Genomic DNA, 121896 nt, shown 5'->3' on the forward strand with positions numbered 1-121896 from the left:
CTCTTTCGAGGTGCCACTCCATCATGGTGGCCAGTAGACAGCTCACCATAGAGTGCAATCTTTGGCAGGTGATGATCCTCAATCCTGGACACGTGCCCTGCCCAGAATAGCTGTATCTTCATGAGCGTGGCCTCAACGCTGGTAATCCCTGCTTGTCTGAGGACTTCAGTGTTGGTGACGAAGTCACTCCATTGGATGTTCAGGATGGTGCGGAGGCAGCGCTGATGGAAGCATTCAAGAAGGCGGAGGTGGCGGCTGTAGGTTACCCAAGATTCGTCGCCATAAAAGAGGGTGGTCTGTACGACAGCTCTGTACACGCTAAGCTTTGTATCTCTTTTGAGACTGGCGTTGTACCACACCCGTTTATAGAGTCTGCCGAAGGCGCTGTTTGCTATGGCCAGTCTGTTGTCTATTTCTTTGTAGGTAAACTGGTGGACTACATTCAGCTATGTCTGGTCAATGAAGATGCTTGGTGGCCGGTACTCTTCCTTGGAAGCAGGCTTCTGAAGTACCTCAGTGTTCTTTAGGTTGACCTCAAGTCCAAAGAGCTGGAAAGCTTCTGCAAAGCAGGATGTTACGCGCTGTAAGGCGGATTCCGTGAGGGCAGCAAGGGTGTCGTCGTCTGCAAAGAGAATTTCTCTAATCAGTTTTTCCAAGGTCATGATGTGGCCTGACATCGTCTTAAGTTGAAGATGTTGCCATCAGTATGAAAAAAAAGATATAAATGCCATCGTCGTCATCAAGGTCTTCTGTTGCTTCTTGGAGCATCATGCTGAAGAACATTGAGAACAATGGGAAGGTCTGTGACAGGTCGTTATTGTTTCTGACCTGACCAAGCTGGTCTTCATGTAGTTGGATGACCATCGTAAGGAAATTTGGAGGACAGCCGAGCTTTCCAAGGATTTTCCAGAGTCCAGTTCTGCTCACCGTAACAAATACCTTCGTCGGGTCCACAAATGTGATGTACAGTCATTTGTTTTGTTCTCGACATTTCTACTTCATCTGTCTCAGGACGAACATCATGTCAGTTGTGCCCCTATTGGCTCTGAAGCTACATTGACTCTCTGGAGCATGTTCTTCTGCAATGGTGGGCACCAGTCTGTTCAGCAACACTAGCAAGGACTTTGCGTACAATGGAGAGCAGAGTTATCCCACAGTAGTTTGAGCAATAAGATTGTCCACTTTGCTTTTGTACAAAGTGATGATGACTGTATCTCAGAGGTCATGTGAAAGTTTCTCTCGCTCCCAGCAGCAAATGAAGAACTCGTGGAGTTTGGTGTGCAATGCTGGGCCTCTTCTCTTCCATATCTTTGGTGAGATACCATCTTTTCCTACGGCCTTTTCAGCTGTTCTATGGCTTTTACAGTCTCTTGCAGTGTGGGTGCCTCATCGATTTCTATCTTTGGTGGCTGTTGTGAGATGCGATCGATAGCTGCCTCTTGGACTGTACGGCTAGTGCTGAAAAGGGTGTGGAAGTGCTTTGACCAGCGGTTCAGGATAGATTCCCTATCAGTGATTAGTTCTTTGCCATCTACACTCCGTAAAGGTCTCTGTATTTGGAAGGAAGGATCATACATTGCTTTCAACGCTTCAAAGACCCATTGTATTCACCAGTGTCAACGTACATCTGGGTTCTTTCTGAAAGCTTTGTCCACCATTCATTTTGTATGCCTCGGAACCTGCACTGGAGGGAGCTGAAGATAAGGCGGAAAGCTGCTTTCTTCTGTGGACAGGATGGTTGAGTGAATTGGTCTTGGTACGTTAATCTCTTTTTGGCAAGCAGTTATTGGATTTCTTTGTTGTTTTCATCAAACCAGTCTTTGTTTTCCTTAGTGGTGAATCCAATGATTTCTTCTGAGGTTTGCAGAATGGTAGCCTTGATATGATTCCACATCTCTTCCAGAGGTAGATCTGGCGGAAAATTAGGTTCTTCAAGTCTAGACTGCAGGCTGTCTTGAAAATATGCCTTGACGTCTGCACACAGAAGGTTTTTTATCTGAGCTTCCTTCTCGGGGTACCTCCTTTTTGTCTGGGCCTGGGCTTGAAGTGGAAGTCGAGCTTGCATCGGACAATACGATGATATGTGTGGCACTCTGCACTGGGAATCACTCTTGTATGAAGGGCGTCTTTAAGTCCATCCGGCGTACTATAATGTAATCGATTAGGTGCCAGTGTTTTGATCTAGGATGTATCCAGGACGTTTTCAGGCTGTCTTTCTGTTGAAATACGGTGTTTGAGATGGTGAGCTGTAATTCTGCTCAAAATTCAAGAAGCAGGCGCCCATTGTCATTGCAGCCACCCACTCCATGTTTCCCAAGAATGACTTTCCAGGCTTCTGAGTCTCAGCCAACTCTGGCGTTGAAATAGAAGATCATTATTTTGTCGTACTCTGGGACGATTTTGAGAAGCCTGCGCAGGTCAGCGTAGAATTTATCCTTTTCCAAAGGATCTGCATGGAGTGTTGGAGCATATACACTGAAGAGTGTGGTGTGTTATGTGTTGTTAGTTCCTAACGGGAGACGCATGGGCATGATGCGGTGGGTGTGACTAGTGTTAAGGTTTGTTAACTTGGTGGCTGTTTAGTCCTTGACCATTAAACCTACTCCTGAAAGTCGTTTTTCAGTCTTTAGTTTTCCTGACCAGTACGTACACAGTAGACAGTTGACAGTTTCTTCATGCCTGCACAATGGAGCTTTTAGGTGGAGTGCAGTCTGCGTAAACTGGCCCCACCCTTTAAACATGGGATTCATCTGCCATGGCCCAGGACGGTGACAGCGAGGTTCGCAGGCCTTAGGTTTTATATCGGAGTTTATCTCTCCTAGGCAGATGGCTAACCATGGCATAAGAGATCTGCCTTCCCTGCTTTTTCGAACTATAGCTAGTGGGTCACAGCCGCAGTCCATTAATACATATGCGCCCTGGTCTTGAACACTTTGCCGTTGATCTGTAGAGACCTTCCGCCCTAGCCGGTGACTTCCCTGTAGAAGTTCATACGCCTAGTGTTAACATCGCACCCTCAATGTCGTTTGGCCCGCCAGCTGAAGCGGTGTACTGGGGTATGCCGGGAATGATTCCTTCTTGGAGGCAGACGTGAGAGATTTGTGAGATGGATGAGGACCAGTACGTCCGTCCACTCAAAGAATGCAGTTGCCAGACAACAAAGGTACTACCTCAATCCAGAGCCCCTATACTCCACTGACATGGCAATACTGTCCAAAATATCTTTCATGTGTTTATCGACATGGTATTAATGCAGAAAACACAAATTATGTACATATTGCCACGTAATAAAGTCAAAAGGCTTTCATGTGCGTATTGAGATGGAAATAATACTTAAAAACCAGTATTTTGGTTATTGAAATGGATATAATGGCCCCAAAACCTTTACTGTATTTATTGATGTGATAATAATGCCTAAAACACCTTTAATATGGTTGTTGACATGATAACAATGCCAAACAACTTTGATGTGATATTGACATGTTAATAATGTCCAAAACAGTTTTCCTGTCTTTATTGACATGATAATAATGTCCAAACACCGTTTATGTGGTTATTGACACAAGATAATAATGCCCGTAACACCTTTTATGTTTTTATTGACATGACAATAATGCCTCAAACACATTTCATGTGATTATTGACACGGCAATAATGTATAAAACACATATCATGTGGTTACTGACATGGTAATAATGTACAAAACACATATAATGTGGTTACTGACATGGTAATAATGTATAAAACACATATAATGTGGTTACTGACATGGTAATAATGTATAAAACACATATCATGTGGTTACTGACATGGTAATAATGTATAAAACACATATCATGTGGTTACTGACATGGTAATAATGTATAAAACACATATCATGTGGTTACTGACATGGTAATAATGTACAAAACACATATCATGTGGTTACTGACATGGTAATAATGTACAAAACACATATCATGTGGTTACTGACATGGTAATAATGTATAAAACACATATCATGTGGTTACTGACATGGTAATAATGTATAAAACACATATCATGTGGTTACTGACATGGTAATAATGTATAAAACACATATCATGTGGTTACTGACACGGCAATAATGTATAAAACACATATCATGTGGTTACTGACACGGCAATAATGTATAAAACACATATCATGTGGTTACTGACACGGTAATAATGTATAAAACACATATCATGTGGTTACTGACACGGTAATAATGTATAAAACACATATCATGTGGTTACTGACATGGCAATAATGTATAAAACACATATCATGTGGTTACTGACATGGCAATAATGTATAAAACACATATCATGTGGTTACTGACATGGCAATAATGTATAAAACACATATCATGTGGTTACTGACATGGTAATAATGTATAAAACACCTTTACTGTGGTTATTGATATTGTAATATTGCCCAAACACTTTTCATGCGTTTATTGACACGGTAATAGTGTACAAAACACCTTTAATGCGGTTATTGACACGGTAATAGTGTACAAAACACCTTTAATGCGTTTATTGACACGGTAATAGTGTACAAAACACCTTTAATGCGTTTATTGACACGGTAATTATGTAGGAAAAAACTTTAACGTGGTTATTGACAGGGTACTGATGTACAAAACAACTTTTACGTTGTTATTTGACGTGGTAATAATGTCCAAAATACATTTCATGTGGTTATTGACACGGTAATAATGCACAAAGCACCTTTAATGTGGTTATTAATATTGCAATAATGTGCAAAACACTTTTTACGTCATTTTTACATGGTAATAAGGCACAAAACACCTTTAACGTTGTTGGTGATACGGTAATAATACGCTAATCAACTTTCATGTGGTTATTTACATGGTAATAATGTCGAAATGTTTGGGTGAAATAAATTGTCTGTACAGGATTTTCAAATAATTTATTGAGAAAGAATTAGATGAATACATTTTAGCCACACGGTTAGACGTCATGGCAGTAATCAGTAATGTAAAAGACCAATATCCGGGTTATTTAGCTCTTTATTTTCACAGCTGGGATTGGCGATTGCCCGTGATATAATGTACTGGATCTAGAATGCAGAATTGTTATTTAGTACAACTAGATCTTTTATCTCTTATCTTTTATTTTTACATAACTGATATTTTTTACATTGAAAAAATCTCACTATTTTGCTGGCTATGCTTACAACAATTCAGGCTATGTTCCGAGAGAGAGAGAGAGAGATCTAATAACAGTATCTTTTACCTCCAGAATTTAATATATATATATATATATATATATATATATATATATATATATATATATATATATATATATATATATATATATATATATAGTGATTTTTATCTTATAGGTGTTGTCTAATGTTGTAAAGCGCTTAGAGCTTCTAAAGATTAGGCGCTATACAAAGTCTTCATCATTATTATTATTATTGTTATTACTATTATATATATATATATATATATATATATATATATATATATATATATATATATATATATATATATATATATATATATATATATATATATATAATTTAAAGAATTGATGATGCTGATGATGATCGAAATAATAATAATAATAATAATAATAATAATAGAAATCCAGAAGCCGATTTAAGTATTGCTACACCTTTCATGATTAATAATTTCATAAACATTTTACCAGTTCAAGCTTTTCAAAAATGACAAATCTTACTAAATTACTCCGAATTAGGTTTTCATGGTATAACAGAGAAATTCGTAAGAACATATCACCGAACTTGCATGGCACATTTAATACCATTTCTTCTGCCATTCCCTTAGAAATATTTCCTATTGATTAAAGGACATTCTAGCTAATACCGTTTTGTTTCAGAGGTCTCTTTATCGTTTCTGAGAAACAGTATAGTAATCTAATAATACAAATTAAATTACATCAACTGTAATGATGAGAAATTTATTGGATATCCCGTTGGAACCTCTTTCCTGCCTCTGAGATTTGATTTCCTCTAGATTTTTCCAAATATTTCACGATACATTTATAAAGAGGGCGCAGTTGCTGTTAGCTAAGTTAAGGCCGGCCATCGAGCCTGCTTTCTAATATTAACTTTGTGATGGATATCAGAATTTAGGAAGATATAACCATTGTACTTTCAACGCTTGATCCGCTTAGACTTTGAACTTTGAGTCTCCTAGGTTTTTTTTGGTTATCGTCGGTATGGATTCATTGATGATGCGTACGTATTTCTTTAATGATGGAATGGCTTCAGATGACATGGAGCTTTTAACTCTAATTACTAGAATCCTCTGTATAATTTTGGGTGTGAGCCTTCCTGGAACTGATTTATCTATCATTCCCCCAGGTGGCGCACATATACCATCGATCTATTTGTTCCCTGATTCCGAACATTTCCTAGTAAGTAAAATATTCTGAAACAAGGAACCAGTTTAGAAAGATCATACACCCACGCTATCCAGCGGCAGACAAGAGCAATGTGTTGCCTCCATTTCGACCAATTAAAACATTGCAAGATTTCGTCTGCTGTATATTTCATTCAGCACAAAATTGTATATTAAGAGTCAAGCTCAATATTTGTTTTTTTTTTAAAATTTAAAGTCTCTTACAGGAATTGAAGGCGATAAATATCCTTTACACCTAAAATAAGGTAATATAATAAACTTAACACTAAATCGTTGATTTACGAAGACAAAATAGTTAATTGTGCTTGATATACGTGAAATAAATTCATTACAAATTTTATCAACCAACTCATCACCTAACTAATGTCTTTTCAAAGGTTTATTATTTCATATTATATTTTTTTCGATATTACATCACATGATAGCACCCCATGATTTCATGAAAGAAAATTTGCATAATTTTGAGGCGTCCGGATGCAAATAAGAGTCTTTTCCCTTTACTATAATGCTGCTCAATCAATAAAATCTACCTGAGATTCTAAAGGTAGAACTCAATGAAAATTGGCACAATAATTGTAATATTTTGCTAGCCGAATCTCTAAAATGATTTTAAAAAATATGAAATTCGTTTTTAACTTTATTTGAATAACCACTGAATAAGACATTCTGCTTAGGTGCCCAGTTATTGTTTGGAATTTTCTGCATGAGCTTCCGCAGTTTTTGAGATCTTTTCATGAAGCATCAGATCTCTTATTAAGAAACAAGTAAAGAGAAAAATCATTACATATTGTATTAATTAGTTATTTCTCAAAATCCATTTTTAATGCCTTTCATAAAGCTGTTTCGGAATTTTATTGCAAGTGATATATATATATATATATATATATATATATATATATATATATATATATATATATATATATATATATATATATATATATATATATATATATATATATATATATATATATATATATATATCTGACTGAGACGGAGTATATATATATATATATATATATATATATATATATATATATATATATATATATATATATATATATATATATATCTGACTGAGACGGAGTAAATGGTTCTGTACTGTCTCCTGAATTTCCATCTTTGTTTCGGTAAGAAATCAAACTATCTGTTGACTCAGGATGTATATATTGTCTTACATTAATTCTTCTCCCTTTTAACAAAATGCTTCAAGCATTTGCTTGTACATTTGTTCAACGAAAACCGCAAAACGTATCTTGGCTAGCTCTGTTTGATCGCAGAATCCCTAAGGAACAAACTTTATCACAAAATACCACTTGTTGTTGAAAATGATCAATGTAAAAAGAACTTGTGCAAGTCTGTACGTATAAGGATTTTCACATAAGTAAAAAGCGAACTTTTTGTCCAACTACAAGATTTATCTTAAATCCAATCTATATTAACGCATGCTGTTCATGCATAGCACGTGACTCTTTGTCATTTTATATTATTATATATGTTAGGTTTCTTTAAAAAAAATTCTCCAAATAAAACATCCATGTTTGTTTTCATTAGCTATTTAGTGAGAGACATTGTAGAACGTCAGCTGTGGAAGTTAGGTATTCTGGACACGAAAGTGACGATAACTACCAGTCGTAGTTATTCAGATGACTATTTCCCACTCTGAAAATCATTTGCTTGTATGTGATTCTGACTCTGAGAATATCTCTTCGTCGATCCTTCAAAGGCAAGGCCGTGAGCGGTAATTTATGTTTACAAATCCGAGTTCGAGCCTCTCTACTTAGTTGTATAGCGTCGAACGTAGTCATATTATAGGCAAACAAATACAGCCTTCTCTGATTCGCGAGTTTCTTGGGAATTAATTAACGTATGGACAATTAACTTTGACAGCTTAAGTTCATCAATGTATAAGGACTACCAATTAGCTAATTGTTCATGTCAGTTTTCAAAATACATAAGGATTGTCTTAATGAGTTTATTTTCCTCGCCAATAAAGATTACAAAATATAACAAACAGTTGTTTGATAGGATTGTTTGAAGAAAGTACTGAACTTTTAATAATGTATACTACCATGTGTCTAAAGAAATGAAAGCCAATGTTGCAAGACGGGGATGCAGTGTTATTAGTGTTAGCAACAATTCGAAATCCGGGATTGGCTTGACAGAGATTAAGTTTCCTAAAATAATACTTTGAAGAAGCTCCGAATGTTGCCATTTAATAAAATATCTAAATTACTTGAAGACGATAAATTTCATCGTAATGCTTACAAAGAGATTTGCAGAGGAAAAGAAAGGACAGTATAAAATGAGCGAAAATAAACGCTCATGCATGCATTATCTGCCAATGACGCAGAGCAGTTTGGTGGTTACTAATGCAGCTGCGCCTAATATAAATATCAGAATCCCATGTTCAGCTTGGCATACGTATTCTTCTGAGCTTTTCAATATGCCATACGAAGTTGGACATTTCCAAGATAATAAAAGTGTGGTTATCCAGGATGAACTCTTAGGATATGTAATATTAGAAAAAGAGCTGAGAATCGGACTGTCAAGCTCGAAAAACAAAAAAAAACAAAAAAAAAAAAAACAAACAAACAAAAAACAGGTGGAATAGATCGGGTGATTACTTTAAGTGCACTGGTAATTTATTATCACAATACTTAAGCAATGACTTAATACATTTTTTGATACTTGTTATTTTTCACCAAGCTGGTCAACGGCGATATAATTCCATGACTTAAAATATGTGATACATATAATCCATCCGAGGAATAAGTTCGTGGTTAGTGTTAAGCAATGTATTTACAACTGTTATACATTCACAATTACATTACTACGTTGAAAAAAATGAAATTCTTTGGGAGACAATGGCTTCCTTTATTTTCTGGATACTCAACAGCTGACAATATGTTCATACTATACACACTAATAAGCAAATATCCGAGGAAACCATGAGGGAGATTTTCATGCGCTTATGCCCTTTTTTACATCTTTTTTAAAAGGCTTTTTGATCGAGTGAAACTTTATACACCACAATTTTTAAATTATATCACAAGTGCTAAAATGTCACAGATGATTAATTCAATCTATGAAGATATTAATGCTTGTATTCACTCTAATAATTGGCTGAGCAATGGTTTTGATTGTCCAACTGTAGTACAGCAAGGATGTGTTTTTAACTCCATTACATTTTGTCTTGTTTGTAATGACCTTCAGAGTATAATGACAGGTGAGTCTAGGGTGATATAACTAGAAACAACAGAAGTGTTATATTTCTGTATGCCGATGATTTAATACCCATCTCAGACACTGTGTATAAAGCTACAGAAAATGTTAATTAGATTAAGAAGTTCGAGGCAGAAACTATCCATCAGTCGTGGAAAAACACGAATTGCAGTATTCCTAAGGGAAGGTTATTTACGTAACTAGGAGAAATGGTACAATAGTCCAACAGAAATTATAAGTGAAATATGATTTAAATGTTTGGGCTGCATGTTCTCCTTACAAAATTCATGGTACAGAAGACACTGTCAAGTAGCAAAAGTGATCCACACACTGAAGTTCATTGAAATTTGGCAAATTACATGTATATAACTTTCTTCACATATCTGACGCAAAAAATGTTTTGCCTATTTTAAAACATGGATCTGAAATACGAATCTTCTATGAATCGCCTGATATAGGAAGATACATGCTGAGTTTTGCAAATTTATACTGGGTCTGTTAACAAACACACCACACGGTTTTGTTTATCGTGAATAAGGAAGAATGCACATGAAAACGTACGTTGTATTCAAATTCTTATGTACTGTTTTAGGATATTACATATAACAAATGGCACAGTTCTAAATCAGTGTTATAATTTCCATCTGAAATGGTTTAGAAACTGTCATTGTTCAACAAATTATGTATAAAAAAGTATTACAATATGGATTTTTGTATTGTTTGGTTACAACAGGGTGTACATGATGAATGTCTATTTATAAAATGTTTAGATTGATATGTAAATATATTTTTGTGCAAGAACTGTCTGATAAGATTAATAGAATGGTTACGTTTTGAAAAGTATATTAAAGGTAACTTTAAAATACATAAATATTTAGATGACCTAGGCGAGTCGTGTTTAGTTAACATAATATGTTAGTTAAAGAGAAGAGAATCAAACAATTAGAGAATTACAGGAATGTATGAATATATTCGCTGTGACAATATAATATATCTGCTATGTAAAATAAAATTATAAAACATGTATTACTCAATTGTGATATGTTATTTATATGTAAGACTAAGTTTAAAAACATGTTAATCAGTCTGGGAAGATAAACTCTTAGGAATAAAAGTAAACATTTTCCATTCATATAAATTATCAAATGTTTATTAATGCCTCTTTGAATAAACGAACATCAATATTATAAAATTTATATTCAGTAATATTACATTATAATCTGCGTCAAAAAGAATGGCATTTGTATTCGTCTCCACAAAGACTTTATTGGCTAAAGTGTTTGATTCTCAAGCAGATATGAAATATTTGTATGTGTCTAACATTACTTTCGTCACTTGCTGCAATATAAATAAAGAATACCTTTAGCATTTTGTCAAAAGGTTAAACTGTAAGAAAGAAATTTTATATTTGGTTGTTATCTAACCTTTAATTTGGTATTTGTTTCTCAAATCTTGAATTGAAATTTAATACAGAATCTTACAAAAATATCCACAATGTTGGCGAATCCTTTGCAATAAAGAATTCTAATTAGCATTGTCAAATTGTCTGGGATTTTGTTTCTAATTCAAAATCTTTTTTCTGTTTCTTTGCCAAAGTATTCTTCTGTCAAAAATGAATAATCGATAAATAACAACATAACATTTTCTCTCAAATGTTATAATCGATAAATGACAACATAACATTTTCTCCCAAAAGTTATAATCGATAAATGAAAACGTAACATTTTCTCCCAAAAGTTATAATCGATAAATGACAACATAACATTTTCTCCCAAAAGTTATAATCGATACATGACAACATAACATTTTCTCTCAAAAGTTAACTATGATATATATTTTTACGCCTTCTTTGACTTTGTCTATGAATGTTTCATTTGAATGCGAACACATCACGTTAAAACTATATGTTAAGAGAGAATTATGTGACGGACGGACGGACGAAATGTATAATGCTGTATGTTATTTTTCTGTTATCTTTGACTATTATCTCACTATTATCTCCGGCATTGTTTTTCAATCGATTAAATACAACACGACCCTAATTCAAATCTCTTTCCTTCGGTACAGAAACCTATTTTGCTTTCCGGATCTATTAGATGGCAGATAAGGATGTAATGTGTATCAGGGGCTATTGACCTTCTCATCAATGGTTTCTTTAATTAATTTTGCGAGATGGGAGATCGGTTACATTACGGGAAGACCTAAGAAAAGTCCAATATTTGTGGGAAATACTACAGGAAAAGACCGTAGTTCTAGAAAGCGATTAATATATAATGCACTTATTTCTTTCGAAAAGTGGAAAGGATAATGACAGAGCTGGTGAATTTTTAGAGAGGCAATGAAAATATCTCATTGAGATTACACGAAAGTAACATCAAGGAATACGAATGTTCTGAATTTAAGCTCAGGTAGTAAAGATTCTTACCTACAATCCTGCAAATAATAATAATCTTCATATATAAACTATGTTGTATACCCCACCACACACACACACAGACACACAAAAGTGAGTTGTTATCCAGGTGTCTACACAGGGTCGCGTGCAAAATGAAACTCAATAGACGAAACATCAAACATTTTTCAAAACCATCTGAATTTAAGTTTCTTTTAGTGCTTAAAACATTCTACTTCTTGTCATGCTAACGAATTAGCAGTTTTCGTCACTGTGGTATCTTTGCTTAAAATATTTGTTACACTGATTCATGTTTTCTTCTCCGCATTTTTTCTCACTATTCTATTGCACTTGTTACGTATATTTAATTTAATTGTCTGTCTGTTAATTTTAATTTTTGTTAAAATTCATTACATGCTATTGTAATGTAACATTGTATGCTGGACTTGACCTTGTCCAAAACTGAATTCAGTTCTACTTGAACTGATTGAATTTTGTTATATTTTATTTTGTGTAAACAACTAATACATAACTAAATTATTCTCGGTGTATTTGCTTAATATCATGATTATTATTGATAGAAGAAGTAAATATATTTATTTGGGTCTAATTTTTGGAATTTCCTGAGTGTAATCCAGGTATGGTTTTGATTTTGGAAACAACAGGGTCATTCTAGAAGGTCATTTTCCATTAGGTAATCCTTTTAGAAAATTTTAATTGTGACCTGATGTCAAGTAGAGAACTATATAATCTTGTAATTGTGAGGACTTGGTCGTACTTACTTTAACATCCAATACTTTCAAGTTGTATTATGTTAATACTTTCAAGTTGTATTATATTGTGTCCAGATGGGATAAATTTTATTTCTTCAAATTATTGAATTCAAGTGATTATATTCTCTGGAAATACAAATGTTCTCTGATAAAATTCTTGGTTAAAGACATTCATTGAATTTATACTGAATTCAAACATGGAATTACATTACTGTAATTCAACAACAGACCGTTGACACATCAACACTCTATAAGCTATAACAGACGCGTCATCGCCTTCAGTTTTTACATTTTTTCGGGACTTGTACTGAGTTTTATTCAGGACTTTAAATTACTAGGACTTGTGTCTGTAATTCTTGGATTATTTTCTCATTTTCACTTTGTATCCTAGGGAAATAAATTATCTGAAAATTCTACAAAGTGTGTGTGTGTGTGTGTGTGTGTGCGTGCGTGCGTGTGTGTGTGTGTGTGTGTGTGGTGGGGTATACAACATAGTTTATATATTAAGATTATTATTATTTGTAGGATTGTAGGTAAGAATCTTTACTACTTGAGTTTAAATTCAGAACATTGGTATTCCTTGATGTTACTTTCGTGTTAATCTCAATGAGATATTTTTATTGCCTCTCTAAAAATTCACCAGCTCTGTCATTATCCTTTCCACTTTCCGAAAGAAATAAGTGCATTATATATTAATCGCTTTCTAGAACTACGGTCTTTTCCTGTAGTATTTCCCACAAATATTGGACTTTTCTTAGGTCTTATAGTTGATTTCATTATTACTTGAATGTGAAACCTTATTTAATGTGCAGTATAACAGTCTGTACTACAACACAAATGGCTATGTCAGCGTAGCAACAATTTTCTAGAAACATAGGTCATTGATGTAGAAACTTCATCATTGTGTAGCGAGTGAGCCATGTTCTTTACTAAAGTTTAACACTAGGACCTGATTTTGTTGACAACTTAGAATGTTCTAGAAATGAACTTTTGACCCTCATCCTAGTCCTCGTATGGTGACCTATATTTCTATATAAGGAATAAGTAAATATAAAGTATTCATTTCATATATCAGCGTCAGTCTTAGTGGAATCAAGGTGCGTTCAATTCAGAGGATTTAATTTATTTATTTAAATTACTCATTGGAATTACAACGTGATCTTTACTCTAGGACTAAATAAATATTTTGGAAATTATTGTGAACTCGTTCAAAGATATTTGGAACTAACAAGAATGTTAGCACATCAACACTATTTCAGACTAATGGCACATCAGCACATTCAATGTCGGAATTCATTCGGAACACCACTGGAATTCAGTCGGAATACTCTATGCTTTAAGACTTGGAATAAAACTTTTAGGACCTTTTGGGATTTATCTCACAATACTAGAAAGTTTAGTTTTTCAAATTTTTTTGTATTCCAGGGAAAGTAATTATTTTCTGAATTTTACAAACTTGTGGTCTCAGTGGTTAGAGGTTCGAAGCCCGGCCGAATCATACCAAAACTTATAAAAATGGTCCTAGAAGCTACCTCGCTTGGTGCTCAGCATTAAGAGTTTAGTGTTAGAACTAGTCGGCCAGGTGTCAGGATAATGTGACTGGATGTGATATATCTGCGGCATGATGTCCCTTTGCTAAACCTTAATAAAAACTGCCACACTGCAGAAATCGTAGCAACATGACTAAAAGTATTAAAGCTAAGTTAAAAATCTAAACAACACACACACACACACACACACACACACACACCACTTGTTTGGATTTCGATCTTTTCTGTTACTAAGTTTAGGACCATAGAATCCTAACAGTACTGACGACAGAAACGTGAACGGTATCATCAAAACAAATTCATTTTCATTATAAAAAAATCGATGTAAATACGTTACTAATTTTGACCTTGTGAAATGACTATGGCAAATTCCACTCACGGAAAGACAAAAGGTTTTTTGACATTTGTAACTCCAGATGGACTTTATCAACATAGAGTGATGCCGTTTGGTATTAAAGGTTCAGCTTAAAGCTTTATACAGTTATACGCTTAGTGGTACATCAATAACAGACAATATTAATGGCAACCAGAAACAGAAAAATAATTTATAACAGGATAATATGGTATCAGTATTTCATTATTATTGCAGCCATTAATTACTCGAATAGAGATGGGATTTTTATAAAAGAATGAAAGCGGCTTTGATAGAAATATTATACCACGTAAATGGTAATGGGTGCTAATACGGTCTAATAATAGGCAAGAAGGATAATGTTTCTATTAAAAACGGAATATAACGTAATGGAACCCGATAAGATTGTTAAACGAAGGGTTTGACTTGAATGTTGTTTAGAGACTGAATAAGAAAAAAATAATGGCAACAAGTTAGAAGGCATTTGCAAGATTAATCGTTTGTAAGAACTTTTCATAAAGAAAACTGCAAAGCGGATATTTTGGCAGACGTATTGAACACAATATTTTGTTTTTAACTAGTTTTGAAAATAGCCAGAACTATAGAAACATTTTGGTGGGAAACTATAGCACATAGAAATGTAGTAATCAACGCAGTGAAGAGGAGAACCTCCTGTCTCACTCAGTTTCTCGTAATATTTCTTCTATGTGAGATTTTGCATTATTTTGCATAGTCATGACGTTTTGTAAAAGGTAGAGATGCAGTTTAATGCTGTGCCGTGTGGAACTAAAAAAAGGGTTTAAGGTACAACTTCATATATATAACAACATGTTCTTAAAGGAATATTTTGCTATATTAAAGTTAATATCTTATTTGGCATAGAACCACAGTTTAGTCCAATTTTGTTAAGCACTTTTTAGAATGGAAGCAACAATTCCAGTGAAATGTTTTTTTTAATTCCTTGATTTTCACCTTCGGTCTGTCGTGGATTGTAACCTTCGGCCCTTCATATATCCACGATACAGCGGATTATCTCAAGAAAACAGAAATGTGACCTCCAGATAATACTTACCTCGTTATTATGAACGTGTGTTCCTTATACACCAACATCCCACATGAGGAAGGTATCACAGCCTATAGGCAAATAATGGACGTTCGATCTGAATCTTCCCCGCCTACATGCACATGGTCATGCTAATCAATTGTGCATTCAACAGCGAACACTTTCTACGAATTAATGGAAATGCAGTGAGTACTAAAATGGTACCTCCGTTTGCTATATTTTTTATTGGAAGACTCCTCAATGAGGAACCCTATGGACCTCTAAATTGGTGCAGATTCTTGAAATGGGACTAATTTACGTCAGACTCATCAAACAGATCCAACATCTTTTTGTATACTCAGTCATCTGTCTTGTAGGGGAGCATAGTCTACCGTCTTGGAGGGGAGCACAGTCTACCGTCTTGGAAGCGAGCACAGTCTACCGTCTTGAAGGGGAACACAGAAACTGATATGTACTTTTAACCAACTGACTCTAACCAGTTTCTACTTCCAAACAGCTGCCACCGCAAATACGAAATAAAATGTCTTCCTTACAACATGTGCGCTCAGGCAAAACGTATATGCTCAAATCCGGTTACCTCTCAAAAATGGCTCAGAGAGCTCAATGGGCACCTTAGAATGAGAGGTTACAGAAACAGTTACATCCAGGAGACAATTATCAAAGCTTAACGTTTCGATAGAGAAATCCTCCTGAAATAAATAAATAAATAATTAAAACCGAGAAAACCAACAAAAGTGTCCCTTTTCTAGCTACATTCCAACCGACTAATAGAACTTACAAACGATCATTCGCCAACATCGCCACCAGATTGAATCCTCCAAACGTCTGTAGGACATATTTCAAGAGGTTCTTATGGTTGCGATCCAAGTATCGCAAGGACCATCCGGTGTGTGCTGATTTAACATCAAACAAGACCACAGATCTCACCACATATTGCTACAAAGACGTCCGTTGCCTTATATGCAAACATACGTCATAGACCAACCCGTTCACAAGTTCGACAGACAACAGGGGTTAGCGATGCTATCAATCAGAAGGTAGGAGGTCGAATTAAAATGTAATCTATTTTTAAACTTGCAAAATATGTGCCACTCAATATATTAACGAAACCATTGATTTCAGAAATCGAATGAATGACCACAAGAGTCACATTCGGAACAAAATCTATGCGATACTCACCAACCTGTACAACTCACCTAGAGAATTCGGTCAAACCCCCAGAAATTCTACCAGGGGCGGACATATATATAAGAAGAAACGTATCGTCATGATTTGGATTTTCCTATGATGAATAGATGTGTTGTAGTAATCAACACAATCGCTAGAGTTGCATTGAAAATTATAGTTTTGTTACATACCCACCAATTTGTAGGTAATCGGAAAACATCAGTACCGTATTCCAACTGCTTGGAAATGTCGGTGGAATTTTAACTCTTTCTTGAGTACTTAAATGACAAGCATATAATAAATATAAATATTTTTACATGCAAAGACTAGAAAAAGAAATTTTAATTAAAATGGTGTCCTCAAAACGCATAGAAAATAATCCTCATTATTTCATTCCTCACCAGACTACGGTAAGCAATATAATATGCTTGAAAAAGGCATAGACGGTTTGAATGGTGTCTTTGCAATCTGATTTCACGAAAGACGAAATTGTTACGATACGTGAGAAATATTGGTCAATTAACTAATCTGAAAGATCAATATAATGTGTTTAGATAGACAGACAACTTGGTATAACTAGGTTCGAAAGATACGTTTCCTTTGGGTGATGGATATGCGAAAATGGATACATACATACATACATACATGCATGCATGCATGCATGCATACATACACATACATACATACGAGAGAGACGGAGAAAGATAAAAACGAAGAAATAGCAAAGACGAGAAAGATGGATAGTGCATCAAGTCAGTTAGCGGCAATTACCTGTTGGATTCATTATGAAACGAATGGATATCATCTCTACATAACAGAAGTACAGATTTTACTAGATTATCAAATCTTGACACATGTAATTGTTTGATCTTGACATGGCTGGAAAATTGTTAAGCTGCGTTAAAAATCAAAATCTCTCTCTCTCTCTCTCACACACACACACACACACACACACACACACACACACTGTATTTAGTATGTTTCTGTACTAGACAAGCTCTACTCAAATACACCCGAAATAATCGTGTAAGTAAGTGTTACGTGTTTAGGCTCAAATAAACAGTAACACAGAAAAGTGAAAACAACAAGCTTTTTAAAATTTAACAAATATTTTATTTTCCTGGACAAATTCTGTAAAAATGAAAAAAGGAGAAGAACTTACGGTTTCAAGAATCAAATCCAAAAATAATCTAAGAATAATTTACGAATTAAATTGCAAACGTCCTAGTAATAAATGTTCTAATAATTTCAAGTTCGAATCCTGATGGAAAATCCAAGATGGATGACGATGACATATGATATAGTCAGTCCTGTGCTTATCTACAGTTCCTTGTAGAAATACAAATAATGGCACTCCGGTGTTGGAAATTAAATTACATTTGTAAGCAATGTCTTTCCAAAATTTCTGTGTGAGCACTCCTCAAAATATTTCCAGAGAAAAAAGAATTAATCCTTTTGAAATCCAACTGATCTGAAGAAAATTATAACTCAAAATCTGGCTACAACAAAATAACTTGACATCAGTGTAAAAAGCCCAAAACTGAGAAATCTCAAAGCATCTCTATTAAAACTAACAAATGCGTAGTAATGGAAAAACTGAATTGCGAAATCGAAAAGAGAGGGGGGGGGGTCACGTGATCGTGTTTATGACCCTGACGACAAGAAATCATTTAAAAATAAAATAGAACTTATTTACGAAGGTTGCTACAAAATCTGAAACAAGGTCAAGATGTAGATCAACACCTGGTGTTTACGAAAGAATGATTCAGGTCAGCGAATTTTCTGGAAAAATATCATCTCCAGTGAATAAATTTACATTATAATAACATATAATAGAATAAAAATTTTAAAACTGACAAACAATTAAATTAAAATAAATGTGAATTAAATCAGATATATGTAACATAAAAAATTATGATAATTATCTACAGTAATTGCATACATCTTTATATAATCTAGTTGATTATTCATTAAGTGAGATGTCACGATGTGACATTAAGGATGGTAGATCTCATCACGATATTGAGACCTGAATGTTCGAGTTAATTAATTTGCCGATATAGTTCAGAAATTAGACGAATTGGTAGATAACTTATTGAAGAAGTACATGCGAATTCAAGCTGGTCTTAGATATACAGTGATACATGACATGACTATGACATGCAAGATGCATCACATTAAGACATAGACCCGTTCATTACTCCATCAGTAATCCTCCATCGGAATTGATATTATTCGATCTCTCCGTGAAACTGATGGTTTGCGTCCGTTTTCAACTCTGCAATATTCTGATGTTCTCTATGGGATTAACGATGCATCGCAATACAGGTGAACGCACTGCTTTACATACTTTGAGCGTGGTCGTTAACGAGAACAATCCTAGTTCAAAATGAAATTTAAGTGGAATTGTTATCATGGATCTTATCGACCATATCCAGGACAACTAGCTCCTTCCATAAGCATCACCACGCAGCGGATCTTATTTTAAAATGTGAACGTAAATTAAAGCTTTCATTCCTCCGCCCCTACTCCACTTAGTCTGGCTGCTTTTTTATTCTTGTCTGTCTCTCTTAATTTCCCCTATCAACTTATTCAACGAGGTCCTGGGCCATTTTCAGGAAAATAATTAGTTTTGACATGTCAACAGCGGATGACTTGACCGATGACGATAACTTTGGATTAACGTCATGTGCCGTCAGTTGGTCGTTTGCGAGGGATTGTCATGTGCGCATAGCGTACTATTTAATTTAGTGTCGTCTGGCATTTAGAAAAGGCGGCAAAAGCCGCGGAAGGAGGCGTCTTGGTGTCTCAGACGGATTCCGACTGGTTCATGGTTGAAATTTTCATTTTAGATGGCAGAAATAAGAAAATATTTTTGTCGTCGTACACTTGTATTTGAATTGTTTGTTCAATTTTGAATTGTAACCTTGTGCTCATCGCTTTTGTGTTGAGAGGTTAGTGATAGGGTGGCTATGAATGTTAAGAAGTTGTATTTTTCTCTCTAAGGACTGTATTAATCATTTTATCCCAACTTTGCAATCGTGTGTACCTATCTTTAACTAGTTATGATATTGCTATAAAGTGTTATGATCAGACATTTACTGCGTTGTGCAGTAGGGTCCTGACGGCATGTGGCGTGGTACCAACTCATAATATCAAAGTTTGAATGGGGGAGTTGTCTTTCTCATCCTTTTGGCGCCTATGCTTGCTCCATTTTTTTTTCTTAAATGTTATGGGTCGTTGATTAATTAGGTACCAGATTGTGTAGTGGGGACCTAATGGTATGGGTTTAGGAACACCTTATATATTTAGTTTTATCTGGCTGGCCAATCAATCTTATTTCTAGTTTTCGAATAGTTACCACCTTGTATTATTTTTGGGGTCAGTGAATTAAATTTCAAAGGTGTTCACTTCTTGGACTGATGGCACCCGGCGATAAATCCAAGGAGTGAACAGCATGGAAACCTAGAAGTAAAACTTATTGACCTGATTTGGGAGTTTTTGTGCACATATAAAGTTTTGACAGTCATGTCTTTGCATGCACTGTCAATAGTTTGCCACACAAAAATGTGTCGTCTAAAACTCAAATGGACATATCGTCTTGCTGAATCAGTGCTGTTAAATTATTTGGTAATCCACTATATCTCAAACAGGGTCACTGACTTCCTTCCAATAAATGAAGTCGTTTCCTGACAATCTTTATAATCACTCTTCGTATATAGCATTCAGTTCTCAGTGATTAAAAAGTATCGGATGCAACTGTTCACTGAGTTTTACCTGAATCTTTATAGAGTCTCACAGTTCTAGTGGAAGATTCTGCATGTGCTTTGCCAAACTTGACGTTGACTGGAAGAATATCTTAGAAAGATACTCTTCTAACATTTGCAAAGTGAAATCTGTTGCTAAATCATATAGAAAAAAATTAATTCATACACGTGGTGAAGAAGTCTATTCTTGATAGATTCTTATGTTAAAGGTTTTTATAATTATGGGAGTCTTTGTCCTTTCTGACCGTGTAGGTATAAGTCGTGGCATTGTATTAGTTGTGGGTATAAGATAAGTGTCTGACCACCTGACCACTTTCAAAAATATCAAAACTCATTTAGATACCAATTTCTGAGGAGCCTATATCGTGTAGGATGCAGCTGTTTCTGATTTGAATCCTTAGAAACGCTAAGTAAATTCGTTCCAAAGGTAAAGAACTAATCATCTCCATTTGTATCCAACATGAGGATCATAGTACTGGACCAAACAAGGGAAGGTAGCGACTGTATGGATTGCATATGGATTGCATCTGGAATTTTCCAGAAAAGCTGTAGCTTTATACTCCCATTCGTGAATGTTCACATCATAACTAAAACACTGTATTTTATCTCCTTTTCCCAACTAGACAAATCCTGCTCCGGTTCTTCCAGATATTTAGGCCATTTCTCATTCATAGGTAAGCAGTCTAATGGAATAACGTTTGATAGTAGAACGGCATGGTCGCGTTGAATTGCTTAGTTTGCAGGTTATAACAACATTTTGGTCACAAGTCACCGCATCTCACAGAGTTCACTGAGAATGGTGACAGCAATGTGTCCATCACACTGTTTTTTATGTTGAATTCATCGTTCTGTGTGGAAATTTATACTCACAATGATATTTCTGTCTGGGAACTCTCTCTGTCTCTCTGTCTCTCTCTCTCTCTCACCTGTTTTTTTTTTTAAATAGAAGCTTAGAAGTCTTGCTTAGGGAAGGTCTCTTCCTTGACTAAAAAAATGTTTAATACATTTCTCAAAATGCCTCGTAACAAACTAAACGTTCTATATTCACTATCTCACTTCTCACTGTTCAAAGTTTACTTCTCCTCCTCTTCTTTTTTCTTTTTCTATTGCATTGCTGTTCAGCAGATACTTTCCTCTTCTCCAAACACTCCAAATCTTTCTTCTTTTTTTTTTGTTCTCTGAAATCATCATAGAATGATAATGACGGTGAATGAAATTACTGCGGCACTACCTGCAGCAATTTTTATGAAGAAGATAACACAGTCTAACAAAAAAGTCAAACTGAAATTGTTCACTTGTGGAATAATTCTTGTTACAATAGAAGTTGTATTGTCACTCCGGATATGATAAATATTCACTCCAGGCACGCCCTGAAACATCGTCTTCATTTTAACCAAATGTATTGTACTTGAACTATTCAGATGTGGTTCGTCATAGGAACGCTCCTATGTATGTATCTATATATATATATATATATATATATATATATATATATATATATATATATATATATATATATATATATATATATATATATATATATATATATATATATATATATATATATATATATATATATATATATATACATACATACATATATATACATATATATATACATATATATATACATATATATATATATATATATATATATATATATATATATATATATATATATATATATATATATATATATATATATATATATATATATATATATACATACATATATATATATACATATATATATACATATATATATATATATATATATATATATATATATATATATATATATATATATATATATATATATATATATATATATATATATATATATATATATATATATATATATCACGCGTCCTCTGTATTCTGATTGGAAGATAATACACACGATCTGAATGGATTATGTTACACGTGTCCTAATATGATTTGTTTAACTTCCCAATCTATTTCGATCCGGTCGTAGACAATAAATGGAGATGTGTGGGCCTACAGTGTTCTCAAACAACCGGACAAAATGTATAAATGAATCCCCAACCATTATTTCGTCATGTTTGCTGTTTGATTTGGAGTACTCCATGTATGTCATTGCAGTGTTGGCGATGACAAAGATTGGAATTATTCGACCGGTTTGATAAAATTATTTTGAATAAATACCACTGTATGATTCTACTAATAGCATGACACAAAATACGGACTTCATTCGAAAAGTACAACAACAAAAAAAAAAAAAGAAGTAGAAGAGCGTGCAGTGCGTAATAAAATAGCTTTGGAGTACATTCGGAGACCTCTCATATTACGCCTCATCCTGATATGCAGCCTCAGTGTATCGTTTATGACGCCATGGAATGGTATTTGGCGCCAATTTTTCTATTTCCGATGAGAGCCGAATAACCGCCCTCTTAAAAAGATTCAGTTGTAATCGTATTGATACTTCCCAAATTAGTAACTTATTGGCGACTGAAAAACATAAGGCCAAATCTGCAAAAAATAATTCTTATCGACCTCTTTTCATCTATTACTGGAATATCTACGCTTTTAATTTGTTATGTTTATTTCTGGATCTTGCGTTAAAGGGAGTTATTATTATTTAATAATTACAACGGGTTTGAGGAAAATACGTTACCATTGATTTTGATTAAAACAAACACGCTATAAGTTTGCTTCCCTCGATAGTAAAGTAGTCACATGATGTTATTGAGATTCATATTAAATGAACTCATTCTTTGCAACGTGTTATAAGTGTTTAATTTACAAGAAATCTAAGCGAGAAATACGATGGAATTTACTGTTCAAAATAACAAAGGTACTGTCAAAGCCATGTAACGAAGCCACTTTTCTCTTTATTATACGCCCACTCCTTCTCTGTTCCGTTAAAATTGTTGTACGGTTTCCTCATTAGTGTCCGTAATAATGATACGTTCATATCGTGCTCAACTTATGGCTTCCTTCGTAATTGCTCAACAAAACAACCTGGAAGACATGATTGGCTATATCATCTATGGTAAATGGATGCGGAGTGTCTTTCTCTTGGACACATCGAGGCAATAAACCTGAAGTGGACTGGTATTGAACCCGCGACCCTTTGATTATAACGACGCTCTTTACAAATCGTTTTTAAATTTACATACATTAGTCAGGATTTTCAACTGCAACTCTACGTGGGCGGAGCTTACAGACAAAATTTGCAAATTAATTATTTATTTATCTGTATTTTTATGTTTTCTAACGCTTGTTTGAAAATTCAACCAATATTTTCTTCAATTTGCACGCAGTCTGATATTTTTTGCGGGGTCATAGCACTGAAATATGCTGTTAAATAACTTCTATAAACTCTCTGGCATTAAATGTTCTAGAAATCAAGTCTAGAAACTTTAATTTGAATCAAAACAATTTCTAGGCATGTAAATATGAACTTTAAAAATCGGTTCTCTTATTGCCATATTTTACCGAAGTTGAAATATTATATATCATTTTGACCTTAAGACTGAGGTTTAATTTCGTGCTCTAAAAGCCTCGAGCATAAGACTCTTTGCCCGTATTCTCTAAATTAACTGAGCAAGAGACTTAAGTCGAATTTTAAAGTCTATAACTTTGATCATAATGAATCGCGTGACTTTAAATTCTTTACTTAACTTGTGTCCTGTGTACAAGACTGCCAAATTTTGAAGAGTGGGTAAACCCGAAGTATCACATCTAATTTAGGGATTTGACCTTGACCTTGAGTTCTTTGTTCGACATTAATTTAAGAGTATGAGACCCGGAATTGACAAACGTGTTGTTGTTGTTGTTGTTGTTTTTTTAAATGAAGCCGAAAACAAAATATGTCATCCATAAAGTATATGCCTAAAAGTGGGCTTTAATCCTTAATTTTGATCCAGATTCCTTAAAGTTTGATAACCTTCTGTCTTTATCGATTCAATTGCTCACCATACTTAATCAGAAAGGAAAAGTAGTGGGTTTCTACTGCCCATTTTATTAGAGATATATATTCCTTGTTCATCCTTAACTGACGAAACCTGCTATCCTATAATTCTGCACTATTATTTGGTGAGGATGTTCCGTGAAGGAGAAACAAGTAAAACCATTATGTCAGGCTATAAATATTGATAATGAGGTGTGTGCGGGTCGCAGCCTCGAAATCAGTTTATTAAACTTCATTTTGAAAGAACGCAGATGTCAGAGTGGATTGTTTTATATGCGAACGAAGAACTCATTTATTCGTCTGGTGCTTTTTTATTGCATTTTTAGACATCAGACTGGTTATGGCTACTTAAGTAACCTAGCTCAGTGGTTGCAAAGTTATTTATTATATAGTTCATATGATAAAGTGACCAAACAATTACCTCTGAAGAAAGAATGCTCCAAGGTTCAATGGATTTTAAGTTGAAACCAAGCGCTTTCGAGAATGTTTCTGAAGTTAAATTCCTTCGACTATTGGATACCATTTAGGGGTTCTTTGAGAAAAATGAACATCTTTCCTTCAAGACCATAACATGTCGTTTCAATTTTAATTTAAGGTAAGTAATTCCTTGGGGTCCTCTTTTGCTGAATTTATAATATGTTTATGTGTTCAACAAACTGTAATCCTGTCTCAAACTTCCTCGACAGTCCAATATACCCAAACTGTGTTTTTGTTTTCAATGCTTTGTTGCATTTGGTCTTTTGCAGAGAATGAGATTATTGAAATATGATGTGTATATAATATATTTTTTCAATGACGTATTAAAGCGTTAGTGGACACTAACAGGATATGCACGTTGGTTGATGTTCACCTTTCAGGGATTTATGCATGCGTCAGGTAGGTGTGTCCGATACGTGATCGATCACAATACTATCTCGTCCATGCGATGTATTCTATATGAATGGCGCCATTCTACAGTGTTTTGTTAGACATTCTTTAGTTTGCGTAGTTTGCATTCCACATACTTTACAAATATGAATAACATATTGATTTAAGTCAGTATATGGGATTTTCCAATCGGAAGCAGGCGGAATCTGGTCAGCATCGGGAGCTTTGTGAACTCTTTCATTTCCCTTAATACTAAGGTTTCATGGCAGCCAAAAGTGCAAACTACTTTTCTTTCTTCAAAGTAAGTCATGTTTCTTTAACACCTAGAACATGAACCGATTGTCTGATTAAACAGTTTGCAAGGCTTTCAGTTTGGAAATAGACTCTGAAATCGTGATAAAAACTAGTTGTTGAGAGATTTCTGTGTATTATGACTATAATTTCAGCGGTAAAAATGAAGACTTTATCCGGTAACCGGTTCGAGATGGTTCCACGCGGTGTCGCAAAGGCAACCTCAAACCTGTATTCATCTTTCCAACCATCTGTATGCAGGTTCGTACGTCCACGATAGGAGGATTAGATTACATCGAATTTATTCCGAACGAGGAGCGGGTTTGTTGAGGATATATTTTTTTAATTGGCAAAAATCACTTTTACTTGTGTGTGGGTGTGGGTGTGATAACCTTGGTGATATTTAACAGAAGTTTGCGGTATTTCCAACATTGATTTTTCTTTTCTGTTTCTAAGTGTGGACGAATCCGTGTACCAAAGGTAGAACGAAGTCTGGTTTCTAAACGTACGTGGTTTGGTCTTTAGTCCCGAAGACTACATCGATTACGGGATTAAATGGATTAGACGACAGTTTAATAGCATACAGATGAGATAATTTCATTCGTTTGAGGTAAAGTAAAGGCTCGTTTGCCTCAGCATACAGACTTTCTGATAGGAAGTTCTGAATACACCAGACAGAGTCTGATTTATTATTCTGCATTGGATCTTAAATGGAGAGGAAAGTGGAGAGCTTGTGTAAAGCATTTGAAAGGCGCATTAGTGGCTTCTTTCAGGCTTCTTTAAAATATACAGATTAAACACTGTAGGTTTTATACTACTGCAACTACTATTACTCTCAATGTTATCGTTATTATTATTATTGCTGTTGTCGTAGGTGGTGGTGATATTATTATTATTATTAGTAGTAGTAGTAGTAGTAGTAGTAGTAAAGCTATAAATGGTACACGCAGAGCTGAATATAGTGGACTTCTACTCAGATTTTTAGAATACGAGAGCATAAACCAAATTCCTGCAGCATTTACTTCAATAGCGCAATTACTTTATTGTATTAAGTGTAATTACTTTATTGTATTAAGTGTAATTACTTTATTGTATTAAGTGTAATTACTTTATTGTATTAAGTATAATTATTTTATTGTATTAATTGTATAAAGCAAGGGAATCACACATTCTTTCGAGGCAAGACGCTAAAACATTATTACATTATTTGGGTTTATCCAATGTAACCAGATATTTGAGTTGGTTGAATCCAAATAATTAAGTGCCAAATATCTGACATCAGCACTGACTTTAGGCATAAGCTAAACAAGCTACAGGTTAAGGTTTCACAGTCTAAAGGTGCCTCTCAAAATTTCAGTTTTTTTTTTACACCCTTATCCTTTGTTAACACTTACAAAATAGGGCCTCTTTAGCGTCCATTGCATAAAGCCTCGCCTTGTCGAAATCCGGACCTGACTAGGATTGTAACCCAGGACCAACTTCAACAAACACTTTCTCTATAATAAAAAAAAAACATTAACGAATTCCATCAAAGAATATCCAAAACATCGGCAAAAGGCTCATGTTTTTTCTTGCTGAGCTGCAGAGTTGGTAGATCAAACGTCTGTAAATTAAGACCATGTTCATAAAATGGCTATTGAAACAGGTAGACGTGCTATACAAAATGGACGTCACATTCTGGTTTATATTAAACATAAAATACAATTTATGATTTATTTGATCTTTCCTTTGAATCTATTTTGTATTAATTACGTAGAGTTAATAAGCCAGAAAACATTACACAAAATTTAATATTGCCCCACAGTAAATCTAAATCAAAAATTATTTTCAACATAATATATCCCCTACCAGCAGATTTGCGCCGAATTAACTAAACAGTCTCATATGCGCACGTGCGTTAGTAAGTGTGTTTGTCCGTGATACAGTGTGTGCCTTCATACTCAGATCTTTGTACAATGTATTGTCTAACAATTTTAAACAAACTTTAGTACTACATATCCTGGGAAACATCAATTGCTGTTACACCTTTTTTTTTTAGTTGAAAGAGTTTTTCTTTTATATTAACTCTTTGTCTCAGCATGACCATTTACGTAGATGTATTTTGTGCTATTAAACATTGTTAAATTGTCCATAGGTCCTAGGCTTTATGTCTGACGGGATGTGAATATAGTTAAAAGCCATTAACTGCCTTATCTTGGAATACGTGTATCATTTGTATGGGATAAATATGTATGTATGTTTGCATGTATGTATGTATGTATGTATGTATGTATGTATGTATGCATGCATGCATGTATGTATGGTGTGTGTGTGTGTGTGTGCGTGCGTGCATGAATGGATGTATCTATGTATGTATTTAGGTAGGTAGGTATGTACTTATATAGGTAGGTAGGTAGGTAGGGATGGATTGATGAATGGATACGTAGATACAGAGATGCAGAGATCGATACATGGATACATAGATGCATAGATAGATCGATACATGGATGCATAGATGTATACATACAGAAATAGATCCAGAGATAGATATGTACACAGATTTATATCACATAGTGATATATAGATAGAAAGAAGTAAATACAGAGATAGATACAGAGATAAGTAGGTGGATCGATAGAAAGAGATAAATACGGAGATAGATACAGAGATAAGTAGATAGATACACAAAGAGATATATACATTGAGAGACACATACACAGATAGATACATAGATGGATACATATATATATATATATATATATATATATATATATATATATATATATATATATATATATATATATATATATATGACTAGATGGATAAATACAGAGATACACGATACATTAATAGATGCAAAGATAAATAGATACATAGATAGATACAGAAATAGATAGGTACATTGATAGGTACATAGATTGATAGATCAATAGAGAGATAGATGGAGGGATGGATGGATAGATAGATAGATAGATGGATACTGGTGGCCTCTCTGCCCTAAAAATAGTGAAGGCTTATTTACACCTTCTTAGCTTATCAACTTCCGTTTTCTCTCATATATATATTTATGCTATGCATAAATAGAGCTTAAGAGATTCAAATGCATTTAGTATCGTTGTGGCTTACATTTACACCACTATTAACGAACAACAAAGTTAGATTTACAGTTTTAGTAATTGGAGGAGATATTAAAAAATGTTAACCTAATAAATTTTGTAACATCAGAACAATTTCATCGGGTACTCACAATGAACAAATCTTTAATGTTTTGTATAAGTATTCAAAAATCTGATTCTTTCTTTTTCATTTGACATGTTTCATTTAAAACATACGCCATTTATGAGTAACAAATTTAAATTGCATTTGTCCGAAAAGCGATAAATATTTAGTAAAGCAAAGTATCACAGTCCACAAAATTAAAAGGTTCAGACAGCTTCACATAGTACCCTGAAACTATTCAAACATCCAATCACTATACAATCTGTCATCAGTTTTTAGGAATATTATGTCCAATGTGGATATGTGAGAAAGCTTGCCAGTAGCTTCTCGTGGGTTGGTGGTTCTTACCGGAGTTTTCCAGGGTTCTTCCTCCACCAAATATACCGGCCTATCATGTGCAGAAAAATGGTGTTAAACCCAAAACGTTCTTTATAATTGAGAACTTATTCACGGAAACATATGGTACAGTCTGCCCATTGTAGCCTAATCGAATCCTCACTATAAGAGAGACCTGCTTTACATCCCCTGAGATAGATCCGAGATCATTCATGAATAATTACATTCATTTGCTCAACGAATGATCAATACACGGTATCAATTCACAGAAAACGTTAGCTGAAACATTTAAAAACAAATTTCTGAGTGTAATCGCCGCATATGTTTCTAAACTAATTTTGACTTTCAATAAATGACTTCTAACCTTTGCATCTGTTCTATGTATGACGAGCAAACTGGTAAACTGATATTGATGGCGATTCAAGGTGTTGGCTTCTGTATCGTTTCAGTATGACAATGGCTTGGTAAGGGATGCGATTATGAAGACTCCTTGGAGCATCAAAAGTCAGGATGAATGTATCATGAGTCTCGGTGAAGACGCGTTTTCAACAGGAGGTAAGCAGAAGTGTATTTCATTTTGTCAGTCCGCCTATCAGTCTATCTATATGGAGTCAAATCACAATTATTTTTCCTATAAAATCCCTACAATTGTTTCTCGGTAATAAACTTCCCACTGTGTCCAAATCCGTATAAGTCATATGCTAGTCTAAAGTTCTTCAAAGATGAACTCACGATAAAGTTCTCGTCATAAGTTATCTGGCATGTTTGTGTGAGGTTGAATTGTAAACATCGTACCTTGCCATTTGTCACGGATTTCATTTCTGGATCAACATCAGTACCTCTTGACCACTGTGCACTGTCATTAAACTATACACAGACAACTATGTCATAATGCTCGAATTCTAAATAATAAACAGTTGTCTTTAAATCAATACTAAGAATGCTTAAATCTAACTCTAGTATCACCATCAAAATGAGAGAGGACACAATGCCCGAAAAATAGACTGGAACTACAAATTCGCGGGTAATGAATCTGAAGTACTAATTGTGACCTGAGTCCTTATGTCGGTATTATATACACATTCCAGAAAATGTATAAATCTCGATCAGTTATATCTTTTACTGTTTACGTTACCATGCCAACGTATAGACTTGCATTCTTGATCATGTGATTCATTCAACCAGTATATGCGCAACCACGTTATCAAATGCTAACGAGTCTTTTCCGACATTACGTCACATTTTGAAAAACATTAAAATTATTTTATGGTATAGACAGCAAATTATGGATATACCTATTACGTAGCCTATCCAAGGATTATCTAAATATAGATTGCTATTATTTATATAAGTACTTGTGATTAGATGAACCACTGAGTATATAATACTTATATACAGAAAGACTGGCCCCATCAGGAAAATCGGTGTCATCTGCCACTCCTTAATGACTTAACAAATGACACGAAAATTAATTTAAATCTCCGCATAAGCCATAATGTTCTTCATACGTCTGAATTCATTAAAAAAACGACCAAAGACTGATCCAGAAACACACTTTAGAATTTATTTTTTGGAGGGGTGGGTAAACAGATTGCCGAGGGATCTGTAGACGGAAATCCCAGTATGGAAGCGAAGGCGCGAAATCTCCTGAATTTTAAGCATTGACTTGGTCATCATTGGTCTGAATGCGAATCAAACTTACTCGAAGAAACGCTTCAGCTGTTTCGCACTCATTTCTCTATGGGTAGAGTGCCGGCTCCGTTTACTTCCACTTTTCTTTTAGGAATATTAACCTTATGCAGCTTGACCACAATAAAACATTCACTTTCTTATTTACTCAGAGACTAGGAATTAACGTAATTTTCTTGTAAAGTGTAGATTCCCAAGAGAAGTATTTACTTATGTCCTAAATATGTTCAAGATAAAACACATCATTTTAAGTGTTATCGTTAGATTTTAAATTTTCGGTGGATCCCAAAGAGAAGAAAAGTGTTTGTTGTAGGGTTTAACGCCATTTATCAGCACAAGATCGGCTATACATGGTGGCCAGTATCATTGGTGGAGGAAGAACCCGGAAAAAACCACCAACCCACCAGAAGCTACTGGCAAGCTTTCTCACATACCCACGTTGGCCGAACCCGAGACTTGAACCCATGAAGACAGAGGTGAGATGGCAGTGATCCGTAACGGTGAGCGCTTTAGACCACTCGGCCAATCGCACCCCCACCCCCATGAAAATGTAATTGTAGTCCATGGTCTATACTTTGGAACACACTGGACAAAAAAGGTTGACTAGCTGGATTTTACTGCTATACAATAAAATAATTTAGTTTGTTTAAATTTGTCAACATATGTTAGATTTGATTTTAAAATGGACATCAGTATAATACAATGATCAAGTACAATTAATTCCGTCTATATTTTTAACATTATTTTTATTGATATTACAGAGACGTCTGGTAATTTCAATTTGTTATGCATACATAAGAATGAATTGCTACTTGGTCGATGAAGAATGTCAAATATTCCATAAAAACGTCTACATTGAGATCAGAAATGTCTATTGGACAGCACTCTGCACAGTATGTACAGTTGACAGTACTTGGAGGGCACAACAGTAGGCACGAATACCATTGAACTGATATTGGAGTCGGTAAAAAACAAACGCGTCAACTTTCTGACATCCTTTGGAAAAACACGGGCCTAATTTTAACACCCAGCACCCTCTGCTATCTAAGACGTAGATAGTTTCATCTTTGGAAGATTTGTTATGGAATATATATGTGTTGTCACATGAAAATCCCGAATCTATGCCAGCACACGTTCCAAAAAAGCATCTTACTTTCAGTGTGTCATTTGGTATGATTAACTAAAACCCAACCGAATACGTTCATTGAATTAATTCCGGTTTTCTCTCCTTTTATTCAGTTTTAGGACTTAACCTCGTACAACATTTTTATTCCGCATCTCAAATCCTATAATGGCAGATTATGAGTAGCTGTTAAGGACTTTTACATGTTTATATAAGTATTCAAAACTTGAATTTACCAATTCCATATAACACGCTGTCAGAACATGTGTTCTGCGAAAACAGTCACGTGGTACATGACGTACGGTCGTTGCTACCTCATACAATAGTATTCGTCATTTTCATGATTTCTACTTTATGACCTGCAAGCACTGTGCGTGTGTCTGTAATAATAATAATAGATAGATAGATAGATAGATAGATAGATAGATAGATAGATAGATAGATAGATAGATAGATAGGTAGGTAGGTAGATAGGTAGATAGATAGATCTGTAAATTCATCTTATCAGTGTCATTGACTCGAAGGACATAGTCTTTGGAGGCTTTTATTGCTTGTTAGACATCCTTGTAACGGTTGTTCGGTGGGTTTGCTTTTGTAGGATAGGTGTGTATCATGTCGATCACTTATGTTCGTATTGTCTCTTGCTGTTCTGACATTTTTTTGTTGAAAATAGTTTCCTTCATATGCGATGCCAGGTAAGGAAAAAATTAAGATGACTTGCTCATTCAACTGTTAAGAAACTGTTTGTTATTCGTTCTTGCAAAGTTCGGAGGTACACTCACACAAGTCATCCCAAATATGATTTTCTACATTTTAGTGTAGTCTGAATTCATGCCTGTATAAGGAGCTGAAAGTCAAAGAAAGCATTTCATCAATGTCTGGAGAAAGCCATTCTGTCTTGATGTAAGCAGTACATTTTAGGTCTGAACGTTACGTATCAGTGCATTAATTAACCAAATGCATCCTAATTTCTTTTTTTGTGAAACTGGATTTTGCTGTCGTATAAACTGTCTCAGCATCATCGAATATAGGTCCGGTAGCCAACACGTAAGGAGATGAATATTTTGCGCTTTTACACCTTAGAGTCATGCTTGCTGATTTCATCATCAAACTTCTAAAACCGATGCTTATTGATAACTATATTTATTGAACAAAGACTTGTCAGGCAAACATACAAATATATATCTTCAATGAGATGTGACGTTTCTTCACGACAAATAGCGGCGTCATTTTTTTTATTTAGACCTTATTCAGATAAAAGTAAGGACAGTGTTAAGTGAATCGAATCACATTCTTCGATTTTAAACCTGATTTTTAAAGAAAATAATGTGCGCTTGAACTTGACAACCCACTGTGTCAGAGGTATTCGTGTGTGACCTTTCATGGTTGTTTTCACTGTTTTATTGACATAGCCTCCCATCGTGGGTGAGAGAGATTGGTGTCAATATATTACGAGAACTAACGTTTGCCTGATAGTCACTCAGGCATAAATTAATATCTTATACTTCCATCATGATGATGGTCACGAAGCCAACATTCAATTTCTAGTTTTAAAGAAATCAGCACTTCTCCGGCGCTTGCAGCACATGATTCTGATCCAAGTCTGTTAATAAAGATATCAGTCCGGTCATACTACATAATTGGTATCGATAGTTTTAAACAGAATATAAATCCTAGGGAAAAGGGTGTCTGCTATCCGCCATTTTAGAGTGAATATTCCATTGCAGTGTATTAAAAGAGACTTAACAAGTTACATATGTACTGCTCAAGAGAAATGAAGGCCCACTTATGAACAGTTATAGCCCTAAAGAGATTATTTGGCGTCTAGACGTTGGGTAATAAAATAAAATATGAATATCGTGATGCTAGGACTGGTCATGTGTGAATGGAAATTTCAAGTTAATCTTGACATATGACCACTAAAAAACGACAAGTCAAGATTTACGGCCAGAGAAGTGTATTGACTTTACATTTCTCTGACCAGGATGTCTTTTGTGGACCTTCATATAATTAATACTATTATTTTAGGTACAAATGGTTCTGGAAATTAACTTTTATACAGTCAATGTCTCTGGTCAATTCATTTTTAAATATAGTTCCTAACACTACTAAGATTGATATGCAAAGGAGATATGAGCCAGTCATTCTTGTCTGCGACTTTAATTTGCAGAACGAAATTAGAATAAAGTTTCCAAAATCAATACATTTGTTTTGCCAGCCTGAAGTCCAATACAGAACAGTCAATGCAATTATAGCTTCAGGAAATGTAACACTAAGATTCATATAAGCATGTATGCTTTGATAACGTACCAAGTTTTATTATTGACATTACACCTTTTTGGTACTACCGTTAAGATTTTCAGGAATCTGTTTTATTTGCTCCTCTTTCAGTGTCATGAATAAAATTATAGTTGTTTGTTATCTCTCTCTCTCCTCATCTGTCCAAAAAAACATATATTTTAGCTGCTTTCGTTCTTTTTAGAACTGCTTCATTTAATGTTATTGTTCAGTGCCTGGAGCCAAATTAGCCTAGAACTATCCGACAGCAAATCGATGACAATATTAACTGTCTAGCGGATGGCTGTACCGTGTGGGATACTAATATTTTACTTTCTATTTTCCTTCTCCGATCTCTCTTTCTCTCACCCACCTCGTTCCCACCCCCCGCTATCCATCAGGATAAAATGTCAAGACTGCGGAATACATTTATTTAATGAATACATCAAAAAAAAATTTGCTGAAATATTAACTGGTATTAATCTGAATTGTAAAAAAAATTAAACACCAATCGTGTAAATTATCTGTGACTGAAAACAACCTGTTTCTGCATTCCGTGTCACCACTGCTGTACCTGTTACACACTGCGACAATTAGTACAAGTTCTTTTTTTTTTCTTTCATGCTTTCCTTTATTAACCTCTCCTCAAATAAGTGTGCATCTCTTTGGTACCAAAAACAGCCATGAGGTTAAATAGCATGTTCATTAATAGGATTATCTTGCATTTCTGTAGTTGTTATAAATCAACAATTTAAAGACCCATTCGGCAATGATCCTTTTGGGCATACGACAGAACCCCTTCCCAATCTACAAATTGATGAACTCTTAGAAAATGCCATTTTGACAAGTAGAACCAGGAAGACATCTGCACCAAAGAAATATTGTGATCTTTCTTTCTCTTTACATTACTTGCAGGTCTACAGGTACGACAGTTACGTTGGAATATATATATATATATATATATATATATATATATATATATATATATATATATATATATATATATATATATATATATATATATATATATATATATATATATATATATATATATATATATATATATATTAATCGATGACAATAAAAGGTACTTGAGTTATCCACTTTATGCCATTTATGTTTATGACTCAATTTCGTAGTTTTAAAACAAGCAAAGCAGTTTTTGCCTACTCAGCATTATTCCTTTTGCATCTGCATTGTAATATGATTCAGTTCTCTCTGATATTTGATTTGATCTTGCCGTAAGAATTGGGCTGATCAATGTAGGGTTTTCTTCCATTACTGATATTTGATTTGATCTTGCCGTAAGAATTGGGCAGATCAATGTAGGGTTTTCTTCCATTACTTATTCATCTGGTTTGATCTTGCCGTAAGAATTGGGCTGATCAATGTAGGGTTTTCTTCCATTACTTATTCGTCTGGTTTGATCTTGCCGTAAGAATTGGGCAGATCAATGTAGGGTTTTCTTCCACTGCATATTCACTTGTGTTTTAAATGCATACGCATTTTCTAGGGTATAAAGGGGTATATACTTCGTGTACAAGTTGGACCTCACTTCAGTCTCCATTGAACCCAAACCTGTCATCGCATAATGCAACAGCAAATCTTGATATATACAGTTTGTTAGGTGTAATCAGTAGAACAAACTATATAGACACTGATCTAGTGTGATGCATTTTGTAGGTGGCAGATTTGGCTCTCATCGTCACAAACTACGGTCGAAAATATGTTAGGCTATTTTTTACCCTTGGCTGCATGCGAGAAGATATGCCCGTTCATAATGAATGTACCCAGACCTGCTTTCGCTGCAAGCCTGAGCGAAGGGGCGAAGGGGATTTTCGCCCGTGGATTGTGACGATGAAAAGAGTATAATTTGGTTGCAGTCACACTAGAGTTATACTCGAATATAGACGGTAGATTAGTCCGATAAAAACAAAACGTGTCAAGCCAATAAAGATCGGCTTGATTAATTTGGAATATCTGTTTCCTTTTGCCCAGGTGGCTTTATTCCACATATCCATGACAAAAGCCATTGTTTTTGACATGTAAAGCGGAATTAAAAGCACAAAGAAAAAGAAATAAGAAGACTTTTGGAATTATCCGATCGTTTTGTTTTGACCACAGCTGCTATCGAATCAGATCAGAGTAACAATGGCAACTATATTCTGCAGTCATCTTATACGATGCGATCAATAGATCTTTTTTTAAAAAAACTATTCAGTTAATGTATTAAATGTAGAAATCCTAAAACGTATATCGATATGATCCGACAAGAGACCTTGTTGACAAACACTGTGATACCAATCTGCAAACATCTGCTGAGAGCAGAAAAAAGGCATATCACGACCAGTTATCCTTTATTCTAATGAAAATATTTCGAATGACAACTTTCGAATCAGTCAGCGGACAGCATCCTGCGAAATGTTTATAAGGTGTATGGTGGTATAGGGAAGATTGTATTGATGCATTTAATAATTACTACTTTCATTTATAATCGATGCTATTCTCTGCAACTATTCCCGCATAACATTTTAATTTCAAGCTTTCCATACTTAATCGTTTCATCATTTAGTAACCGTGAATATATCCGTCAAATATTATTTAGGAAAACTGGCACCATTCTCAAACAAGCAAACTAGTTAACTTAAGTAAAATAAGAGCATATTCAATGCAAGAAAATGTTGGCGGTACGCACGTACATACAAACAAGCAAACTAGTTAATGTAAGCGTTTTTGGAATCTACCAATTTCTTTCTCAAGGACACAAAGCTACCCAGGATGATTGCATAAACGAGACAAGAACACAATACACAAATTAATTAATTAATTTACAGAATCTACGTCATGTTTGATTTTTAACTGCATGAATTACAAAAACAATACAAAGGAGACTATGAACAAGGCTCTATAGAGCTTGGACTAATTTCACACAAGATTTTGCACTATTTTTTGTCACCTTCCGATTCGTATGCACGATGTTTCCTGCTCAATACGATCTTGATGATCCAGTGGGATGTCATTAAAGCGCACTCAGAGAGAGAGAGAGAGAGAGAGAGAGAGAGAGAGCGTTATCTGAGTTGGAATGCACCATCGACATATTTTGCTATATTGTTTTCATTCTTGGAAAGAATCCTCAATATTTAATAATTATATGAATTTGTGAATATCTGTGCTAGTAATAAGCACTAATACGAGATTTATTGAAATCATCATGTGATGGACAGATCACAACAAAGTGGTATTTATCCTCTTTGCTTTTTCTTTCCCTAAGATTCGCATTTTCTTTCGTTTCGTTCATTTTAACATACCCAAAGTGTAATTGATGGAATTAAGTTCTAAGCTGGTTCAGATCTTTTCTGTGATTAACGGTAATGATCAATCTAATGCAAGGGCAAAATTCAAAGTTATGTTTAGGGTTTTATGAAAGTATAATATCTTAAAAGCAATTACGGAACTCCAATCAGAATGAAATATAGCAGAATAAGACATTTTCGTTTGTTAAAATTTGGCTTTGTTATGTTTGAAACTAATTCTATCGGGACGAAATACCGTAGATAAGTGACCAGGTTTATGTTATAAATTCGTGGATTTTTTTAATCCACGAAAAGAAAGAAATGTAAGCCGCAACTGAAATACCGAGTATCGTTTAGTTGCTGTGTAAAACTTAATGAAAATGTTGAAATAAATTCCTAATTTGGATGGTATGAAACATCTCTAAACAGCTTTAAGCATTAGACACTCAGTTTGTATTATTTCTTCTCAATCCTGTAACAATAACATATTGGCTATGCGAAGAATACATTTTTTTTATATATATTTACCATTATCACATAGTCGGTACACATTGCCTATAGTGTGTGCAGTTTAATGTTTTCGATATTTTAACATGTGAACATATTACTTTATGTGATTCTGATTGGTCCACATAAGCCCATGAACTTATTTTGCAGTATTCTCTTTAATGATTGGCTGCTATCGCGGGAAATTTGTTTAAACTTTTACTAGTTCAACTTTGGGACTATACTTTATACACAACAAATCAAAGGTGCACCGTCTGTCAGAAGGAACGAAAGTATGCATTCTGGACATTATTCAGCTCGTATCATAAACTCAGTATTAGATCATTACCAATTTGAGATCCTCTATATCTGAAGAAATACCTAATCATGGCCCATTTATGCCTTCGTGCATACACCTATTAAGATTTAGTTGGAATTGTCTAGGTTCTCCATATTAAAATATATTATTTGTAATTATCGGGACTTATACGAATCGTGTACAACGTTTTTGTATGTACTTTTGTCTTATATTTACGGCATAAAAAGTACCCCCATAAATAAAAAACCAAAACCATATTTCATAAAACATGACAGTATTGAAGAAACAAAATAATCCAATATATCAAACATATTGTTCAATGAACAGTATGTATTATCTGCATTATATATTAAAATGTTTTTAAAAAATGCAAATTAAGACAATATTATATTTTTTTAAATTAGGATTGTGTTTTTGATATCTTGTTAAAAACATATTAGTAGCAAAAGCCACACTAATGACATTGCATTTTCTACTGACGTTAATCCGTAAAATTTGTCAACTGACTTTTTACAATGTAAACTTGTAATTTGCTTTGCTGGATTTATTAGATCTTCTAAACTAGTTAACCCTAAACAAACATGATTAACTGACAGGGTTTTTTTCCTTCAAGAAGACATGTCAGAAAAAGGAAGTATTCTTAGAGGCATTTTGTATTTCGTTTGCTAATTTTCAGTGCATCCATCAAAATATTATTACTCTGAGTTCACATTACATGTTGAGCCTTACTGTTCCAGTGTACCTTTCATACTCAAATCCCAAATAGTTAAAATGCAACGTCTTGTTGGAATGTTTGGATTCAGATGTATTTACTAAAGTTTCTTCCTTCTGTAGAATAGGGTGAATCTGAACAGGAAGACATTATATATGCAAAAACTCCAAGTAGGTTGGGCCCCAAATTTCTGTTTGAGGTTTAAGTTCTTTCAGTTTTATGAGGTCGCAGTCGATACGTAAAGTAGGACTAAGTCATCTTCGTTAGCCAATACTTTGACGGATCCAGAAGATATTTCTGTGCTTCGGGTCTGTGAATTTCATTCGATGAGGCAGCAAGCCAGCGCATCCAATCAAAATTAATTTGTTCAAATTTGAACACTGTTAGTTCACGATTGAGACAAGGGTAGCACATAAATTGAATGGACTCATCGATAAGCAAATGTACCAGTAATGGCTTCTCTCTGGTACGTAGTCATACATTCGATGTTAAACTTATAAAGTAACTTTTGAAGTAAATTGCCTCCACCATGTTCGGCCGATACACAATGCACCGCTGTTACACGCTATTGGTTAGTTGGCATTACATACTAAGGAAGGCAACTCATGAAATCCAATAGATGTGGCTGCTAGGACAAAGCACTAAAATATGTGATCGATCCGCCAAGGTGTAGATAGGGTCAACTAAATCGGAACCTTGGCTAGCGTAGATGGGACTAAGGAAGCTGGTCGAGGGAAGACATGAAATCTATCAATCAGTGTTTGGGTTATGGAACCTTTACTGTATCAAATACAGCGGTTACACCAATACAACAGTTACGGGGGCATAGATGTGACACCAATACAGATGTTACAACGATACAGATGTTACTCCAATACAGCATTTACGCCAATACATACATTACATCGATATAGATGTTTTACTAATACATATGGTGCAGCGTTAAACATATTACACAATACAGCTACATATATCATAAAGTAATATATATGTCACAACAATAAGGATGTTTCAGCTATTTAGATGTTTTAGTAATAAAGATCTTACAACAATACATATGTTTCAACATATTTTTCAACTATACAGCTCTCACAACGATGCTCACATTACGGCACTAGAACTGTTTCTGTAATACAGATAACAAAACAATATAGATGTTTCCGCAATACAGTTGTTACAGCAATACAAATATTAAAAACTGAGATGTTTCAGCTATGCAGATGTTACAACATCACAAACATTACATTAACAGAAATGTTTCGGTGATACAAATGTCACATCGATACATACCACAGCGGTACAAATGTCACACAAACTGAGATGCTTGAGCTATGCGAATGTTACAACATTACAAACGTTACATTAACAGAAACGTTTCAGTGATACAAATATCACAGCGATACAGATGTTATATCAACACGGATGCAGACTAACTCTGCTATCTGTTATAGCCTTGTTGTGGCCAAACTAATCTCATAACCAATGTTCCGATTTTATTAGATATTAATTGTTCGACCTTGAAAAATGTCTATGAATCTGGAATTCTGTTTATACTTCATAAGGGCGTCAAGGTCATAAGTGATTCATGGCTTGAAACCTACATTTATGATGACATTTGTCAAGAAAGGTAAGTTCGTTTACACCGTGTCAGAGCATCTAGTTATACTTTACTGGTCAGAAAGTGGAGTGAAATGGTGACCTAAGTGTTTGTTCTTTCTCCATTTTCCTTTATCTTACTCAACCAAAAGTTAGTTTTAGTCCACAAATTAAAAATATCTTACTGTCGTTTGTTTTTGGTATGCAGATTATTGTCATGCCATATGCGTATTATTCTATACAATAATCTTTTTAAAATTAAAAAATTAAAAACGGATAGATCTGCAGATAGATCGCTAGAAACCAAACTAAACATGGTGGAGATCGATACACCTGTACGTACATGAATGTATACAAACATACACTAACCAAAAATATATCACTTCATTTATATATCCATGCATTTTTACATCATATTATGAGATAAAACTTAATAGTATATATATATATATATATATATATATATATATATATATATATATATATATATATATATATATATATACACACACACACACACACATTGAAATGTTTACATGTATTAATAGGAAAGTATATAGAAAGAGAACCGTAAAAATTAGTTCTCTAAACCAGTGCCGTCACACATTAGAAAAGGGAACAGTGTTGCGCTTTTAACTCGGAAAGGAGCGCTTCATTAAATATCCAAAACTATATATATATATATATATATATATATATATATATATATATATATATATATATATATATATATATATATATATATATATATATATATATATATATATTGATAACGGTAGGTAACAGTTATCAAAAAAAGCGTAGCGTATAATGGAAGTGAAAACCCTTCATTGCCACGAATAAGTGAGCTGTAATGACATAGGGGAGTTTTAATTTGAACTGCTGCTTGGAACCATTAGACCCAAAAGTAAATGGGTATTGTCGCCCTATGCAGATAAAATATAGTGCAAAATGATCTTTCAAGACATCTATAATGCGATTTGCCAGGATGGTAGCTTTCAGTGCCTCTCTGCAATCCGTATTCCAAAGAGAGATCAAATAAACTTTGCCACTGATGGGATAGAAAAAACGTAATCTTTTTTTATTGGAAAGAAAATCCATTCCAAAAATTGCTCCCCTCATACAGCTTCTTTCTGGTGCTCTTAAATATTAGAGCAAGAGATCATACAATCATATTAATAATAAACACTACATGTACATGATTGTGTGTGGGTATATTTGATCAAAATTTTGTGTAACTTTTGAAGACCTCGTTTTCATTTCATCCTAAGGACTGGGTTGTAACAGAAAATTTGGACTCGAGTTAAAATCGCTGAAAAGAGTTGCAAGAGACGTTTAAATGAGATTGTCACAGGCGATGTAACAGGAATCGACGCTTACAAAATTGGTATCATGCCCCTAGAAAAACTAGTAAAGTTTGGATCGGAGAAATGAGCAGAGACCGCAAATCGCTCAACATGTTCGGACTGTCGAGAGAGTTTTATAACGCATTATTTTTCCGTGCAAAAATGGCCCTTTCGTCCACCCACCTGGGCCTAACTCGGCTTGTATATATCCAAAGTGTTGTCAAAAGTTGTGGAACACTACAACACTACTGATCTATCCATCCAACTCCATGGCATCGTACCCGCGCATATTTCCGCCATAGTGAAAGAGAACAACATCCAAAGCCACATCGTCCATACATCTCTGACTTAGCTTCGAGTGAGGTTTTGCATTGAATCTCACTATCAAAGGTTCGCTGAGAGGCAGAGACTTTAAATCCGCCATGCAGATGGATGTGCGGTTCTTTTAGTGTATGAACAACATAATACAAATTGAATAAAAAGTGACAGTTTGTAATTGGATACTGAGATTGATAAAGTGTACATGGGGGAGTGCTCGGTGGAGATTCACTAACGTACTGTTCGGTAATAAAGAATCCTACTGTACAGGGGACTGATATTTAGAACTTTTTTTAAGTACCACTCGTAAATTTTTCCAATGCTGTCAGAATGTCTGATGGTAAGTCAACCGCGGTGTATGTTTTCTATTTTACTCTTTTCTTATTTTGACAAACGCACTATTCCCTATAGATCAAACAACTTTTAGCCTCGAACCATGCTTAAAACAAATGTACCTTAAACAACAGAGAAAAATACACGTGCATGAAAATATTGAACGCGGCTGATTTATTAATACTGCTATCGAGACTAGTACAAACCAGAAAATAATAACGTGCTTTGGAAGGAAATATTCACAGCCATCTTCCACATTTCGAGACATCGGCAAATTTTTTATTAAGATTTTGTAATGTCTGAAGAAGAGGTCTTGATTACTCTCTTCGCTAGATTACTTGTATTATTGTAGTCAATTTGTCGACGTTAGATTTAATCGGTGCTTTGATCGCGCGATAACGGTAAAGACCATTTAGATCACCCTGTGGAGTGTTACAAAGAGTTCTGAAGTTTGGTATGAGCCTCCTATTTCTGTGCAAAGCAGCATTCCTTGTGAAAATAACATAAAAAATAACCTGGAAAATGGACATGGTTTGCTGACTCACATAACAATTTGCGACACAAGGTTTAAACAAGCAAATGACACTCTAAAATTGTAATTAATATTGAACGTAAGTCCGATGTTGGCTTCGTAATGGAAGCATATACAGTTTACGATGCTGGCATTAAAAGAATAAGGCCACTGTTTATAATTTAATGCCGAGAAAGAATGTCCAAATCAGGATACACGAAAAGTCAAAACAATTCAAAACAGGAAATTTAATCACTTTGAAGCAGAAAGTTAGTATTAGTCCACTAGGTTAGCATTCACTGAACGGACGCAATGAAAATATCTGAACTGACTTCAACACAAAAATCTTACGTTGATTCTTTCCCAATAACCTCTCACTGTATGTGGGTGTTTTTTGTTTTCATTTTTGAAGAGCTTGCGCCTTTCTTCTCGAATGACTTGACCGCCATATATATGCCTGATATTTTAAGACTTAGTATTTCGTATTTCTCTTTTTTCATGGTCATTTGCGAGGGGTCTTTAAAAAGTTCTCAATACTTTGTTACGTCATTTATTGTTTCTTTGAACTTGTCAATAAATTTAAAGCCGAGCGATAGACAAACTAACGTTCAATACAATAATCTGAAGCTTCACGTACCAAAAATCTTCAGTTTTTTGCGTATAAAAAAATATAGGTAAACAATGGCAGTGATGTAAATACAATCTGAGAAGGAGAAACAATTCTGAGCAAGGAGCACACTGTAAAAACCGTGTGTTCTAAGAGTACTCTCTGGCTGCTATCAAGGCCGACTTCAATCAAATTTGTGGATTAAATTCTCTCATATCCTACATTTCTGAGGTGGTTTCATCGCTTTAAAGTTGGTTGTGTATCCATGGAAGATGACCCAAGTCTGAGAGCGGTTGCTGTGAAAAGGCACAATTGATAAAGATCCTCGAGACACAATGGAAGATATTTCTATTATCACGGGAATTAATTCGTCAGCTGTTTTTTTAATATATTGAACAATCATTCAAAGCTCAGAAAGATGGATCCCGAATGTTAAAAGCGACAAACGGCTACTCGCCAAATTCGCAAAGAGTTGCAAGAAACGTTTGAATGAGATTGTCACAAGTGATGAAACAAGCATGTATGTTGTTTTACTATCCTGATTCAAGAGAAACTATTTACGTTTGGATCCGAGAAAACGAGCAGAGACCTCAAATTGCTCGACGTAGTCGAACTGTCAACTGAGTTTGAGACGCATTACTTTTTCTATGAATAAAATCATGTTCATCCAGGTACCAGTGTCTGACTCTGCTAGTGTCACTTGACCTATTTGTGCTCTCGTACTATTGCCCAAAGTTTCTGAATAATATTATTAAACCACCTGTCTGTGCACCGGTCCTTGAGGTATCAATCGACTTAAAAACAAAGCACAGGCGCATAAATTCTTTGTATATTTAAAAAGAAAACCAGAAGGAGCCAACGAGCTACTCATGTTAGGCGCCGTAATCCCAGAGAGTTCCAAAAGAAATTAAACGGTAATGGAATCCAACAGTACATTTATTATATAATGGTATATACATACTTGTTGATTGTGTTTCGACATAAGCAAGGACTTTTCAGGAATTAGTAGAAAACATTTCACAAAGACACGTAATTTAAACACTAAGTATTCACATCTTAGCACAGAGAAACTTCCAAAGTAATGATATGGTCAAAGCCAAGGAAAAAGAACATGACCTATTTGCCTTCGTCATTGCGAGGATTTCAGGTCAGTTAGGGACTCGTTTAGAGCGGTGCACAATCTTTCGCTTTTGATTATTACATCCCGAATGCAATTTCAACCAAAAAAAAGCCTAATATATGAATGCATTTCCATTACAAGAAAAATTATTGGAATTTTTCTGCTACAGACATTGAAGTTTCATGACATTGCCTTTGAACGTCTGTACTCGATTATTCCAGAGCTGCAAGCTAAGATACAATAGTAGAGTTACAAAAATGTTTTCATTGTTATAAAATGTTCTTGAAAAGCATATCTTGTTTGGGACCGCTTCACTGGCCTAGTGGTTAGAGCGTCCCCCTCGGATGCGAGAGGTCGTGGGTTCGATCCCCTGCCGAGACATACCAAAGACTTATAAAAATGGTATTAACAGCTACCTCGCTTGGCACTCAGCGTTAAGAGGTTAGTGTTAGGACTGGTCGGCCTGCTAGACATCACGATAAACTGCCACAGTGCAGACATCGTAGAGATACGACTGAAAACATGTTAAAGCTACGTTAAAAATCCAAATCACACACACACACACACACACACACACACACACACACACACACACACATATATATATATATATATATATATATATATATATATATATATATATATATATATATATATATATATATATATATATATATATATATATATATATATATATATATACATACAACTTGTCTGTCCATGAACGTTGCATTCAGTATCGTTATCGTACTTCTTAATACGGTTATTGGTGGTGTGGTAATAGCACTTTGGGGATTTCTGCTCATTACTTTGTCATTACAGATGAAACTAGCAAGACTATTTCGAGTTCATTAAAGTAGATTTTCCAGCCACATTCTGCAATTAGCAACGCACCAGATTGATACGTACACAAGATAGCTGAATCTCCTTCACTCAATTAATTGTTACACCGCCATTGAAATCCTTTACACCGTGACCAATGGCATTTTATCTTCCTTTCGAAAGCAACAATACTCTCTCTGGTTGCCAAGGAGCTTTTAGCCGGATAAATATTATTTTTTAGAACTGGTGTTAGCCATTTAAATGGAAAAGCTTCCAAATGTATCATTGATTCCTGGACACTGTCAAAAAATAATATCAACTGCTTGAGCAAGAAAAAGGCTTTTCATGGATATTGCTCACGTTTGAACTTGAAGGATGAATGGTATAGATCTCATGTAACTGAAATCTTATAGACACGTCGTATACAAAAACGGTTGTCGCCTTGAGTTAAAACCAGCATACGCGGAGAGATCCCATCGTACTCAACAGCTCGGTGAATAATCATTTTCGGAAAGAGAAAAAAGAATTGAATAGTACTGAATCCTGAATTCAGCGAGTAGGTTTGTGATCATAATAACAATGATTAAAGAGTTAATGTTGGTTATTCAAGTATTGAGCATCACTGAGTTTACAGTTTATTCAGCTTCTGTTGTTTATTATTAGACTTTAGACGCCACGAACATTGGTGTGAACTATTTACTGCAGACTGTTCTTGATCACCGATCATTGAAAATATATAATTTATACCAGTATTTAAATCACATGAGTAAATCTCCTACGTAAAATGATTCCGTAAATTCGAGCCGTGTTCTACATAAAAAGAACTTTTGAGACAAAAACAACAACAAAAAACAAACAACATGGTATTTCTTAGAAAAGCAACTAGATTATCTCACCTGCAAAAGTGTAATGGGTGTGCTTAAATGACTTTTCAAATCTGACAGTGATTAATTTCCTAGGAAATTCCATAAAGTGTGAAAGATATTCTCGTCGAGACGCAATACACACGATAATAGGATTTATATCGGACACTCTAATCATCGGATTCAAGTGAGTTTTGCTTGCATAAGGAGATATATCTGTCTCTGTACATTGAACGCTTATTATCTTTATTGTATAAAGTTTCAAGCAGCTGCGACATCTACGAATAAGGTAAACTGGGGTATAGAGGAATAAATTCATTTTTGTTCTCAGATTTGAATCATGGATGATAAAACTTGCCCTATGTACCGGGATCCGGAAATAGTATTTGACTACAATGTAACGGGTAAGATTAGTCACATCTATGTTAATGATACAAACATAAATCACAGAACATAAACTGACACCTAATATGCAATATTGGACTCGAATATTTCGGGACTTGTTTTATATAAAAATAAGTTTCTTTCTTCAATACGATTACTAACGATCTGACTAGCCAGTCCTTTTTTGGTTTTGCTTATTTGCTTATATCAGTATGACTCTATCTGTCTGTTTCTGTCTCAGTCTGTATGTCTGCCTCTCTCTCTTTCTCTTTTTCTCCCTCTCTCTCTCTCTCTCTCTCTCTCTCTCTCTCTCTCTCTCTCTCTGTATATATAAAAGCCCACTGTCAGTACTTTTTCCGATGTTAGCATTTAGTTATGTGAAAAATATTTGCACGCTACATTCGTTTACATGGACAACGTGGCAATATGGTATAATAATAATTCTTTGAATGAAAACCAAAACCATTTGACTTTATTACACACTGTAAACATTAAGCTGAAGTTAGATCTATCACAAAATAATGCGCAGAGAGAGAGAGAGAGAGAGAGAGGCGGACTATGACATTCCGTGCTGACATGTGCATTTTAACTTCGTCAAAAATAGTAAAGCTAAATGAGTAGATTATTCGAGCAAGACTAAATGGCTCTAAGCATCAAGAAAGAGACTGTATGTGAGGTTTTGTCAACCGGAATTGAATAAATGTTTAGTGGTTTGTTGACTTCGTGCACTGACAAGGTCCATAAACAATGTCCTCTCTCTCTGAAAAAATATTATCCTCAAAAATGGACTTAATAATCTATAGGCAATATTAATATTGTAAACGATAAGTAATAAAACCGCATTTCTTTAATCGTGTGGCTAATATATTGATTTAATGACCAAGGGTCAGTTTGTGCAATGTTGTCATGCAGATTGTTGTATTTAGATTGGCTGCATACAAATGACCTATACCGTTGCTATTTTGCATGTATTCATGCACGGCTAGCCAATTTAGAACAGTCTTTTTATTTAACATACGTTTAAAAAGAATTATTATTATTTATTGTCCTTATTAGATGTAACATTTAATAATAAAACAATTTACTTTTGCTACGTTCACGGAAGTATGAACAAAACAAAGAAAAAACAAGAAAACTGCACATTTAGTATGTCCACTTCGATGATTATACTGTTTGCACAGCATGCTACAAAATTATGTTCATCCTTCAATGAACGTGAAAAATAAATGGTCAATACTTAATTACAGTGATGACCATTCAATAGTTCTAAGAAAGTAAATACTGACCATCAATTGGGTTTTAAATCGAAATACTTATAAATACAAATCAACGTCTTCTTCAGCATGATTCACAGCTGAATTTCGTATTTCAATGGCTTCAGTTAACAACGAACTAAAATTCAAATGAAAAGCATCAAATGTGTGGGGGGGGGGGGCGCTAAACGGTAGTTTGATCCGTGACTAAAGGAGAATTAACTTAATAAAGAAATCAAAGCTGAGCTAGGTAACGCGAAAAAATTTGTACCTCAAAAACTTTTGTACCGCTGTATATCAGTACGTACCTCGATACGTACCACATCTATATTGCCTAGATGTCTATTGAGTCTTTAGCTTTGAATGTTTCAAAAATGTTGTATGGGATAATTGAATTAATTTAAACTGCAATCATAGACAAGTGGATTTTTTTCCTTACTTCTGTAACGGACTTGTAAGTGACCCTTTCTTCGTAGACCATACTTACTGAATAGACACACCACTTCCAAGCAAAGTTCAGGCAAAATTGCACAGAATAACAGTGCTTAAACAAATTAAATTTCATACAGTAAACTCGTTCTTTAAAAGTTCTTCCAAAATATCTTGTTTGATGTTTTCGTTACAAGAGACTATTGATGCATGGACCTTAAATGTGATAATTTTAGCATATATTTTAAATGCTCTCTGTGATACGTCTATGTATCTGTCTATCTATGTATTTGTCTATGTATCTGTCTATCTATGTATTTGTCTATGTATCTGTCTATCTATGTATTTGTCTATGTATCTGTCTATCTATGTATTTGTCTATGTATCTGTCTATGTATTTGTCTATGTATCTGTCTATCTATGTATTTGTCTATGTATCTGTCTATCTATGTATTTGTCTATGTATATGTCTATCTATGTATTTGTCTATGTATCTGTCTATCTATGTATGCTGCAAATGTTTGTTAGTTTTATCTTTAGATTAGCTAAACAAGTTCCATTCCTCAGTAATATTAACAGAAATATGGAAAGTTCCTCCACTTTTGCTTACTTCGTGAATTATATAAATCCGTAATTCATCTTTTGAAACTCTGAAGCTGTAATGGATGTTTTTACTAAGTTTGGTTTTTTAGATTAGTTACATTGTGGATTGTCTCTTGGAAATTAAAGTTTTTTCTCCAAACGTGGGGCATTTCTAACCTGGCCTTGAATCTTGACCCATGATTCCTTGAGTCATTTAACATCGTTTGGATTTTTAATAATTTCAAAAACAAGATTTCAACAGGAAAGTTACTTGCTCTGTCTATCTGTTTGCCTGCCTCTCTCACTCTCTTCTCTCTCTGTGTCTCTGTCTGTCTGTCTGTCTGTCTGTCTCTCTGTCTGTCTCTCTCTCTCTCTCTCTCTCACACACACACACACACACACACACACACACACACACAAATTGATCGTTGCTATTTACGGTACTCTCAAATTATTCCCAGCGCCAAAAGCGACCATTTTCACCAAGTATTGCTGCATTTCTTAAAATTACTAACGTGTGCTGTCTTTTTTGAATAATGTAAAATGTGTAACAGTAAACCATGCCCGATATTTTATAAGTGGACTATTTTTTAATATTTCAAGTTGTAAAAGTAGTTCCAGACTATATTGTAGATATTTAGGTGTGCGATACGAAATCACAGATTGAACATCTTCTGTCTCTCACGCCACATCGGCTATGTAAGATTAACCGGGTGTGTCATACAATTATGTTTGTAACATTCACTGCTAATTTGTGACAGATACAGCCATTTTGTAAATCGAAAGTTAATGAGTTCAACTATCTTGACATGAATAATGAAAACATGATATCAATATCGTTTAAGGCGTAACAAGATTCCAGGGGAATTTCCCTACTTTCCTTTATTACGGAAACTACCGCCCTACAGTGAAAAAGTACCGTGGTACGTACCACAGGAGAAAAAAATACCGCGGTAAATCGGTACACTAATAATACCGTGCACATCTTAAAACCTGTGAATACATGGTGCCAAATTAAATTTATGTTATGCATGGATATTTTATCAGTATCCCAAGTTACCAAACATATATTCTTCGTGATAGTCATAACATGCTCACTACAGACGAACTCCATTATTATTTGTCTTTGGCCATCCACATCAGCAAATTTCCATCGTCTCTATTTATCATCAAGCCAATCCTCTGTTGGACCGACATAGAACGCACACGTAAGCAACCATACTGGATAATACAATTCGAAACTCATGGGGAATTCTGCCTAAATAAAAACAATCTAAGCTTCCAGTTACGGTATTATCAAAACGTTCATTCGTTTTTCACCCATACATAATTTTTACAATAATAATTTACCAAATTAATTATTATTATTATTATTATTATTATTATTTGTTGATACAGTTCTAATCCATTATCCCGCTACACCATTCTCTTAACATTTTTCTTTAAGAACCTCCATGCATAACTCTACCGGGATATAATTTCTTTAGCATATTTTGTAGATGGCGATGATATTGCGTGAGACTGTGCATCCATCCGTTGTCAAACAATCTGGAATGAGGTCAAAATAATTTGGTTCTCTATGGATTCAATAGACAAAATAACCCGCTCGTTTATTATTGTTACTTAACATTGTTTTATATCCATTGTTTTAAATTCGCCCTATCAAGTCAAATATGAAAGAGCAAAATATTGTTTCTTCGATTTTGTGTTTAATGTTTGTTTTGTGTGTAATAGCTGTTTATTCCAATGACATACACTTGTTTAGCTCGAAACGCGGCAAACGTTTTGAATTTGCACTGCTATTAATTTTCTTGCATATATGTATTTTTGGTTCACTTACAGTTGTCGTTCTTTGTTCAGTAATTCCATTGCTGCAAGTTTCAATACAAATATTGCAAACTTTGTGTCTTGCAACAAAATCATATATATATATATATATATATTCCCTCGAATTCCAAATTTAATATTAGAAGATATCTTTATCATTTGTCATAGGTGGTGGCACAACGATATCTTTTACATTAATAGTAAAACCTCATTCATCTCAAGGTCATAGTCTCTGGTAAGTTACTGGAGTTTTTAAAAAAAGGATTGAGACATAAATGCAGCATTTTCATCTTTTCCACTTGATTAACATTTTTATACTGCACGCAAAGCATTTCTGAGTCTCACAAAAATTGATTGGTTCCGCCCAGTCTTAATGTGTGCTTTGATTCACTGCAGAAGCAATGTTACACTTTCCGGTTGCCAAGGAATGTATTGCAACACATGTATAATATTGGAAGATTTGCTAAGTCATTCTAGGAGAAGATGATAAAGGAACCTCTTTTGATGATTCTGATTGGTCTCGTGACTGTTATATACAAACCACAGACAGGGTGAAACATTTGAGCTGGAAAAAATGTTGACGTGGACAATATGCACGTATAAACAAATTAAACTTGGGTACTTGTTACATATTGGACGCAGCATGCAGACATGAGATATCAAGTGCTATAGAAGACACGGTCATTAAAAAAAATCTGAGAGTAAAATTTCCTATGGACACTTCTTCGTTTTGTATCTCTATCGATTGAAACAGATACCTTAAAGTCTGTAACGGTTTTCACGGTTATAGACGTTCAAGCCTTCGTAAAGGACATTCAGGCATCTTGTGTCAATGAATGATTGATAATTCCTGTTAACAAAGTTATAAATGCCTGTAATAAATCCATTTTAATTTATTGCGATCTATCAAAGTTTGCTTTCTGAAATCCTTTGATGAATAGTTATTGAAGTTCAACTATAACTTATAAGATAAATGCTGATGATAAACATTTATATCACCGTAATAAAACTTCCGCTTAAAATATGTGGTAACTTTCATACACTATTGCTGTAATGAAGAGAGAGAATTGCCTTTCTCTTTCTCTCTCTCTCTCAAGTACAAATTGCTTTACATACGTTATAAAGTACATCAGATGACCAATCAATATTGCCATTAACCCGAAGTTTTAATTTTTAGGGTTTCAGTTATAGTGAGTGCACTATTCCGGCTTTTCTTGCAGTTCTTGGGCGTATTTTTAGATGAGATTACACACCGCTAGCTTCCATGAAGAAATGAATATCTGATATCTATAGACCCCCAAGTCCGCAGATCTATATTTTACTATACGACTGTGAACGATTGTTGGTAATATCTAATTTATTCGATTCCCTTTAGCTTGCTTTAAAAATATTAATATTTTGCGAGAACAAATACATATCTGTCAACCTTGTAAATGGATTGAACTATTGTAAATTTTTATTCTATGATTACTCTGTCTTGGAGCATTTACTGAGACCTTCATTTCTAGTTGGTATCAATATTGCACAACCTAAATTAATATTGCACAACCTAAATCAATATTGCACAACCTAAATCAATATTGCGCAACCTAAATCAATGTTGCACAACCTAAATCAATATTGCACAACCTAAATCAACATTGCACAACCTAATCAAAATTAAGATTGTCATCAAATATTTCAGACAACCCATGATTGTCTCTGTGGTGCCATCAACGTTGAATCTTTCCAGTATTTATTCATCGTCCATTATTCTTCTCGATATTTTGTTTCCTCTGTAACAACGTTTATCTCTTGCAAATATATATTCACATGATTGTGACTTAATGGTTTTGCAATGTCAAAAGGCTTTCTTTTCTCCAGATCGATATTATGTACGACTGTAAGAACTAAAGTGGTATCTTAATTGCTAACAAATATTACATTTAAGAGGCAACTAAAACATTGGTATAATAAAACAGCAATTATCCATATTGCCGACTGAGTTTAATTGACAGAATTCCGGTACAGTCATTATACTTGCCACATGGGGATTATTGTCCTTGACTGAGAATGTAGAGGGAGGTAATGTGAGAGAATAAAAGCAACATTATGGTCAGTAGCCGTGGTAAATAAATGTCTTAGATCAACTGTAAATATCTCCGTGACGCATAAAGTACCACTTGTCTGTTTGTCATTTATCTTAAACTATTCTACATCCGTTTCGATGTACTTTCCGGTGATGGAATGGCCGCGCTACAATGCTCGGGACTCTTAGCCATGCAGTGTTTGTAGTGCTCTACTTTCTCGATTTAAACCAACTTTCATGTTCAAATCGAAAAAGTCTTTTTTGTTTGTTATATCAATATAGATGAAATGGAAGCTCAAAAATGAAGCAGATTAACATTATCCAAAAGGATTCTGAATAGCTACCGCTAAACTACATTTTGTAGCGGACACGCTCGTAAGGGATGTGAAGAATTAACTTCTTCCGTCAATACAGTTTCGTATAGTCAATATTAAACGCCATGGAACATAAGTATGTGAATTTGTATGCGATATAAATAAGATCGATGTATTACGCTGCATCTTTGATATGCTACTTGTTGCTTGAAACTTTCCTTAAAAGGAAATTGATAATACGCGTTTCCATCAACTGAATTTATTTTATACAACTTGTGGCATATCAAAGATACAGCGCATATATATATATATATATATATATATATATATATATATATATATATATATATATATATATATATAGAGAGAGAGAGAGAGAGAGAGAGAGAGAGAACCCGCTATGGCGAGATGCTCGGGGTCCAAGGAATAACATCGCTATATAAACGGGATCGCGTTAACAAGTTTTTCTAAAATCTTTCCCGTAGAAAATGTGCATTGAAATTTGAATGTCATCAGTTTCAACTAACCTCTTGATCATACATCGTTTGTTTTTTTTTTCGCGGGGTTTCATCAGACATCAATTATACTTCAGTTTTGAATTTAATACATGCCAATATGGCGAAAACGGTGAACAGTGAAGTTAAGGCAATATTAAACGCAGTGCTGGGATTAAAAATCTGCTAAGGATACGAATAATAGGCTTTTCCGAGAGCATGTATTTAAAATGTTAAAAAGAGAGGTTACTTTAAATTTTAAAAAAATGGGAGCCATGCTTCCATCGCATATACAATTAACTAAATTAATGTATCATATAAAGCTTAAGGTAATAAAACACAAAGAGAAATATTAAAGGGAAACTCATCTCTCTCTCTCTCTCTCTCTCTCTCTCTCTATATATATATATATATATATATATATATATATATGCAACAAACTGACAACGAACAGTGCGAAACTAGTATCTAGCTAGCCTGAGCGCTTTCGACTCTTTAATGAGTCTTTTTCAAAGGCAATTACGAAACATAGACAAGACAAATAAATAAAACAGAAAAACGGTTATGTTTGCGAAACTTTACATGGCTGTTTCTACAGGAATTCAAGCTTTTAACTTTATTATGTTTCAACTAGTTTATTTCAGCTTGTTGCTGATACTGGAAAATATTTGTAATGACCTAGAAATTGATCAGCCATAACGATTTCAGTTATTTTATATAAATTTATGTAAGCACAAATTATATCTCGGATATTTCATTGTTAAAGTAGTCATATGCTATTAAGCAAATTTAGAGAATTATTTAAAAGAAAATGTATCGGCTGCAAAAAGAGTATTTCATTTGTGCATGGTTGTCTTTTTCTAGTCTTGGCTTAAACCGCCTGGTTTCAATGCTCTAAGGCGGCGTATCCAGTAAAATTCCTTTTCCTTCCTGGTTTGGGGACTGCAGTTGGGGTTGTAAGCAATTGCAGTAAGTGTTATATCACTGAAAGTGTGACCAGGGGAGAAGAAGTGTTCTGCGACCGGGCTTCTGTACAGCTTCTTTGTCATCCAATCAGATCTATGAAGGTTGATCCTTTTGTGTAGCTTTTCAGTTTATCCGACACACTGAAGGCTACAGATCTTACATGTGATGAGATAAATGACATTCTCTGTTTTGCACGTTTTGTTTGGACCATGTATGTTTAATTTTTCTCTAGTCACTGTGCTAGAAAATGTCCTGGTCTCTATCATATGTTGACAGGTTTTGCACCTTTTATCGCTACAGGGGCCGATTGACAAGGCTGGTCTTGATTAGTGACTGGCGTTAGCTTCGCCCTGACTAGGATGTCCTTGAGGTTTATGGTCTCCGGTAGGCGACTACATGTTTGTTAGGGAGGATTTACTTTAGTGCGTCCGACGATTCTACGATGGGCCAGTGTTTCCCAGTGACTTTACCTACTTTGAGGTTGTCTGGATGGTAGGTCAGGATCAATGGTATCCTATCAACCTTTTCCTTCTTTCTATATTTTAGTAGGTCATCGCGGTTTGTTTGTTTAGTCCTTTGGGTTGCCTCCGTAATCAGGTCTTTGTCATAGCCTCGATAGATTAAATGTTTAGATAGCTCTTCAGACCTTTTTCGGAATGCTTCATCGTCGGAGCAAATTTTGCGTATCCTCAGTGCCTGGCTATATGTGATGTTTCTAATGCAGTGTTTTGGATGACAGGAGATACTAGTGTTTGTCGTTTAGTTTGGAGTAGATGTCTGCATGGGGTTTGTTTTCAACCAGTCTGGTTGTTATGTCCAGGAAGACGTGGTTTGAGTTGGAGACTTCTGCCGTGAATTTTATTGAGGGATGGAAGTTGTTTGCCTTTTCATATAATCATCCAGACTTTATTTTACATGTTGCCACTTCATTTCTATATCATCGATAATGCATACCCACTGGTATGGTGTAAGTTAAACCGATGCAAAAAGCTGACCCTCCAGTTTTCCCATAAAAATATTAGCACACGAAGGGGTCATATTTGTACCCATTGCGGTTCCGTTAATTTGGAGGTAGTTTTCTTTATTAAACTCAAAGTTATTCAGTTTTAGGACAAGCTGCAGGAGTTGGACTAGGAATTGTGTGGGTGGATTGTCTATAGTTCTAGTTTCCCATGCTTCTCTACACTCCTGTATCCCTTCGTTGTGCGGTATGTTAGTATACAAAGATGTGACGTCTTAGGAAACAAGCAATGTATCTAGCAGTAATGGTTCGCTTGCTTTGCTTTTTACGATGTAATCTGTCTTGTCCTGAAGATATGATGGTAATTTGTGGACATGTGGTCTCATAAAATGATCCAAATATTCTGATATCCTTTCTATGGGATGCCCATTACCGAAGAGTATAGTTCTGCCCGGGTTGCCTTGTTTGTGGATTTTAGGTAGATGATCAAATCTACCTGCCTTGGGTGTTCTGGGCTTAAGTAGTTTCTCGTTTGCTGATCTATGTGCCCGATTTGGTACGCCTCGTCAATAATATTAGTGATGGTTTTTGCATATTCCAGTGTTGGATCATGGTCTAGTTTTTGGTAGAACCTACCGTCACGTAGCTGTCTACTTGCTTCACTGATGTAGTCTTTCCTATTCATAAAGAACACAGTGGAACCCTTATCTGCAGGCTTAATTATGATGTCTGTTCTGCTTTTCAGTGAGTGTAGGGCATCTGTTTCTTCCTTTGTCAAATTAGAGTATCTGTTAGTATGGTTGATGTGCCTGGAAGTGTCGTTTTCAACTGAGTTGATAAAGGCTTCTAGATTTGGAATTGAACTTTTTGATGGGGTCCAATTACTTTTCTTTCTGAATATGGGTTGGTCGCAGCTTATATTTTCCTCTGATTTATTTATTTGCTGCAAGGCATTAATGGGCCTTGAGTCTTAATCAGCGACTAAACTCTTCGGTGTCCTTTTTCAGCTTCTCTCTGTCATATGTCTTCGGACGGGGACAAAAACTCGAACCCTTCGATAAAAGTTTTATTTCTGTCTCCTTAAGTTCTAACTTTGAGATATAGACCACTGAGTTAGTAACAGTTGAATTAGTTTTTGCTGTAGAGTGCTTACTATTCTTCCTTTAACGATGATTTGTCTTCTTACGTTTGTTTTTAGAAGAAATTTCGTCAACTGAAGTTTCTTCACAACAGTGATTTTGTTGTAGATAATGACTTCTAAGGTTACTTTCTCTGACTTTGTATAGTTTTGCAGAGAGTCGTTTTAATCCTTATTTAATTTTGAGTAAAAGTTTCAATTGTTCCTCTGTGGAAACTGAATTCAGCTGCTGTTTTATTGTTTCGATGGTTGCTGATTTGACTAGATATTGATGATTTATGTTTTCCCCAAGTTGGGGCTGTGAGTTTCATGGACGCATCGTGGGTTATTTTATTCTATCTCTTGTTCAATCTGTTTGAGCTCTTGCCAATACTTTGCGGCTTGACATGAATCTGAAGACCTTTAGTGACTGTGCTTGTTTCAGTTTATTTCATTTATCTTAATCAATCCCTGACGCACGTGATCTCTTGCTGGATCCATTGCACTTGAAAGGATTGTTATTCGCCACATGATTTGTATTCTCTCTCTCTCTCTCTCTCTCTCTCTCTCTCTCTCTATATATATATATATATATATATATATATATATATATATATATATATATATATATATATATAGATAGATAGATAGATAGATAGATAGATAGATGTGTGTGTGTTTATGTGTTTAAAAATAACAATGTTTTTCATACCCAAAGAGGTTTTTCGTCCTTGTTTATTCCTACCAAATCTTACTAAGTCAGGTTCAATGCGACCAGAGTCGTATGATAGCTCGATAAATCTTGTTTTTATCCAATTATATTTTGTGCGGCATCAGATGTTTGCTAGTTTATTATTTATTTTTTTGATATGCGACAAATAAACGAGTCAGCAGGAGATAATGACGGAGTAACTATTTACTGTGATAAGTATGTATCTATCTTTGACGTCTGACTTCAAATTTGAATGCAGGTAATAATCGCCAACATTTACAACGATCGAAAATAGACCTATCATTACGGCAACACGTGTTAGTTGAAATCACTGAAGAACATATGTGCAACTTGATCAGAGTGAGGGTAAGAGAATCAGCGTCAGAGTTTGCACCGAGACCGCGAAATCCCAGTCAATGGTTACATTATTTGTCTCCCCAGAAGGCTCCGCCGAGGGTGAGACAAAAAATGTAATCCCGCGACTGGGATTTCCTTGTCTTGGTACATAAATCAACATAGAATAATTTTCTCACGCAATGTTTTCCAACTAAGTTACTATAACCCTGCACTTCTGCAATTTATTTAACAGATTCAAAACACAGTGTTGTGCTTCTCACTCTATATAAGGGCCATTAGATCTTTTATTTTTTAATGAAAATCTCAATAATTATCTAAGTAGGGTCTTGCTATATATGACGTTCTTAGAAAAGGGGAAAGAAATCAAGGAAAAAGCTATAATTCCTAGATGTTAGAAGTATTGTACAACAAATGACTTGAACCATGTTCTATTGCTTTTCAAAATAACGTTATGCGTATTTATACGAATCTGTTAATGAGGGCGATGGGGAGACCTGTCGACTCAAAGTAAACAAATTCTATGCATGCCAAAATAAAAACATAAAACCATTTAGTATTATTACTATATAATCACATTTAATCGACGGGTGTCATATGAGAATAACAACAAGTAAATAATATATTTTATACGGATAACTTTCAACTTACATCAGTTCTAATTGGGAAAAAGTTATTTGGTAGGCAACGGTAGGATACAGTACAATACTGGGTACAGACTACCGTAGAGTAAATACTGAGTACAAACTATCATACAATTCTAACTATGTAGTTACGGATCAGATTTCTAATAAATTATATTCTTGGAAATTACTATTTTCTTTCAATGACATAGGGAAAATGTTTACTATTACTAGTGCAAGGAATTATACACTACATAGAAATATTCTTGCAGAATAGCGCGTCGACTGATAAATGAACCACTCTGAAAGGTATGTGAAGGAATATTTATTTGTTTACAATTTGTTCATTCAACTTGCGCTGTTGGGGTGTGTGTGCGTGACAGTTTTTGTAGTCAGTGATGTGTATTGTCTTGTGTGCCTGAAAAAGTGTTTTTTGCTGTAGTTTGTTCCACACAACATCGCCAATTTTATCCTGTCTGTAGCTCAGTAAATATTCAGCTCATTGTCATTAAATGTAGCTAATGGTATCCAATTTGTTTCACAATCTCATTAGGCACTTTTAGCTACATTTAATGGCGCTGACCTGACAATTTACTGAGTTAAGATATATAAGATATATATCTTTTACATATAAGATAAAATTTACCATGCTGTGTGGAACGAACTATATTTTCAAGTATAATACCAAATAGCTCGATTTCATGAGCGTGTATAATGTGTGTCTGTGTCTCTCAGATGGTTTTATATGGTGTAGTCTCAAAACTGCAGAGACCTAATGTTGCTATATGTGTTTTCTGTGTTATATATATGTTGTTGCTGTTTGATTTTATAACATATCCGCCAGCACAGAAGAAAACTACAATGGTTTCTTCTTTTTGAAAGAAGGTCTTAGCGTATGGACACAATGACTGAGATAACCTAACTGAGACAACCAGACTGAGATAAGAAAACTAAGAAACAGCTAGATTTCTCTGTCGCAAGGTTGAGAAATAAATCTGCCAGATTATAACTAAGGATTGTTTGCAAGATGTTAGATATAAATATGTAATTAAGATTTGTCTTACATGAAACTTGGTTTATTCTTAATTATACAATATTGAAATATAAACATTTTGCATAAAAAGAAATGCAAGCAATTGTATTTTACTATACTGTTTCTGGCGCACTGCGTATTATACTCTGTTTAATATCATATGTGTTATGGGCCGTTGGTCTAAAGTACCGACTAAACTTTCTCTTAGCTCATCCAAGAACAGAATCTTTACACCGAGCGTAAAGTTGTGAGATACAAGTAAGCCATAGGGCACATATAAATTACTTCTGCAAAATGAACCAAATACTAAAATTACGTCAATGACTGTTTTGTATACTTCATTTTACAAACAAAAAGAGATACAATATTTCTTAAAGAGAAACAAGTTTTTTAAAGAGATAAAATATTTCGTTATTTAGATACAATATTTCTTTAAAGAGACACATTTTTTTAAAGGAAATACGTATCAGAATATGTATATATGTCTGAAAATTAGTACAAGAATTGTTTTACTGGTCTGATTTTACCTTTGTTATATTTTGTCTGTAAAATATAAGTCCTAAAATTCTGAACCAGTCAAACTATTTAATGGTGATTTCGAAAATTCTATTGATTAAAGGCTTTGTTATAATAGTGAGAAAGCAAATAACGATTGGGATATCAGTTCTGAACAACTTTGTCAAATGTCTTATGAATACAAAATTATCTTTCAGCCACTGTCCTAACTTAATTCATAAACGATTTATTTACTACATTCAAAATAATAAATGTATGCAATCCCTCCAATTCACAAAAAATACTTTTATCTTTATTTAATAACATGCTGTTTTTGTAAATATGAATTTCTATACAAATCGTATTCAGTGTTTTATATTAAAAATCCCCTCAGTTTCAGGGGCCCCGAGTGGCCGAGTGGTCTAAAGCGCTCTCCGTTACGGATCACTGCCATCTCACCTCTGTCTGCGTGGGTTCGAGTCTAGGATTCGGCTAACGTGGGTATGTGAGAAAGCTTGCCAGTAGCTTCTCGTGGGTCGGTGGTTCTTCCCTGGGTTTTCCCGGGTTCTTCCTCCATCATTAATACTGGCCGCCATGCATAGCCTATCGTGTGCTGAAATATGACGTTAAACCCCACAACAATGACAACAACCCTTAGTTTCATATTATCAATGGCTCCCATCAAAAAATAAATTAAATATTTTATCTGAGTGTATCACATTTTCTATGTCATTTCTCGTGTTAACTCATTTGTTCAACAATAACATGATAAGAAGTAATTTGAGAACTTTCTTATTCATGAAAGCATATGATAAATAGACATCACAACTTACTACAAAATGTGTCTTGTAATCGTGAATCGCATCCTTTTCATTTCTAAATAAATCTTTAAATTTTTGAGCAGATTACTTTATCACTGACATATAATCTAAAACTCCATATATATTTTTATTTCATGACTAGAATTGTATATATTGTGTTGATATTGCGGATGTCTTTTTTCATCCAACCTTTTATACACAACTATAGTGTTCCTCACATATTTCAATTATACCATATTGGTGATACAACATAGTTTTAGTTGTAGAAATTGTCAAACTTCTTAGTAAATTCTTCGTCTGCTTCTAGTACATTTTCCCAGAACTTACTGGTAACAGTTTCAAGCAATAAGTGAATAATATGTGATTAAAAATGTAAAAAATTCTTAAAATGTATACACGATAAAGACCAACACTTTTGTTTGTGTGTCATTATTGTTCTAAACTATGAGATTTCAAATGTTTTAGCAAATCATTTATTACATGCTATAATCTTGACAAGCCATTTGTATTCTAACACTATCTGGGCCTAAATTCGAAATTATGCAAAAAAGAAATGAAAATTGTTCTCATAAGTACAGCATATACTGGTTTCTTCGTAGTTTACAACATGACTGCTTGCTTTCTTTTGTTTTTATTCTGGCATGATTTTTACAGGAACGACACCAGTAAGACATGCAAAACGATGTGGCTACTGCGGTTGACATCCTTCATCCCATTTCATTGTAAAACAGCCCTCAGTTATAGATCCGATTATTAGGCTCGCCAGTCCAAAGTAGAGGCGCACGAAGACACGTGATTAGATTTATTAAACAATCATTAGTTCCAAACACTGAATGGAAGAAAATATAACGCAGTTTTGTTCGAAATGTGTCTTTGTCCTGTCTTTAATCAATTCAACTGTTAACTGTGAAGGTTGGAAACCTACAACAAACTGAATAGTAGCTGATCCGCAAGACATTCCCTGCTCAGACGCTATGTGTAGTTTGATTGATTCTGCAATGCCACCTTGCAAATTAAATTCGACAGCAAAATTGTTTTTTCCATAGTTATGCGTTTTTCTAATTTTTGGGGTAGTTTTACATTTGCTTTTATTACATTCTTCCATCACCTCATATATGCCATAACTAGTTATATTGCAAAAGCTGTAAATATTCATGCATCTGTACCATCACTAAAAGCCAATGAGTTAGATTGAAAGTACATGAAATTATTCATATCGACAAAGCAGTGTTTGATGTATGCATATTAGTTAAACCTCGTGAATAAAGGTTGTTAAAACTACAATTACCGAAGAGGAAGGGAGGGAGGTGTGTCCCTAATTAAATAAATAAATTGCTTCAGTTAACATCAATTAAGTACACATCAAATCATAAACGGAATTCCGGATTTTTTTTGTGAGATATAAAGCCACTGCTCATTAGTTCTGTCCGTTTTTCATACTTTGCAACAATATGAAGAAGAATTACCTAAGATAAACTTAGTTTGCAAACAGAATTATTGTGCTTTGTTTTGCAGATCACAGCCTAATTCTTTACCATTTGGTCTTTGTTTTATTGTATGGAATTGTGTGTATTTATTCTTATTAATTAATATAGGCCAACAAAAACAGTTAAATATCCTAGTATTTAATTGATTATGTGCCAAGGATGAATACAATTAAAGTCCGTTTGACTCAAAACTGGAAATATTTATCATGAGACTTCACATGTCTCTTATACAGCTGAAGGTGGAGGTTGCTTGGGTCTGATTAGTAAACGGTATGTCTGATAACGTGTCAAACTATGAGTAATAGAAAAGAGGAGCTTTCGATGTCGTGACCTATCTGGGTCAGCGCCTTCGATACCACGTCTTTGCCCTTTATTGCACATTAACTCTATATATCCCCGTGGATGTAAAAACATCGCCTTTTATGCAATTGAAATCCTCATGCGCGAATGACCGCTTAGTCGAAAACCAGTGGGGCGATATATATTTGCTTAATAAATGTCAAACATAACTATGCAATCGCTTCGCTCGCAGATCACGCTCAGATTTACTTTGTGGAATTATCGATATGGGTTGACTCCTTTGACGCCTTGAACATGCACACGTTATGTATCTGTTGTCATAGTCGTCGCAAGTTTTCCATTTCCTCTAATACTATCTCCAACTCCGCCGTTTAATGGTTTTATCTCTGGTGGCTACCGAGTACTCTTTACTAACTGTATTTAGACTGCCATGAGCAACCATAATAATTTCCGTATAAACGCGTTCTAGCTTATGTAATCGTAGTATAATTATTTGCCAGCGCCACCAGTAGGCATTGATATAGCTCAGAAAAGAACTCCGAATGGTGTGCCTTATGATTGCTTCCGTAGTCGGAAAGGCCAATGGATATTTGCGTGGCATGTCCACAAATTGCATCCGCGAAATTGGAGGTGAAGTTATGTTTTGTGTGTACCGTGGTTCTCGTAGTTATTTCATCTCATAGCTGTTGTTCATTTTTTGTTCGCGGCGGTAGCTTTACGGATCCATCATAGTTCCTCTATTAACAACACGAAATATAATTGCTGGACAGGTAGACCTAAGAGACGCATTGCATTATTGAGCAAAATGCTCAGTCACTTTCAACCATGCATCTTCCTTCTCTGATGCAATTGTCATATAATTATAAAAATATCTTCCTGGGGAATAGTTATATTTCCAGTTATTGTTAGCAAGATCTTTGGATTACCTACAGTTATTGTTAGCAAGATCTTTGGATTGCCTACAACTACATTGATTACGCTCATGCTTGCAGTCTGCCACGATCGTTCTCATTTTCCGTCCGAGAACTGTATGCAAACATCTGGGATTTTGGTGAATATCAGTCTGGAGTTTTCTATGGACACTCGAGTCAGTGATGGTTCCATATAATTGATGGAAACTATCACAAAGGATTTGTCGGGGAATTCCACTTCATCGTTCTAGAAACAGTCTTTAGATGATTTGCATCAGACGTGGTCAGCAACCGGGTGTTTTTGCCTGCCAATGCGGTCTCTCCAAGTTGACTTAGACTGGGCATTTGTATATCAGAACACTTCCAATCATCCGACCCTCGGCGCAATTATATTTCATTGTATACTAGGGTATGTTAACCCCGTTCTCACGCAGATATTCGTTTGTGTGGAAATGAATACGAGTTAATGCTGGCATGCTCCCCGTCACCATCATCACGTAAAAGTAATGATCAATCGTAATCACAAATACAAAGACGTCTCAGGAACCCTTTGGATACATTCTGGTTCCGTCAGCTGAATTTGGACCCCAAGTGTCCGAGTGGTCTAAAGCGCTCATCACTACGGATCACTACCATCTCATCTCTGTCTGCGTGGGTTCGAGTCTCGGGTTCGGCCAATGTGGGTACGTGAGAAAGCTTGCCAGTAGTTTCTCGTGGGTCGATGTTTCTTTCAGGGGTCTTTCTGGGTTCTTCCTCCACCATTTACACTGGCCGCCATGTATAGCCTATCTTGTGCTGAAAAATGGCATTAAATCCTACAACAATAACAACAACAACAATCAGCTGAATTTATTCTTTGGCGACTACTGATAATGATATAAGCAAACAATATCGTCTCTGGGATTATGTGTTACTGATGAATTATCATCATTTACCACCATTTTCGTCTAAATCCGGCTAAGAGGAAAAAATACGATCAAGGTAGAGTACTTTATAATGCCATATTCGGGGTGGGGGTCAAACCATTTTCCGACACCAATGAACAGAAGTCGGCCATTTGTTTTAGTCCGCTTCTTCTCTCTACTGGAGTTTTCAATTACGCCACATGAGCTTACAATACTTATTTGCCTACTACACGAATTGGTGACGGTAGGACTGATCGCACCTCAGCTCCTTTTACATGGACTTAAATTTTATATTAATTCCACCGACACACCAGTTGCTGACTCTATCGTTTCCAATAATCTCGACTAGGTTAGTCGCGATGGCGGCTCAAGGCTTCAAAACAATGTTGTTGTTGTTGTTGTAGGGTTTAACGCCATTTTGTAGCACACGATAGGCTGGCTATACATGGCGGCCAGTATTAATGGTGGAGGAAGAACCCGGAAAAAACCTGGAAAGAACCTCCGGCCCAAGAGAAGCTACTGGCAAGCTTTCTCACATACCCACATTGGCTGAATCCGAGACTCGAACCCACGCAGACAGAGGTGAGATGGCATTGATCCGTAACGGAGAGCGCTTTAGACCACTCGGCCACTCGGGGCCCCCAATTTCGTTGATATCCACGTTGGACATTTGCAGTTTTCTATTTCGATCTTGAAAAATTACAAGCTCGTTCGGGTCAACACCAGGAATAAAAACATTTATTCAGTCTGTTCAAATCAGCTTTGGTCGCAAGCCAGGTCCGATCCGAATATGCGCCCGGTTGGGTTGCTGAGCTTGTGCGTCCTTAAATGTCATCGGGCATTTTGTTTACTATCAAGTATAGTTTCTAAGTGACAGCCCAGCATTGACAATCTCTTTCGGTTCCTCTGAAGTCCATGCAGCGCCCAAAGGAGAGATGAGACATTGGTTCGAGTTTGCAACGGAAGTGTTTTAATAAATGAGCGGTGATCTGTCTCGACCAGAAAATGTCTCTATGCGATCAACTACTTAACGAGGTGGTGCAAGCTTGTATGAGTCAAAATACAAAAAACGATAATAAATTACTACGTGCGCGACCCATGCGATCAAAATTCCTTTGACAAATCCAAGTTAACAATGCCGATTTCTCACGTGCGGTGAATAATGAAACAAGTGCATCACTCATAAAAACGCCTTTTAAGTTCTTCATTGATTTCGTCATCGTGAGTAAATCAAAATTGTTTAATGTACTTTGACTATGCCACAGCCGAAGACCTTGACCCCAAGTTTCCCTTCGGAGCATTGTGGAACGCCTCGAAAGCTACCGCCAATTACATAGAATTACCTCCTGGAATGGAAATGTTCCGCCGCTCTTATTCATTAGCATCTGACTTCGACAACTGTGATGTTACTGAGGTGATCGTTTGCTTGGCTGCTTTGAGATGTTGAAATTGTATCTGAGTTAGTGTATTTGAGGACAATTCCAGGCAGATTTGTTGGTGAAAGTTTCAGTGTGCCACGACACTTGTTTCTTCTTGCGCTGTTTTTTCTCGCAAACTGTTTATGGTTAAAACAACTTTAACTTCGTGGTATGACATTATTATTTGAAAACGTAACAGGTTCAATTATAAGTTCGTGAAGCCACTACGAGATTTTCATTATCGCGTCAGTGACACTCATTCGACCATCTGTGCCCTTCAACAAACATCATCTCAGCAGAGTAAATCACAGCAATTCATCTATAATTAGGGACCGGGTGCTGAGTTCCACATGCATGAAAGTGCGACCACAGACTGCTTAATCAGGTCCATGTGTTCCAACGAAAAGTAATAAATCGGGCATAGGGTAACATGTCGTGCTAGAAATCTGCAGAACCGTATCAACCTTTTCATGCTGACGTATGTGAGCCCACAGCAAGTGCAACATGCTTGTGAAGTCAAGCAAAATTTTGTATGAGGGTTCCTATTGACCGTTTAACTGCAACGAAACTCTAGACACTCCTAAATGGTCAAATATCATCGTACTAGTGTGATGTACACCTGATTTCTAGTTTGGAATGACATAACATACGTCTACCATCAAGTACGCCAGGCCCACGCCAGCTGCATCAATGACATTGGGTATTCGGTATAAAATAACTGTATTTGGCTCCAAAAATAGCCTTCCGGACATCTCTTGCAAACCCAAATGTGTGACTAAGAGGAATCGCGCACGGAGTTCGGTTTGTTACGACACCATATGCGCACCGCCAACATGGGGTATGTCATCCATAACTAGCAGGTTTTCGATCAACAAAAGCATTCCCTATGAATTGATGAAATTTATATGGGGCATGATCAGATCCGTCGTTGTGAAACATAACTGACGGGCCAGCGGACCACGTGCAATCGTCACCGTTGTGCCAATGTAAACGTGACTCAATTATGCTTTATTTTCCAATCAGCCGATGATATATAGTGCGCCACTGAACAAAGCTATGACTAGTCTAGCCAGGACATTGTTGGTTAGTACAAGTTTTCCATCAATTTCCAAAAAGATCTCACAGGGTAGATCATATCTAGACATATCACGACTTGTAATATGATATGTCGACGCACGCGTGTCCCTGACAGATGCGATATCGGTTTCCTCTTGGAATTTGGCATGACGAAACTTTGTATCCTCGGTTTTGTTTAATACATCTTCTTCGGCCCGTCCACAGCCATAATTGACTTCCCATTGACGCAGTTACAATAAACGAATCGGTACTGATGTGCGCCAGCTCATCTAGAAGTTGTTGATTAGCTTTGTTTATTTTACTGAACGCATGGACGTTGCTGCCGTAAACGAAAGCGGAGTCGATTTTGGTTGTACCCGTTGTGCCAGAGTCACCAAATGCCGTAGTCGATCTCAAATCGATTGAAACGCCTGCGATCCCAGATTTTTTAAACGATCCACCATTGGCGCTTCCGTGAACAATCCTTGGACAACATCACTGCGACCATTGCCACAATATGGCGTGTAAATACATTTTCTTGCATAGGTTACACACGTGTGTCTAACACGTCCACGTACAATCGTTATTCTATACATTAGGTCGATATCTAATGTACACTTTTTGTCTCCCAGAGTCGAACTTGTGGCAGTCCAGATCCCTTTTGGTAACGCGTATGTCTGTGAGTCGAGAATTGTTGCATGGATGATACACCAGCGTCGCGAAACTACTTGATATCAGATATCCTGAGAGAATATTCGGGGCGTACCCAGGCAGTATTTAACGTTTGCCGGGTAACTGCCGCTGATGGAGTCACAGGTTATATTAACCTGAATCGTGAAAATGATCCTGACAAAGTCTGGGGCAATATGATATATATTTTCCACTTTATTAGGAATGACGCGTATTGTTGCATTTGATGTTGCAGCCTCTCCTTGAGCGATCAAGTGGCACTCATACAATAACAGGTAATGAAACACAACAGGAATTCTTGTTTTTCCGAGATTAATTGTGAACTGCTGGTTGCATATGCTGTGTGCGAGTCCTCTGTACATGTCAGTGATGTGACAGTGATCACGCACTTTTTAACCAGTCCCAAGTTAACAATCATCAACAATCAGCGGCCATGGAAAATATTTGATTATCATTATCAGTCATGTTTATTTCCTTGGGTGAGGGAAGTTTTTGCTGGATCGATTTTGCGGAAACTTTGATATATTTAAGGAACTTCTCAAGCAGTTCATTGCGACTTGTTTGGCAACTTGTATCGTATTTAATGTAATCGCACCGGTTTCTTGGTCGTTTGAATTCAATTGAACGTTCAGGTATTTAAAGTCCGCATAAATCACACATCAGACCTTCATCTTCCATTGCACTGTGGTGATTTTTGGACTGTTGCTGATGGGTTACGGCAGGATCGTACGATGCGGAATTTAAATGCACTCCTCCGCATTAAAGGTCATGGTTGTCTTGCATATGTTATGTGGTAAATACATGTAAGCAACGGCTATACCGAAACTTTCGTCCATGGTACTTACTGTTCGGTGAATCAATCGGGAAAGATATTCGATCCACACGTCATGGTTCCGCGCCTCTGAAATACCCAGGATGCTCAACAACAGCAGGTCGATGTCAGTCCGTCCGCTCAAAACGATGGATAGTCGTTTCGCGTTAAAACCTTTGACCACAGCGAATACATTAACGCCGATACATTGGTTGAGTTCTTCAACCGTTTTGAGTCTGGTCTCAGAAACCTGTACATGAAAACTCTGTTATCAAACTTGACTTCACCATTGTGCTGTCAATATTTTCGAAGCTGATGCGTGTATATATATATATATATATATATATATATATATATATATATATATATATATATATATATATATATATATAATCACACGCGAGATGAAACTCGGACAAGAATGCACATTGGAAACACAAGTAGTCGTCGTTCTTCACAGTAAACGCGGTGTTGGAATATATATGTTCCATTTGAAGTGCTTATGCGGGAAACCTGAACGTGAACTTCCACGCATCTGGAAAGAATCCACCGTGGACCAGCTGTCGTAATATTAAACTTATCAAGACTTGTTTCCAACAAATTTTGGATTTTGTTATTGATGTCTTCAGTGTATTTACACATTGAAGATCGCACAAGCGCCACTGCGAAAGTACCCTTTGGCTCCCTCGGAGATTTTCCTGGACGAAACTGGCATCAAAAGTCCGCAACTATAGTAATGTTTACTTTAAACCCAAACGTGAATGGTGAAGCTATTTACTGACTTAACATTGACAAGATTCCCGGACACATGTTAGAGAGATGCTTCGCATTATCATTGTCTAGTATGCACGCTAGGGTGATGATTGCCCAGAAATCTTCGAAATCACCAATGCGCGTGTTTAACGAAACTTGGGCTCGTTGATCTACATACGCGGCAACCAAAGCGATGACAGCAGCTGCAATACGGCAACAGGCTTGTTTGTGAACGACCATGCGTGTAATTTCATCTCGCCTGGTCTGTGAAGAAATTTCTATATCCCATTGCGTTGTTGTTGCACGCAACTGCCGCACGGTTGGACTCTGCTCATCTTCGAGTCCTAATAGCTCAGATATGTCAGTAGTTTTTCGTGCTCCCTTTTGTATATTTTCCCTCTTGAGAAAGTTATATCTCATTCAGTTCTTCCGCTAGTCCTAATATACAGTCTGCTTTGTTTGTACCTCTTCGTATCCTTACTCCATGTGAATTTATATGAAAAAGACTTATTTGTAATCAAGGTGATATATTGAGAGCATAACGTGTTTTAGACGTTAAGCCGATTACTGCTTAATCTAAGAGTACATCATAATTTATAATCTATTCTCATTCTATTCCCTCTGCCGTATTAGTGTGAGGTATATGAGAAGTACGTAATTTTGAGGACTTGTATATGTTTGTCGTTAAGTTACCTTTCGTTTGTAATATTTCGTAGCTTGATACCAACCTCAGTTTCAAACCTATAACAGAGTAATATTTTGTAGCTGGAAAATGTCATATGTAAAAAAAAATCATTTAGCTAAAGTGTGTGACAAGTTACGCTTCAATTATTAAACTTTCACGTTAGATTGAATGGTCATTTATTGTAAACTGTACATTTGACTAATATCATTCTCTATATAAGTCTCCTTTTTTCTATCAACCAGGGAGGACGCAACCGTATCCTCGAATCCAGTAATTATTGCTTTTTTTTAGCAATCAGCCATTAGTTTAATACACATTAACAAAACTATATCATAGCTATTTCAAACACGAGATTTTATAAACATTTATGGAGGTGGTCACCTTTTTGTTCTGTAAGAAACTTAAAATTTGATATTTTCCATACTCTACTCTTGACTAATTTTTCATTTGCACTATACATGGACACGTTGTAATCAACTAACACATTTCCTTGTCGACTGCTAATTTACCAGACAGCCCAACCGTTAATTTACCTTATATCCCAGACCACAATCAAATAGCCCAGAACAGAAATAGAAGGTTAATTTACCAATGTTTGTTCCTAATATGACCGGTAGTCGTCCAGGGTAGTCACAAAATAATTTTACCGATGCTTATACCTACCATCTCAGGCAGACCAGAATATCATTTGGACCGTTTTTAACAGTACATCACGGGTATCCCAGGGTAACGATGGGACATTCGTTTAGCAATGCTTGTGCCTAACATTACATGTAGCACAGAGTAGCAACGAGACATTTGTTTAACAATGCTTGCGCCTAATATTATAGTCAGCCAGAAATAGCTATGGGTCATTCCATTAACAATGCTAAGCCAGGTAGCCCAGAATAGCAATAGAACATTCTTTTAGCAATGCTTGGATTTAATATCGCAGGCAGCCCATAATAACAGCGGAACAATCGTTTAACAATGCTTGCGCATAGCATGACTGACAATCCACGGTCTCAGTAAGACACTCGTCTAACTTAGCGTCACATGCAATGAGTAGCTGGGAAGCAATGGGACGTACTTTCAACAATGCTTGGACTTAGCGTCACATGCAATTAGTAGAAATAAGACGTACTTTCAATAATGCTTTTGTTCATAATCACTTGTAACGCAAGGAAGCAATGGAATGTACTTTCAACAATTCCTGGACTTCACGTCACATGTAGTGATTAGTAATGAGACATACTTCCAACATTGCTTTGGCTTAACATCACTTATAGCCAAGAGTAGCAATGCGACATTAATTTGTCAGTGCTTTGGCATAACATTCCAGACAGCCCAAAGTAGAAAAGAAATGGGACGTTTTATTGCAATGTTTCTGCAATGTTTTTGCATTATATATATATATATATATATATATATATATACACATATATATATATATATATATATATATATATATATATATATATATATATATATATATATATATATATATATATATATATATACATACATATATATATATCACAAGTTCACAACTATTTCATCAACATTTTAAGTCACTATTTGTCATCGTGGGCGGATATATACTCATGTGAAAAACAAACTCATGGGCATTTGTATTTACAGTGAAGGATAATACAGTTTTATAAATGAATCACCATTTTCTCTGTCATTTCTTTTAAAACTGCTTCTGCAAAATAATTTAATACGTAACAATTCTCCTGCTTGTTTACTTAGAGGTAACAATTAACATTTTCCCAGTGAAGAGAAAACAATGCAAACGAATGGTCGCTTCAATTATTTGTACTTAACGGTTTCTATATTTTGCACAGATGGAATTTACTGCAATGCAACATGGGATACTATACTTTGCTGGCCAGCTGCACGCGCGGGAACGACTGTGAGGCTCAGCTGTCCGCCATTACCTGGACTTGATACAACGAGTGAGTTTTAGTAATCATGCACTTCATGAAATTATTCTTTTCAATACATTTTACGTCTTAATACCAGACACACATTTAATTTACTTTAATCCATCGTTATGTATTGAAAGCACGCTTTTTGTATTTGTATTTAATGAGAAATCTAAACGAACCAGTATAAAGAATATCCGGTTGCTATGGATATATTAAAAGAGTTAAATGCGCCACTAAATTTCGTTTCAGTTACAATAAGTATAAAGTTCCAAAAATTAAACAGTAACGTAAAATATACAGAAACAATAGTACTAATTGAAACGAATTTTTTAAAATGCGTTGGTAGTATTTTAACCATATTATTGAAAAATATTGGTGAGGAACGAAATTTGGACATATTAGGATCTGATAAAATTGTGTCTAATTTGGCATACATTTCTTTAGCATCGACCAATCAAAATAGCTTCATTCTAAAATTTCAAATTCAATGGAGATTTAATTACCACAGAATTTATCATAAGCAACTATCTATCAAATATTGTTCTGATCTAACTATAAAAAAGTATTCTAATCTAAATAGATCTTTGTTTATAAAGTATATATGATAAGACATGATGATACAAAATTTCCCTGCCTAAAAATCACTGTTCACCCTTGGATAGAATGTTAGTTTGCCCAACTTAGAACACCGTTGGTCTAATCCGTCAACCCACTTGTGATAGCTACACCAATCGGAGCTATCTGGAGAAAATAATTTAAGGCAATGATTCTTCTGTTGCCACAGTCCTATCATCCTCTCTGACACCCGTGACCAAGGAGAAAGGACATAGCAGAGAATAATATGGAACCATCGATGTGGTCACGTTAGCTTAGGTCCTGACGAGTAATCCTTTGGCTTCAATAAGGAAACTTTAAGGGCCGTGCGATTTTCCAAAGTAGTTCGCCCATTCTCACGCCAGATCTGGATTTCATTTTGTCATTGCCATGGAAATTTTAAACGGCTGATAAAACCAACTTTTCAGTTTTTGTGTTTGTGATAGTGATAGACTAGTCTTTATTTAAAGGGCATTCTTGCTCAAGTTTCCGATTTTCTTTCGTTTTACCTAAGATTCAGGTTTTAATACACCCCCACCCCCAAAAGAAACAAACACAAACAGAATACATGATAAATGAATGAATACATAAATAAGTGAAACAAACTCATACGTCACTGTATGTTATATATATATATATATATATATATATATATATATATATATATATATATATATATATATATATATATATATATTGTTTTTGTCGTTAGCAACAGTGGTGTAGCAACTGCTCAAGTAAACCCCCAATCTCCTCAGTGGAATGTAGATTGGCACGGTCTTATTTCGTGTCTTTTGGCATACTTGTAAATATAAAAAAGGAAAGATGAAATAATTAACCGCATATTAAATTTGATAATATCCGTAATTTCGTATTCTTATCATCAGTTCTAATTGAGAATCAAATCAAAACTATTTTTCTTTGAAAAATTTGAACTGGAAAAACCGATCAGCCACATGAAAGGCTACGGCACTGAAATAATCTGAGACGATTTCTTTTCTGCTGACAACTTTAATACGCTGATGCTACAGTTCGTAGGTTAATGCTTTTAGGCAAATCAAGAAAAATAATTACCGATTTTTTAACAGCTCCGAGGCGGACGAAATCTATGGAAATTGTATTCAAACACAAGTATCTAAGTAAATTGAACAAATTCAATGTGACAGTCGAGAGTGTAATTGAAATATTGGCAAATGTTGACAGAAATATTCATTTTGCACATTCAAATGCAAATGAAATCAATCTGAATAGAGTTGAATATGAAAGCGAAAATAGAACCAGTCTACTTACTAATATGCATACCTTATATACTTGATTACAGTTCTACCATGTAATTTGTTAGGACTAATTAGTAGAAACAATTGTAAGCCCTGATCTGCGGGCGCATTAAGTTATTTACTTAGAATTTCAGGATATGGAGATTTCGTTTTCTGCTTTAGAATTTAGTAATATAGAGAAATTCTAAATGTATAAATTGGTTTTGGCAATCAATTTAGAAAGACAATTCAGGGAGTTTCGTTTCGATAGCATTAACATATTTGCAAGTAAAATATTTTGTTTTCTGCATAAATCATGTAATGCTGAATATGCAAATAATTTATAGATGTAAAATTTGTTTCTTATTGTATATAACTTAGAAGCATTTTAGTAAGGAACAAACTCTCTGATAAATGAATCCAAATGAATTAGGTTTGCATCTTCCAGATTTTTTAAAGTCTCTGTCCTTAAGATCCAAGATTTCTTACCAAGAGGTCTGACCAATAAGGATATCCCGTTACAGACGTACCAGTTTTAATGGAGTACCTGGTTGCAACACTACTTACATTTAAATGCACAATACGAGCTGTTTTACCATACGTGTCGTTTCTCACAGATGTATAAGTCATTATTTCAAGGACCCACACAAATATTATTTTACGCAAAATCACGGAAATGACGTCCACGAATATAAACGAATCTATGGAATATGCATAATATACCTGTAAAATTGTAGATGTGCCGTCAGAAGGAACCGTGACTTTCACTAAGTAGATCACTCTATTCCTGTGTGAAATAAAGCATGTATTCCTATCATATTTTCGGATCACGCTGGCGCTTACCAGTGAACCCCAAAACATATGCAAGACACAAATATATCACCACATGCAAGAGGCAGCATTTTCACCACATGCTGGATGCAGCGTTATCACCACATGCAAGAGGCAGCGTTTTCACCACATGCAAGATACGCCGATATCAGTTTAAGTTAAAATTACTTCTCTAATGACTCTTGACACATGAGATATACGATACTGAAAGCTTGACCTTCTTTCGGCCATATTGTAGGCTATTATTAACAATGTTTGCTAATTTAACTTTGTTTGCGAGCACACGTTTGGGAAGCGTACCCTTGCTCTGACGCGAAGAAATGGCGAAGCGGTTTAATGGGGTGGGAGTTTAATTGTGCTCTGACTTAATATGCTTCACCGCAGAATAGTGGTGGTGGAGGTGCTGATAAACTCTACCATCTTAATCGTTCAGATCCATTTATAGTTTCACTAAACATTCCAGATTTGCTTTCATGATTAATACTTATGGATATGTGCATGTGAATGAGTACCTTTTAAATTATATGCACGCTACCAATTGTAAGCTATTACACACGAAGTTTTACGATACAGCTGATGTGTGAAGTCCATGTTAATTTCAGTACAACCACAGATGAGCCCCTAGCGTGTCAAAAGTCATACCAGCAAGCCCAGAGGTTATTGAAGCCATATACATCTCAAAGATTGTGTACGTGCCCTGTATCTGTAATTGATGTCAACCTTACCTCATTAAATTCACTTTCATTTTCATGTACAACCAATTCAAACATTGCCGTTGCCTTAGTTGTTAATAAAAAATATTATTTTCTGCGAGTTGGACTCGAACCGGTGATATATACATCAGCGGTATACCTTTTTAAATAACCCTGCCATCGCACACTTAGAAAATAAATGAAAAATCTCATACTTGAAATTAAGGAGCTGATTTAAACTAAATGTTGGTGCATCCCCCCCCCCCTTCCCAGTTAAGCCAATATAAAAGCTAACTACTTCGAATTAATATTTCATGGCTTATTATATACGTATCCATACAGGTTAGCAAAACTAGTCTTTACATAATAATTATATGTCACTCAAATGTTTGCAAGCACTTTCACCAGCCCAAATAATCATTCGGGTAACTTTTATATTTTGGTTGGCTTTTGCGTAAGGACAATACATGAATAATTTGCTTTTGAGATGTCCGGCACTCCAGATTTCTTGACTTCTTCATTCAAGATATCTTTCCTTTGAGAACCGACACGCGAATAACAAAATTCAATAATCCTTACGCAACGGCTAGTCTTACTAGTACCAAGAAATTAATAGGATGACTTAGCTGATCTGAGCAAATATTGATCGTTAGAAGTACTGCACAAATATCAATGGGTGTTACAACACAGCACAGTCTATACGCCTTTTTAAAGACTGTGTCTGTAATACATTTCCACGCTCATGTCCAAATAGTATAGCCATGGAAATCATTTTTGTACTTGTCATGTTGGCGGATGTTGACGGATGTGTACAGAAGCAGTGTTTTTTTTGTAACGGTTTTGTTGGTTTCTGATATAGGTCAATCGTCTTTTACCCCAGATAAATGTCCTTTTGCACGGATTACAATTCATTGGTTCGCATGTGATTTCAGTATGTCATGGAGTATAGAAGGAGCTTGAGCTAAAATAATACTAAATATCTAAAACACCTATTATTACTCTACTCCAACGTCGGTTTCATAGCTTTCATAGCAGCATTCACCACGTGTTCCAGCGAAATGTATTTCATGCGTATCTTAAATTCTTACAAAATTTGGTCAGCACGTGTTACTTTAATAATGATGAATACGTCATTGATGTATTTAAATCTTTTGCAAGGTAATGTGAAAATTATGCGATTACTTCCATACTAATCAGATTTTGACTAAGAGAGAGAGAGAGAGAGAGAGAGAGAGAGAGAGAGAGAGAGAGAGAGATTGTAAATGTATGTATATATATTCAAATAAATTTTCCAAGACTTAGAATCAAACGAAAAAATGCAATCCATTAAGTCTTCATTATTTTTATCAGTCAGAAACTCAAGAAAATGCTGGACATTTTGTAATAATGCTATGGGCCTTCATTATTTTACATCATGTACAACCGTCATAAACCGTTGGAAGGTATTTACAGTTGTTCAAAACCCTTTAGAAGTAATGCTACGTTTTTGTTCAATACAGGATGATGTCAGTATTCTCTTATGAATTTTGTATTGTTATTGTAATGCAAATATATGTTTTATTAACAAACTTTGTTCTGATTCTCTCTGGTGAAATAAACTATTGTCATATAAGGCTAACTCGTCTGACAAGCATACTTCTGTATGCACACTGTTAAAATTTAAAAATTCAATACTTTTAAACGATTTAACAAATAACATTTAGCAACTGACCGTAGTGAGAAAAATTCGATTATGTCTGTTAGACCAGTTATTACCTTAAATTTGATAAATATTATTTATTCCATTGAACCATATGTCTAGAGCCAGTATAAACCTTTTGCCTTTGGTGAAGTGGATTTTCAGATTAAACTAAATTTATTGTCTTATGATTTGGTGATTCTTTCATGCGGATTTGTTATATTTTTGTAGCTGAAATTAATAACTTTCCTTGATAAGAATTTCTTACTACTAAAAACTTCCGTTGATAATCTTTGATATCAAAATCATTAGACATTGCTTTAACTTTCATGGCACATAAAACATTATTGTGATCAACCTTGATACAAAAGTATATTTCGAAAATTCAGTAAAAAAAAAAGCGATGCAGCAAAAGAAGTTACTATACGAATGAACTATCGCTAAAAATGGCATATTTATAAGAAGACAACAAAATATACAGTACAGAATCGTAAATAGAAAGCAAAGGAACAAATTTGTTTAGGAAGATTGAAGATCTAAATTTTACTTTTTCTTCAAATTCGAAAAAATACTGCAAGAGTGTTCTATTTTTAATCAAAGGAATAAAGTTTAACCTGGTTCATCCTCTACTTCTAGAAGATGACAATGGTTCAGGCTAATTGATTTTATAGGATGTCGAGAAAGTAAACTACCTCAATGTTTATTTACTTCGGTATCTTGCATTTCTGATTAGGATGTTCATTGCACAGTTACGATTTTTGACCATGTACAAATTAGAGAAGAAGAGATTACGATATCAGCATGCCATTATTGTATGACAAGGCGACAGGTCCCGATTTTATCCGTCATAGAATATCTCTTCTTAGCTGCGTGGGAACATTTTTGAAAGAACTATATTTTTACTCATTTCCTCAATTTTGAACAAAAATAAGCTTATCTAGTAAGTTACAGACATGTTTTATATCAACTAATTAACATTCATGATCAAATCACCCAACCGCATAATTCGATACGAAATGATTTTATTTTGCCACATATCAAAGGCATTTGATCGTGTCGTGCACAATGAATTGTTACACAAATTTAAGTGGACTACATTATAGACAAATAGATGGTCAGACTGGTTTATGTCACACAAATGAAGATAGAGCCATAAAAGAAAAAAAGTCAAGGAAATTCGTTCAACTGGATTTATGCTGAAGTGAGGTACGAACCTAGAAACCCAAATTTCATAAACTCTAAGTAAAGAAGGGAATTAAACTGATATAGGTATCCCATCTATAGCAAATGTAAATACAAACCTCGTTAAAAATTCGTTCGTCCAAAATTATTTTTGTTCTTTGCTATAAAAATAATTACCCAGTATATCAAAAAACTCTGAACGGAAAGGGAATAGCACAAAATCCCTTGGTATTTGGAAATCTAAGAGTGCATTTCTAAAGCTGTAACCATTTTTATATGTTGAGAAGGAGCTGCGAGGTGTTGACTAACAAGAGAAATGGCGCCAAACTAGGTTTTTGATTATTTATTATTTAGAAGGCAAAAGTAAGATGCGTCAGTATGAAATACTTTAAAGCAGGCGTTCCTCAAGGATCCGTACTTGGTCCAGTAGGTTTCTTATTTATAATAATGATATTGCAGAGGTTTTGTATAGCATGAAAAGACTATTTGCTGAAGATAGTTCTGTATATTATGTTTCAAAAAATATTGATAATATTGACCGTCCAATGAATTGAGACATAGAAAGATATGTGGACCAATATAATGTCTTGCCTCTTAAAATCCATTAAATATAGAATCCTCATCTACTCACTTTTCATATCCCAAATTAGATTTAGATAATACATCTGCTGCATTTGTTGATCACCATAAATGCATCAGAATAACTCTGAAGGGTCACATTGAAGAACTTATTCAAAAAGCATCACAGGTGGTAGGAACAATGGGTGCGCTCGATTTCAAAATGAACAAAGGTTCAGTAAACAATGTAAAATTCATCACATCATTTGTAGAGTATTTGGATGTAGTATGGGATTGATGTACGCCACCGATTCTAATGGACTTCACAATTTACAACAGTAAGCAGCGAATGTGATTTTTCACCTTTTAAGGAGCGTAGAAAATTATGGTTACCTATATGACACCAGACTTTTTAAACGGAATTATTCCAATAATGTTTATTTGAAGTGAGGGGCTAGGGAAATTCTTTTAAGAAGCATTTTAATTTTGAAGTACCATTATGTTGTTTACAGTCATCAAATAAATATTTCCTTTTGCATTGGATTATTTATGGAACTATCTATTTCATAATATACGAAACAAATATTCCACATCCGTCTTCCAAACTCAGTTGAATAAAAGTTAGCGAGTGCCAAGGAAAATGTATATTATGCATGCTACATACATTGAGGAATAATTTGTTCAGTGTTTGAGGTGGATCTATCTTTCAATCTTGTACAGTTGCTCTGCATCAAATGAAACACAATATCACTGTTTCTTTGAATTAAGAGTATACAAGAATTCTTGACAAAACACCAACTCAGATAACCAGTTCATAAGGACATAGAAAAGCTTTTGTTTTTCACTCTGAATGGCATAATAAATTACCAGTTCAGATATCCAGTTCATATTGGCCTGGACATACGTTTGTTTGACACTCTTAACTACATAATAAAAACCAACTCAAATATCCATTTCAAATTGACTTTGACATACTTTTGTTTGACACTCTGAATGACATAATAAATAACCAACTCAGATATCCAGTTCATACTGGTGTAGACATGCTTTTATTTGACACTCTTAATTACATAATAAAAACCAACTCAAATATCCATTTCAAATTGACTTTGACATGCTTTTGTTTGACACTCTTATTGACATAATAAATAACCAACTCAGATATCCAGTTCATACTGGTGTAGACATGCTTTTATTTGACACTCTTAATTACATAATAAAAATCAACTCAAATATCCATTTCAAATTGACTTTGACATGCTTTAGTTTGACACTCTTATTGACATAATAAATAATAAGCAGATTCAGCTGTTAATAGATAAACTAACCGTTTATTTTTAATTATTGATTTAACAATATTTTACTTGAATAGAGTTTAAGTATGTTAAAACCAAATAAATGTGATTTTTTTTTAAAAAATATCTTTACTCCGCTGACCTTTATTATTCCACAAAAGATTTCATTGGTCTCCTTTGCCCCAACAATAATTCGACTAACAAATATGTATGTATGTAGGTAGGTAGGTAGGTAGGTGTGTACGTACGTACGTAGGTATATAGGTATATATGTATGTGCACCAGAAATGTGAATAAACCCTTCGCGTTCTTTACTGTATTTATCTGCATCATAAAATGTTATGGGTATTACTGGATAGCCCTATTACTTTACAAAAGAATGCATATATGGATTTTTCCTCATCGAGCTACACGTGTTATAAAACAGAAAATATGCTACATGACAATGTTCTGTTTACAAATCGTGTAATGCTCCTACAAAATGATGCACGTCATGCTTGCAAAATTCATTTTACAAATTTCTGGTCATTTAATTCTGATTGCTCTTCTTGACTTAAATCGTATGGTCTCTGTCAAGTCATCTTTGTTTCAAGTAACTATAAAGGTATCAGCTCTACTCCGTACACTACTGACACCTAACATCATTCTTTTCTCATTTAGTTTACTTTAATTTTATTACTAGCAGGTGATGTCCAAATGAAACCATATCGGTCGCACTTCAATACATCACATACGAAAAGTCTAAATTAATTTGTCTCGGCTGTACCTGATGACGCACTTTCAATTGTTCACTTAAAAATTCGATTTCTCCGAAACAAAGTTAAAATTCTTTTTCATTAGATTTTCGATGACTGATAGAATTGCTCTGATGTGGACTCATCTTGAGAGTGATGATATTAAATTAGATGGATACCACAAAAATCCATTCGACATTATAGAACTAATGATGGTTGTGGAGTTACGATTTATGTATCAGGAAATCTAAGATTCAGATATTTATCTGTAGAAAATAATGATCTACTCTGGATTCAAATTTATGTAAAGAATCGATGATATTTACTATCAGTTGTGTACAGCCAATCACAATAGCTGATCACAACATGTCTGCCTACCTCCCCCTGAAAAATAATTCTACGAGCGCCCCGTATCGCTGTCTGTTGCACCAAGATTCTTTCTGAGATTCCTTCAATATTTGAATAGAACAAGCATTCGTTATTTCTGGAAAGCTAATCATTCTTGGCAACGTAAATGAAGACTTGCTAAATTCCAATCTGAGGAACGACTCCTTTACTAAACAATTTAAATAATTTGATAAACGAAAATAACAGAGTGACCACTCACTCAACATCCTTACTAGACCCTATTCTTGTATTACCTAACAAATGAATTCTTAATTCCGGAGGTATTTCTACTGACCTGCCAATATACGACCACGGAGCTACTTGTTTAATAACTAAACTACAAATCAGATTCATGTATTAGAAGAACGGTGTGGCTTTGTTGCATCTGCGGACTTTCATAACCTTATACTTCAGCAACAAACTTTATTAGGAAACAGAACTTTATTTTGTGCTCCGACATCAACGATGCAACAAATCTACTTACGTCCACTTCATCGATTTCTCGACCTTCCCATATGAATATTGGTGAGATAGCGTCCTACGAAGAAATTCTAGAAAAGACAGCAATTGAGAAAGATAGTGACCAAAACATATAACGCTAGAGACTGAGGTTCATGCAATGTTATCTCATATTTCGCTGCCCTTCTTTCATGTTTATGATTGTGGAATTTAGATTAAGCATCCGTCAGGTACATACTTATAGTTTTACACAAATGGACAATTCTGAAGTCTATATAAAATAAAATGCACCATTCAGTGCGTTAGTTTATGTATGATGTCAGTTCTGTCGCAAAGTGATTAAGAGTACACATAAGTGTTGCAGAAGGCCAACAATGTGCTATCACAATTTATTGATTCTTTACAATTTTTAATAGCATTTTTAATAAAGTAGCACCCACTATTCATAACCATGGTTTTAAGATAGACCCAAAGATACTGATAAACGTAAAAATGAATTAGAACTATGATGGCCATTTTTCTATATGATTATGTTCATTGTTTGAACAAAAGAACAAAATTAGCGGAAAGAAACTCATTGCATTCATTGACAAATACATTATGACTATCAAATGAAGATTTTGAACATGCACGACAAGTTTGGAAAGCCTGTAAAATAAATATTTTTTTCTGATTATCGTGGTCTATATTAAGAATCGATGTTCTGTTATTTGCCGATATTTTTGAAAATGCTAGAAATTTGTCACTCGAACGTTATGGATTATACCCTCCTCATTAACTCAGTATGCCTGGTATGTCATAGGAAACTTTATTAAAAATAACCAAATCTAAATTAGTATTATTCACTTACAATGACGTTTATTGTTATGTTAATATGGAAATAATTGAAACATATCAGTGGGAGAAACATTATATGCCCACAGTAGCGATTCCACTTTTATCGCGCAGTGGATATCATTATGGAACTACTTTCGTTTCCAATTTAGTAAATATTTCTGGCCTTAAGTATGTTATTCAAATATGTATTTTCATATTTAGGGAAAATTATTATTCTTCTCTGTCTGTCTCTCTTTCATCAGGATGAACAGATCTTAAAATGTATCAAGACTGTAGACCCTCTCGTGTACATTTATTTAATCCACAAAAAGATGCAATAAAAATGCCAAACCATGAACTCCAAGGAAGGAAATGTAAACTTCAAGTATTAACGTTCTGAATTTAGTTTTCGACATGAATCCTTTAAATGATTAGTGACTGAACTTACATGAACTGTTGCTATTAGATATAATGTTACCCATAATGTGCCTTTTACGCTCTACGACGAACGAACACAGTTTTAGGTTTAAAAAATCCTTTCATTTAATGTAATAAGAAAACTGTTTAAGCAGCTGATTCCAGTCCTAAATAGAATCATGTTTTTAAAATAATGGAGATATTGGGCATTGATGAGTGTTGGTTGCAAACTGAAATTAAGTGATAATCGAAATTTGTGTGCAACGTCTGTCGCCGAACTAGGCTGCGAGGTCGCCAAGGCCATAACGTTACGCTTGAATGCAGACATCATCAAAAATAATTAACCACAATCCATGCCAGTAAACTCACAATCATTAAAATATTAGTTTAAAGATGTTACACAGCGAAATTTGTTGGCTGTGACCGCTCCGTGATATTTTTTACCGACCCTACCGCAACAATACTTCCTGTATTAATCCGCACGAGAAATGTGTTAAAAATAAAAGCGTTTCATTTTCCTTTGAAAAGACATTAGTTTTGCAAAACTTTGAAGCATTATTTGTACACTACAAATTTGCAAAAGGTTGCTGTCCTAAAATTATTTTAAATTTCGTAATCATTTTTATAGCTGTAGTAATGCAACAATCATCCACAGTGGCACATAATGGAGAAAACATCGATGTAATTTGACGGGTTTTGCCTTCAAAATATATAATAAAAAAAGAAAATCTACGTTTTTGAAGAGACAGAAGAACGAATATCACTCGTGAAGTGGAAACAAACATTGTGCATTTGTCACTCGTGGCTCAAGATATTTCCCGCTTCACCCATAAACTATTTCATATTATCTACTTAACAAAACGATATCTACTATGCATTTATTTACAGAAACAAAAAATGATTACTAGATGGCATATCAGTGATTTCAAAACGACATCCTAAAGCCAATATTTCATTGCTAAGTAATGATGTTAACAAATAAAACCAAAATGATTGCTTAATGTAACTTCATACAATCAAGTTATATGGTTTGGCTATCGTGCAATATTTACCTGTTGCTTCTAACTTAGATGGATTTCCTTGTCGTATTATGATTATTACTCCTGGTGATTCTAAAAGAGCGCATACATTTTAGATTATCTTAGGATATCCTCAAGATGTGCATGATTCATATAAATGTTATCCATTAGCACCAAAAATATTAGTCATTAAGAAAGAATGGTTAGGTGACGAACCCATTAAATTACCAAACGATTTGCTTTTTATCTTAAAATAGAACAAATTGTACTGAATAATAACAAATTCAAAGTTCATTTCAGAAATTTCAAAATTATACTAACAAATTTGCATTAGGGTAAAACAAATTCATATAATTTTAGAATTTAACCAGGATAAATGGCTGGGTTCGAATATACAATTAAGTACTAATTTAGGAAAGAATTTGATCAAGATAAATTTATCAATACATTTAAATACAAATGTTAGAATTTAACCAGGATTTTAGATCTCATGCTAGAACTGATTTTGAAAAGATTTTTTTTTTCATTTTGTGGGTATTTATATTTTTGGTAAAACAACAGAAAATTTATATAAAAGGATTAATATTGAATAAGTTAAACCAACTAAAATTTTGTACAATTTAAAGATTAATTGAAGTTCCTGGATTTGAATAAAGAAAATATTTAATGAGAACTTAATAGCTTTTTATAGGCCTAAATCAAAGTTACTGCTTATTAGACCGGTATATACTAGGCAAGTATTTGGATTTGAGTAAATTACTTATGTATTTATTATAATCGCTTAAAATATATACAGTGGTGAAAATATTGTATTAATATATTCGGACACTGAAACTTTTTATTAAACTTTAAAACTGAAAATATTTAAATCGATATGAAGAAGAACCTCATAATACTAGAGGTTACCACATGTGGTCACCCTTTATATAACACAAATAATAAACTTTTATGTTAAATTTAAAGTTGAATGTTGTTGAAAACCAAAAAAATAGAAAAGAATTAGTTGATTTCAAGGCACAATATATTCCCTCTGTGGTGATGATAATAATAAAATTAATAAAGACGTATTAATAAAGCAAAAAGTGTATCAATTTCAGTTGTATTTATGTTAACTATATTTGGGATCTACTATAATATCTATACTCCGGATCTATTAGACTTATTTATATTAACTATATTGGACACTCTCCGAAACTAAACATATCATTTGATAGGTTATGCAACACATACACTATAGTACAAGCTATATGGAAAATTGTATAAATATGTGTATGCACGAACTGATCGATGGATGGATGGACGGATGTATGCGGTCAATATGAGCACAATTGAAAATTTCAGCATAGTAACTTTCTCTCTCTCTCTCTCTCTCTCTCTCTCTCTCTAAAAATATTACAGCGTCATTTTGTATTGCAGAATATGGATATCGCACGTGCAGCCCTGACGGACGGTGGGAAGGGAAAATTCAGGGAGATTATAGCAACCTACGGGGATACACAAACTATACAAATTGTTATACGCCAGAGGCGTATGAAGTATATAAGAAGTTTTTCCTTACAAAAACACCAGCTGAAATACAGGTATGTTCCTGTCTTAAACTTAACGTGCATGCCTATGTGTACAACATCTAGTCTGTTCAAAATAATTGAAATCATTTTAGTATGTGGTTTTTGGACTAATATAAAATGGTATGGAATGACCACCAAAAACTCTATTAATATTTTCATTAATGTTTTGGTGCTCTGCATGGTCATTTTGTTCATTAACAGCAGTTGAAAATTGTGGATGATTGGTTGGTTTATAAATATCCATAACAGGTCAATAAAACTGATGACATGTATAATCATAAAGAGAAATTAACTGCTTTGACATATCATGTCCTTTGTTCATGGACATGTCACACCATAGAACATTGTGTGCAACTGGTCAAAGAACTACCAGAATCAGGAAACTTGGCATGTGTTCGCAAGCCTTGGAAACACGTTGTTTGTCACAAATAATTAAAACTGAGAAAAAAATTAGAAATGCGTTAAGACCTTATTTTCCTTCTCGCAATGTATGAATTCACTGACAAAGTGGTAGCAGCACACAACTTAGAACCAATAAAAGCACGAAATAAGACTCAAGCAAACCATCTTATGGAAGGAGAATGCTGTTATCAGCAAGCTATATTCACACACCAGAAAGAAAGAAATTTGCAACGGTGCACAGAAAAATGTACTACGCGCCAGATTTAATTAAATCAATGAACGACATATATTGGTCACATTGATCTCCTTTTGATGAACGTGTGTTTCACTTGCCTAGAGGAGTACACAAACACACACGTATGACCCTTGAGTTACAAAGTACAACAGTTTACCTAAACTCAAAACTACACCAATGTTGACTGACGGACGGACAATGGTAATCCTCTATGCCACTTCCACAAGCATGGCGGTACATTCAAAACAAAACAAACAAAAAGAAAACGATTATATCAGAAGTTTTGACCGTTTATAAAACAAATATTATGATAAATTGAGTCATGTATAGTTGCCATAATAGTGTTCTACCTGTGAGTCACTTGACAATTGTTGCAAATGACCTATATTTTATGACCTATATTTTATACTTATTAAAAGCTCTCCATTGCATATGAATGCTTTATGATGTAGAATTGATTCACCTTTGTGTTATTAATTTTTGCAATATAAGTATTCGTTTACGAGTAAAACCAAGTACTCTTTTTATACAGAATTAGTACTTTTTCAAGAATTTCCCCTACTATTATATTCCATCTCTAATTCTTTAAGTTCAAGTATTTACTGGTACTAATATAATGTGGAGTGATGCCTTTTTTGAGTATTTACTAATTTTATTCCTGTCTATATAAAAAACATTAATTTTTGATGATTCACTAGCAACTATCGCTCTTTGTCGACAATTTACTCCTTTTAAACATTTTTTCCTCGGTTATTTCCTGCTCTAACTTCTTAGCAAAATTGCATCTTTTGGTGTATGTTGGGGTTGGGGTTTTTGTATTTCTAGGCAGTGTAAAATTATTTCCTGTGAATATCGACGGTCGTTTATTTAATGTAAAACTAGAATGTTAATAGATACATACAATTCATATAAACCTACACGCATAGCTCGTATTTCATAACCTAAACATATTACTCGTTCTTAAACCCAATTCGGAAACTTGAGTCCGTCAATGCCACGGAGATCTTAACAAAATTTTTGTAACCTTAAGTAATCATGAGGCAACATGTATTTTTCTTTTAGTTTCAAATCTGATAAATTATATAAAAGGAGTGTTTGAGACTATAATAAAAAATATTTTTATTTCTTAATATATAAGCATAAGTTAAGCAATCACGGTGCTTTTAGAGTCCAAAGATACAGTTGTCGAACAATATATTGTTTTTCTTACTTACTATATGAAGCAATGCATATATTCATGGAGAATAACGATTCGACTATGTGATAAACCTTGGTATGACTCACAGCTTCAAAATACCTCATGACTATAATGTCGACTTCGGAAAGTAGCCAAAAGTACTGGCCATCTGACAGATTGGAACAATGACAAGAATGCTAGAAACCCAGTTAAATGAAAAGGAACTCTCCTTTTCATTTTTGTCTTTAATAAACATAATGATAAGTGAATCAAAATATAAACCAGACTTTGACTAAAATCTTCTTCCTCCATTTGAAAGATATGAATTAATTAATTTCGAACATTCGTGTCTATAATCTTGGCGAGGATGTGTGCATTGATGGATTTAGTTCTGACGTCACTACGCCAAATCTGGTATACGACTAGTACATTGTTCTACCAATTTGCTGAAGTTTGCATTGGATTGATGGATGAATGGATGCACGGATGCATAAATGGATTTGAAAACAAAAATGACACAAAACAACGAACGATAATGAAGATGAATTCAGATTGTATTATGAAGATAATACGAGAAAATAATTTCAAAATTTAAATTTTAAAACCGTAAAAGCATCACCTGGAATTACCTTTAACAACGGCAAGATAACGTGTATTGATTTGTTACCTTCGCTCGGGGTTCTCTTTTGTGCCCTGTTCTCTTCTTCCCTTATTTAAACGACGCTTCAGATGGCGTGACACTATGATAATTTTGACAATAATATCTGAAGATGAATCATGATTGCAATATTGACCAACTTATCAAATATGAAACTAGTCACGATAATATCTCAAGTTTGCAAACGAATTTTAGGAAGATTAATCGCAATGTGCACAAATGCCACTAATGATATTTGATTGTTACTATTATATATATATATATATATATATATATATATATATATATATATATATATATATATATATATGAAATATTTGTGTCAGTTTATTATATTTTTTCGTCTCCTTTAGTCACTGCTTTATATTGTAGATACACTTGTTAATTTTATTATCAAAGAATTTGTAAATTTTGCATTACTACATATATTGTTTGAAATTTGTTTTTAACTATAGTTAACAATAGCGTCCTGTAGTTTTGCTTTGTAAAAGAGGCAGTACCATATTTTAATGCTAAATGTAAACCTATATTATATCAACTATTCGCCAGCATGATTCACACGCTGCATTATTCATTTAGCAATTATTACATGCGTTCTTTCTTATAAAAAATCATTTCATATCGAATATTCACTCATACTCTTTCTTTTCCAGTTTATTTTGTATCGACTATTCACATGTGTTCCTTCTGTTATAGAGTCATTTCTTATGGAGTATTTATTTTATGCAACCATTTCGTATCGATAATTCATTCACAAATCTTGTTTATGTAAATTTTTCTTATCGAGTATTCACTTCATATTCTTCTTACGCAGGATATTCACTTGGAATTCTGTCTTGTACAGAATAATTTATTATCGAGTATTCACCAGTATTCTTTCTTCAACAGACGATGCGAGACATTGTGTCTGGAACGCGCACAATGGAAATTGTTGGACTATGGTTGTCCCTAGTTACCTGTCTTTTATCGCTCTTCGTCTTTAGTTATTTTAGGTAAGGCTTATGTACTAATGTAATAAATGCACTGAATATAATGTAAAAATGTACTGTCTACCATGGAGTTATTTTTAGAGTTAATCTGTGATGACACTTTTTGTGCTTATTGGAAATTTCAATAATATTCTTGTTTGTTTAAAGAGGAATTATTTCACCATCATTCGTAGGTATTGCATAATGCCAAAGACGTTAGAAACGTATCCAACTAAAGTACCTTTGCACGTATGTAAAATTGTTTTAAACTATTACTTACAGCTACATACTGTAATGTATGGTTAGAAAAGGTATAAATGTAATGCGACACTCCTTCACGGAACTAATTCAGCTCCCTTAGTAAACCCATGGAAACATTCAATAACTTTAAATTTCTGAATGCTATTGATCAAGCCTATATTTATCTGGATAGACATATCCTTGATGACAGGTTCTTTGTAGAGAAAACCATATGAGCTGTGGCTCTTTTGGAATCAATGTGTTTGAAACATGTGCTTTCAATTCCGCACCAAAAGAATCAGGTGATAATTTCAGTAATGAGTTTTCCAATGTCAAGTCTGAAAAAGGACTGAAATTTCATCAATAAAATATTGTCTTCATTTTTTCCAGTTATAAATAGGATAAGCTCTCAAAGAATTCATTTTTCCTTAAAATTCTACTTTTTTATTAACAACAGTCCTGGTCATGTAAATCCATATGTACTCTTATTAATCGTAACTCTTTTCTAGACTGGTTTTCAGTCCTCCATTTAATTAGTACCATGAGTCCTTCAGCGATACCTCAAGCATGTAAATTTGAAATTTAATCAAACATGTAGAATCATGATTAATGTCAAACTTTCAGGATTTATTTTCTTTTAATGAAAATATCTGGGATATATTATGATAACCTGAAAATAGTAAGACCTGATTTCTAATTAGAAAATGTTTTTGCAATGGATAGAAACAAAAAGAATTCCAAAATATACCACAAAATCTTGTAACATCATTCACGCGTGCTTGAATGAGAAAATGCGTAGTATTTAAATTCCTTTAAGACTTGTACCAATACTACTACAATGACATTTTATATACAGCGAAACTTCAGTTATTCTCTGTAATATGGACCCTCTCCAGACAGATCATTCTATAATAAGGTTCCTCGCTCTGTAGACTGGACACTCTTTAACACAATCCCTGTGTAGATTTGTCACTCTTTAATACAACTACCTTTGCAGACGTGTCACAAATATTGGTCCCTTGAGTATAAATCAAAACTCTATATACTGTTTCCATCTAGAAAGTGACCAAACGTTTGGCCCAAACAATATCCGGATAAGGAAAGTTTCTCTGCAAAATGAGGCACATGGCATTTTCGTTTCTTCCAATAATTTAATAATGAAGCAGAAGACTGTTCAAGAAAACACACATCTGTGCAATCTGAACGACATTTGATATTTGGAATTGCTTGTTTTCTTTATTATTGGTATGAATAAGGAATAAGTGTTCCTGTGAAACTTTTATCCTTTACTTTTCCATACGGTCTTGTTTTGTTCAAGATCAGAAATCGTAATCATGGAAATCGATGATGCATATGTAACAACATGGCTTAGTGACATATTCGTAGACTTTCAAAGGATTCCTTTTTTCCTTAAAATTCTACTTTTTATTGACAACAGTCCTGGTCAGGAAATCCTATATATACTCTATTTAATCGTAACTCTTTTCTAGACTGGTTTTATGTTAGATATTATGTTTTGCGTGTATTTGATTTGTTTTCTAATGACATCTATTCATAAATCACGCTAATGTATTTGGAGGTTGATATTTTATTTTGCCACAATTGAGTTTTCCTCCGATATAGCCAAAATTAAAATATTACCAACTGTATGCCGTAGTTTGCATGGATATCTGGTGTGCCCTTTAAAACATACACCATTCAACATCGTGTCCTTCATTGTACACGGTTTTCAAACTAAAGTTACTTGAAAGGAATACATATATGCTTGATCCATTTTGGTATTTTTCACATAATGCAATATTCCATATTGACACCTTGATATCTTTTTATGTCCTCTAAAGCTTTTTATGTCTATGTGTATCGGTGTTTATACTGCACAGTTAGTTTAGAAGTTAATGCAATAATTGTATATACATGTACAAAATATTTTGTGCAGTATCACTGGCATCAACTCCTAACAACATTTATTTATTTATAAATAATTTTCAAAATATGGGTAAATTCGGCCTTTTCCCGGGGTTTTATTATTCTCAAGCTCGTTAATTTATTATTTTGTTCTCCTATTATAGTCACAACTTCATTCGCTTCAGGTTTTCATAATGTGTGTTTTTTAGAAAGAATATTCACTTTTTCTTCTTTTTCTCACAAAGTTTGCTAGCTTCCTTTCTTTTTTCGTCGGAGATCATACAAGCAAACATATATTGTTGTAATTTTGTTGCATACAGAAGTCTCAGGTGCCACAGAACCAGAATACATCGGAACTTATTTGTGGCCCTAATTGTACAAATATCCGTCCGCCTAATTGTTTATGTAGACCAATTCGTCGCTAGACTGAAGGGCGGAGAAGTTGGCGGAGCTATTAGTGGAGGAACTGGCGCTATTTACGATACGGTAAGAATTGATATAGAGATGTCAAAGACGGCTTGTTTTATTTGGTTGTTTGCCGAAATAGTATGAAAGATCGTAATCTGAAATTACATTTAATGTAACAATACTGTCCTGTGCCAATAAATAAGATTCGAGAAAAGAGATAAATTAGATCAATCTTGAATAGGTTCAGAGATACAGCAGAAGTAGTTTACATGTATTTATGCGCGCTTTAGAATCTTTGTACACGGTAAATTATCGGTCATTAACTCTCGCTCGCAATTATATATGACTCCAGAGCATGTGCGAGAGATTGACATCTTCACATTGTGAAGGAAAATTTCATCGGGAGCATAAACGTTAATGAAACATTTATTTATAGTGGTTTATTTATTACGAGAAAAGTCGTTCCCTTAAGTATAATTAGCTGCAAATGTGTTGAAATATATCATATGGGCGTATACCTTAGACACATTCTTGCTGGTAGACTAACAATGTATGCGTTCTTCTAACTATCGGTACACCAATTCAGTCAGCGACCTATATTCACGTAGTTTGAATGGAAGAAACTTTAAAGTTGAGATTTATTAAACGCAAGGCTGTTTCAAGTGTGGTGGACAAGTTAATAAAAAAAACTTCACAAAGATTACGTAATCGAATGGGCGAATACTTGAGATTGAACTGTTACGATTCTATCCTCTTAAACTAGGTAACAGAAAAGAGTGAATACCCCAAAGAAATTGTAAAATTCAACAAATATTTTTTTGCCACGAATACAAAAGTGAAAATCTAAAAAGAACTTACAGCATTGTAAATTAACTCCCAAACAGTCCTAAAAGTTCTATCACAAGTCCAAAAGTTTAGAATGTTCTAACCGAATTACACTGGTGTTCCAAATGAATTCCAATCTAGACTGTGCTGATGCGGTAATCGCCTTGAATGTGATAATGTGCCAACAGTCTCGATGTATCACAAATAATATAATCCAAAATTCAGTGAATCAATTCATAATAATTTCAAGATAGTGATTTAGACCTAAATCAATAAGCACTTTGTAATTCCAATGAATAATTTGAAAAACAAATCCTCTCAAGATTATAGCTTAACATAACTAAAATACTGATTCCACCAGAGATGTTTAGATTGGAATGAATAATTCTGATGTAAACATGCCTTATATAAAACTTTAAGACACAATAAGATGACTATGATGAGGAAGAAAAGTTCATTTCAAGAACATTCTAAGTTGTAAACAAGGTCAGGTCTTTGACTTAAATTTTAGAAAGCTACCCGTGGAAGATCAGGTAGACCATGGTTTTCGGAGGGTAAAACCAATGTCCTTAACTCAAATCCAAGTAAACATGTTTACAAAAAATGACATTAGTTAGGTAGGCCCAAACTTCTACCATCAGTTCTGGAGAAAGATCAATCACACAATACAAATTAAATATATAAAATAGAACTCAGATTGATGAGTTTGTTAGGGATAATATTGTAAAATAGAACATTGAATTTTATTCCTCTGATTATTTTTCTAAGATTTAATTCTGAAAGATCTTATTACCGTTTGAAAATATGTAGACCGGATGAACCATAAGATATTAGTGAGACAAATGTTTACAACCCTCGGTAACAGAGCTCAAGAACATGTTTATTGGTCAGTCAATATCCACTACTCTTCTAATTTGCAGAATACGCGTTTTTTATGGATCTTCTGACAATATCCGTGATCTTATTACGGTTGTTCTTACTGTTGAAATAATCACGACTTATCCCAAGATTCCTAATGCAATCAAACCTAATCAAAATAGAAGTGTTTACTTCAACCATAAAGGCCAGTTCCAATCAACAAGCCATGAATATCAATACACATCAATAGATAATGTCCTTACTTTTCAATAAGCATCAGCGTTTTATGTGATATCAGCACATACTATGTGGTATGGTATATTTCAATGTTACATCACGCGAATGTTTTCACGCTTGCCGCGTTACTCTGATAAAAAGTAATTTTCGAATGCTGTGAATGAAAACAAAAATAATGAATTCTTTGTCTTCTTCTTTTTCTTCTTAAGTAGGTGTATAATCAAATCGCCTTGAGTGGAAAGATCTGTAAAAGTAAATTGATGTTTCATTGCAAAATTGATTTCATTATTGCAAATGTATCATGCGCATTAAGAACAAACTGATATCCTTAAATTAACAAATAGTAACATAGAAACATTTATATCTTCTGGGACATTTTGTCTCGTCCATGTTTACCCTGTGTTGCAAAGGGCGTTAAGAACTACTTGCAATTTGATATAAAGAAAAGAAAGCTGTGGATATGAGATCAAAGTTTTAGCTATGACACGCATTATTTATTAGAATAACCTTAAACTTTTAGCCATGAAGTCTAATTATCTATTTATCTTCGAAAACAAATCGTGAGGTAGATGTCCTAATTTTGTTGCGAGGACTGATTATCGTTTCTTTCTTGGATGTCACATTTTTGTTGCGAGGACTTGTTATCGTTAAATTTTCGTTTTTTTTCTTTTAAGTACACCTTCTAACCAGCTGTTATATGGTCGTGTTGACGGTGTTGAAACCACAAGATTAAACAAAAAGTCCATTGATTAAAATTAATTCTTTCTCAAGATCGCCAAGTCTCACTTATTTTGAAAATTTCAAGAGACTACTAATATAACTCAAAGCTGATTATGTGTGAATCATTGTGTAATTCTGAAATCTAAGCTTGTGTTACTCTCAGACAAGCACTACTCAATAAGATTTACACGCCTGTTTAGTTTTCACTATATTGTATTCCAATTATTATAAAGTCTCTAACTGTCATATTTTTTGAAGTTTTCAGTATCTGCCCAAAATTTTGCAACTTATTAGAACAAAAATACTTGCATTTTACTTGCCTCTGTGAGCAAATATGGCTAGGCTCCGAGTTTTATCAAACTTACCTGGGTGTAAATGAAATTATCACACTACACAATGCGGTTAGGAGCCAGTTTACTAAGAAATATTGATCATTGATTCGATATCTTTATATACATACGAAATCATTATGAAAATAAAAGGAAGATTAGATGACAATAAAAATTAGAAAAAAAGATGAATGAAAAGATAAAAATGAAGCACGACAGGACCAAATTTACAAAATAGAGAAAAAATATATTAAATCAGTGCCAATCCATATGTCTGGAATTAAGAGTCTGTCCATTCCTGAGGGGAAAAAATTAAAATTGTGAAACAGTGGAAGTAGCATCTGTCATGTTATTGTTTGGCTTAGGTTCAATCACCGGTTCGGAAACATTCAGGGTATGTAGTCGCTCATCCAGAACGTGCAATTCTGCCTGATTTTCCATTTTCTCAGTATGAAAGAGCAACTAACACAAAAATCCGATCCTCCAAAAGTAGGTTGTAATTTACTGAAAAGAAAGCGTCATATAATCAGTATGAAATGTATATACCAGTAGTAATTTAAAAATAATTTCCGGATATTAAGGAAAATAAACCAAAAGAAAAAAGTTCAAAAGATTGACGTATCATCCATCATTTCTTTCTTTCTTTCTTTCTTTCTTTCTTTCTTTATTTATTTATTTATATCTTATTTTTCTATTTCAGCCTATTCTCTGTGAGACATTATATTCCCTCCTGGAATACACAAAAACAGTGACATTCATGTGGATGTTGATAGAGGGGGTGTACCTACATAATATGATAGCAGTGTCTGTTTTCTCCAAGAAACCCAATTATGTTGTATTTTATGCAGCTGGTTGGGGTAAATATATATTTTGATTTCTCTGATTATTCCATAAGAGAAAAATATCAGTTTTCTTCTGTATGGACACATGCAGTATGTATGTATGTATGTATGTATGTATGTATGTATGTATGTATGTATGTTTTATATGTATGTATGTATATGTGTATGTATGTATGAATGTATGTATGTATGTATGTATGTATGTAAGTAGGTAGGTAGGTAGGACTTTATTTCTCTTTGAAAAAGATTACATTCATTTAATTTCATTATTATATAATAGGTAATAAGAACATTAAAGTGATATGAATGCACAACACACTAAACATGTAAATATATTTATATAAGTATAATGATACGTATGTGTATGTGATTTGGTTTTTTAACTTAGCTTTAACAATGTTTTACTCATATCGCTATAATGTCTGCAGTGTGGCAGTTTATAGTGACGTCCAGCACTTGGGCATCATGCCACAGACATGTAGCATGATGTCCCACCCAGTCACATTATCCTGACACCAGGCCGACCAGTCCTAACACTAACTCATTACTGCTGAGCGCCTTGCGAGACAGCTGTTAATACCAATTTTATAAGTCTTTGGTATGACTCGGTCTTGGTTCGAACCCGCGACCTCCTGCAAGAACATATGTCTCATCTTCGAAATAAGTCTTTTAAAAAATTATTTTAGAACATCCAATAATTTAGATATCAGTATGCGACACGTCCCACCAGTATGCGATACGTCCTTCCAGTATGCGACGCATCCTACCGGTATCTGACGCGTGCTACCAGTATGAGACACGTCTTTCCAGTGTGCGACACGTCATACCAGTATGCGACACGTCATATAATCAATATATGCAGTATAACATATATTTGATTTGAAAAAGAATCATAATAAAACAAGTAATGTGTGTTAAACTTTAAGCTACTAAATACATGAAATGGATATAAAGCATACATGGGTATGGACGTATGTGTAAGCTTTCAAAGTATGTATGCAGGCATGTTTGTATGTAAATATGTTGTATGTACGCGCGAAAATAAGCAAGTGTACGGGTAAAAGGATAGAACGATATCCTGGAAATGGAAATAGTTGCTGGATATATACATATATACTCATATGAGCGAGAATACTGACAGGAAAGGAAAATATAAACAGAATACTGACAGGAAAGGAAAAAGGAAAATATTAAAGGAATACTCACAGGAAAGGAAAGTATAAAAGGAATACTGACAGGAAAAGGAAAAAATAAAAGGAATACTGACAGGAAAGGAAAACATAAAAGGAATACTGACAGGAATGGAAAGTATAAAAGGAATACTGACAGAAACGGAAAATATAAAAGGAATACTGACAAAGAAAAACGTGCTGAAGAAAATGAAAACATATGGATTATTAGATTAGCATGTATGAATAATGGATGGATGGATGGCTTTAAATCATGCATTAATCGGTTCTTTTGTACCCAAGCCAGGTTCCAAATGGATTTCTAAAAAAACGTGTTTTACACTGTCAAGAAAGGTTATATTTCTTGATCAACACCTATACTCCTCCAATTTTCTGGATTTTTAATATTTAGAATTGAAATCGAGGGCTCAACAGCTATGCAGTTGCACGTGCTAAAGAAAGAATTTTGGGACACGTTGTCCTAATTTCTGCATGGTCTTTCGATAATTAAAAAGACGCTTACCTCATTTTCTTTTCAGGTTTTCCTGTACTCGCAACATTAGCATGGGTTGTGATCATGGCAATAAAATATAAAACCAAGTAAGTATTCCCTGTCCATGAAAATAATAAGCGGACAAAGTAGGTGAACCGTCTGTTAGATGGCCATGTTAATCATTCCTCCAAAACAACTTTAGGAAATGGTCAATATTACATGGTTGTTATTTTCAATGGTATTGCAACCCTTCACCATTACATACACTGCTCCAATCTTGAGACGTATAATTTTCATACACCTTTTTATGCACAAAAATTGTACACTACAGTTCCGGAGTGCACAAAAATCATATCTTGCCTCCAAATTACACTACACATTTCCCTTACTCCAATAGACATTTCCCTTACAATAAACGATTTGCACGCATATGAGTCATATATGGTCATCAAACATATTCATCTCAATTTTATATTCTCCTCCACTGACTATTCATTTTTTATATCGTGTATAGATTTACTTTCCTCTGATCGAATTTTCCGAGCCCTTATGGTGCATAATTAAATCTACTTAGATGCACCTAATAAATAGTAATATGAACTGCCAAATCAATGTGTAAAGCATTTCTTATAAAATCAGGAAGGCTAAGGAAATACATGAATGCATCAATACATTAGAAAATAGACTAATTCACATGAATACATAGATACTTTAGAAATACACTAATGAACATGAATTCATCAATACATTAGAAATACACTAATTAACATGAACGCATTCATACAATAGAAATACGCTAATTAACATGAATATATCAATATATTAGAAATACACTAATTAACATGACTATCAATACATTAGAAAAACACTAATTAACATGACTCCATCAGTATATTAGAAATACACTAATTAATCTGAACCCACCAATACATTAGAAATACACTAATTAACATGACTCCATCAATATATTAGAAATACACTAATTAATCTGAACCCACCAATGCATTAGAAATACACTAATTAACATGACTGCATCAATATATTAGAAATACACTAATTAACATGGCTCTATCAATACATTAGAAATACACTAATTAACATGATTCCATCAATATATTAGAAATACACTAATTAATCTGAACCCACCAATGCATTAGAAATACACTAATTAACATGGCTCTATCAATACATTAGAAATACACTAATTAACATGACTCCATCAATATATTAGAAATACACTAATTAATCTGAATCCATCAATACATTAGAAATACACCAATTAACATGACTCCATCAATACATAAGAAATAAACTTATTAGTACATTAATTAATCTCAATTCATCGATACGTTATAAATACACTAATTTATTATGACTCCATCAATACATTAGAAATACACTAATTAATCTGGGTACATCAATACATTAGAAATACACTAATTAACATGACTCCATCAATACATTAGAAATACACTAATTGACATGACTCCATCAATATATTAGAAATACACTAATTAACATGACTCCATCAATGCATTAGAAATACACTAATTAATATGACTCCATCAATATATTAGAAATACACTAATTAACATGACTCCATCAATGCATTAGAAATACACTAATTAATATGACTCCATCAATATATTAGAAATACACTAATTAACATGACTCCATCAATGCATTAGAAATACACTAATTAATATAACTCCATCAATATATTAGAAATACACTAATTAACATGACTCCATCAATACATTAAAAATACACTAATTAACATGAATACATTAATTGATTAGAAATGCAATAATTGACAGGAAATTAATCAATATATTTGAGATATAATATTAACATCGATACGTTAAAAATACAAAAATTAAAATTAAATACATAATTACACTAGAAATACAATAATTAACCTGAACATATCAATATATATGATCTACGCTCATTAACATGAATATATGAATATATTAGAAATACATTAATTAGCATAGATACATCAATATTTTAAAAAGACGCTACTTAACGTTAAATACATAATTACACAAGAAATACAATAATTAACATGAACATATCAATATATTAGATCAACACTAACATGAATATATAAATACATTAACATTAAATACAGAATTACACTAGAAATACACTAATTAACATAAAATGCATCAATATATTAGAAATACACGAATTAACATGATACATTAATACATTAGAAATACACCAATTAATATGAAATACATTAATATATTAGAAATACACCAATTAATATGAAATACATTAATATATTAGAAATACACCAATTAATATGAAATACATCAGTATATTCAACATACGCTACTTAATATGAATCCTTGAATACATTAGAAATATACTTATTGACATGACTATATTAATACATTAGAAATACAACAATTAATATGAAATACATTAATATATTAGAAATACACCAATTAATATGAAATACATCGATATATATTAATACATGGGAAATCAGTACCGGATGGGGCGTCTGGGGTTTCCGGACCTCCGCAGGCTATAAAAAAAAAACGTACACACACACAAACGTAGAGTCACTTGTCACTTGGAATTTGACAATCGTTTTGTTCTACTCTTGGTCACTTTGATTAGGCATTAAGAACACTTTCAGGAAACAGACACATAGACTTTTGTTTTGGTGTCCTTTTGAGGGAACCAGGTACTTTTTAAATTTTGGACCTCACCCCCAACACTAGACCTGATCCTGCCCTGCAGAGAAATACACTAATTAACATGGAATAAGTGAAGACATCAATACGTTAGACATACACTAATTAACCTGAATCTAGCAATACATTAGAAATACAATAATGAACATGACTCCATCAATACATTAGAAATACACCAAGCAACATGAATCCATCGATACATTAGAAATACACTAATTAACATGAATCCACCAATATCTCAGAAATACACTAATTAACATGAATTCATGGATACATTGGAAATACACTAATTATCATCAATCCATCAATACATTAGAAATAACACTAATTATCATAAATCCATCGATACATTAGAAATACACTAATTATCATAAATCCATCAATACAGTAGAAATACACTAATTAACATAAATTCATGGATACATTGGAAATACACTAATTATCATAAATCCATCAATATATTAGAAATACACTAATTATCATAAATCCATCAATACATTAGAAATACACTAATTATCATAAATCCATCGATACATTAGAAATACACTAATTATCATAAATTCATCGATACATTAGAAATACACTAATTATCATAAATCCATCGATACATTGGAAATACACTAATTATCAGAAATCCATCAATACATTAGAAATACACTAATTAACATGAATCCATGGATACATTGGAAATACACTAATTATCATAAACCCATCAATGCATTAGAAATACACTAATTAACATGAATCCATGGATACATTGGAAATACACTAATTATCATAAATCCATCAATTCATTAGAAATACACTAATTAACATAAATCCATCAATACATTAGAAATACACTAATTAGCTTGACTCCATCGATAAATTAGAAATACGCTAATGAACATCAAGCTATACATCAATACATTAGAAATACACTAACTGACATGCATCCATCAGTACATTAGAAATACACTAATAATTAGCATGACTCCATCGATAGATTAGAAATACACTAATTATCATAAATCCATCGATACATTAGAAATACACTAATTATCATAAATTCATCAATACATTAGAAATACACTAACTATCATAAATCCATCAATACATTAGAAGTACACTAATTAGTTTGACTCCATCGATACATTAGAAATACACTAATTAACATGAATCCATGGATACTTTAGAAATACACTAATTATCATAAATCCATCAATACATTAGAAATACACTAATTAGCATGACTCCATCGATAAATTAGAAATACACTAATTATCATAAATCCATCAATTCATTAGAAATACACTACTTAGCATGACTCCATCGATAAATTAGAAATACACTAATTATCATAAATCCATCGATACATTAGAAATACACTAATTAACATGAATCCATGGATACATTAGAAATACACTAATTATCATAAATCCATCAATACATTAGAAATTTACTAATTAGCTTGACTCCATCGATACATTAGAAATACACTAATTAGCATGAATCCATCGGTGTATTATAAATACATTTCCATAGACTGCGCTGTTAGGAGGGCATTCATTTTTCTAATGGAAAGAGCATATGCATATGGTCCGTTTAGTTTTCAGTGAATGTTTACCCTAGTTGCTTTCAGGAAATATGATTGCTTCAGGATTGTGTTGCATTAATCAGAACGTGTGTGAGTGTGTGTGTGTGTGTGTGTGTGTGTGTGTGTGTGTGTGTGTGTGTTATTTGGACCTTTATCGTAGCTTTAACATTTTTTCAGTCATATCGCCACGATGTCTGGAGTGTGGCAGTTTATAGTGATGTCTAGCACCGTGGCATCATGTCCCATCGTGTCACATTATCCTGATACCAGGCCGACCAATCCTAACACTAATCTTTTAATGCTGAGCGCCATGATAGGCAGCTGCTAGTACCATTTTTTATAAGTTTTTGGTAATGACTCGGCCGGGGTTCGAACCCGCGACCTGCCGCATCCGAGGTGGACGCTCTAACCTCTTAGCCACCGGAGCGGTGTCAGTAATATATGGTAATGTATTTATTTAATTATATTGTTATAACATAAATGTTCATTTGTATGGCCGTAATGTATTCCATAACCCCTGAATGTATTCATTGTGTAATTAGGTGGTGCAAAATTATCAAATTAAGCATCAACTCCTGAGTAAGCAGAATGTATGTGAATAGTTGATGAAAAATTATAATGTATTATATAATTCTGTTTGCTTTTCAGGTGCTGGTTTCCTTATTACTTTTTGCCTTATATATGGATCCTAGAAGTTCCAAGAATAGCTGTTATTCTTGTAAGTTCCCAGGCAGAATATCTAACCATGCAAAGTTATAATTATTTTGATAAAAATTAATAAAGTTATTTCGTTTTTGTATGTGGGTACCGAGTTTGTTGGATTTCGAGGTTGTTACAAACCACATTATTCAAAGACCATATGTGAATACAATAGGATCAGTTTACCAATGTGATGCTCGTCAATGAGTTCATATATAGACAAGAATGTTTTTGTTTATAGGCCTTGGCAAATTTAGTCCAAGGAGAATAGATGAATTTACGGTTGTTTCTGTTGAAAATATACAGTGTTATAAAGTCGAGCTGGTTTCAGAGTATTTTCGTGAAATTACCGCTTGATGATGATTTTCTAGATTTCTTTCCTTTCTTTACGGAAGTTAAGTAATCCCTATGCCAGTCAGGTGTATCAGAGGTAATAATGGACGGAACTGTGGATTTTCTTTCTGCATTTCCTCTTTTCCTTCTCATTTATACTCTGAAGTGGCACACGGTACTGATTCAATCCCTATAGTATACTTATTTTAGTTGTTTTTTTATTTAAAAAAACATCAACATAATATTCAAATTAAAATGACTTTCATGTTTAAAATTTTTTGGACCAAACCTACTGTGTATCTTGCAGAACCGAACCATCCTTGAGGATATGCTTCTGTTTTTTAACAATGAAATGAAATATGAAAATGAAACATAAACCATGGCATTTATTTAAAACTACATGTGTTTGAAACATGTAGCACACATTCACTACCTAAGGAATAAACCCCAGTTTTTGTATATTCATGTCCCTAAAATTGACACACAAAAACCCGACAGGGCAATCAGAACATTTTGTCCGTCTCATTTCATTTAACGATAGGATCAGTTTCAAAAATATGCTTTTACTTAAAATTGTCCTTTTCTTATCAACAAACCATGGCCTCCCAAACACGTATATCAGCTATTTTATGTTTCTAGACTGGTTCTAATATGATTGTATAGTTTAGATCGCATGTCCTAAAGGTATTGCAAAATACTGTTATATTTGTAAGTCTTGTTTTGCATCTTGTTTATTTGACTCATTTAGGGAGGAAGCAAGTGAATCGTTTAACTGTGTAACTCATCTTGATTTCTATGAATACACCAGTGTTTTTATTACCTATAAAGATATATCTTTCGATTTTCAAATACTTCTTTTTAAAGGTATACGCTGTCCACGCCTTTGCTCAGATTAACTTCAAGTTTAGTAAATTTTTAAACTTCATCTTTTTTACTGATAATCATATCCAAGTTTTAAAAATACCTTCGACATATTATAAAGTACTTATGTCTGATTTTCTTTTAAAATGTATTTTTCTTTCCATTTCTTTCAGGTAAATTTATTATTTCTTTTAAATATAATCCGTGTTCTAGTCTTAAAACTTCAAGACAGTCACAATAATGAAGCTCAGGTGGTTAAAGTCAGGTAAGTCCAAATTCTTTAATAGACTTTTTTTTATGTCTTTGCACCGCGCATGCCCAACATCATTTTGGAATGGGAATGAAATCATCCAATCATCAGAATTATAAGTCATGGGCTAATGTGCGATTAGCATGTTCTTGCTACCAGCAAATCTCTAGAAATAAAATTATATGTTGGAAAAAATCTGTATTGTAATAAACCTAGGGCAAGTGCTATTTTTAATTACGTAATTATTTATGGTCTTGTTAGATTTGAGTGATCATTTATTTTTATATGGAAAGTCAGTGTTTGGTTGATATTTCTCAGCCGGAGTAGTTAGCACCTTTCTTAGAGCAAACGCCGTAATATACAGAATTCACAAGACTTTACTACAAATTGGATTATTTCGTAAAAATGGCTCTCCCTAAAAACTTAACACAGGGAATGATTAGAATATTTTTAGGTCTACATCTTTGGTAATTGGTGACAGGAATATTTCTTTGTATTGGGTGTTTGGATTGTGTTTTTATGTTGCATGGCCTGAAATACTAATATTCGACTGGAAAAAAAGGCTTATTAATAAGTCAAACAAATGTGAACAAGAGAAAAACTTAAAAAGTGTGAAACTAGAGTTTCGCGATGAGTGGTCATTAGACGATTAGAGACACAAATTAATGTAGTATGTGCAGGTATAAGAACCTTGAAGTTGACAACGACTGTTGTCTTTAGAGCCTTGCAAATAAGGAAAAACATAGACTATCAAGCCACGCTCACGCGGGTATTTAGTTTCTCTGTATGAGAGCCCTTGCGCATAGCATTACTTTTTAATATTCGACACTGAAGATAATTTCTTCACCACAAAATGGTTTTTATGACTGTAATGTTCTATGCAAACTACCGCAACATTTATATATAAATTCTTTATTCTGTCGCACGTGTCATCCTTTACGACGAAAACTGCCAAATCATTTACCTTTCTGCGCTGGAAATGAAATTCTCTGCCTGCCATGCTCGTGATTTTATCTTATTTTTTAGTCATAATTATTCCACACCTGTTGAAATCCAGCGCATGAACTTAAAAAAATACTTTAAAAAATAAATGAAAATCTGTAATTTTCCTTGTCTTTAACCTAACTAAATAATTTTCCATCAACTTATGAATAAGAATTTTGTGTATCATAATCTTCTTCTCATTTCTTGCTATGAGAAGGAATTAATCATCAGTTAAGAAATGTCTTTATCCATGATGAGAGAGAGAGAGAGAGAGAGAGAGAGAGAGTTCCGGGCTCGTTTGAAAGAGGGTGCCACTCATAACGGTGTAAATATGGCTACATCTTGGGGAATTTGGCGAGCGGAGGTAGGGCATGCTGTAAAGACAGAAGTCTCTTTGAGTTTCTGACGAGTAAACTTTTTATTGAAATAATCAACATATAAAATTACTTTCCAGTATCAATCTACATAAACTTAAATTACAGATATAAGAGATACATATAACACTACGATATTATTTCACTTATCAACACCATACTTTGTATAATTTCTGCCTTTTTGAATATAATGCAGATAATTAAATATCGAATAAATTCACGATAGCTAAAGAATCTAAAATTCAATATTTCAGACTAATATCTTAACTGAAATATATTTTACTGAATTTAATCTAGAATGTCAACATATTAAACTCTGTTATTTAAAGAGCATTTTATTTCTAAAATAACTATTACTGAGTATGAAGTTGGTAGCGAACGTTGCTTTTTACTATAGTCAATAATATAATTACAAATAAATATAAGTTCTTCAAACAATTAAACTTTCCAATACATTATATTAAAGAATAGTAAAGAAATATTAAAATAATCTAATGTTTAAACGTACTGATATTAGATTAACATCTTAACACTAAAAATTCTTATAACACTAAAAATCCTTATACTATATGAAAAATTGTACATAGACGATAATCTTACCTGTAAAGACAGAAGTCTGTTTGAGTTTCTGGCGAGTAAACTGGCGTGACCGTGGACTGACGCTTTTTATACCAGTTTCTTAGGACAAAGCCAAATATGGATATACGTCTAATTCTTGTGGGCCGTCAGAATCTCAAAGTGAGGCTTCATAGTTTCTTACAGACTATCGTCTGGGTCTATTTGCGTCATTAGGTAGACAATTCTGCTAGATCAGCTCTTTTACTCATCTAGAAAAATCCTTGGAATTCGTCTAGTTCCTCTATCTACACAACCTACCGAGTGTAGTTTTTTGCCGACTTATGATACAAGGGAAATGTATGTACAAGAGGGTTTTGCCTTTTTGCTCATAAGGGCGCAATCTTTATTAAATATTATATAATGGTAATACCGAAATAAATGGATGTAATCTCAATATATTTTAATGACTAAACTGCAAAGAGGTGGGTTAACTTATGTTCTATGGAATTAGAGAAGAACAATGTTATGAAAAGTCCTTTTTCCCAATAAGTGCGTGGGTAAATTTGCTCAAGTATTGAACATTGTGATTTTATGAAAGTTTTAAGATAAAATTATCTTACAATTACACATTTTTCCAGGCTGGCTTAAATGAAGCTGATTTAAAAGTTTTTTAGTTGCTGAATCTGTTGGCCACATACATTCAAGCACCGGCTTTATTATTACTATTATGGCTCTACGGTCTTAAACTAAGTAACAGAAAAAAAGCTAAAACCAACAAGTTTTGTAAAATTCAATAATTTTTTTATTTCCTTAGAACAAAAAGTGAAATTTTAAAAAGAACTTAAATTAATGTGAGTTAAATTCCAAATCGTTGTAAAAGTTCTACTATAAGTCCAAAAGTAAAGAGTATTCCGGATAAATTCCAATGCTGATCTGAATCGATTTCCGATATGGAATAGCCTGGAATGTAGATATGTGCCAACAGTCCTGATCCATCACAATCATACAACCCAAAACGTCCCTGAACGAACGCACAGCAATCACAAAACAGTGACATTAAATCACGCTGATCATTAAAAGTTATTATACAAACGCGTAAGTGACGACCGCTTATCTAATGAATTTTCGATGACGTGAAATGTCTTGGACTGCTTTTAAATTGAATCCATCGTTTCTTTGTCTCTGCGTCTATTTTTTCTTCTTCCACAAATCGCTTGGTATTGAGCCAGTCGAATAAACTCAACTTTTAAATATTTTCACATTCTTACGAAAACGTCAGTCCTATGTTTAGACGTATTAGAATGCTGCAAGCATCTCGTTAATTAATTTATCCTTAGTGATCTTCACTGCTGCTGCTATAGTCACTAATTGTTTCAAATGGATTATTCATTACTACTTTCGCTTTCTCCACTGGATGGTCTAGTCAACGCCAGCGACTTCACTTTTTCTTGCACAATAATAATAATAATAATAATAATAATAATGAGGACTTTGTATAGCGCCTAATCTTTAGAAGCTCTAAGTGCTTTACAACATTAGACAACACCTATAAGATGAAAAACATAATGATATGATTACAAAAACAAACACCATGAAATTACAAAACATAAAAAACTTGCTGAGAATATTTAAGGTATGAAACATTATTAGGTCTTTAAGTTTGTTCTTGCAGTAGAAATAAGTGAGTTTTGAGAGCACTCTTGAATGAGATCACTAAGTCTTTGTGTCTAAGTTTAGTGGGCAATTCATTCCACGTTACTGGGCCCTGGTATGCAAAAGAACGCAGTCCATATGACTTTGTTTTCATAGTGGGAATAATGAGTGTACGGTTGTCAGAAGAGGAGCGTAAGTATCTTGCTGGTGTGTACACATGGGTGAGGTCGGATAGGTATGTTGGACTAGAGTCCGTCAGTGAAACGTAGCACAGAGAACAAATTTTGTGTCTGATTCTGGATCGAATGGATAGCCAGTGTAGGGTACAGAGCAGCGGAGAGGTGTGCTCTGATCGCGGTGCTCTAAGTATGATTCAAGCAGCTGTGTTTTGAACTTTTTGAAGTTTCTGGAGCAGATATTGAGATGAACCAGACAGAATTGAGTTACAATAGTCCAGTCTTGAAAGTACTAATGAAAACACAAGTGTTTTAGTGGCATCAACTGAAAGATATTTGCGAATGGAGCTGATGTGTCTTAGCTCAAGATATGCAGCCTTGCATATGTTCATGATATGTTGGTTCAATGTGAGAGTACTGTCCAGAGTAACACCTAGGTTTCGTACTGACTGTGTGAATTTAATGTTTGTGTTGCTGATATTTATTGTTTGAGGTAAAGGATGTGAATGAGAAAGTCTTTGTGTTGTGATCAGAATGGCTTCAGTTTTGTCATCATTCATCTGCAGCTTGTTACATGTCATCCATGATTTCACATCAGAAATGCACCTCTCTACACCTTGGATGGTAGCATCAACTTCAGTTGGGTGGCTAGATTTGTATATTTGGGTGTCATCAGCGTACAATTGGTGAGACACTGGATGATGATCTATGACACAATAACATATAACAATATGTTGCGTTTTTTCTCATAAGATTGTCGCAGCCCACATCATTCTCGTTACAAGCATAATTCCTACGTCGATTACTTTATTGTGTTGATCACATTATAAATGATTCATTTTAGCGAAGGTAGCGATTTAAACTTTATTTGTAATACGGTAGTTGTTTAATTTAATCTTGTTATCGCACAATATCAGCCACAATCAATATAAAATATAGTTTCCCAAAGAAATTAATATCATCAAAATATTTTATACAATACAGTAGCGAGCAATAATCCTATTCATGTGGTAGTATTTTAGTCTCACAGAAAACGAATCTCCGCATATGCAGTTTAGTCACAATCAGTAAGAACCTATGGATTTGACGGCAATATAATTTGGTTTTTATACGACCAAATGGTGTAGCAATTATTTTTTCCAAAATATTAATAATTAAATTTCTAAAATATTAGTAATGCCTACTTAGTTTTACGCAATGCCGCCCATGACTAGTGAAGTTTTATTCGCCTCGTCGTCTTCGATTAAATTCTACTCCTCTAGGCGAAACGCCTGCGTACATAACAAAGGTTGAAAAAGTCGCCCCTCCTTTAATAAAAGATAATGTCGTATATTTAACGGCCAACTAAATCACGTCACTTAATGGGGTTGCGGCAAATGCGTCCAGCTTCACATTCAGAACGTTCTTGGTTTTACACTAAGCCAACACAACGACAATATTGGCGTCCCTGGCGCCAGCGTTTACTGTGTTCTCTTCCATGGGAAACGAGGCATGGATCGTGAGCATCGATTGGAATCTGTTTAAATGGGGTCTTAATGGTAAGTTTACTCCCAGAGAAACTAGTAGGTGTAAGGGTCTCAACGTCAACGCATAGCAAACGCAGTTTTCAACTACTTTAAACAGCTCTGGTCTGCAAGTAATGATAACTCACCTAGCTTTGAACAATAGCTTCGCGTAAAGCGACCTGACAAGCAAGCCATAAGGCAGCAACCAGACGAGGAATATAAAACTTTGGTGTCAGCTGAAACCGTACAAAACAATTCGTTACCTAACGATGATTATTGGAACAGCTCGCAATAGAAGCGACTGACGTCGACAGAAAATAGCAACTTAGGAGTGGCGCGCGCCGGTTCATATTAAAATGGAAAGAGGATGCAACGCAGAGAGACAATGAGCACCCAGAACACCATCAGCCAAACCGTGGTCAACTTAGGGGTAATTGTACTTTCGAGGCACAGAAAAAACCCTCAAAAGTACTGAGCACAAAAGTGGCCGGCGACATCGGTAGTAAAATTACAAAATAGAATTAGAGAAAAACTTTGACATCAATACCCTTCCGTGTATTAACGCCGACTATCACTCATCTCACTAGAGAAAAATATATATTTTATCGCATTGCAGTAATCGGTCAAAATAACCCACAATCATAATACCTGCGAATACAACATAAGCTGACGGTGAGTCTTGACAAAAAGCAAGCTATCTGGCGTGCTTGTGTTAACCCTCGAATTTCCAAATCAACGAATATTAAGGAAACTGACACATTTCTCCTTTACGGCGATCGTTTCGAGTTGCGTATCCGCGTGTCAGCTCCCTATCAATTAAAGTTTCATATCACACTGCGCATAGAGGAACTAAAATTTCACTGTACCTAGATAATCGCAAAGCTGCTTTGGACCCGAACAACCTTTGCCTAAAATGGATCCGCGAATTTAATGACAAACTGCATGCCGAAATCGAGAACCGGTGACATCTCAAGAAAAGTATGTGCGCGTAAATAACATGCTGAACAAATGGATGCTAAGCTTAGTTTCCTGGCTACGCTCACAGGAGTTGCAAAGTCAGTATATTATTCACCATGTCCCCTATGACTGCTGCTCTTGAGATTGTAGCTGTTGGATTCGGCTTGACTAAACTTGTTGGAAAACTTATTTCTACGCTTCTCAACACAAATTCTGAGAGCATAATGAAATCCGAGTTCTTGCGGGATCAGAACTATACACTATCACTAGAGCGAAATATCAGAGGATGAGTTCACGCTAATCCTTGACGAATAGGAAAAATACACATCACATAAAAAGCAGACTCGAAATTGTCCCCGCCCCAAAAAAAACGATTTAATTGCCGGTGTACAAGCAGAAGAACGCGCAGCAATAATGAAAAAAGTCGCTGTAAATTCAGCTTAAATGCAAACTGTATGGTGGCCGTGATACAACAGAAATAGCCAAATGTACACCTGAAGCAACAGCTTTCTTGATATCACCACACTAGAGCAAAAATAGCCTCAGCAGTAGTGAGCTACCAGTGTTACTAGCAGCAGCTTTATTGACTACCCCGGTCACTACTAAATACCTGCCCATATTAGGGTAGCGAGCTGGACAAACGCATCAGTAATAAAGCAGTCTGTACACATTTTCCTTTAATAATTTTACACCTGGGATGTCTTTCAGTCATAACATATAGTCAAAACTAAAAAATGTACTGAACTGTGTTCTAAATGCCCCACATTAATACTACTTTTTGCATCTACTCTGTGTGGTTTAATCATATAAACTACAGCAGCATTTAATATAAAGCTTGTTGAGTACGGATAAAAAAAAAACAGCAGTGGAGTCTCCCTAGCGTATCGATTTTTTAACAAACCTTTTTTACTAGGCAAAAGTTTCGGTCCATTACGTTTTTATTTGATCAAAATTTCGGTCGATCTTGAAATGGTGTGAAATTATTGGCTGACAAATAAAGGGGCTTAATTAATGTAAGATAAGACCCTTTGTTCTTCTACTAATCAAGCAAATCTAAGTGTTCCACACAGACACACAAACACACACAAAATAAATAATAAATAATTGCATAATGAAAAAAGAATTGTTACCACTACTTCTCTAATTAAAAATATTTTAGAAACTAATTAATGATGGTGGGTGAGCCGTCCACATGAGCACAAGGCAAGCAGAAGTTTAACTGGTTCCATTAATATAATTTGCATCATAGTACAAAATATTGCTGACTCATGGGCAATGTAGCAAGGAAAGGTTAAAAATGTTAATAATGTGCGCAATCGTGCCATTAAAAGGCTTGTTAAGTTCGCACTCGACAGAATACTTTTACCTATTGATGTCCGGTATTAATTCACTTTAAACTGGCAATGCACGGCAAAGTGCATTAAACAACTATATGACAAAACCAAATGGCCTAAGGGGTGGCCGCCAAAGCAAGATACATCGTTTAAAGGCTCACAACGGTGGTGGCTGGGTAATTTTTGCTCTGTTGTGGGAGTGCGTCCACCCGGAAAATATGAATGGGAGAATTGCTTTACTTATCTGTTGGTCTGCAGCCAGAGCTATTCGCAGTAGTTTAGTTTTGGTGGCTCCAGACCGTGAGGGTTGGGGAGACCTGGGACCTATCCCTCATTAGGAGGGAAGGTAAAGAAAAAATCCAACAAATGCATTTGACAACTACATCCTCAGTAAACCGTCTTTCATTGTGAAAAGAGAATCTATTGTTAGTCGACCTTGAGTATGGATCCCATTTTATCAATCAGTTGTAAAATGTATCATTTACTTCAGTATTAGGCGGTTCTCAATATTAGGTGGTTCTCAATATTAGGCGGTTCTCAATATTAGGCGGTATGCTCTATGGTTCCACTGGATAACGTTATAATGAGGAAGCACCGTACTTGTAGTAACTCTTGTGTAATTCTTTTTCCAGGAAAGCCATGAAGGCAGCATTGCTGCTGCTTCCACTTCTGGGAATTACTAATTTTGTGGTCATGATAGAGGCACCCACAGATGATATCCTCAAGTTCGGCGTGTGGTCATACTCGTCACATTTTCTTGTGTCATTCCAGGGATTTATCATTTCAGTTTTATACTGCTTTCTGAATGGAGAGGTGAGAAATAGAACACAACTTGACGTCAATCCATTTCATAACCCCGTTTTACGAAATAAACCAGTCTATATTACCCCCTATCAATGTCTTAATTGGAGAAAGACAATTTTATGCAGTGTATTTCAACGTTCTAGACACTGTATAACTACAAAAGAAAAATATGAAAACAGCATTACATACTATGCATCTTTCATATCTGTTTTTATTGATCAAAATTGCCATGTAAATAATAGCCAAGATGACTGCACTGGAACACAAAGGGTTTCTTTTGTTGCAAGATTCATGCTGTCAAGGTACAGGGCTTTTTTAAAAATGAAAATATGTATGTATTTGATAGTTCTTTTATAAAAGTTCTTTTAAAAAAAGGATGTCAGCTTTTCACATGCTGTGAGTATTATGATGTATTCAAAAAGGAGTAATTCAAAATATCATTATGTAGAGGGGATCGCGCTCATAAGAACATAATTAAGTGTTACTAATGGGGGAGGGGGGGGCAAAATAAAGCTCTAAATGCACCTGGAAATTGTGAAATTAGCCATAAAACAGGCGTACGTGTAGAGACTGCAAAATATTCATTTTTTTAAAAAAAAATTATATCTTAAAGTTAATTTTAGTTTTAAAAAATGCCATGAGATGTAATTGCGGTATATATATATATATATATATATATATATATATATATATATATATATATATATATATATATATATATATATATATATATATATATATACAGGTACAACACACGTTACGACGTCATTTTTGTACTTCTTCCCCTGTTTACCTTGATCATTCTCCGAGCTCATTTAGAATTTATTCACCGTAAAGAATCGAAAAAGTCAAGTGGGCATGGGTAAGCATATTTTGAATTGCATGAATGCGTGATGCATGGATGCACCTTTCATTTTCCAAATGCTGTAGTTTTCCGTGGACTGTGTTTATGCATCTTTCTACGGTTTTGCGTAGATTTTACGCATATTCCGTACTCTACAATTTTGCGTGGACTGTGTTTACGCATATTCCATATTCTACAATTTTGCGTGGACTGTATTTACGCATCTTCCGTATTCTACCGTTTTCAAAATTGCTTGTATTCATGGCACTTTTCTGATCTTTTAATGATATGATAACTTCGCAGTTGAAAATCCAATGTACGGATATCGCCATTGTTTTTTATGTGTTATAGTACGCTGGATAGTTTTCTTTATTGTGCTGATGTGTCATACATACATACATACATACATACATACATACATACATACATACATACATACATACATAGACACTGTTACTAGTCTATGCTCTAAAAATAAGTAATAGAAAAGAGTGAAAAAATCAACAAATAATTTATTTCCATAGAATACAAAGTAAAAATGAAAAAAAAAGAACTTAGGGTATTGCGAATTATATCCCAAAAATTCATAGAATTACAGACACGAACCATAATAATAAAAGTTCTGAGTAAAGGTTAGTGGATATCCAAATTAAGTCCAAATCTGCAAGTGTTGATGTGTCTTTGATGGCTGGTAAAGTGCTGATGTGCAAACAGTCTTTTGTTTGATCATAATAATACAGTCCAAGAAGAATTCCTTATTTGAAATTTCAATATAAATTCAAATCTCTATTTCGAAGAATGTTGTCGGAGCGCTTTGGCATTTCCAGAAAAGAAATAATTAGAATAATTCCAAATCGAATACTGTACAAAACAACGATTTGATTCTGTTCGGATGTTAAGGCACGAATAAAAAGTGTTTCGTATGACAAGAATACAAAAACCTGTACTTGACCTCAGGTTACAATTAGCGTTTTCTAACTAACCTATTACCTAATGGAAACAAAAAACCTTCTAGAAACTTCTTTACAAAATAAAATGTTAGTCATAATTGGAAAGTCTGTTACTAAAATTATAATATATATAACCTGGACTATTTCAGGTACGCCAGGTAAATTGTAGAGGAATCCCAGTAACCTAGACCAAGACTCATGTTATTTTCTATTAATAATGATCCAAATATTAAACCCATACACATAGAGAATGTTTTAGCTATGTGGTAGTTGTTTACAGAATAGAAAAAGATTAATAATTCAGGTCAAGTAGAAAATAAACTTGATTTTGGTCAGTGTTAAGTTCAACATACAATATTACCTTACAAAAGCATATTATGAAATAAAAAAACACAAGAACAAACTACTAACAAACAATGCAAATTAAATATAAATAACAATACATACATACATACATACATACATACATACATACGTGCATGCATGCATGCATGCATGAATTATTCCATACATACATGCATATATACATGCATACATACTTTATTTATATTTTAGTTAGTTATGTATATAAAAAGCCTACATGCTTTATTTAGCTGAAATTAACTGTCCCGTGTTTGTAAACATTTCGACCTGTATAGTGATATCCACCTGAAAGTAGTTTGTATGTCCATCTGGTCATCTGCATGCTTATGCTTTGTCTTGTCTCTTCGTGCTAGGTTCAGATGGTGTTTTCCAAGCGTTGGGAGCGGTTTCTTCAAACCCACATGGTTCATTCGTCCAGCTTACGCCGCATGAGTAGATCGTTTTCTATGTTTACATCCTTCACCGAAGTGCCACAAAACCAGGTATAGGATATGCACGATAGGTCATGCAGATATATGGTAACGTAGGGTTGCTAAATTTAGTGTTAGTGACCATGGAACTCGAAGCCCTTGCGTATGCTATAAGAAACTGAAAATGAGATGGTTTAGCATAAGAGTGTGTACTGAGTTTGAACAGTGACGTTTGAGTTGCCGTCTCTCTAACGAAATTATCTTTCTCGACATCGTTCCCTATCAGCGGTACATAGAGTCTAAAGCAATAACTTATGGCGTAGTCGAGGGTCGTACAGTAACTAAAACTGGTAATAGATTTGCCAAACTAATTCAGGAAATAAAGAGCAGTCTCTCTCAAGTTCATACATAGTTTCATCGAATCATGTCTCAGTTTGTATGGTGGTGGCGGCAGAAGCTCAAACGTCTTCACACAAAGACACGTTATGACTAAGTCTCGTTATAATCTGGTTCCATTATAACGATTTTGAAAGTGATATATATTCTTCATAAGTTGTGAATTCAACTGAAATTTTTTAGAAAGTTTTAATATATGTATAAAGTTTATAATTGTATATGCTTAGAATTCCTGTCTTGCGTGTATACGCAGACATCGTGTGGTATTATTGTCGATACGTTCCAGGTGCATTATTAAAGCTTTTGAAAGTCTCATGTGTCTTGCATCGGTTGCTTTATTCACCTGAATCCTTTTGGATGTTGCTATTTCAATTATTAGGCCTTATTAGGCCCCTGCAAGGTATGCCCACCCACCCACCCCATCACCACCTCACAATAAACAACCCCAACGCAAGCAAACCAAAGCAAAACAAAAACAACAATGCAAACAAAAAACAAACTTAATTATCCTCATGTTGTAAGGATGAAATAATTGCACAAATATAATTTCTAAAAGGTACTATAAAAATTCAAAAACTAACTGGTGCAGAACTGTGAAACATCGACAAGAACATTAGCTATATTTTACATCTTGTGAACTATACTTGACTTGAAGCAGTTCGTCTTCGTCTGCCTCATCTTCCATGTCATTTTCTACCGAATCACTGACATCGAGTTGGCTACAATTGATTTTGCATTTGTTTTTAAATCAACGCTTCTACTAAGGTTTTGTACATATGATTTAGATTTGTTAACGTAGCTTTAACAATTATTCAGTCATATCACTACGATGTCTGCAGTGTGATGGTTTATAGCGATGTCTGGCACTGGGGTATCATGGCGCAGACATGTAACATAATGTTACACCCAGTCACATTATCCTGACACCAAACTGACCAGTCCTAACACTAACCTCTTAATGCTGAGCGCCTAGCAAGGCAGCTGTTAGTACCATTTTTATAAGTCTTTTGGCATGAGTCGACCTGGGTTCGAACCCGCGACCTTTTACATCCAAGGCGGACGCTCTAACCACTTTGGCCAACAGAGCGGTCATTAGGGTTTTAAAAACCAAAAAATTTACCAACACACCAACAAACAAACAAAATATAAGCAGCATAATAACGTCTTTGAAAACGACACTATATATCATTACTATACAGACGTCACAATCTCTCAATTCAAAACTCGTTGGGTTCTTCAAAAGCAAGATTTGACGCAAGCCTACCGTCATATGCGGCACTGCAACCAAACGAGTAAGTTGCTGCACATTTGGTTTACCAATGTGCATGTTGCACAATATTCGTCCTTGTAATGGCAGCTCACAGTATACTGCTTGAATCATTTCAATATTGGTGGAAATTATTTTTTTTACCCGTTGTTCTGAACAAGATATGTCGCATGTACAACGTTTCATATAAGTTTTGGTTTGATGAATTTGTTTTCCATACAATAAGATTTGTTTTCCATTCCATACAATAAGATTTGTTTTCCATGCAATAAGGTTATTTGGTCGTTCGCAAATGGAAAAATCATCGGCCAAAAATTAATTCAGTGGTACATATTGAGGATGGTTCTTTGGAATAATGATACATTGTGATTTTTTCCCTTTTTTCCCTGGAATATGGTAGCGATAACATATCAAAGTAAAGTTTAAATTGTTTAAAAATCACGTAAATATGGCGGAGGAAAATCTTCTAAAATGCTTCATGAATTAGAATCAATGTGTGTCGATGTACAAAATGTGATATGATGTCCAGAGCTCATGTACATATACGAAACATGCTTATAACATATATATATAACGTACAGTATATCTGACAGTAATTCTTCAAACGAAAAAAATGCCTCTTTTAGGACACGAAGAACATTTCATAGTTCTGATTCTACCTTAGTAAAGAACAAATGGTGTTTTGTGATCGGCTTGCCAAAAGTGTAGATGGTGAATTTAGCCAAGGCCACTTTGTTTTCTTAATTGCAAAATAGCTTTAGTCACTGAAAAAAAGAAAAGAAACTAAATCCTTTATCGTGCCATTATTTGTCTCTCGTGAGGATCTGCCAAGCGAGGAGACAAATAATAATCATATAGAGTCGAAAGCGCTTTGGCTAGTTAGAAACTAGTTTTGCATTGTTCGTTGTCACTTTATTGCATATATATATGTGTGTGTGTGTGTGTGTGTATATATATATATATATATATATATATATATATATATATATCGGCACGCTTAAAGCAAATATCATGACCTTATAATTTGACCTTTCTAATTAGCATAGAGACTGAGATCTAGTCTGCTCGAGAACAGTTATAGTGATAAGCATGCCTTATATATGTCGTATGCACCAGCGATAACACATTCTGACCATGCATGCAAGACGCATGCTCCCCAGTACCTATTTACGACCGCACTAACACTAACGAATATTCCACTAAGAGGTCAAACGGGCACGTCATTCTGGGCGACATATTCAAAATTTTGATGCATTGTTTTAAAGAACCAGGCAAAATAATATTGACAGTCATGCGCAATACTAAGAAATATAAAAATAAAAATATAATCTTCATAGTATATTTCTAAAAGTCTGTTATTTGTATGACCAGAAAAGGTATGGAGTAATCAACACTGAATCTTCCGTAACAAAGAAATCATCTTGATTAACATTATTTAGTCACTATTTTTTTCGCCTTAATATTCCGATATGTAATTTGATGTTAAATATTCGTTGCACATGTAATTAACTGAATAACTGGTATACTTTGATTAGTTTTATTTAATTATGTTAATTGTATACCCAAACATATTTTTCGTTGAATGTTGTTATATCTAGCCATCTCATTATTGCTTATGTACAACATATGTGGGAGCACAAATAAGTTTTGATACATCTTTTTACCTTCTTTAGGCAAGAGTCACTTCCGCTGCAACGGCTGGGGTCATAAACAGTCATTCCATTCCGCTACTGGTAGACCCTCTAACTAGAAGCGAGTCTGGTCTCTGACCTTAGTTCCAGTTCCAGTGTCGCTTATGCTGGGAATTTTAAGAGATACATTGAGGCTACTGTACGCAATGAAGAAAAGGATCTCTGAAAGAAAACTAACGACGACATAAAAGCATTGCCATTACACTTAGTATTTCTGCATAATGCTGTTTTGCTTCGACCGCTTGGTCATCTAAATCATCTCTTGGAGAATTCGCATGTGACAAATTTGGTTCCAACGTTTCCTTTTATTTTCCTACACGTCAGTGTAGCTCTGTGAATTTCCACGTTAACGTCTTGAAATGTAAGCATAATTGCCTAACTCGTTTAATGCACGGATGATTTCAACAACATTTTAATCAATTTACAGAGGAACACATCTCATTCGACAGAAGCCGATAAAGACTGGTATATATGTACATGTAATCAGCCATGCTTTTCCTGGAGTTACGGAAGAGTTCATATTTGTTACAGAACTTAGCAATTATGGTAGCTGTAGCGTCCCACGGGTAAACAAACGTCTGCATCATCTAGTTCTCATTAAACTATTATCATTTATACTTGATGTTTGTTGATGAAACAATTCGTTTGCTAGGTAGTCCATTTTTGTTTTTTTCAGGGAAGAGTTTTTCAAACGAAACGTCATGCAAGAAAGATTATGTCGATCATAATATGTCTATTTCTCGCCTTAAATGATTGCCATTCGAATTAAATTAGAGAGGGCAGAGAATTGTTAATTCAAGATGGAAAACATTTAAATATTTATAAAAAAATGTGTAGGTAGAAGCAGGCGGCCATTTCTAATATGCAGTTTTAAAAGCCTTAGTCTATTAACTTCGTCGAAACTGCAACAACAAAAAAATCGCTCTTACATCGGACTCTTAAACAGTAGAGGGTGGAGAATGATTTGATCTCCTGTTGGTTCTTTCAATCAGGAATGATATAGCCAGATAGTATGGAACAGATGCCTCCAACTTTAAGAAATAAAATGAGACTAGAATAAGCAACAAAATTTTGTGACAGGAACATAATAACAGTGGAATTGATTTTCATCTTATAGAATTAGTATGCTACAGGTGGTTCGTCTATTTAAATTTTGCATGCGTCTACATTGACAACTTATCAGTCGATTTCACTCAAACTGTGCTTGTAATGAGTTTATTTGTTCATGTCACGGACTTGTGTTTGTCTGCCATTGTAAATAATGAATAACACAATGAAACAACATCCACAGCGGAATAAATACCTTCATCATAGAGAAAAGCAGGAAAAATTCGATTGTAGACTTATTTTTCATTTGCAAAATGAGTGAGTTTGCAGACTTGCATCGGAAGCAATAATTATTTTTGTTGGAGGTTGTCTCAAAAAGGTATAATAAACTGAAATTGGAGATGGACGTATTGCTCTTGGATTTATACGAAGATATATCTCACGCCCTTGTAGATGTTATTCGTGCTTGTTTGATCTTTGACTATAATGGTATACATAATGTATATCATTAGTCAGATTCTTGTTAAAATAGACAATTAATTGTTACGACAGGAGTTACCTCGGTTATTAGATTACCGAAACATATTGTAGTACAGCTTAACAAGTGGGTGAGATCTGTGGTCGTTTTCATCATGAAAACACCAATCTAATATAACCTTTAGTTATTAATCTCCATAGAAACGGACTAATATAAACATAATATATTTTCCAACGTTGTTAAACTTAACACGCTAGTGAATTATACAAAATGGAACAGATTCCAACACCATAGGGTTGATTTTTGGAAGATAATGTTTCTGCAAAATTTGTCTCTGGTTACGACTATTTGAATTATATATGAGTGCGTCAGAATAATGCAAGAAAAGTGAGCAAGTGTAATGTGCAACATTTCTAACATTAGCTGTAATGGTTGCAGCAGACCTATTCAATACATTTTAATCTGAAGAATTGGAGAAAGACAAAACTGAGCATCTAATATAGAAACCTGATAAGTATTGTTCCCCAAGGAAACATGAAATATGTGAAAGGCGTGTATTCAACGGCAGATCGACATTGTTAAATGTCTGATCACATGCTGCACATAATAATAAGATTACACAAAAAATCTTGGAGAAAGGTTTGATCAAATCCTGACGAATCAAAGAATCCTAGGAAAAGATTTTTAAATCTAATCATTAAATAAAGCAAAGGAAGATCCACATATTGGGCATTTAGCTTATATATTTACCACTCTACTACCCGACACCACTACCAGGGGGGAACCTATGAGAAAATCTACTATCCGACACTACTACCAGGGGAAGAAACCTATAAGCAAATCTACTATCAAACACCACTACCAGGAAGAAGAAACCTATGAGCAAATCTAACTACAAATCCGAAAACATAGCAAGTTAAAAAAAGAAAGGTATGCAATAGAAAGGAAAAGAAAATTCAAAGGTTGTATCATGATCTGTCAAACTCAGTCCAGGAGAGACTGTTGGAAGTCGCATCAGTAATCAATGGACTGATCGAGGTACTGTTATTAAAGAACTCGCATCAAAGTCTTACTTAGTAAATAAAAAAACAAGCCTAGGTAACTACCGAAGAAATCGGAAAGACCTGTCATTAGTGTCAAATAAAATTTCAAATACTAAGGAAAATGATGACATAACATGAATCATCAAACAAAGAAGTGCTAGATCATGAATCCAGTGCCTCAGATTTACCAGTGGTTCACAGCGAAATGAATTTACAACGCAGAACACATCGTGGAAGAATTATACGGAAACCAGAAAAAACTAACAGAACAGCGTTAAAGACCCTTGCCATTTACATCATCTAAACGGTTTGATTCTAATAGAACAGTGCAGTAATATGTAACGCACTGATTTCAAAATGGATAAAATATTTCAAAAGGACTACAATGTTAAGTGGTTTTGTTGTGTTCCATTCTGTATAAATGGTAAGATTAAGTTCTATAAATCATGTCTTAGATTATCTGGCTTTAAGCTAAGTTTGGTTTGTACGTTATAACTTTTTAACCAGCCATAGATAAGACATAATTTTAATGTCAGAAAAATAGACTTTTTAATGATACACAAAGTAAATGTTAATGGGTTTTCATCTTTTTTAAAGAAAGGGAGGTGTAATAAGATATAGTTGGTATATCTTGGTCCTGCTTCATTAGTCTGTTTATTGTTAAAATAGACAATTTACAGTTAGGGTTGGAGCTTAAACAGTTACCAAATTATCGAAAGATATTAAAGTATATTTTAACAAGTGGGTGTGATCTGCGGCTTGTTTCAACACCTATCTAATAGAATTCTTAGTTTTTAAACACTGTAGTCTTTAAAACGGACTTATAGAAATGATTACATAAACAACTGTGAGTTAACACTTAATAAAATATAAACTCTAAATATTTAAAAGGTCTCCAAAATTCCTTCTCATTCTCTCGATAGAAAACGGCCTAAATATTTGGAGCCGCAGATTTTCCAGAATCTAATTTTGTCACTTTATAAAGAAGGAGTTAATTTACCAGTTGATAATTCGAGTATTGGGTGGTTTGAGATCTTTGGTTTGTTTGTGATTATTTTAATTAGAATTCCAAATTTATTTAAAGATTCTATTACACTGTGAGTCTGGAATATGTTTACCTCTTTATGCCATGCGCATGCTTCATTCCTAATTTGATGATGTTTAAAACATTGTTATAAGTTGTGTAAATAGGTCTATGGCTTGTAATGTGATGTTAGGTCTGAAGGAGAAAAACGACCATTGCATATTTGCAACTGTTCTTTTTCCTGTCTATGAGTGAGAAACAAACACATTTCACTAATTTACGTGTACAAATTAGTGCGTCGCTAAAAACTGTAATTAAAGCTCGAGTACAGAAATGTTTAACATTCTTCATTTCAACATTTAATACTCTTTTCCGCTTCACAATTTGTATGTATGTATGTATGTATGTATGAATGTATGTATCCATGTATGTATGTATAATTTCTACCAATCAAATTGCACTATAGGCAATGTTTTTATACAAAATAACACGATAATATCAATTATTTATGTTGATTTGATGACGGACTGGCCCAAAAGTTTGGATCCGCCC

General features: G+C 34.4%; 1 protein-coding gene across 1 annotated transcript; it reads left to right on the forward strand.

Moving 5' to 3' along the window:
• The first annotated feature begins 29783 nt into the window (after positions 1-29783).
• LOC149779598 (PDF receptor-like) lies at positions 29784-119405 on the forward strand. The gene is made up of 12 exons (XM_089938655.1): positions 29784-29885; positions 72021-72131; positions 85439-85602; positions 88951-89054; positions 91496-91661; positions 95253-95409; positions 97103-97163; positions 101992-102061; positions 103410-103501; positions 111660-111840; positions 114342-114470; positions 117735-119405. Exons 1-12 carry the CDS (start codon positions 29810-29812, stop codon positions 117828-117830), a joined length of 1407 nt encoding a protein of 468 aa, XP_089794781.1. The 5' UTR covers positions 29784-29809; the 3' UTR covers positions 117831-119405.
• Positions 119406-121896: the final 2491 nt, after the last annotated feature.

This window comes from Sinohyriopsis cumingii, chromosome 17, assembly GCF_028554795.1.
Source record: "Sinohyriopsis cumingii isolate HCF-2022 chromosome 17, ASM2855479v2, whole genome shotgun sequence".
NCBI classification, from domain to species: Eukaryota; Metazoa; Mollusca; class Bivalvia; order Unionida; family Unionidae; genus Sinohyriopsis; species Sinohyriopsis cumingii.

Excerpts from the sequence above, each read along its gene's own strand:
- LOC149779598 (XM_089938655.1), top strand. The coding sequence starts at position 29,810 with ATGAAGACTCCTTGGAGCATCAAAAGTCAGGATGAATGTATCATGAGT. Across the intron at positions 103,502-111,659 it reads GCTCAGGTGGTTAAAGTCAG|GAAAGCCATGAAGGCAGCAT; the intron begins GTAAGTCCAAAT and ends TTCTTTTTCCAG. Across the intron at positions 114,471-117,734 it reads CCGAAGTGCCACAAAACCAG|GCAAGAGTCACTTCCGCTGC; the intron begins GTATAGGATATG and ends TACCTTCTTTAG.